We start from the raw sequence: 113172 nt of genomic DNA, 5'->3' as shown, positions 1-113172 counted from the left end.
TTTTTTTTTTCTGGTAGTGAACTATCACGAAGTATAAATCAAATTTTTACTTATGTAATACATTTACCACCATGACAATTTCTTTTTTTTTCCACTTTTCTGCCAAATTCACCAAATGTGCAATTCTTGTTAAGTAGCAAGTAGTGTAAGATAAATAGTATTTCAAAATAACTTTTTTTTTAACAATAACAGTATTTGTACTTAATCTGTTGCTAAGAGATAAGCATGTTTTCTGGTAATGGCAGTGCCACAAAGTAAACATCAGATTTTTCTTGCGTAAAGTTTAAAACTGTAAATTTCAAATAAACAGTATTTCAAAAGAGCTTCTGTTTTATAAACAATAATATTAGTTATTAATTTGGTGTTAAGAGATGAGTGTCTTTTTTTTCAGATAACGAACTGCCACGAAGTATAAAACAGAATTTTACTTTTATAATATATTTACCACCAGTGACAAAAAAACAAAAACATTTTCATTTTTTTGCAAAATTCACCAAATGCACAATTCTTGTTAAGTAGTATAAGTAGTATTTCAAAAGAGCAGAAGAAATCGTATGTTTTATGAACAATAGCAATATTTGTTGTTTATCTGTTGCTAAGAGATGAGCTCGTTTTCTGGTAACGGAAGTGCCACGAAGTAAACATCTGATTTTTCCTTTTGCAAAATTTACAAACTGTAAATTTTTTGTGTCTATGCAGTATTTCAAAAAACCTTATGTTCTTTAAACAAAAATATTACTTATTAATTTGGTGTTAAGAGATGAGCGTGTTTTTTTTTCTGGTGGCTAACTGCCACAAAGCAAACATCCGATTTTTACTCTTGTGATGAATGTCTGTTTTATAATATATTTACCACCAATGACAAAAAAAAGCTTTTCACTTTTCTGCCAAATTCACCAAAATGCTCAATTCTTCTTAAGTAGTAAGTGGTGTAAGATAAGTAGTATTTAAAAGAGCAGAAGAAATCTTATGTTTTTTGAACAATAACAATATTTCTTGTTTATCTGTTGCTAAGAGATGAGAGCGTTTTCTGGTAACGAAGTGCCACGAAGCTGACTTTGACTTTCGCACAAGTAGAAATCAGAAGGCAGTGCATTAATATTAGCACAAACATTAGCAGTGCACTGACTCTCACTAGCAGTCTAGCAGTAGTCTTTTCTTTAAAATAAGCTTTTTAGCTATTATTTCATTTATTAGCCATGTTTAATACACTGAATGGAGGAAGTCAATGTAAGACAACATGCTAGTGATGCCCCACATGTCACTGGTTGCATTTAGGCTAACATTAACATTTTTGGCAAATTTTAGCTTATACACTAATTTTACTCAACATGCTTGTGACTCTCCACGTGCTATTGAGTATATTCTACCTTACTTTAGTTCATTTTTAGCATCAGAATGCTGAGTTACACACTTTGGCAGGCCCCATTTAAATTTCTTCAGAAATGTTCTAGTTTTAAGTGCTCTCTTAACTGAATTACCGAATTAACTGAACAACTGAATTACTGTTATGGTCCAAGATGATAATAACATCTTGGACCATTACGTAGTTCGATGTGAACTACGTATACACACATGATGTTCTAGCTGTGACTGTGAGATAATCTCACAACTAAGGCAGCCGGGGCTCCATGTGCCACACAAGGTGCTCTTTTTTTCCCCCGCTTAAACACCTGCCACCCAAAATGTTTGTGCATGTTACTGATCGTCAAACAACATGAGGCTCAACATCTACAATCATGGAGGTTTCATAATGTTTGTTTTTTAGATTTAGAAATAAAACCACATTTTCCGAGAGGACTGCCTAAGATTAAGCGCAATCTGACAGCGTTCAAATCTGTTGACCCGATCGGTGAGTTTAGATGAGTTTACATGAAGAAGCAACCATAATGCTTCTTCATGTAGATACTCTGTCAGCACTGAGACTGAGCTCAGAACCTCCTGCGACGACAAACTCCGCGTGACTTTGGCATTTGGAGAGCAGAGGGTTGAAACAAATCTTCAGCTGTTTGAGCCGTGCAGTCTCATGGCAGACTGTGGAAACCTTCTGCTCTATCAGTTGAAAAGGATTACAGATCTAAGATGAAATGCTCACATCTAACTGCAGGGTTTTCTGCAAAGAAAGCAGGAAGTGTTTTGTTTTTTTACCTCCCACCCCGAGTTTCCTGCAGCAATGCCACAACTGATAAAACTTTGACGGAAAACAAATGTGCTGGTTTACGAAACCCTTTGCACATTTTCACATATTTCCTTCCTGTTCAGTAGCATAGTTCAGTGTATTTTATTGGGTGTTTGTGTGAAAGTCTTACAGTCACAAGTACTGAGTAATAATCATAGTAAAATGATACATGATGTTCATTTTATAGTAAACTCAAGTCTAAACTTTTTCCAGGTCTTTACTGCTATAAGTCTACACTTGGATATTAAACATTTTGTTTTATATCTATAAGAATCAATATGCTTATAACTAAGTTTTTAATAGTTCATATTAATATACCATAATATGCATAAACAGTGGAAATTGTCTTACAACTAAAGGCTAACATCCACCGTCTTCCTTATCGCTCCTCTTTGCTGCAGCCAATCACTGCCGAGGAAAATAAATGGCGCTCCTGGATTGGCTGCTTCTCAAACACCAGCCAGTAGCGTATTATCAAGTAGCATTGCACAAAAGCTCCCCAATCTGCATTTTAAAAACATATAAATATATATTTGAAATAAAGTTGATGCAAAAAATTCATGAATAGGTGAGTAGTCCATGAATAATTTGGAGGTACTCCTGACAGAAAAATAAACCAACAGATGAAAACTGTAAAGCAAAAACTCAAAATTTGGTCTCATCTGACCTTATTTTCCATAATGTTTGCCGTTGGCCATAGATTTGCCTCAGCCGATCTTAAAACAAGATTCCCCTGAAGGCCAAGTTTGTGGACTACACGGCTAACAGTTGTCCTGTCGACGGGTTTAACCCACCTAAGTTGAGGATCTCTGCACAATTTCTCTGTTAAAATCCCACTAAAACACTTTGGGCTTTAAGTTTAGAAACTTTCCAAGGGTGTGAATAATTTTGCCTGGCACTGTATAAGTCTCTCCCCGGTTGATTTGTTACTTTTCATTGTATTTTTTTTATTATTGCGATCATAAGGCTGTGTTGTTCAGTAGAGCTCCATGTCAAAACTTAGATGTAATGTATTTATCAGTTCACTTTATATTCTGCTCATGGGGTAAACATGGCCTCTGGGATGAATAATGCAAATATTCCAAACTGACACAATAAACAGGGAGTTTTTTATTTTTTTTTTATACATCAGAACACCGGCTGTTTTCTAAACTCAAACCTCTGTGTTCGCTGTGCTTATTTTCCACAGGAGATAAATCAACCTGCAGCTCAGTTCTGCCCTGGGCCTGTTGAGCTTTTTTTATCCCCCCCATCTTGTCCTGGTGACTGACAGGACCTTCCTCTGAGAGGATTTCTGAAGCTGTTATTATTTGGGGAGAAATTTTATCCCTCCCCCCCCTCCAAAAAAAAAGGGCCACAACAAATCAACAAAAACCTTAGAATGCACCTCCTATGGAACAGTGAGTGATTTCACGATGAAGAAAAAGCACAAAAAATTTGCCTAGAAAGATATTACTAAACTTTGCCCAGAATCCTGTGTTGTAAAAAAAACAATAAAAATAAAATTAATAATGAGAGAATCTGAGCCAACCTGCTGTATGAGGAGGTTGCAGGTCTCCTGCAGCAGGACGATGAGGCGTCCTGGTGTGTTGTAGTATCTGGAGTTGGCCCACACCAGGCACACCATGTGCATAAGAGCTTTAATTTGACCTTTGACATCAGGGAACTCCATGTTTTCCACTTCCTCAAACAGACGCTGCAGGGGCGTCAGGTAGGTACAAATGTCCTGGGCTTCCTCCAGAGCTGCCAAATGATAATACTCCGTTCGTTTTACTTATTGCTTGTAAAAAATAAATAAATAAACTTCTCATCATAAACGAAGCAACGATTTCACCTGCAAGGACGTCTCGCTGCATGTTAACCAAAGCAGGATAATAGCTGCTCTCCACAGCCTCCATCAATGCCTCCATCTTTTTCACTTTGCAGGAGTTCAGCTGAGAGTGGATGCACTCCAAATCTGCATATCTTACAGGGGGAGAAAAGAAAACAAATCCCAAAATGTTTCAGTCAAATCTTCACAAATACCCAGAATCACACTGGGAGTCCATTACTGAGAGTTTCTGCCGGGTTCCCCATAAAGTACTTTGAATTTTAGGACAATCACTTCCTTTGAAAGTCGTGTTCTCGTATTTTCTTTCGTTGAAGTAAAGAACAAACTACTTCTTTACATCCATCACATACGATCCCAAATGTCTTAAAGCATTCAGCTTCCATGCATCACAAATCAGGAGGAAACGTCCAGAAAACTGCAGAACAGCTGAAACACTGATTGCCTTTAAATCTAGACTAAAAACACATCTGTTGTTTTTCAAAAAAATGAACTGGCACTTGTTTAAAGGTTTCAGTTGTTGACATCTATGACTCTGTATTCTTGTGTTGTAATGATGTAAAGCACTTTGAAGTGCCTTGTTGATGATACAAATAAAGTTTATTGTTGTAACATGTAACATTTTTAGTATTTTTGCCAAGCCCTGGTGCATATGGAATATTTTTTTGTCATGATTAACATGAACCTCCAGTTTGCTTAGCCTGCTGAAATGGAGAAATCAAGTAAAAAACACCATAGCAACATGATTCTATCTCTGTCTTTCAAAGGGGACGTTGATGAACTGATAGATTAATTTTTGAATGACAGTCAAAACGAATCCTTTGAAGCATCAGAACAAAACTAAGTTCTCTTTGTGATCCGTCGGAAAGCAGATGGAACGTCTAACTGCTGTATATCTGCTGGAATGTCCTTTTTTTATTACCAGGTTTCTCATCCAGTCATGCAATAATTAGCTGCAGTTCACTGCTGCAAGATCTAATACCTGAGGTGCAGTTTGCTGTAATTTAGCAATAATTCTGCTAGGAAAGCAGATTTCCTACAATTGGAGAAAAGAACGGAGCACTGGGCCAAAAATTTCCATTTTTCACTCCACTGCACGGATGTTCTGAAACCTGATAATTCAGCAGCAACAGCAAGAGCTGACGAAATAATTCGGCATCGATCCTGAGGGGATGGGCTACAACAGCCAACGGCAGTGCTTACCAAAAAGCAGCCGGTGGCTACTCTGTAAAGATTGGAGGTGCTGACCTGTTGTTCCAGAAGAGCAGCTCGGCGTGGGGCGTAGGATGCTTTCCTCCCAGCACGGCCTCAGAGGAGTCTTTCTTGAGGACAGTGTGGATCTGATGGCTCCACTCGATCACCGCGGATTCCAAAGAGTGGATGATGCTCCTGTCCGCCGCCGCCCCGCTAACGTGCAACACGGGCAAACATGAAGGACGAACGATGGCTTGGTATGATGCTGAGAGTCGGCGCTCCCTTCTTACCTTTGGTCTGCCTCCAGGGCAATTTGTTCCACTTTCTCGAAGCCCGCTGGGAGAGGAAGCAGGGTCTTGCCTTGGAGTCGGCCTGACAAGACCAGCACGCCGGTTTTGAGAGATTGGACATGGTGCTTAATGTCCTGAGACACAAAGTGGGGCCAATTAATGTGGTTCTTCCTGTTGGAGAGCAGTGGAGCTACAACCTAAACGGGTGTAGGGAAAAGAAGTCTTAGAGGGTAAGAGATTGATTTCGCGAAGCCATTACAAGTTCTGACAGCAGTATGATCATGTAAAAGAGGCATCAAACAGGGTGAGACCTTTTTTTTTTTAAACTGTTTGTCATGTAATAATGTTATTCCCTCATCAAAAACATACAAGAATCAAAGTGTTGCTTTGATTCTTTCCCGCATGTTTGAGAAATCCTTTAATCTCCCACGGCAACCAGTCTGTTTGCAAAAACATCAGTTTTCATAAAGCTCTGAACTCCTAATCAGTCCGACGCTCCTCACACTAGCGTAATAAGAAGCATTGTTGTGATGACTTCCTGAAGGCGGAGTCTCAGAAAGAGCAGGAGCTTCTTAAAGAGACAGAGGCGCAATTTTAAATTTCAAATTACAGAGTCAAATGTGTTTTTAGTCATTTAAAATTTAACATTTGACTTTCAAATGACTTAAAAAACCTTATTTATCAAGAGAATATTTTAGAAATTCAGCATTTTCTTAACTGGAGGCAACATATTTACTTGATTGTATTATGAAATGACTGGAAAATACATACTGCCGCCCCTTTAATTATGACCATCCAACCAATTAGCAGTGAAGAGCTTAAACATTTTGAAATAAAGGCAACTTTAACCATACAGTAAAATTCATGACTTTGACTAGGCCATTCTGAAAAAGGCCTATAAGAACAGTAATCCAGTAAACAAACTGACATACTGGTGCTTTTCAATAAACTTGCACATTATCAAAAAGTTCATTTATTCCAGTAACTTGACTTGTTGACTTAAGTGAAGCATGATACATCGATTAATGACACACAGATGGATGTTTTCAAGCCCTTCGTATTGTTAAATTCAACAATTTTCTGCTCAATGCTGACAGAAAACACAACATTTAGTGTTAAACCTGTTTAAAGGTTGTTATTTTCAGTGTGACTGATAAACCCCATTGGAATGCACTCTCTCTGCTCTCTCAATAATAAGATCTGATGGTGTGCCGCATACGGAATTCAACTTTCTGTGTATTTTTCAACACTTTTAAGTACTTTACATTCAGAAGTTCCTGCTTTTCCAGAGCAGTCTAATAATGTGCCTCTACTTTAAGTGAAACAAATCCCCCTGCTTTCTAATTGCCTTGGTGTAAAGCTGATAAATCTTGAGTAAATATACCTGAGAATCATCTATCTGTGTAATGGCACACCTTCGTAATCAGAGATCCAGCCTCAAAGTGGATGAGCAGAAATCCATCTGCTAATCCTGAGCCTCGTGTAATCATTACTACATTCTGCTCTGCTGCTCACTTACCTCCCCAACTAGAGCAGAAAACTGGTCCAGTGGAGCGGAAGACAGGTCTCCGTAGACCAATCTGTCTTTGATGGACTCTGGACTCAGCACGGCTTTTTCTCTTTTCATAAAGTACACTGCCTTGTTTTTACGACTGCCGGCGAACGAGGTTGCGGGCTCCAGCAGTCCGGCTGCGCTCACGGACACCATCAGAGTCCTCTGCTCCGCCGTGTCCAGGAAGTCCTGCAGCACCTGCCTGCTGTCCTTGTCGGACGCGCATTTTTCCCATCTGTCTGGCCTCACTTTGAGAGTTCTCAGCACGCAGTCGGCTATAAAATCCAGTCTTTTGTCCTCGGCGGCGGGTGACTCCTCCATGTCGGCTGGTTTCCCTCTGCTGTCCCCTGGGGTGGGCCCCGGCGAGTGTTTTGAACTGATTTGTGTCTCTGCCACCATGGCAACGATGTGTTTGCATTAATCTGGCCGTTGCTTAGGGGACACTTCTGACCCCAGACCTGACCCCGGGACAAGGACACCCGTCCTGCTGACAGGAATCCTGAATGACAGCTATTGTTCTCCGTCAGGCCTTTGTTGGGAGTGGGACGGAAAGTTTCAATGACAGTGTGGCCCTCTGAAGAACAACACTTCAGGTGATAAAAGGTCTTTATGTAAACACAGGGGTACTGTGAGAAGTGAGGAGAAGTTTAAGCCCCTCATGTTTCATATACAGTAAGAACAATTAAAAACTACCTCACAATATCCCGAAATGTTTCGGAATGAATACAAATGTTGCAGAATAATCTTTAAAGTGTTCCTACCAGTTTAGCATATCTACAGACGTCTTTGACATTTCTTCTTTTTTAAGACTCGCCACACATTGTCAATTGGATTCATGTCTGGGCTTTGGCTAGGCCATTGTAATACATGCGATTTCATGTATTACAGGAAATTTCTTGAAATTTCTTGAAAATTGAGAAACATGTCAGGATTGACGTTCAACTATTTTCATTCTGCTTCAAGAAGGTTGAGCAAGTTTATTTTTATGTTGCTGATTTATAAAGGTTCTAGTGACTTCATATACTTTAACTAAAACTTAATAGTGCACAAAATATGAATCTGCAAACAAAACAATAAGAAGAAATAAAAACTAATTCTTCTCATTGGTTTTATTTGTTTTACTTAATTGGTTTTTGTTAACGGCTAAAACAGACCATGACTTTTTTTGATTAGTAGACAGGAAACAGGCAGAACACACTTACCCGAGTACTTACTTTTGAGGTTGTGAGACCACAAAATAAGAAAAATAATAAGTCACTGCATACTTTTAAGGATACTGGAGGCAAAAGCGATGGGCTTTTTTTTTTTTTCCTTTAAATATTACGGATATTTCCATTAGGGATAAAGTCTGCACACTCTTTGGAGATGTTTAGTAAGCAACATTTGTAGTAGAGTCACATCCAGCACATATTAGCATCTGAAGTGGAAATCTGCCTCCTTTTAAAAGCAACAGCCATAATGGCATAAATTAAAGCTTTTGCTCTTTTATGCAATTATTCTTTGAATCTATAACACACTGACCTCGGAGAGTTTTCTATAAATAAACATTATTTGTTTTCAACCAATGTATTGATTCACTATCTATAAGTATTCTACCACATACATTCTCTGTCATTGAAAAATGGTGTAAGATAAAAAATGTTTTCTGAGATTACATGTAGGTCTATGTGTTGTCCACTAGATGGCAACACTGCTCTGTTCTTCACGGAGCATTCGGCCGTCTCGTTCAACACGAGACCGTTCAAGATGAAATAGAGACGGAGAACTTCAAGGCTTAGATTGAATTATAAAACGTTAGACAACAACAAAGCAAACTCAGCTTGTGACAAGAAGCTGAAATATAAAGTTAAAGAGAAATCTTGTGAGTCCTGGTAGCGCTCGGTCTGTGTGGTCCTTTTCTCCTCCGAGTGAGGATCAAACCACAAACAACGAGCACTGAAACATTATGCAGCTGTTTGATTTCAATTTGTGGCACCAGACAAAACAAAGCAAAAAAAAAAAAAAAAAGGAAGGAGTTTGTTCTCTGTTTAGTATTCTGTCGCTAGACTGGGTAGGATTATCAGCAAAAATGGCATCAAACAACTGGCTTTGTTCCCTTTTGTCTCATGGAGATCCAAATGATAGAGGGGCACCACCAAGAAGGAAGTGTGTGTGTGTGTGTGTGTGTGTGTGTGTGTGTGTGTGTGTGTGTGTGTGTGTGTGTGTGTGTGTGTGTTCCTATGTGTGCGTAAGTGGAGGTCGTTCAGAATGTCCGGCAACAACTACTGAGGAGGTTCGGTTTCTGGGAATATCTTTGAAGATTAAGATGACAGAGCGAAGAGAACCATCGCAGCCAGACTTTCCATTTCAGAATCAAAAGAGTTTGTCTGGTCGCTGATATGACGGAGCTGCTTCCAGCTGGGTGGCTGGACGCAGGAATACATAAACCAGTAATGTTTGCTTAGCCACAATCTTTAGCTCAACTCAGACAATTAGAGTGACAAACTCAGAGGATGTTGTTCAAACGCAGTTTGATGTTGGGGGGTCAAAGTGACATCTTGTTGATTAATAACAAAGGTGTAGTCAAAGTTGGTTGGAGACCCTAGTGAAGTTGGTGTCAAACGCAAAAATGTTGCTTTGTGCTGCCATCATTTTTAAGATGCTAAATAAAAAAAAAAGTTTCCAGAGGTCTTAGAAGGTCAACCAGCTCTTCCCACATTTATGAAATCAAAGAAATTTGGTGTCAATCAATTGTCCAACGTCTGTGCTGCTAAATTTCTCTTTTTGTCCTGCTTTTGTTTTCAAGACATTATTGAAAGTTTAGTTTAAAAGGTCAAAAGTTCAACTGGCCCCTCCACATTACCCAAAGCAAACAAAATTAGTGTTAAATGTCTGTTATACGTCGGCGCAGCAGAATTTTAGCAGCACAAACACAGCACAGTTGATTGACGCCAAATTTGTTGAGGGGAACCTTCACAGATTTATCCAGTATACACACACACACACACACATATATATATGGGTACATAGTGGACTGGATCTAAGTAGAAAGGCTTTACATTATGCTCTTAAAGGGAAAGTGTGACGTTGATTATCTGTATAAATTTTACACAGTCATGATGACTCACAACGCCTCACTTCTTTTTTTCTCCTAAATCTCATTCACACCTCAGTAATGTCATAAAATAAAGTTTTTGGCTGAATAAAAATATATATCCTCCTCCTTCTATATAATTGAAGTTGTTGATGTTCTCTGGTGTCTTTTATTGTAAAAAAATATAAGAAATTCTGTATTAGATATTGGAGTTCTCTACAAACTGTCTGCTCATGTTTAGTGAGCCAGCAGTTCCCATATTCACCAGAAGAGGTCAGCAAATGTCCAAAAATAATTCCATAAAGCGGTTTGAACTGAGGATGCACCTACATCACAACGCTGAGTATATTTGGTAACATCATTTTATTTATACATTGATTATTGACAATTATCTAAATTCTGAATTTATTAAGAATTTTAAGTTTAATCTAAATTCAAAGGAATTCAGATTAAACTCCTTTAATCTACATTAAACTTAAATTTAATCTAAATTCAAAAGATGTTCAGAGATTTCTTCAATAAACACGAGTTGAAGTTGAAGAATGATTCCTAAATAAATCATACTTCAACAAATTGTTGTCTTAAATGTTTCAAGAGTAAATTCAGACTAAATAAAAGTTATTTTGCACTGTCTTAAGTTAATTTCATTGCAGTTATTCAACTGGGACATTATAAAAAAGGTTACTATTTACTTCTTTCATCAACCAACACAGTTTTCTGGTCACCTTATTGCTTTCAGATGTGTATCAGCATTGGTACAAAGAAGAAAAAAAAAAAAAGAAGGCGGTTGGATAAAAATCAGGAGAAATAACAGCGTTGGTATTCGTTCTAATCTTCCCACTGAACCGTCCTCATTCCTCCAAAGTAAAACTAGACTGAACTCACTGTCTGGAATGTGATCAAGTATTAGAAGAGAAAACATGCAGAAAACTGTGTACCGCCACGCATGTCAGCTTACTCATACAACATCAACAGCGTGGGACTCTGCAGACATTCCAGCATAACTCTCTGAGCGACTTGTTCTTGATCTGCGTCCAAGATGTCTGCTTCTGACTCCAGATACACCTGGTGAAGAAACCTTGTTTGACTTTTCCCTCTTTTTTTTATTTTTTATTTTTTATTAAATTCTCAGGAAAAATCTTGACAGTCAACATGTAATACCACGTGTTGACAGTCCAAAACAGACACATGAAGCAGCTGGTGAATTTAAACCAGTGGTGGGAGTGTTTTGGTTTCCTTTAATGTAGAACTTCCTTATAAGACATGTGGTGAAAAACTAACAGAAGGTCAGTTTGATGTACATTTTGATGGTGCGTCTCTGAGAAATGGACTTAAGGGGCACTGGTAACACTCGGACTGAACCATGGAGACCGTTACTGCGAAGAGACTCAGGAACTTTTTTTTTTCTTTTTGTTTATCTTGGTGAGTAATATAAAAAATTTAGTCAGAGGAAGCAGAAAAATCTAAGAAGCAGAGTCGGGAAATGTCATGTCTGGGGTCAGAGTGTGTTGTACATCTTCTTTGACTAGTTAGTGCTACAGACTTTATGCAAGTTTTTTTTCCCCTTTGAAAAGTGACTGGGTTAAAGTTGAAATTAAAGTTCTAAGAAATTTTGAAATTGTCCCAAAACAAATTCTATTGAACCTGGAATTGAAGATATTTAATAATCAGAAATAAACAATTCAATAAGGAACAGCAGAAACAAAGACTCTAAAGGTGCAGTATTATGTGTTTTCCAGGTACATACTGCCATTTTAAAGCACAATCAAGTAACTATGTTAACTCTAGTCGTTATAAATATGTTATGTCCAACATACCATAAAAGAAATATGACTACAACTCCAAACCCTGAAATTGGCCTCTGTCTCTTTAAGAAGCTCCTGCTCTTTCCGACACTCTGCATATCACAACAATGCAACTCGATTATGCTGTTTATAACAGTCTTTTAAAGGAGTGTTGGACTGAAAAGTAGTCCGTATGAGAAGCTCAGTCGACACCCAGTTCCACCAGGTGTTTGCTTATTGCTGCTGCTAGTCTAGAGCTGAGTGAGGGAGAGGCGCTCAGTGAGGCGGCAGCTCGGCTGGAGACTGCAGCTCCAAGGGGGAGTTTTGGGTAAATGGATGCTGCTTTGGATGAGCAAGCGTTTAGGAACCCCAGAATGGTTGCCACGGGAGATTCGATGGTTTCTCAAACATGCATGAAAGAATCAAAGCAAAACTCCAGGTATGTTTTTGATCCGGGAATAACATTAAAACATGACGTAAAGCTCAAAAAAGTAAATTTTACATAACAGTGCCCCCCTTTAAAAAGTAAACCCTTGCAAAACCAATTTTAGAAAAAACAAACCCTAACCTTTTCTCTGGCCTTGTAATTAGCTTTTCATCCTGGTAATGAAGTTCGAACCCCAGACAACAACGACGCTTCCTGCCAAAAAACAGTTCCTGTAGCGTCAGAAAGAACAGGATTAGCAAACTGGCTTCAAACGCGCTCACTGATAACACACACAATCAATAAACGCAGCCCAGCTACTTCAGAGGACCGCGCCAACGTAACCCAAAGGATTCACTGTAAGAACAACTTTGTTCCCTCAGAGTTATTAGTGGTTACTGGATGCATTTGTCTGAATCTTGTTGCCCTTGAGCAAATAGTGGCGTAATGATCCAAAAAACATTGCCTATTTAGGCCCATTTGTTAATGAGCTTCATTGCAAATATGCAAATCTTTTATTTATTTATTTTTTGTTATTTTAAGTGCTGAGAGGATAAATATTTAAAAGCCAGGGGAATTTTTCTCACACTCCAAATGTTATCATATGGCACAGTTTGCAGGAGAGACGTGGATTTATTCCAGTAAACACATACAGCACTGACCTCGTCAACAAAGCAACAAAAACATACCCAAAAGCAATACATGGAAACAAAAAACAAACTTAATGCTGCTTCTTTTACTTAGTAGTAAAACAAAAAGAGAAGAAAATGATACAAAGCTTTCCCATAATGTAGGAAAGGATTGGGACGGATTCATTAGCTTTCTCTAAGCTATCAATCAACAACAGTTGCTTTGATAACGAGATGTCTGATTTGCTGATCTGTCTCATCCAATACTGCTTTGCTTTCCATGTGTTATTATTCCAACCAAACATAATTATGACAAACAAATGCGGTAAATCCTGGGAACTGAGGAAAAATAATACTTATCAAGTGGGACAATCAGAAAACCCACATCTAGGTTTTACCCAGTTTCCGTGTTAAACTTTAGACAAAGTTTAGCATACAACCGTCACAGATTTGGTTCTCCACGAACATGTAGCTGGTAGGAAACTATTAACACTAAAAGTTACCACAGGAGGGCGCTGCAACATAACCCAGCGACAGCTCCTTTCAGTACCTACATGTCCCTCCAAAACCTCTTCACACGTCTGCGAGATAAAACCCTAAACCCTCGTCGGTGACCTCATGCTGCGCACATTGCCATGAAGTGCCAAGCTAAACTTTCAGAAGTGATGGCAACGCACTCACAACTGGGGGACTATTTGGCATCACGGGACGCTTGATTGACTGGCAGTCGAACACCAAAAATCACACCGAGGGCCACATCTGGGCCTTTTTTGGATCCGCTTTCCCTCTTTATGCGACTCGCAGACGCAAGCACGCGTCTCGGGTTTATTCGAGCCGTGACGCAGGATGGCTTTTAGGGCTCCGCTTCCAAAGAATTCCTGCTGAAAACCGGCTACCCGGGAAATGTGATGCAAGGGCCGCTTCCCGAGGATATGCCACGATTCATAAAGGCAGGCATCTGTTTGAATAAAAGCCCGGTCTCTGGCGAGCAGGCCGGTTGCTGCTCAGATCGCTCACGCTGCCAAGCCCGTCCGATGTTCTTAATGATCACAACCCGACGCTGGCAGGGCCGAGCGCAGCACCTGACACCTGATTCTGTTTGTGCATGAATGTGTTTGAGGAATCTGTTGAATATCTCAGCGTCTTGGGAATGCTGGTAATCCCGACCTCTTCTAAACGGCGCTTTTCCTCCTCGGCCTGGACGGAGCTTGATTCATTTGCTCGCTTCATATCAAAAGCAGTGGCATTAATCATACTTGACGCGGACTCACCAAAAGGGAATTTATCCGTTCAAGCGAGATCTGAGGAAGAGCTATTCATATCCCCCGAATGTTTTACTCATAATTTGGCAATATTCTCCGGTATTTATCAGTGATGAGGCAATGATGCCGTTTTTGAAAGCGCCATCAACTTCACTGACATTATATTATTGCAGCTCTCAAAGCACAAGTGGCTCTCCCTCTCTCTCTCTCTCTCTCTCTCTCTGCATTGTCTTCATCTTGGAAGACAGCACAGTGAACTAGTCTCTGTTGAGAAGGAGAGCAACCCGGAGGCACGTCAAGTTATTTTAGGGACAAGAGGGATGCGACACGTTAAGCGACGAGAGGGCAAAAGCGAAGGCCAGCGAGAGTATGAGAAAGCTGATAACGAGCTGAGAGGAAGCCTACGCTTTTTATCTGGGCTCTCTGCATTGCTGCAGCACCATGTGGCCACTGAGTTATGGGGCCGAAACAAACAGCTCAAAACAACTCTGATTATTTAGTCCCTCCAAATGGAAGGAGGTGAGAGGTTTGGAGGTCGACGGCAAGCGGCGGGCAGTGTAGCGCCCCCCTTTACCGCGCCCCGGTAAAGTCTAGCCTCTGAGCCATGTGGAGGTTTGTGTAAATGAGCACTGATGGCTTTTCTAAAGAACTGCAGGCCACGACTGAAGGGGTAATTTTCATATTTTTTCCGATTTGGTTAGGGGCCAAAAGCAACACGATAGAGGCTTGCTCTCTCTGAAACAGGATATTGGGTCAGTAATGTCTGTCGGGGACCCGGCAGAAAGAAAGAAAGAAAGAAAGAAATGGAAGGCTTGTTTTCACACATACTGAAGGGCCAAGAGACATCTTGTAAGACATTTATTTTGAATTTGAAAGCTAGCAAAAACATTGAAGAGATCGAGTGCAAATGGATGCAGGTGTCAATTACGTGTACGGTTGCAGATGAAATTGTTCAATCCCAAGCCAGCGAATGACGTGCTGCTGGCAAAATTCAAAACAAAACAAAAAAAAAGAAAAGAAAAAGAAACACTGAGCACACTTTTGCAAACCAAGAGAGTTATAAAGACACATGATGCAACCAATCAAAAACTTCATTCAGATACTTTAAGTGTGCTTTGAGATTGGACCCCTCGAGTACCTGGACTGTTACATGTTGGAAATATGGCAAAAATAATCGTCCAAGAAATTCAAAGAAGAGATAATTATCTCAAACAAGAAAAATGGGACAAAAACACAGCAAGGGTCTGAGAAATCCAGCTGGAGGATTAGTTAGCTATTGAACAGTAGCTATGGAACCTGGTGGCAGAAACAGGAAGCCATCATTAATCTAGTGAAAATGTAATTTTACATCATCCGTATTTCCTGAGCTTTTCTCACAGCAAATCTTACACAAATAATCATAAAAAAGGGAGAGGAGAAAAATAAAAAAAATTCTTGATTAATCTGGGGGAAGGGCATTAATCTCTCGTGGCAATTTGGCCTCAGAATGTTTTACTGGAACCAGTTCTTTACTCCATGCGTCTCTCACCGTCGTGCTCCATTTTGGGGAAATTGGATTCCATTCAATTGTTATGCTGAGGACTGTCAAGTCTACATTCCCGTGAAAAAAGTAAAAACACGATGCTCACTCCGTTCATCCTTTGTAACAATGCCTAAACGAAATCAAGTCAAATCTGTAGTACAAGCACAAATCTATACAAGCTTTTTTCCAGCTGTTGCAAATTGCTAAAATCAAGACCATTTTGTCTTCTTTCAGTCTTTCGTTTCTTTTAAATGTCTCAACGGCCCCAAGGTCTCTGTGTTTCTACATTTCATCCAAAGACGAGGCTGAAGCTAAGAGGTGATCGGGCTTTTGTGGTAGCTGCCCTTAAGTTATAAATTGTGTATTATTGATCTAATTTTGTTTCTTTTTTTTCTTTACTTTATTTAGCTGTTTTCTTAATGTTTTAAAAATGTGCTTCATAATTAAATTAGATTGGACTGGAATTAGAAGAATCTCAGTGAAAGATGGCAAATGGGAAGGATACCTTGGGTGAAAAGGGAAAACTGGGATGCTGTGAGGTCAGGCATTGGGTAAATTCATCGAAAACACACATTTCAAGCATTGCCTTCGAGGAGATGAGGACAGGAGCGTCGGTACGCTGGGTAGCCGAGTGGCTCCAAGCTGAGAAGAAGCCCTCGGCGTTCAGCAGAACTTTGTGCGAGGCTAAAAACGTGACACTCAACCTGATCACATACTTTTTGAAATGGTTATTCTGCAATTCTTTTCTAATCTTTTATTTAATAAGCGATTTTTCTGTTATTTGTCTTTCATTAAATTGCACAAAATTACACTCAAGAACAACAGTCAAATAATGTAATAGCCTCAATTTCAGCTCCCTGTTGGGCTTAGCCTTCTGTTGACGCCTTACCTGGGCTCCACAAACGTGTCCTTTAACAACGTTCGCTCTCGCTGCTCGGCTCGACCCGGTACGGTTCACAGAAGTCTTTATAATTGCCGTGTAATCAAATCCAATTGGGAACCTATTAGGACTCGCAGTCTAACCTGTAAGACCGGCATCCACATCGTTTCTGGATGTTGCCGGTTCATAAATATTTTGTCTTTGAAAATAAGCATGCTTAGAAAGTAATTAGGAAAGTTCAAAACCAGGGTTGTAAAGTGGCTCACAAGAAAAAAAACAAAAAAAAAACAGCATCAAAAACAATCGACTAAATCAGATTAAATCAGTACAGCAAATCACTTCGATATGAAAAGCAGCAGCGTCTACATTGTAATTTAAAGCATTCAGAAGAGTTTGATGTCGAAAAAACAGGTGTTTTAATTATCTGGGGCCCAGGAAAACAAAAAGCAGCGTGAACTTGAGGTTTCATTCTGCAGCAAGGAATAACTGGAGGCCGTTGGAGTTCAGAGAGGACATAGTGAAGTGATAATATTACTGACATACGTTTATGGTTTTCTGCATGGGACATGAAAGGTTTGAGCAGAATTTCATAGGTGAAAGTTACTGTATTGAGCAACAAACATCTCTATTTACCGTACAGACAGACTAATTGCAAAATCATAAGTCAAATTTAAGATGATAATCACACAGGACTCCAAAGTTCCTAGCCGATTATTTAACGCGACTCCTAAAGACTCAAAGGAAAGGAGAATGTTTATTTAGAATAAAAAATATACATGTGTTTCACTATGAGTGAACAAGAATGAGGTTACTAAACCTGGGCATTCAGTTTTTAAAACAATGTCTGTCAGATTATCTAGTTTCATTGATTATCTGTTAGGGTAAATCAGGGCATCGTCACAAAACAGCGGATTGGAGACTGCTCCAAAACCAGGAAGCAGACTGTAGCGTAGGGTATTCTGGGTAAATACAACCAAAGAAAATGCTCAACTCAAGGGCAAGTGGGAGAAATAGCTTGTGATGTTTTATCAAAGACATAAGAGAAACCCTACAACCGCTGCAATCTGATGCTACTCCATTTTAGTTTACATTTTGTAAAGATGCAAGTTGCACTCATCTCTTCTGCTGAGGTTTTCCTGTCGTTTCCTTCGTTAGTTCTTGGTGCAGCGCCCCCACAGGTGGGGGGGTTGAATGGGTTTTTCAATAGTTTGGATCGTCTGACACGGTGCAGTTTGAAAGTGTACCGCATTGGTTTAAAATGTAGCAAATGTTGCCATTTTGGTCCCCAGTGGAACAGAGTCTACCGAACTATCAACTGTGACAACAACATAACTGGGTCAATCAACGTTGGCTAAAGGACACAAGAGTGTCATTAATGACCATTTGTACACCTGATAAGGTAAGTCTTTTTCATTTAATTATCCAATTTCTAACAGTGAAAATCACATTTTCTGCTACATCAAACTATTTCCAGTAGAATGAGAACACAACAGAGACACAAAGTCTCCACTGGTGCCTCTCGGAGGCATATATGCAGTGTAAATCAAACACTCTATGCACAGAGTGAGTCCAAAGGTCTCAAAACAGCTTGGGTTTGTCTTTATGCCATATGGAGGCCACAAATCAGCTCTCGGGCCACCAACGCGTACAGTAGTAAGTTTTTGCAACGAGCTAACAGAAAAGCTCTACTGTTGATGAAAAGACGTGACATGACATTAAAAGAGATCGTCTGGCGTGGCTGGTGAGTGTCCTTTACCTCACAGATTCCAGTGATAGAGCTAAAGTAAATTTGGGCCTTGTTGTATATGCCTTACAGAAGTATACTGTTTATTTAACATCCCCAGCATGCTGAGTTATGACTGGTAATGATTACTCAAATGCCCAGTGTTTGGGCTATTGTACCAGGAGTCCCTCCAAACAGGCGCACCGGTGTTTATTTGAGTTTTCCATTTTATATTGCCACGTGTCATTAGGCTGTTTAGAGTTTACCCGGAGTGATGGATCATTTCCTTCGCTCCTCTTCACTTACTTTAAAACCTACACTTGTCCGAAAGGCGCAGAATACGTGTTTGTGAGCGGAGGTAGCGGCATCCAGGGCGTACAGCAGATGTTTTGTTTCATCACGCCAAACGCGTATTAGCCTCTAAAATAAACGAGGACTGAACTTAAAGACACCTCAGCGCTGAATTTCACACGTTCAGAGTATGAAACGTTCACTTATTTGTTATAATTTGCTCACAGCGCTGAGCAAATTATTAATTAGTTAGTTTAAGTGGCGGATAGTCGTCACTGGAGGATTTTGTTCTTTGAAGATATTTGATGTTCCATAGAACTTAATGGTCCCGTTATGAGAGATACAGATACAAGTCTAGAGGAAAAGACGTGGCCAAAAGCAAACTGTAACTAGCAGTTATTTTTTTTTATTATCTTATATTGCAGAAGAAAAATATGGTTATTCCTGTCCTGTCAAAAACTGAAGAAAATAATTCCCTCTAGATAGGTCAAATTTTTATTTTGAGACATCTGTCCTTATACTCCACAGCTACAGTCCGATGAAAGGGGTGTTTGTTCTCTTGTAGACTTTGTTTGTGAAACACAAACAATAGAATATATTTTTTTTCCACTTTTCTGCTGTAAAGATCTCCTTCACATAAGTTTGAGCGTTCGTATCGTTAACAAACGCTCAAACTTTGGGGTGAAATTTCCAATTAGAGGCTCTTTAAAACACTGTGGTCTGTGAAACCGTCATCATTTCTGAATATAGCACTGAATCTTACAGTTTTCCAAATAAAAAAAAAGGTCAGATATCTGTAGTTGTTATGACTCCAAACTTGCATATCGTCACCTCAGTTGCAAATTTCTTTGAATCAGAGAATTCTGTTTTTTATATTTCTACATTTGTGTGAATCTGCATATTGAAATTGTCACTTTGCTGCCTGAATTCTCCCCCCTGAGGGACAATAAAGGTCATTTTATTCTATTTCTACTCTATTCTATTCTATTCTGCATTACCTTCATCACACCCCTTAAAATAAAGTAGTGATCAATAAGCCTTAAACGCTGCTGAAAGGTTTACCTTGGCGTAATTTTGGGAAATAAATGTAAAATAGCACTCTTTCATTGGTTGGAAAAGTGAATTCTAATATAATCCTGCACATAGTAATCATAAATTTCTGTATCATTATCATGCAGTGCATCAATATTAATTCATACAAACCACCATATATTTGGCTCTAAATGAAACGCAACTTTAACTACCTGCTGGCTGAAACGTCGGGAGCTCTGCCGTGTTTCTCCTCACTTCAGAAACTACAAAGCGAGGGAGAGAATGAAATCATAAATTAGCTCCCCCTGTAACGTCTACGCCCTGGCCGGCTGTCCCGAGGTTTCATCCCAGATTTAAAAGCAAACAGCGGCGTGTTTATGTTGGCCTGCGAGCGCGCGATGCATCAAACTTCATTTGATGCATTAAAGGCACCTCTGGATGTCGTTTGCGCATGCAGGTGAACGCTCGGCAGATGAAATCCGACTTTCTCTCCGTTTGATGTCAGCACTTGAAAGGCAAAAATTAATCTCGCTTCGAGATAGGAGTGAGGGGTTGCGGGTTTGTAGGCGCATTTTCTTTTTTTTTTTTTTTTTGATGTATTTTGGATATTACGGCGGAAAACCGGCGTTAACGGCCTGATAGCATGTAAATGAATTCATACCAGCTTGGCCTTTGATTTCCCTCGAGGATCTGAATTCATTCAAAACGTTCACACTCATATTCGGCTCTTTCTTTAGACTGAAAAATTACTTGGACTATATCCTTTTAATTCTCAGCAAAAACATGATTCAATTTAATTGTAATTTACTATAATCTGTCGCAGATTTCAGATTTCTGGAACGAATGACGTTCTTGTGAGTAATCTTTTGGCGCAGGATGCTGATAGATAACCCAGCCGAGATCCCTTCTCTGCGGGCGCGGGCCTTTTGAGCTGTTCAAGGCCTCGGACTCACGTCGTGGGAAACGAGCGCGCTCGTTTTCAGCGAGGTCTGAAGGGAGAAGCGGAAAGCACGACGTCTCCTCCAATTCACGCACGGATCCAGCCGCGAGTTGCGATGAAACACGCTTAGAAAGCTCTCTCCACGGCACTTAAATCATGAAATATTCATGTAATTTGCAGAATGTGTGTTGTGTTCTGATGATTTTTTTTTATTTTTTTTTTTATTAAAAATCCATCCTTTGTTTTTCCTGAAACCACATGCAAGAACTTTCTCTGTCCTGATAGGAAACAGGCAAAAACAAATGTTTTAATCCAGGCTGTTAAAGGAATCCTAGAAGCAAAAACATGACATTGATGGATTGTTTAAATACAATCGTTCGGCACCGGTGATGGCTTTGTCACTTTCTTTTAAGGTTCAGTTGTGTAGCGATATCCTCGGTGGTTCACCCCAAACGCTTTTCGTTTCCATTTCTTGAACGCTGTTCCAGACCGCGCTCTCTCAGGTCTTCAGGTTCTTGTTCTGCTCTGCATCCCAAACATGGAGAAGCAGCATTCAGCTTCTACGCGCCACAAATCTGGAACGAACGTTCAGAAAACTGCAAAAATGCTGTAACACAGCGTTCCTTGAAATGAGACTTAACCAAATGTAGACTTACCTTTGTTTAGTAGCAAGTGAAACATCGATCAACATGCTTGATGTGTGTTTGGTGTTTGACCAAATGTAATGCTCATCACTTGTTTCATAATCGATGGCTGTATGGCGTTTTAATAACAAAGCATTTTGACCTGCGTTGCTAATGAAATGTTCTGGTACAAATAAACTTAACCTGATTAAACTTGACTCGTGTCCATCGACGATGCTGTCGATGGACACGACGATGCTGTCGTGTCCATCGTCATGGACACGATGGACACGACGTGTCCACGACGTCAAAAGAAATGGCTTCAAAAGAAATGGCTTCAAAAGAAATGGCGCCCCCTTCTGGCTCACACACCTTCAGACATGGTTTGGATTCGGAAAGTTGGCAATCTCTTGCATCCCCTGATCTTAACTGGTTAAGCTACAAGATAATAATATCATTAATAATATATACTTGTTTCTATCTAACAGATCTAGAAAGACAGATCTTTGCAAATTCGGTTTAGATCTAGGGTAGACTCTTAGTAACCAAAATTTGTGCAATTTCACACATTTACATTTGTAATGGCAACAGAGAAAAGCATTGAGAACAACCACTAGATTCCATCTGATAAACAGCGTTTATGTAGGAATTTAGTTTAGCAGCTCATTTCTTGTAAATTCTTATAAATACCAACATACATCTGGATTAGTTGAATGACATGATGTCTTCTCTTATTTTGAAAAGCAGCTGAGAGGTTTCTCATTGGCCTCCATGTATGCCAAATTTTCTGTCTTGGATGATCAGTCGTTTAAAGTCTCATGGGACTTTGATCGACACAAAAGAAAGTAAAGTATAGCATTCCGATTGTTTGATCATACATCCATGGTTAGAGCTGCTGCTTAGCGTGCCAGCAGGGATTTTCAGTGAAAATTAGACCTGTTTTTTGGAGCAGACATCCCTCACCCACTGAATGAATATTCTAAAATAAAAGGTTGATTAATCACATTACAGTTCAAGCAAATACGGTTCCGACAGAGTGGAGTTGTAGCTGTTTACGGAGCAGCCCTCGTAAACTGAAATTATACAGTGATTGTACAGATCAGATAAAACTAACAGAGCGCCTGGAACGGCAGGAGAACTCAGCGAGGAAGTGATCCGAACTTTTAATGCAGCACTGCACAGACGAGACGAATGCAAAAGCAAAGATGCGCTGACAATATCTATAACTTTACCAGCGCTCTGACCTGTAAATATGTCAGATTTGCAAAAAATATGTTCTTGTCTGAATCTCACATTGGCCTAACAAAGTCCTTAACTTGAAAACATGTTTCCAAACGACATTTCCTTCGTTTTAAGTGAATGGATGTACTCCAAAAGTCGGTGTGGCGTCACCTACAAACGCTGAAATCTGCACTGGATGTTTTAAAAGGAAAGGCATGTTTGCTGTCATTCACATAACCCCTAAAACATGAAACAATCTCTGCTGAAGATACTAAAACACTCCGAGGAGGGCGTCTGGCATGTGCGTCTGGTTAGTGGCTTTGGGTCGGGTTTATGGAAAGCAGCGCGCTCCGGTCAGTGCAGCACAGGGGTCCAAATCCACATGGTTGGAATAAAATTCAGATTTATGACAAACTTTAGTCTCATTTACATACTTTTGGCCATCATTTCCATCAGCCATTACAGATCTGTGCTCTTGAAAGCAACCGCTGAGATGTGGGAATGCAGCGGAATACGCTCCTAAATTCTTTCGGGGCAAAACACCAAGCGGTCCCACGGACCATATTCATTTAAACAAATAATCCAAACCACTTAATTTGCCCTTAATGCTCACTGTGTGCCCGCAAACAGCCATGGTAAGCACCAGAGTTCAAAGCTGAACCTGGAAAGCACACTCTGAGCGGTGAATGATATTTACAACACACCATTAGAGGCGTAATTTAGCAGTTGGCAGAATAAATGAAATATACTATTAGACAATGAATACTTTGGGGGATTTTCAGTCTGGCCCTCGTTTGTACTTCAGCTGCTGTTCATTTTTTATGGAAATCCAAGAACACTGCTACGAGTAAAACGGTCTTATGTTTTATGGAGGAAAACAGGGACGGGAAGGAGTTTGTAATCGATAAGCAAAGAGATAAAATAGGATTGAATGGAATGCGAGTCGTTTTAGTGAATCAATACGAGAGCTATTTTGTGTTTGCTTGGTTTTTAAAGTGAAAACATGTCTGGGCTGAGCTGCTGTCAGATCTATCTGTGCCCGACGCCTTCCAAGTGTCTACCAGCAGTTCAAATACGTGATTGTTTTATACCACAGCATCGTCTCCCAGTGAAAAGTTCAGCTCCTTCTGCCATTGGCTAATATTCAGCCTTCATCAAGCGCTTCGTCTCAAACCGATTGTCGTTTTACATAATCTATTCAAAGGCATAAGAGATTGTCCCTTAAATATTGACGCTAGTTGCCATCAAACTCATTTACATTTTGGGACAAATCAAGATCATGAATGCTCTTAAAGGGCCGGTTGTGCCAGAATGTATTGATTGTATTGAATTGTATTGTATTGAAAACCTCTTCACAAGCTGTTAAAATACCAATGAATTCTTTCAATTAAATACTATTGAACATCAGTTCAGTCCCTCCAGGATTTTGTAATTCTTTTGGTGATTTTTTGCAACAAAAATAAAAGCATTTGTGATGCTAATTAGGAAATATTTGTGCCTATTTATGATAGTAAATGTGACTTTTTATTACTCGCTGTGTAGATCGTGGACTATAATCTGACATCTATTAAGGCTGAGGCTGTTTAGTACAAGGAAGACAGTTTTTGAGAAAAATCGTCAATAAACTCCCAATTAATAGCGTAAAAAAATGTGGGGAAGTTGTTGATTTTGAGTGAATTTCCATGATAATTCTCAAAAAACTGGTGGGGCTGATTGATATAATTTGGTAATAAACAGATAAAAACTGCATGGATTTGACTGATAACACAATATTTAAGCACACTTAGTGTTTAGTCTAAAATCTCTAGGGCCACATAAAAAGCTATGGCGGGCCGGGTTTGGCTCACGGGCCTCAAGTTTGACACGTGATACAGGCCAAACGGGCAACTGTGGCATTAGATAGCACTATATTAAAACAATTAAAATGTTTTTATCCGTCGTTCTGGGACCAGAACAAGTTCTACATTGCTTTTATGTTTTTGGCACCCCAGTGAACCGAGTAGATGCCCCTGCTTACTGCCAAGAACAGGAAGATCAAACTCTGCATGTGGAGTTAGGTGCAAATTACTCTGTGGTTTGTATGAGGAGGTTGGGGGCTCGTCCAGAGTATCATTCAACGCACCGCCACTCTAGCCAGCAGAGGGCACAATTATGAAGTCGACATGCACATGCATTGGGGGATCTGGGGCCGATTTAATCAGCCTGTTGATGAGAATCAGAGCACACCTTGTGCAGGTTACCTCACCTAGCAAACACAGAGCCACGCAGAGGCAAACAAGCTGGCATACCCACAGTAAAATCCTTTGCTTATGTAGCAACACTCAAAACAGCACGATGAGGTGCTCTGTCTTCCATTAATGTCTTGTTTTAGTAGCCCGCTTCTCATTAGCATATGCCGGTTCTCCGACATCTGATGCAAATCTTGTTCAACAGGGCAGCGTTTGAGCTGGCATGACTGCATGTGTGTCAAAGGAACAAGATCTTACAAAGTTCCCTGGTCTAAGACACGAAATAGCTGGGTTGACGACGTAGAGAGGCAAAGAGTGGATGGATGTCAATGAGCAAGAGGACAATGCAACTGATGGGAACATCTAACAAGCTGGAAGCTCCTCAGTCAAAACGAGAGGCACTGCAATCTAATGTCCTGCACTCTTGTTTTTTCTGAGCTTAATATCTATCTTAAGGTCTGAGACTGACTGCATATGATTTATTGCACAAGACTTTGTTTTCCCTTTATTCATTTTTGGAAACTAGCCTGGCTTTAGTTTGTCTTCCCCAGTTAACAGTCACGTTTGCTGTTTTGCTTTCCTTGTACCATACAGTTATGTACAACATTTCTGTTAACATTTTATTTTGCTTGTGGAAAAATGAAAAGTATCCCTCCCATCTTTGGTTTGTCTATTAACGTGAACCGACCTTGTCAAGTCAAATCAAGTCATTGGAAATCAGAGGAGAAAAAACCCCCAAAAACATTCTGCGTCTTTGTAACAAAAAAAAGAAAAAAAAACAGCATTAGTTGTTATCCAAATAACCTGAAGCAATTGTGGACAAGTCCAACAGAACCTCATCTGGTTAAAATAGAACTACTTGGATGTGATTATCCGAGTATGCTTGGAGAAGAAGGAGGTGAAGAATTTCATCAGATGAGCAGCTCCGAAGCTGTTAAGCGCGGGGATGAGTTCAATATTGCTCTGGGCTTGTTCTGTAGCCTCCGACACAGGGTACATTTTAACTCGCCGCGGTGAAAAACAGATTTGAATAAACACTGTGCCATCTGCGAGGCAGCTGAAGATTATGGGAGTTTGGCCTCTACAACGAGATAATGATCCGTAACATACCTCAGTGCACTACCTACCACGCTGCAGGTCTTACAATGGTGATCAACAATCGGTGGATAGCGGCAAAAAATAAAAAAAGAAGCAACCCTTAATGAAAATGACCAGTGGTCCATTTCTTCTTCAACAACTGTACAGGTGTGATAAAAACAAATTTATCTAGGAACTATCCAGTGATGTCAACACCCCACGTAGGGAGTCTGATGCAGCCAAATGAAAAACAAATAAAAACCATAGTAGAAGAACGAAGGTAAAAAGGGCAGTATTATGTGTTTTCCAGCCACACAGTGTCATTTTATAGTCCAATCAAGGAGCTATGTTCAGTTATAAAAATGCTATATATGTGTGTGTATATTCAATAAGACTTCAAAAGAAACTTTACTTTGTAATTTAACGCCTTGAAATTGGGCCTCTGTCTCTTTAAGAAACTCCTCCTCTGACACTCTGCCTTCAGGAAGTCGGCACATCATCACTATTAACCCTTTAACAATAGTTATTGTTAAAGGTTACTAACCCTTTAACAATGATTATTGTTAACAATGATTATTGTTAAAGGGTTAGTAGATTATTACTCCAATAAACCTAACATTTAAATTAACCAGGGATGAGGATTAACAGTGGTTCTAATTATAGTTTGTTTTTTTTTAAAACATAAATCCTAAATGGAAACTGTAAACATATTTGATGTATGGTAATAATGTTTGAATAGAAAACATCACATGTATGTCTGCTGATGACAAAAAAACAGCTGCGTATATAGACGGTGTCAGCAAAGCCTCAAATCCTTAAAAACAAATTAGATTCGCCTTAAATACATTAATCACAGATCTTAAATTTTATCTTGACAGGACTTTTTTGTCAGGCAAAACTTTGAGTCGCCTGCAAATGTTTTTTCAGAGTTTTGTGACTCACTTGAAGCTGTTGAGACTACTGGTAACTAGCTGCTAACGTACCTTTTGTAACCTAGCTAGCAGCTAGTTAGCTAGGTTAGCTAGCAGCTAGCTAGGTTTGTGTTTTCTATAATGGGTGATGTGCTCAACACATGTGGAGTGGCAACAGTGACAGGTGAAAGCAGTCATCATGTGGGATGAAACCAGCGACAGGGTAAAACGTTTAGCATTTTTCAACTTTCTTGTGTCTCTACACCAGTTAAAACTGCGGCTGAAGCTATTCGTTATCCAAGTTTTACTGGTTTTTAAGCAAAATCTGGCCAATTCGTTTACATTCTCCGAGAAACTTTTTACTACGTCACAGTGAAAAATCACACTGACAGAAAGCTTTTCCACACTTTTTTCTATCCAGCTTCAGATGTGCTATTCTATTCACACACACCAAATTTGTCCATGCTAGATGTGAACTAATTCTCTTGGCCACACATTTGCGCTCGGATAAAACGCTCATTTAATTTGGAAGAGCGCAGAGCTCGGTGAAGGTGCATGTCATCATCTCTCCGTTTCCCTCCTACCCCTTACATCAGCCGGCAGCTCATAAGGTGGACCTGATGTTCTGTGATTATTCACAACAGGAACATTTGTCAAAATGCAAATAAAGCTATACGAGCGAAAGCCTTTGAGGAAAACCAGAACCCCTCCGGACCTCCCCCCCCCATCTCCCTTCTCCTTCTATACCTCCCTGCCTGAACCGGCCGGCACAAACTCCGGCATGTTTCCAGTTTGCGAGAGTAATATATACGCCGAAGTTGAACAACCACACTTGTTTCGCCACGGCGCTCTGTGCCGGGCCCGGTTAAATGGGGCGATAGTTACGATTACGGCTGGATGACAGCCGGCCCTCTGCTCTGCCTCCGCGTCCGCCGCGCTCACTCGGAGCTCTGCGAGCTGAGGTAATGCCTGGGTCCCGGGCCAGAAACCCACACTCAGAACAGGGATACGAAATCACATCTAAATTTAGAGGATTGTTAAGTGGACTCTGAAACAATTCCATCAATCAAGCGGGGGGCCGACTTCTCCCTCTCGTGTTCTGCAAAAAGAGGATTTTCTGCATTTTACAGCCATGCATCATGGCTTACGTCACGCAGTTCTTCGGTGTCAAACCGTAGAGGCCTGTTTTGGACGTCAGGCTTGGCGTGCGGTTTTCTCTCTCTCTCTCTCTGTCTCTCTCTCTCTCTCCCTCTTTACCCAGGACGTGACCAACAGCTGAACCCCGCTCCGGTAGAGTGATAGGCCGCCGTCCTTCGGAAGAGAGCTCAGCGGCGGGTCCGTTGCTCATCCTCTCGATGTTTTGATACTTCGGCCCTGATCTGAGGTGAACGACGCGAGCTTCTGGTAAATACCTGGTCGACTGTAAAATATTAGCCCTTCTCTCAGAGGGTATCACATGAGCCGGCCTCGGGGCGTCGCTGAAAGCTCTTAATGCTTTCCATCCCGGTCCAGTGCCACTTTTCCCAGGAGCCGGACTGTCCGTCAAACTGCGGAGAAAAACAGCCGAGCCAGAGGAAACTTGGCTGCGCCGCGCACGCTACGTCCGCGATAATCTCGAGTCGTATGTGCAAAGCCAGGAAGTTAGAACAAACAGGGTTTTTTTTCTCCCGCATGCGGTAGGAAATCGGGATGTGTTTTCCAGCGACGTTATCGCAAACTGACAGATGTTTTGCTGAGTTTAGTTTATTATTATCCAGTTTTAGCCAGGGTCTTACGCCAGATTCGTGTTAGCATTCGTTCAGCCGCGTGACTTAAAAATGCTAACACACCCAAATATCATGCGAGCAAATACGACTTTGGAAAGGAAACGTTGAAACGTTGGACCGTCTTTCAAAGACGGAAGTACTGGACACAACGTATCCATGGAGCAACGTTTTAGATTTAACTCTCTTTTAGTCCGCCTGCTAGCCACAGACTCAGTTTTTAACAGTCACAGCCAATGGATTCGTAAAGCTTCCTCAAACACGAGTCCACATAAAAAGTTATGGTGCCGCTCCATGCCTATTGAAATGTAGACGGGGAGGGTTTTTTTTGGTTTTTTTCTAACAGCATCTGTATCAAATTTACAGGCTCATAATAAATCATTGTTGTCATAATTTGTTTCGGAGCTGAACATCTTGTCTGTCAGATGAAAACTTGAACTATTTAAAGAGCTTTTGGCATAAGCAAGATCTGTATCACGACTTCCTTCCTGATTAAAAACAAAAGTTAGGTCATTTAATTTATCCTTTATTCTTTATTATGATCTGCATACGATCATAATGGTTTTGGAAAAGATGAACTGGGACAGACCCTCAAGTCAGAATTCAGAGCTGAAGGTTTCTTAAAATCTGATGTGGGTATGGAAGGTGAAAGCTGCAGGATGGATGTTTTTGCTTATTTTAATTGTACGCAGTTCTCCAAATGTCCTGTAAGTAAATATTTATCCATTTATCCATAACAACTGGAACTTTAAATATCTAGCAAGTTATTTTCGCAATTTACTGTCTATTAAAAGAGTAGACCCTCAAATTAATTTCACTCCCTGTTCAGCGCGGGAGAAATTACCATAATAACCTTATATTGGCTGGAAACGCAACGTCTCCCCTTTCAGAAACGCTGGAATTTTTCAGACAGCGCAAAGTGTAGCAGAATTACGGTACTGCGAATTTTCCTGGATTGCTGCCAAGCCGTTGGGTCTGGAAGGGTTAAATCGTCACCTGACATGTTTGAATCAAACCTTTCTTTGGTCTTTTTTTTGCTTCTACAACAAAGATAATCTATTTGCACGACTGCTACTAAGAAGAACCTTTTGACCTTTTCTCAATCCTGAATTGAAAATAAGAATTTGAACTTTACAGGAAACTGGATTAGCACTGTGGCTTCTTTTCTCTTTGTACCAGTTTATATTCAGGTAATGAAGTTTTAATTTAAAAATTAAGTCAGCCAGCAACATACCATGTAGCTGTTGAGCTACGCCAACATGTAGCTTTATATGCGGCAACATTTGATTCACCATGTCTTCCTCTATACTGTGGTTGACTGAGTCCTCCTAGCATAGACTGTCTGTCCTGTAAAAGAGTTTCAGGTTCTTCATTTTAAATGCATTCCTTAAGTTGAAGCTTCTGACTCTTGTTTCTAGGCCTGTCACAATAAATTAATTAATCGCATGATAAATTAAAACCAGTTCAATCATTTTAATTTGCATGATTCATCGGGTTTTCTTCTCTTTCTACCAAAAACTGGATGATAAAAATCTTCAGTCTGATGCTTTGGTCTAAAGAAGTCCCTTTTTTTGATTGAACAATTTTGTTTAAAAAGACTTCACAATTCATCTGATTTCTATTTCTGTTGTTTTGGATATTTAAAATATCTTCCAGTTCAGTTAAATGTTCACTAAAATTTACAGTTTATTCATCTTTGAGAATGTGCTCTTGCATTGTTGTGCCTTTACCGTTATATGGCTTGAAAATTGCCTCAAAGCAACAATATTGTTGTTTATCGCAATAACTCCTGGGACAATTTATCGTCCAGTAAAATTTGTTATTGTGACACTTAAAGGTTCTTGGGTTTTGCTACCAAAAGCTTAAGGAAACAGTGATGAGTGACCTTAAAATATCTGTTAATTATCTGAACTAACACCGATTGAACCTCAGCTGATTCGGTTAAGGAATCAGAAATATCCTGCACAAGTTCAGTGCTTGGTTGTAGTCATCATGTCTTGCAGAAAATAATGCGATATATTTTCACAATGTGAAACAGTCCACTGTTTTTGACACAAAATAAAAGTTACACAGGACACACAAGAAGGGGCCGATGGTTTAATTCTTTACAACATCCCACTGCTATTTTGTAGTAAAACGTTTCTTACTCATGAATTTAAACAATGGTGTCATTCTATTTTTTTTATTGTAGTCAAGAATGTTACATAAATTGTGGTGATAAATTGTCACAGAAATGCTTAGAACCCACATGGGATTCGGCTCAGTCATGAAATTTTATCTAAGCGCTTATTACACCCTATTCCAATTTATTTCAGTTCTGATCTTTCTTGTCCAGTTGACTGGTAAAATATGGCAGACTACAACCTCGGATCCCACCGAGTCGACCCACAAGTGACCTCCTGCTGGAGTAAAACGCTTTCGCTTGTCAGCAGATATTAAAAGCATGGATAATTAGTTTAAATCATGGGTTGTTAAAGTGGGTACAAAATGTCCGTGTGGTAGGTACAACTTGAAAGATATAAAATAGTAGAAAAGGACAAATTCACAAGCTCTACCTTTTGTTTCCAATATTGTGAAGTTATTTCAGCTTTTTAATGCTGTTTTAGTTGTGTGGCAAAAATCTACTGACTGAGGGAAGTAGAAAATGAAAATAGTCCAGTTTGAAGGGATTTAGATTTACATTAGATGACATAAGATCATGGAATTGCTTTTTATTTTAGTTTCTTTTTTCATATATTTCATACAATAAAAAGTAAAAACTGAAAAAAATCTTAAGACGAAGACTTACGCCAATAACAATAGCAATTTTGGCGTTTGAGACACCGATCCAATACACAACATAACAATCAGTTATCATTTTTCTACAGTTTATTTAAGATGATTTATATTTGTAGTTTAATCCGCACAAACTCTTTTTGGTTCTGCTGTATTGTTTTTCAAAATGTCCTCTTAAATTAGAACAGCTCTCTGAGTCACAAAACATTTTTTGAATGTTGTGTGGAAGTTGATGTTTTCCTGTTCTGAACGTGAATTGTACAGTTTTGACATTTAAAAGGTCACAGAGTTTCATTACACAAAAGAAATACAAAAGAGTCGATTTCTACTGCTGCTAGTATAACATTAGTTATTCCGGTCGTTATAAAATTATCCATAATATTTATTATTTGTGATTAAGGTAAAAAAAAAAAAAAAAAAGTTAAATAAGTTTATTTTTCAGATGAACTGGCCTGGCATATCATAAAACAGACTGAGAATTTGAGGATTTTTAACACTTTTTCCATCAGTTTTTATACGAGTAGCCATGCGGAATGGTTATTGTTGGTGTTACACATTATGGTGTATGATGAATTATTTTATTTTAATAATTACCAAAGAGGTCAACACACAACAGTGCTTTAATAAAACTTAAAAAAATAAAATAAAATAAAACAAGAGTCGAATATTTATACTGAAAAAGAAAACAGAATGGAGCTCCAACTTTAAAAAAGAAACAAGAAATGAGTTGACATGTTACATGAAATTGAAATAAGTATGTCAAACTTTATGTTTGCTTAGCATAACAACTTAAACTTATTTTATTTGGATGAACTTCATTTGATTGCTTGCAATAAATTAACTCAGGTTTTCTTCTTCAGTGCATCACAGATTTTTCTACTTTTTCCAAGTTGCAGCAGGAACAGTTGGCAATCAAACCAGAAAGAAAAATGGAAGGAGTGGTCAAATCTGAGTGACAGACCTATTTTAGCCACTGGAACCCATCACTGCATTTTACTTTTCACTAAAAAAAAAGAGAAAAAAAAGACCTCATTATTCCAGTACAGTACAAGCCACAGATAAGCGAGTGAAGGTAACAACTGAGTCTGTAAACAAATTATAAATAGCCGGAAAGGCCGTTTCAGAACCTCTGGGAGGAGAGAACGTGTTGTCTTACACACACAAACACACACTTGTGAGAGCACATGTGGAGGCTCAGTAGCAGCAGCCGGGCCGGGCGAGGACACCCCCTCCGCTGGATCCGGATAACCTGCCTCTGCATCCAGCAGTCAGCAGCGAGTCAGTGTGAGTTATGCAACGCGTTTTCTCTGATCTCTTCCCTCCACCGTCAGGTGCAAACTGCGGCTAATTTGTAAAAGAATTTCCACGCTCAGAAGTATTTGGCTGCTTTTTATTTATTTTTTATTCTTAACTCAGAACACTTCAGAAAGTGAAGCAATCTGGAAAAACAGAGCTGGGCGCATAAATAACAGAGGAATAATATTGTGCTATGTCACTCATAAATGATTGCGAATCTATCGCCGTCCTCCAGCCGACTCGTCCGGTTTTGATTTCTTGTAATGGTTTTTGTGCCGTTCCTCCTCCTCCTACAGAGGTGATCAAAGTGTAGTAGGAAAGGTTAAGGATATTTCACTAAAAGGTATGTGTGTGTTTTCAGGCTGGCTTCAAAGGCATGCAGCACTAAGATTCATAACTGTAAGCTTTTGGCAAGAGGATGATGATAGTCGGAGCTGACATTCGGGGCGATAATGCAAACTTGATTTCCAATGCATAAAGACAGATAATAGTCTATTTTTGGAGGGAGAATGTAAGTGATAAGTGATTGCAGAAGACAGGAATTGCAAGTGGGGGGAAAAAAAGAAGCATTCCAGTTTCAACCGTTGATTATTTTCAAATTTGTCAGTGGAAATAAAAGTGACAACCGGTGTAAAGTTTAACTGAAGAAACTGATCCTCTTTCAGAAGTCATTCTGGTATTTTTCTAAAACAACTGGACTGACAGTTTTGTTTTGTTTCAAATGGGTTTGTGAGAAGTACTTAAGAGCAGTCAGTGTCTTCCCTGCTGTAAAACACCATCAGTGTGCTTTCAATCTGGACACTTGCAAAGCTTTTCCGACTGGAGCTAAGCTAACACGTAGCTTCTTGTTTCATCTGTGAATGAAAATAAATTTCAGAATAGAATAGAATACCATAGATATGTGTCCCATCAAAATGTCCTGACAGCCGACTCGTCATAAAGATCAAACAAGCTTGACCTCCTGACCTTAAAAAGAAAATTTTAGGATCTGTAATTTCAACATTTGTAAAATTCTTTGCCCAGCTCCCAGAAAATATTCATAAGCTTCATCAGATCAGGCAAGTAAGTACAAATTTTAGGATAAGCCGTTTCTCCCAGCCCACTTATCTCGCCTATTTTCAGGGCACCGCTTACCCAGCAGCCTACTGGCATGAGTTAGCTGCTCGTTAAAAAGTAGCACAAATAAGCACCTCAAATTTAACAAACAGTTCCCTGAATTCTTGACTGTGGAAGTGTCGTGAGCCGTAAAATGTCCCTCAAGTGTCGTATAAACTCAGCAACAAAACGCAGTTTCAATAGCAGGTCAGGTTATGCAATCTGAAGGAACCTCTTTGAGCTTGTGAGGAAAATACTGCCATCATGTAAAAATATCTTCTCTAAAATGTCCCACTAGCTTAAATCTTGTTTTTAGGAGTTGTTGCTTTTTTTCACCTTTGTATGAATCTCCATGCTTCCATTTTCCCTCCCACTTTGCTGCTGGTTTATAGACAACAAATTTAACATGCAAACATCACACATTTGCATTTTCACTGCACCATTATTTATGTGGAAGTTTTCAGTGATTATCAAGCAAAGACTGTGGCAGCCTGTGGTCTGTGACAGCGACGGCTGCAATGCAGATCAGAATGTCTTAAATGCATCTAGGCAGTAACTAGTAAATAAACATGCTTGCAGAGTAAGTTGTCCCCATTTTTTACAAAATAGATTTGTTTCCCCATTATTTTGAGCTTCTTACAGAACATTCCTATGTGAAGCAAATTACCGTATTTTCCGGACTATAGAGCACACCTCACTATAAGCTGCATCTACAAAGTTTTTTAAAAAAACTGGAAACATACATATATAAGCCGCACTGGGCTGTAAGCCGCTGGTATCTCCGCCGCTCTCCGTTCTCCACAAGGACCCAGCAGAGGGCTGCGTCGTAATAAATCTGCTATTAAGGACGCAGCCCTCCGTCTCCAATGCCGAATCATGGATTCGTTCACGCCGAGTTTACGTGCAGCGGCTCTATTTCCCTCCTGTACTGTCAGACTGATACTCCTCAACTTAAAAGCTGCATCATATGAACTTCTTCCTGTTGTTTCCATGATGAGGGGGGGTATGAGTTTGAATTAATTTCTCCATATTGCCTGCTGCTAGCATGTGCTCGTTCTAAATGATTTCCAAGTTTGACTTCCAATGATTCACTTCCTGCTAAAGAGCCCCCTGGTGGTTGAAGAAAAATCCACACCGGGCTACAAGCCACATGGTTCAAAGCCTAGGAATAAAGTAGCGGTTTATAGTCCGAAAATCAGCCTTTGACTTGCCCTACATTTTCATTGGATGGTAACATCGGTTTCTAGCACATTTCCTGTTAAACATTACATTCTGAGGAATTTTTATTGTACTTATGATCATTAATGTTTATCATAAAGCCCAACTGCAGTGTGAGGGAAGCATGCCTGACTCACCATGCTATGCAGTCTATTGTGACTTGCTTCAGAAATAATCTGATAAACCAAAACAAAAATAATCAATATTGCTTTAATCCATCGATTACACATTGAGCCATTTCACTTTAGGTTACTCAGTATGTCCTTTGGGAAACTGTGACCTATTTGATCCGTGTTTTGTTCAGCACTGGATCATTGACTTCAGATAATTGTCTTCTAATTGTTACAGTATTCGTCCACAGGTATATTTCTAGGCACTTTGGCTATTTTTCAATTCATTTTCAGTTTTCCGCTCGTCATCTGGTTTTGGTTTCAGCCTAAAGCGCGTGAGATCATTTTACCGCCTCGTCATTTTTAGTCATTTCTTGATATGTTTTTTCCTCTCCGGTCAACATTTCGATCAAAGCGGGTTCGTGTGTGAGCTTTGTTTGGAATGACTCGTTTCACTTTAATTTTCAGAAAGAACTACGTCAGCGTTCAGAACATTTTCTGACGTCATTCTCAAATAAGAGCCCAAGAATAAGAAAAAGAAAAAATTTACCTGGCTGACTGAATACTGCTGTAATTCTCATAATTTTAACTAATTACACAAAATAAGCAGTGTTTATGTATGTCGGCTTTAACAGCTTCTATGCTAAAAACAGTGACTGGACTGTATGATGAGGCTGAACTCCTCTAGTTAAAAACACAACTTAAAATTCAGTATCAGAGCAAAACAGATTTTAAGAATTTCTGTTGACGTATAAATGAAAAAAACTAAAATAAAAATACCAGTTTTATAAAACCAGCTCCAAACCAAACCCAAATTTCCACACTGATAAGGAAGAACAGTTCTCTTTCATGAGGAAAAAAAAGAAAAAAAACATCTCATAATTTCTAAAAGACGGATGAGGAATTTAAATTACAGAGTGGACAGAGAGATTTTGCCTAAGAACATGCACTGTAGACGTGCATAAACCCCAAATTGGATTAGAAATTGCTGGCCAGGTGAGGTAATGCTGTCTAAATAGGCCTTTAGATGTAAAAACCTAAATCAAATTTAGCTGCCAAAATGAAAGCTGATCTGCCGAGGCAAAACGGCTCAAATGTGAGGATTTTTGTCTGAAATGTCGTCAGCAGATTTGCCAGAAACGATTCTTTTTAAGTTTGAGCCGCGTCACGAAGCGAGCCCGTGTAGACGTCTTGGCATTGGGGAACCTCGGAGGGCCAGGTCGGGGGGGGGGAGTCGGCTCAGGAACCAGGAGAAGGTTGTTTATAGAAGCAGAGACGTTCAGGAGGAACGTATCTCCCGGGCTGATCCCAGGAGCCGCGCCTAATTAGAAACAACTGGTCGAAATTCACTTCAATGGCTCTGCAGATCTCTCTTTTTATGTTGCTTGGCTGCTTCTGAGCGTTCATCAGCTGCACCTCCAGGCTCATCTCCATCTCATAAGACTCCCCTGGCTGCCTGATGTTTGTGGATTTCACGGAGGGTAAAAAGAAACTTTGGGCCTTCCACTTAACTCCCCAGTGTTATCTCTTCTCTTACACACACACACACACACACACAGAGTTCAAATAGATATTTACTTACGTTGTACTACAAATTTTTTTTCTTCTTTAGATCAATAAGGAGTCGTTTTTTTTATTACTTTCTTCAGATTAAAAAGCTTACATACACTAAAGGTTTCTACTTTTAAGCAATCTGAGAACGCCTACTTCATGACAAAGTTCTGATTGGTTAACTCGAAAACTCTGAGTATATTTGAGACACATCGTGGATGTATTATCCAAAGGCAAAACCTGAAACATGCTGGTCTAACTTCCTCAAGCGGAGGAGTTACAGGATGTTTTCACATCTATTAGTTTGTTCGATTTGCTTTGATTGGGGACTTAAATTGAAACGTTTGTCCCATTTGTCCCAGGCTACGACTGGGAATGATAGCCTGGTAAAAAAGCAGCCCCTTTGCTCCACACAGAGGGTCTGGACTCTACTGAGAAACGATTGCTTCCTTCCTGGAGGCGTGGACTTTGTTGAAATTTTAAACTTTACCCAATCGTTAACTTATGCAATGCATCAGTTAGAGGCTATGAAGCCTGAAGCCTGCACAGTAAACAACCATCCTCCACTGCTAATAGAGAGGTGCAGAGCCAATCAACATGGCTGTTTATATTAACTCATTAATTTTAAGCGTGGCCAACATGGACCGAACAACTTTGGTCACTTCCTCCAAGGACATTGCTTAACTACGTTTACACTACAATTCTAAAACTACGCAGAAAATCGATGTCATAGTTCACGACTTCTTCTGTTCGCCGACTGGTCCGGTTGAAATTACACAGGAGAAATCCACTTAAATGGGAGAAAGCCAAGACCAAGCAGTGAAGACGCATGAGAATTGAGTCAAATTGCATTGTAAGGCAAAGGCAACATGGAACATCATGTGGAAATATTGAAGCAACATCTCAAGACATCACGCAGAATGAGCCTAAAGGAACCAACAAATTAGCTGCAAACTGGTTTAAGAACAACAAAGTTCTTAAACCAGTTTGCATTAAGATTGCCTTGGAACTTGACTGAGTTACAGAGTCATGCCATGAGCAGTGGGCCAAAATCCCAGAAGATTATTGTGAAAAACACGTGAACGAATATTCAGAAAGTTTAACCCAAGTTACACAGTTTAAAGCCAAGTCTGCCAAATACTATAGAAATGTAGGCCTTACTTCAATGAAAGCTACAAACAAGTACCAGGATTCTTTCTCTATAATAATGGAAATTAGTTTGGCAACGATAACCAACTGTAATCGATTACTCAGATTTTATGTCGGGCAGTGAGAATAAATGCTCGCCTTCTGTTGCGCCGTATGTAAATATCTGGCCTCAGCTGCGTTTGCACACACACACACACACACACACACACAGGTCATGTCTTGAATCAACAGGCTGCAATCACACACGTCAGGTCCAATCTGTTTCCAATCGGCTCTGGGACTTTTATGTGTTTAGACCTCGCCCTGTTGCCTTTGAGAAACATTACATCATGAGCCTTTGTTTTACTGTAGCCTCACTGTAGGTGCTTCGTGCCGCTTTAATCTCTCACTCCGCTGCCATTTGGAGTGCTCACCGAATGAGCTCACGCTCAAACAGGAAGGAGCATCGCCGACGAGCCGCTCGGGGTCCAGCTCCGGCGTTTCTGTACGACGTTTTCTCCCCCGTCACGGTGCGATGTCTGTGGCGGTGATTGCACGTCTGGCAGCATCGCTTCTTGGCACGAGCGCACCCCAGACGTGAACCCCTCCGAGTTTTCAGGTCGGCCTTATCCTGTCATCAGACCATCTGAACACGAAGTTCCTCATTCGACTGGCATCCGAATGTTCTCTTTTAAATGAGCACTGGCAGCGGGCGAGCTCTCATATTTGAACCAGGTGATGGAGTTTCATAGCAAAACAGTATTACTCATAATCTAGACTAAATAATCACAGATTCCACTTATCTTTGCAATTTTTTTTTTACACTGTACATGATTTTCTAGGTTAGAAAAAAAAAAACAGCTTTGTTTTTTTGCCGGAAAGCTTTATTATTGGGGCGATATCTGATAGGAAAAATGTTGATGTAGAATTTGAGCGAGTTCTGCGGTATAATTTAGTTGGAGATGTAGTGAGATTATGAGGGCTGACACTGTTTATGATACATACGCAGTGGATAACGGTGGAAGACCTGAGTGCAGCTTAAGCCTCGGATGAGGCGCTTATCCTATTATTAAAATGAAACAAATCAAGGAGAAGACAAAAATAAACCATCAATGGTCACTGCAGAACTAATCCGATGATGTAACAGTAATCCCTGGATTTTGTTTTATTTTTAATCATTTTCCAAAACATTCCATCTGCTCCGAGAAGAGATGGATACCATGTTGAAAGTATCTTCAACAGTGGATAATTATAAACGTGACAGAATCTGAATAATTACTATGAATAAAAAGCTGTTAAGGTGATTTTACTCGTACCACAAACTAAAATCTAGTGAAGTCATCTACTATTACCAATTTATTTATAAGGAATGTCGCACAAAAACTCCTTAATCCATCGCTTAAAAATAAAATTGATGCTTCGTCATAACAGTGAACTATTTGATAAAGTTTGCACACCCCAAAATATGACCTTTTGGTTTGCATTGTTATTTTTTCCCCCCAATGATGGTTTCATAAAACCTCCTATTCTGTGAAAATAATTGAAAAAATGATTTCATGCAGTTATATGTTTTGCAATCTGGTAAATAATTACACTTTTAATGGAAAGTTGTACTAAAAGTTGCATTAAAAGTCAATTAAGTGTCAACCTTGCGCGAAAAGTGTAATTATGACAACAGTAATAAACATTCATGAAGACTCCTTCATGTCCATAACATGTTATATCACATTTATTAGTCTAATGCACACCCCTTCATATACAATGTAACCAAACAATTTATACATTTTACTTTTGAGCTGCCTTTGGTGGACTCTTACAGCAATGAAATGTAAAAACGGCAGTAAATATTTTAAAATATATCTTACTCTCATTTTTTACTGTCTCATTAAGTGCCACAAACAATCCTGATCAAATTCGAAGTCCATGTTGCTCCTCTGTAAGAGGGAAAACAGCGACAACAGTCACCTGGCTAAACCGACAGGCCGAGCAAGGAGGGCAACAACCATTCACAGATTATTACACAAGGTGAGATGAGAATCTGTTGGCATGGCAACCGTTAGTTGTGGATTCCAGAATTCTCTCTCCAACCGACGAGTGGAAAAAAAAAGTAAACACTTTACTTTTTGGTCTGCACAAAAAAAAGGTACATTTTGTAAAAAAAAAAAAAAAAGCTAACACTATGCTGCTAACATATTAGCCCCACAGTGAAGCATGGTGGTGGCAGCATCATGCTTCTTTTCACCTCAAACTCAAGTCCCCACTCAATAATGTATAACTAAATGTAAATAAAAAAAAAGTAAATAAAAAATAAAAAAGTGGGGGTTGGGCGCTAAAATATAAAGCCAGTAGACACTAACTAAACAGACTGAATTAAAAAAAACAAAAACAAAACAGTGATGTAGTGTGACAAATTGTGAAAAGCGTCAAAGGAGATGAAAATGTTAGCAAGACACTGTAATGCACTGCACATTTTTATTTTTTTATTTTTTTTTGCGTGACGTATACGTTAACCGGACTCATGTGTGAAAAGATTGCAGAAACAGAGCCGATATGAATACTGACTTGATGGCGGTCGCAGAGCAAACAAATTCAATTTCTGGCATGTTTGGACACAAGCAGCTGATTAACATTAGAGCTAAACAGAAGTCCAGCTGCGCGACACATGTAGCAGTTCTGCACAGCCAAAGGAAAGACAAAGAAGATAAAGTGGAACAGCAGTTTAAGCAATTTGGTGGTTATGTTAGATGAATCTGCGCAGTGAAAATAAAGCGACAGAGGCACGGTCTGCCATATTCTCCTAAAGAGCAAATTTATTTTGGCTCCTGAAACAAGAAGCAGGGGTAAATGTGAAACAGATCAGCTAAAAATTGCGCTGATGAGCGCTGGAAATTGCACCACCATCAGCGCCGACGATGGTGGGAGTGAAATTATCTTTGTGTGTAACAGCACTCAATACAAAAAATATTTTAGTTTTCTTTGTAGTTCTGGAGAGATCCCCAGTTGAAAGGCAAAAAGAAGACTTAATTCTCCATAAAACGCAGGTTGATTTAGGAAAGCTTTTTTCCGGTTTGGTTTGAAGTTTAGAAAATGTTTTTAAGTGCTTTTGGGGCATCGGCACCGTCTTGGATCCAGATAGTTGTCAAAATCTCAATATAAGTTCTAACTCAAGGACGTGCAACCTGTGCCCACCACAGAAACTCAGATTAACTTATTAAAATATCAACTAGAGCATTTCTAGTTTTAGGAGTTTTATTATAATCTCTACATAAAATGTCTCTGAAGGTTTAAATAGTGGTGCAAGCTTTTGTTGTTGTTCCCTGTTTTTTTTATTTTTATTACATTGCTAGCCATGTGTTTTTTTGTTGTTTTTTTTAATATACAACATGTTTAACAACTCCTAAAAAAAGAAAAGTTTTTTTTTTCTTTATTCCACAGGCTCAAGTTTGAAATTAATTTCTGGCTCTTTGATTTAACCATAAAACAAACATAAAACAATAGACCAGCTTTGTTCCCAGGTTCACGAGCTTTCTCCTTGTTGAGTTTCACTCTTAAGGGCAGACGTCCAAAAATGGCTCTTTTGGGATTTAAGGGCTGCCAGCTAATCACTCATCAAACCTCGGCGGAAATATTTTACTGATCACAGATCTTAAAAACGAAGCTGTTCTTATCCTGGGGTGTTTCGGTATGTTTTTGTTGTTGTTGTTGTTATTCCTCATTTATGTTCAATTGGTCTTGCCATATTCAGTTTGTTTCTCCGAGTTCATTATTGTTGTTAAAGTGCAGCCATATTGGTTCGTTGAGTTTAATGTCTTAGTTTATTCTTGTGTTGCTCTCTTCGTGCGCTCGGGTTATTTCTCTTAGATCCGTTCAGTTCCTCTCCTCCTCTCTGATTGGTTCTTTGCCGTTTTCCACCCTCGCCTCAGTATTTAGGCTTCTGGTTTTTAATTCTTCATTGCTGGGTTCTTCTGCTTCTGTTTTTTTTTTTCCTTTGCTCTGTCAGCGATTGTCCTGTAATTTATCCTCCGTCATTATTAAATAAACTGTTTTGTTTTTATCATATCCGTCTGTCATGTTGACAAACTACAACATGACAAGTTTGCCTCAAAATATTCCTGATGTCTGGCAATGATTTTCCAGCAAAGCAATTTTAACGTAAAATTCTTCAATAATACAAAAAAAGCCACATATCATGTTTACAGTTTATAATAGGTGAAACATCAAAATAAAAGAAAAAAGCTTTTTTGAATTTATTTCAATAAATACCTCTTATTTGACCTATTTTTATGACTTCCTCGTCACAAAAACACCAGAAGTAGCCTCAACTCCAACACTAAAGATCCAGATGTATTCAAGTAAACTTTAAAAGAAAAAAAAAGATATTTTAATAATAAAAGTAAAATATTCATATTTTAGTGTCAAAGTAACACTTCTTGTATGTTCAAGTCAGGATTTTCTATTGAAAACCAAGGGCGAGTCTGGGAGAAAAACCAACAGTGTGATCATTTACAGCTCATCAACTGTAAATATGACGCATAAAAGAAACAGAAAAATAAAGAAAATTCAACATTATGTGCTCAACATTCCCCCGTGAACCAAGATTTACTTTAAAACTCGACCGGCTTGCTTCAGGCCAGCGAGAGCTCACCAGAACCACATCCGGTTATTAAAGCTCACTGCATCTCAGACGAAATGCTGCAGAAAGAAAAAAAAAGATTTCTCGGACCACAGACCCAAATCAAATGACCAGCTTCCCCCCGCCGAAGAATGCTCTGGCAGACTGGGAGCACGATGGTTTGCTGGGATGACTGGAGAGATCCCAGCTGTCCCTCCCTTCACTGCCCTCTGTGTCTGTCTTTTTTTATTCCCCCCCATTTTTTTTTCCCTACACGGGGAAAAGAATGAAAAACAAAACAACACATTCTCTCCCTTCCTCCCTGTCCGACTTGCTAGCTCGCGCTCCCCCCGGAGACGCTGGACCGCCGGCGTCCAACAGAAACACCGAACAGAAATAGAGCTGCTATTTCAGTCTGAACTGGGTGTTATTTTTAGAAAAAAGTGACATGTAACATTGAATTGCAACATCATAAGGTCACTCAATACACCCCCCCCCTTTTTTTTTTCTTTTTTCTGCAGACCTCTTGCCTCCAAATCCATGACTCACTGCAAAGTATGCGGTGACGTTACCCTGAGCTATACAATCCCAGGTCCTGATCAGAAAAATTAGGAAAAAAAAAATACAAAAATTGATATTCAACTTCAGCAAGTTGATTCAATCAAAACCGGGCTAACTCGTGCTACTCGCTGCGATCTGGTTTCACTAAGCAATACTTTGATGCTTTCTTCATGCAGGTAGAGAGCAGGCTGCGCCCGCTGGCTCGCTCTGCGTTCGCCTATTATGGGCCACCGCCGTCAGGTCCTTGTTGCGTTTGACAGCTCGTCATAACGTTTGTTTACAGCACGTCAATGAAACGCAACGCAAACCTGTAATAGGATAATGCTGCTGTTGGTATGCCAGGCCGAAGGCATAATGAATAATACAAAAAGGGGGGATGAAAAATAAAAAAATAAAAAATACGCAGATGCTTTCAATTTCCAACTCACTTTAGTGTTTCTTCCAAGCAGTGATGTAGTTCAGAATGAAAAGATAGGTAATCTGTAGTCTGGCTCTGCTAATCGACAACAGAAACAACAAGACCACCATGGATCATTACTGCCATGTCTTTTTTTTTTTTTTTCCTCCGTAGGAAGATTTTATTTAAGTGAGATATCCTTCAGATTGAGGCTAACACAAGAGGTTCGACAGGAAATCATAAATCTGTACAAGTAAGTGGGAGAACAGCAAAACGAGGGATGTGAAATAGAATAGCCTGTTAGGTAATACGCTAATGCAAACGGGTCAAGATATTACAGTCAAAACAAAAAAAAAAGTGACTGAAAAGTGGGGGGTGTAAAAGTAATAAACCATTCTCCGCTTTCCCTTCACCAGCCCGTTTGGAAGTTGCGCCGGTTTCATCGTCACCCATATTTGGCTCTCATTTGGTCGGTCGGTGACGGAACCTGAAGACGGAACATTTTCTTAGACATTTTAACAACATGGCTTTAGGAGAACCATGACCACATTTCTGCTCTCTGGATGATTTAAAAAACCTCCTGAGACAATTACTTTAGTGACCTTCTGCTGTATTTACACTCTCAGATACTTTTGAGGTAAATCTCTGCCAGTTTTGCGCATCTGTCTAAAACTTTGTCCGTTCTTCTTTGCAAAATGGCTGCATCTCAGTCGGATTGGACAGAAAACACCAACAAACAGCTAATTTCAAATCTTCCCCCAGATTTTCCATCACATTCAGATCTAGTTGTCTTGCCGTAGCATGAAACAAATCTCACAGCATGATGCCGCCGCCACTCTGCTTCAGAATGGGCATGTCATCCAAAGTGTACTGGTAGATTTCTTACGACATGTTGAATTCGCTGTGAATGTTCCACTTTGGTCGGTTCTGAGATTCTAACCAAACCTTGTCGAAAACAAAAAATAAACCTTTCTTTTTATTAAACCACTGATTTTGCTGTGACTTTTAACATAATAGTTATGACTAAAACTATTATGACAGCAGTTGAGAGTGATAAACTATCTGTTTTCCAGCCAACCCAAATAGTAAACGTTTAAATGACAAATGACCATGCAGTTAATTTAAGTGCAACTTGGCTCATTCAAAGGGAGGGAAAAGGGAAAAAAACTCAGACAATGTTTCACTGAAGTTGTAGCCCTTTGTTCATATTGGATGTGGGCGATGAGTTAAATGTCATTCTGAAGAGCCTCTAAGCTTATCTAAGACACAGTAGGGCTTACAGGAGTCCAGAGTGCAAACAGAGCTGTAAGGAGTAATAATGTACAAAACATGCAACGGTGGGAAATGTGCAGCATTTGATTATGAGTTTTGTTTGTGTAGTCTACATCTGCAAATGACACTATAATCATTAATTTAACCAGCCTCAAATCTTTTCACTCCAAAATCCGTTATTTTTATTGTTGCCAGCAGTTCTGATGAAGACGACCGTTTCATGTTGGATTTTTTTTTTTTTTAATTGGGAAGAGGCATTATCAATATAAACATGTTTTTGTGTCTCTCACCTAGTTTGTAGTTTTGCCCCGGTAATTCAAAGAAAATGACCAAATATTTGTATTTGGAGGCCTTCTTGCAGCAAAACTCCAGCACAGAATATTGCTGCAACTCCCATACTGCCATGTAGGGTTGGTATTCTCAGGCCGGAAAGCTTTCCCAGCTTTTCCTTTGTGATGTCGGGTTTGGAATAATGACTTCTTCGTCTCTGAGGGGCGTTTCAACATACGACTGGTTTCACTGTGAATGATGGCACCCAATAACAGCCAGCGTTGACGAAGTTTTATGATTGTTGCTTTGTAATGGCCTCTACTAAAGACTGACCACTAATTTGTCATTGCGTAACTGGGTTAATTACTTGGGGTCATTGTCCATTTGAAAAACTCCTACACAAAATATCGTTGCAACTCCAATACGTCCAAGTTGGGTTGGGAAACTGGGCAGACTGTAAACCCCCCCAGTTTTCCTCTCTAACATTTCTTTGTCTCTGCGTACATTTTCAAACTGTAGTTGGACTTTGTAGTGATGCTTATAGAATATTGGCTTCCTCATTTCCAAGTGGCCTTTCAAACTATGACTGGTCTTGATGCGAATGAGGACGCTCTAGACCACATTTCAGCCAGCGCCTGAACAACGGGTCTAGGGTTGATTTGTACCAAAAACAAGTTAATGTCTGAGGCAAGGAACCTGTTACCTTCAGGAATGGCTTAATGGCTGGACATTCCCATTGTGTTTATATTTGCAGGCATCAGATGGACATCGGATCTTCAGGCAGATTCCAATCATGGCCACACAAGAAGCAAAGTGTTTGAAGCGTTGCTTCACAGAATTAAAATCTTAGAAACACAAGACAAATAACCATGCATACACACATCTAAGGGCAATTCAAATTCCCTAATATAACCTAATATGCATGTTTGTTGTTTTTTAGGTGGGGAGAGATCCAAGTACCTGAAGCATACCCACACTTTGCATAGAAAGCCTCCAAGCTCCCAGTAGGTCATTATCAGCAATTTGCGAGACGTGCAGTTATTGCCACTGACAGTGATGATTGGAGCAGGAAGGAACCGGCTGTCAGATCTGCATTATGCAAACCAGCGTGGTGGCAGCAGGCTGCATGTGCTTTGCATCCTTTTTCCAGTAGTTGGAAGCCAACGCGAGCGCGAGGACACTCAGTGTTCCCCCATATGGGTAATTATCGTGCAGGAAATTGGACATGAAATCTTCGCGTAATCATGGATCTAAAGTGTAGATGGAGCCGACAGCAGTGAGGCGAATTGCAGCAAGTGATTCCAATTACTGTTTATGGAACGCAGCTGTCTTGAGCTGCGTGTGTCGGTGAGTGGAACTCCGAGGCTTGCGTTAAAAGTTTTAAAGCCCTGCAAAACACGAGAGCTGCGTTTGAGTGTTTTCTTCACGCTCGAAGTGGCGAGTCGAGATGTGTTCTAGAAAGCTGTTGCTGTGTCTCGTTTTTGGCAGAAGTTGGAGGTTCTGTATACTGAGGTCAGAGATTTGGACGTCGGTTGTCAGTGGTTAATTCACTTTCCCTTCACGTTGCGACGTCATGACGAAACGATAACTCGTCTCTATGGGTTTACACAAAAACAAGCTTAAGATTTGCCTCCAGTCGAGCACAAACCCCGTTTATCCGTGTTTATTTACGCACACCGAGTCGATTCATCCGCGTTACGGCCAGCAGTCATGTACTGGATAAGCTTTCGTCTCAAAACATTTGGATTTAATTATCATGGGGATATGATATCCAAACAATCTGCTTTCTCCCATTAATAACATGATTGCAGCGTCGTAGGCCCAGCCGAAGCCATGTCTTTTTCTTTTCATTTTTTATGCAGTTTCACGGATTTGGGCCTTGCGCGCTTACTATTATGGGCATTGGGCAAAACCCAGTTTAGAGTAATGACAGTTTATTTTCCGGAGTTTTAAAGGGATCTTGGCGAGGAAACGTCCTGCTTCCACAGCCTGCAGGATTACAGCTAAAAACACAAATAAGGCCCGTGTGACTTTCCCACATATCAAGTATCGTCTGTTGTTTGCATGGCAGCACAGTCGAAATGAGCAAAAGGAAACTGGACGGAGCTCATTGTGTCACTGATAGCTGTAATCCTGCACATGAAGGAAACGTAGGACCACAGCGGGGTGTCGCTCCACAGATAAGCAACAGAGAGGCAGATGTGCTATTAATAAAGACGACTGCAGCCGGTTTTGGAGCATGCTTGGAGAAGCGTTTCTCTCATCCTACACGGTCACTTTCAAATTATTATCCTTACCTTGCTTGACTTTCTCTCTACCGGTTTTGCACATCTTTCTACCGGCTTCGTTTTTTGACCCGTTCGTTGCAAAAGCAGCTCAAACTCAGTCCGATCAGTTGAAGAGAGTCTGTGAGCATCAGTTTCCAAGTCTTACCGCAGCTTTTCTATTAGATTGACTAGAAAAAGTGTAACAGACTATGCTTTGATGTGACCTATTTTGTGGCTGTGTGTTTAGGGTTATGGTTGTTCTGGAGGGTAAACGACCAGAGTCCCATCCTGTCAACTCATCAGCTCTGACCTCCTTCCCTTTTCCTGTTAAAGAAAAGTATTCCCCATGGCATGAGGCTTTGGTAATGGTGTTTAGTTCAGCACAACACCTTGCACATAAAACTTCAGCTTTAGGCTCATCTTTTGATGTATCTGGCTTGGAACTGACTTTTTCTGGCTTTCTTTGAACCATCGTTGTTACAAGTCGTCCATACAGACCAGATTTGGATTTGCCCACCTGAGCTGTGGATCTCTTCAGCTGCTCCAAAGTTATAATGGGCCTTTTGGGTGCTTCTCTGATCTTTGCAGTAAAAGAGCAGACTCTTTTACTGCTCTCCTTGCCCTGCCTGTCGGTTTGACTGCTGTGCTTTCTGCTATGCTTTATGACGCAGATTTTTCTCTGTTGTTCTCCAGCAAAATCAAACAAAGCCGTCTTTATTCCTTGCAGTACAGGTAGTCTCTATGGTCTCGTTAGATGACTTCTGAAGGTTTAACTGGATTTCCTTTAGAGGTATCCGACTAAACGGGGGTTGAAATTAAAACACATGCCCCGTTTCTTTTAGACTCTTTGGTACATTTTCAAAATCTTGTATAATTTTCCCTCCTTTTTACAAAAATGTCGACATTCTGGGTCCAACTTTTACCTACATCGAGTCTCTGTGCTGATTACTACTTGTGTTGTTCCTGTCAAAGCTCAACTGTGTTTCACTCTGCTTAGACTGAACTATATAAACATGAATTTACTGTCTTTTCTGATTTCCAGTGCCAAATATATTTGTTTTTATCGTCTCTCCATTATTTTTTTCAGGAGCAGCTCTGCTCGCTGTGCTTTTGTCACACGGACAGACTCTCTGTTCAAACTTTGCTAACGATTTACGAGCAGCACTGTCACGTTTGCGTGTCGTACTTCTGGTAAATAAGTCTGCTTTTTCCTCCCCAAATCTGTGGTGAAAAAGCCAAGATAAAAGCATCACCGTGTCGAGTTTCACTAGCAGGCGGATGATTCACATCACAGCAGGCATCATTTAAAGACTTGGATGCACTGTCAGCTGAGTGCTGTGCTCATACTACAAAGACTTCCTTTGATTGGCGTCTATGTGGCTTCGTTGGTCATCTTAACCTGCTCGCTAGCCTAACATCAGCATCTTTATTTATTGTGCCGTTTATTCGCTCATCGATCTTTACCTCATGCAATGTAATGTAATTGCTGAGTCATATTTGCTCTAACATTTGGTTTCTGTTTACTAAAAAGAGGAGTGTCTCGTTATCTCGCACTAATAAAGCTTTCTGGTTTCTCCTATTCTCTTAACACCGGTGTGTGCCGATGCTTCATCTCTGCTTTTCCCTGGCAGCAGCCTGTCCAGCGTTCTGTGTCACAGATAAGCACAGCGGCATGCAAACGACATGCTGCAGCTTTACGGACGGGCTTGTCAAAACACAGACAAAGACACACAATGCAAAACTCACTATTCATACAACAAATTTGAAATAAAAAGAAAAAAAATTAAGCAATAGGAAGTTGATAAAAATCAGTTATCCCATAATTTAGTTTTGCTTCCAAAAAAAACTTTTTTCTACTTTTTAGTTGTTGTTTTTTTTTTTTACTTTTTCATGCATAGATTATGATCCTTTGTTGGGATTTTTTCCCCAAAGTGTTTTGAATTTCATAAGGTGTAAAAAAAATAAAAATAAAAGGTGGGGAAAAAAACAGTTGTAAAAATTTTTTTCTGGTGATCAATTGTAATTTTCTACAAATACAAAATGTTTTTTGGAAAATACATCAGTGGTATTGTTATTCAAGAGTTACTTTATGCCACGATATATATGTATATATATATTTTTGTCTGTCAGCCATATTGGTTTTAGCAAACATTTTCTTGCACTTGCAGTGGATGGCCAGTAGTTGGCAGTATATTGTTTGACCCATTAGTGTCCACTGCAGTGGTGTGCATTTATAACATAAAAATCCACAAGAAACACACAAAAAAGGCCTTTAGATAGCTGTCCACTGCAGTGGCCGCTATGCATGAAAGGGTTAAGGACTTCTAAAGATTTTTTTAAGTGCTACTACACCAACCTTTTATCAGTATCTATGTATTTTTGTTAATTCACGTTGACCTTTGATTATTTTGCAAGCATGAAAGGCTCTCAACTTTGCAAATTGTTACTTTATTACATTTCTAGATGCTTGTTTTACTATCACACAACATCAAATTGGTGCACAACAGTAAAGTGGGCCGTATGCCAATGAGGTGATTACAAATGAACTGAGTAGAAAAAGCCTAACAAATCAACTCATGTTGCAACCAGAAACTTCTGTCTATTTTTCCCTTTGTTTTTATGATTTTTCGTGATAGACCAACACAAAGCAGAGTGTAATTGCGAATTACAGGGAAAATGAAGCATACGCAAAAATAAACACCGACTTGAAAAATCACTTAATTAGGGCAGAGTCCACCTGTAGGTAATTTAATCTCAGAACAAATCTGATGTAGAGGTTTCAGAGAACATTAGAGAGCAAACTGCAGCATGGAAACCGAGCAACACAGCAGGACAGATCAGGGGGAGAAGTTTGTGGAGAAGTTCAAAGCAAAGTTTGACTTAAACCAACAACACTCACTTAAACCGAGCTAGGACAGCATTACAAATATGTTTTCCTGCTATTTATTTCATTTATTTAACTATATGAAAATTGACAAAGGACAATGATTCTTCTCAACCAATTATGCTAGATCCAATCATCAAATCATTCTTTCTATTGCAGAGGATTTATGTTATGGACAGCAAGGCATGATTGGTCTACTGGTCATTTGCTGTAAACGATGTCATTAAGGCCTCATTCCAAACAAAAGTCTAATATTTCTTTTGAAATTCCTGGCTGATTTCCTGCCAAGCGATTCAAATCATACAAATTCTGTCCCTTTCTTTTTTCGCTTTCCATACATCCAACACTCAACCCCAACTGGTCACAAAGATCCCTGCCAACCTCTTCCACATCCACAACAGCTAATCTTGCATCGCTTCGGTGTGAACTGCTGTTGATTGTGTCTCTAACGTCTAACTTTCTGTTGTGTCACTCAGGAATAAGCGATAATGACTTGGGTCTAAGAAGGGAGATCGGAAATCACCAAACTGTTTTCTATTGCTTGCATAAAGCAGAAATATGAACAGTGACAATTCAGCAGCATTGCTTTTTAGCCAGTCGACAAGTAATTATCAGTATAATTAGGTAAACATTAGGTTTGCTTGTAACTTGGAAAGATTTGACCATCTTCTCAGACCTAAGCCCAGTTGCAGAAGCTTCCTTCTTCCAAACGACGTACACGGAAAGCTAAAGAATTAAACAATCTTGCTGTGACTTTGCAGAGAACTGCGTTAGCACAAAGTGCTTTTCTCAGTCAAACAGAGGTAACTGGGCTTCAGCGAGTTCCCCGCCCTCCGTTTCTCCTCTCGGTGACAGGATGCCACACGCACTGGCTGGCGTGTCTCTAACGCGTTCGTGCGTTATTAGTTCCCACATGGGTCTAATTAGACTTCCAGCTAGGCGAGCTGGCACACACGCCCTGCATCATTTGTGCTGCTGAGATGCAACATATGGGCCTCTTATGATGTCTAATTACATTCTAAGACAAAGGCAATTACAATAATAAGTAATGTGTTTAGATTAGTCAGAAATAAGTCCAGATGCGGAGCATGTGTTTTGATCTCTCGGCTCTCCCTCCTCTTGCTTTGCATGGTTTTCTAAGACCTGCTGCTGTCAAGCTCCGTCATTATCTTTCATGTAAATGTTGGACTTGGAGAGCACTCACTCACACACACACACAGAGTCACGTCTCTCTTCCTTCTGCCATACATATTATAAATTCAAAGCGCAATGAAAATGCATTGTCCGATGTAAAGCAGGCAGCAGCTGGCAGAAGTGAAACAGTAGCAGCATTGTGCAGTTTATTAGCTGAAAAGTTGTTAAGCGAGACGTGACTCTTATTGACTCAGAACCTTATCAAGGAATTTCAGCTTTACATGACACGATATGCTAAGTGCTTTCATGAGAAAATGTTCCTACTCTAGTTATGTCAAAGAAATGAAAATAAAAGGAAGAAAACTGAAGAATCTTCAATTCCCTTTGAATGGACAACAAATTCAGCAAACATGACGATGCTCCTCTGGTTTGGTTGATCTTATTTGACCGTAAATATCACAACGTTTGTGCACACACTCCTTTAAGTTGCACGTTAAATTCGATTTAGATTCAGCTGTTTTGTAAAGTTTCTACCTTCCATTTCTGCCATCTTAAGAAGCCGATGAAGCCATGTGTAGTTTTACTAATATTTAAAAACAAACAAAATGTTTCAGGATAGCTTCTTTTATTCGAAATTAGCTCAGTAAGTGTGGCTAGCTTTACTAAAACTGTAGTCCTTGTGCATATTTCCTAAAGAATGTAAATCCTCCTCTTGGCCCTGTTTCCAAAAAGGCTGCCAACATTTTCAACTTCATTTTTTCCATGAGACAAAGATGCACTTTAGAAGCTCAAAATGATGAAACATTATTGTCCGTCATCTCCTGAGGGTTTCGTCTTCTCGCTATCTCATCACCTAACATGTCATAGATTCGGTATAAAAAAAACTGCCTACACCTCAGAGCCTCATCTGACTTCATTTTTCACTCACCTCACTGATAATGAACATAAATAACCTCTCTGGGTAACAGTATCCACACTGAAGAGCGTTGTTGTCACCGCGTTTCTAACCAGTTGATTATTTGTCAAGCTGGAAATAGTTTGACTCCAATCAGCCGATTTCTCTGTGCGTCTCCAGACATAATCTCCTTCCATCCATCATCTCTTTCTAACCAAGACCAGTCGTGGGTATAACAGGTCTGGGAAGGGAATCCCAGCCATCTCTTTCCCCAGCAACATCTCCTGGCATATTCCAGCCAGAAGGAATGTGTTTCCCTTCCAGCGTTCTCTGGGTCAACCCCAGGTTCTCCTCCAAGTGGGACAATCCTGGAAAACCTCCAGAGAAGTGGACCGAGGTTGCATCCTGTTCAGATCTGTCTTCCAGTTTCAGCAAAGCTAAGGAAGAGATGTTGAAGTATAGCTGGATTTCAATTTAAAAGTATCAAGATTGGCTGCACCGCTGAGTGACACTCAACCCGTTGTAGAAGACCTTGCCGACTTACACAACTTTCATATAACACAAGGTACTTGAAGCAGTTTAAGGGAAGAATAAATAAATCAGTACGGTAAGGAATAAAGGTTCAAAATGACACGGGAAGTTAATGAGCTTAATCAACTGACTCCATTGAGATTCATTTCACTGAGCGTTTATTTTTAGTATCGATGCCTTCACGCTGTATCAGGAGACCTGCAATGGAAAAATGGCCAAAACAGAGATGGTTATTGCTGAGGCAACGTGGCGATGTGTTGGGCTATGTTCCTGTCACAACAGCATCATCATTCTGGTGATGATGCGCCCTGAAACATGTTGTTTTAGCGCGTTTCTTCGTCCCAGCTTGTGGGAGTCTTGATAGATTGTGGCTTGAATTGTTGGGCTATATGGAACCTGAGTTTCCCAAGGATTTGTGCATGTCTACTGCAGAAGTGAAGATGTTTTTACGAGACAGAAACGAGGGAATTTTGATTTGGCGCGTACCAACAATCTAGAACCATCATAGGTAGCACAGTACTGACAGACCAAGACCAATGGAAAGCTCTAATGCAGACACCGACTTCCAGTCTCCCGGCTTTATTTCTGCTCTTTTCTCAATTACAATGAAATCTCCAATGTTGTTTCCCTTTGAACTAACAGCTGAGCCACTTTTTCAATTTGTACTGCCTCTCTCAGCAACGCAGAATCAGACAGCCAGGCTGATTTATGTAACTAAAGGCATATTTAGCGTAATGATTAAATGGCCCTAACATTGCTTTTGTCTTTACGTAACGGTAAATCAATGTGATGTTGTTGACGTTTCACTCTAATGCACTTGTTCTTGTAATTGGTTCCAATGTGCTGTCATGGGAATGTGCCCAACCATCTGGCCATAGTTACAATGATCTCTATCACATATGTTACAAATATATATATACAGATTACAATTGGATATGGTGCTTAGATCAGATTAGGAAACATGAAGACAACAACTACAAGCACTTTCTTTTCCCCTGTAACTTTTTTTTTGTTTGTTTCATGCTGTGGCAGAACATTGCTCAACAAGCCTGATTAGAGTCTCTGTTTTTATGCAACCTTTTCTAAAGAATGTAATGAGCTCACACATCAGACAGCTGTTCTCAATCAATATTTGTTGACGCGAAATCCCATTAGTTTTCTAATTGCATTTGCATAAACTTTTCTCCGTTTCATATTTACTATGCTAAATTGGTTTTTATACAGAGTTTACCTACAGTGGCCCTCGAGTGTTTGCACATGTTTGCTGTGATTACTGTTTGGCAGATGAAACAACACGGACACGCACACGTGTACACACACAGACAACCGTACGTATGCAAACAAAACATCAGCAGCATCCCACCTTAAACATCTCGCATTCCGCATCGATGACTAGCCCACGGTAAACAAACATTTATCTGCTCCTCTGGCAGAGCAAAAGTGCAGCGGTGCCGCTTGTTTGGTGGATGGCCTCGCCTGATATAAACAGGCTATTGAACTGTGTTTAACAAGAAGTATGATTTGGACATGCTAAGAGGATTTTTCTCCTTCCAGACACATAGGTGCTCACAGTTTAGAGTATTAGGATTTCTGTGGTTTGGCTAGCTTTCATAGGGAGAGCCGGAAAATAAATTAACTGTTGAAATAGCAGCAAAGAACATCTAATAGAGGACACCAGTATGGCTGTGTGCATTGTGGGAACCTGTAATCGCCTTCTTTGTACCGCTATGCTTACACATATATCTTAAATGAGGGCGATGTAGTGTAATGAGTTTGAATCAAATAAATTAAAACTCATCAACCGATCAGTTGTAGCTAGCTAACAGTGGTAGGTAGAGAGATCATTGGTGTTTACCTCAACCGGCTGTTTAGCCTTACAATTTATGCATGAAGTCTGCCTTATATCGTCTCTGGAGAGATTCAACAAGGTGCTAAGGACGTTGCTGTCAGGTTTTGTTTTTTGTAATAAGAAGACAGCAATACACAAATGCTGCATATCCGTGATGTCAATCTCCTGATCCACCAGATACCAAAGGTAGATCTGACAGCGGATGTCACTAGAGAACAGCGAACCTATTGTTATTTTTAAGAAAACAGTTTGTGATGATGAGAGCTTTGTGACAGGGCATTTACTTGCTAAACTCAGTCGTCAGAAGGAGGCTATGCTGTGGATAGCTGCAACGTTTATCCAATCTGAAAGACATTAACCGCCTTCTAATGCATCCAGCTAGAATCAGATGTTGCTAGGGAAATGGTCACGATCCAAAATGTTAGAATATTTTAAAATATAATAATATCATTGGGAACTGTAAACAGTCCATCCTGTTATTCAAGGGGCAAAGCAGTGTTGTTTCCTGCATTCCTTTCATTCTCATTAGCTCCACTGGGGAGTGAGTCATGCCTCTTTTTCTGCAATAAGCCATCATCTTCTACACATCATTAGACCAGTTCACATCCGAACGCATGAGACATTCTTTATAACAGCGCAAAAAGAAATACTGGTTACCAGTATCAAGGTAGAGGTGCCAAGGTTTTAAAAAGTTAAGTTTCAAAACTGCCAAAATGTTACATCACGCTGTTCCCACACTTTAAAGTGACGGAAGGTTTCTCTGACTGTATGAACTACCCCTCCCTGACCTGTTGCTGCATGCTGCTGGTCAGTTGGCTGAAAGGTAATATCAGCTTGTTATAACTGAGTTGAGAGGAGAAGATAAATAAAGTCTAAATATTTGTGAAATAGGAGCTTAAAAACGTTTGCTAATCTTCAAGACTGTTTCTTCTGCATTTTGGTTTACGTCTATTCACACATTTGCATTTTTAGAAAATACAGTGGAAACATGGTAGCTGTGCTCAAGTTTGTCATAACTTGATAACCTCATTCTGGCCCAAATTTCTTCTCAAGAAATTTAGCTATCTTTTAACAATTGGTAGCTGCTATCATACAACCTTAAATTCTAACATACAAATGCTAAGTGGACTGAATTTTTCATTGTCGTTTTCTGGTCCACTCGAGGTACTTCGATTACATCCAATTACATTCATAAAGGCGCACACATTTACACACCAACACAGATCGATAGGCAACATTTAGCTGAGTACCTTGTCCAGGGGAACACCACCATGTGGCAGGAAGATGCATAGCAACACAGTAGCCTAAATTGTAATAGGCTAACTTGTACAAAATGCTCCCAGCTTCTTTGGCTAATGGCCACTGGCATTACAAGTATAGCATTGCTCTAGCTAGTTTCCATCAACAGAGTGGAAGTTTTTTATATATTATCTTAAAAGCACACTATAGTAGGAGAACAAACTTGATAAAAATGTGGACTTTGGATGTAAAATTAATGGTAAGACATTCATGATGTCTGGTTACAAATCAGAAACAAATGTTCGGCTGGTGTTAGCTTAAATGGTATTTCAAAAGCCTTCCTTTGGAGTTCTATTTGAGATTTGTGCTAAATTTCAAAATCTTCAAAATGTATTTAAATGATGACACAGAGGCTCAGGCCGCCTTCCCCTAAAGGACGTTCTAGTGTATGTGTGGAGAAAAGACCCAGGTGGAACGTCTACAAACTGAAATACTCTACCAAGGTGTGACAGCTCCAGGTCCCACATTACCTTCAACTTGTTTTTCTTCTGAACTCTTGCAGTGACATGTAAATGAAGGAAAAATACACTTTCTAAACAGGCTACACCTGTAAAATGGACAAAATATATTTTGCATTTTTCCCATCATTAAAGCCTTAACTCAGAGCTAGCCTTTAGCGGCTTAAAGAGGACTGTTGTTCTTTCAGAGCCAAGCAAGGAAGCCAAATTTGCGTTATGCTGAAAGGTAAATTAGGCAAATTCTCAATAGGGGAAACAGTTTGAATCACAACCAATAGAAGGCTTGGTACAGTGGAGTACTGCAGCCATACCAAGGAAAAATAAAGCAAACTTACGAGTATAAAGTCATAAAACTATGAGAACAAAGTCATTATACGAAAATAAACTCATACAAATAATACAAGTCGAAGTATTGCAGGAATAAGCCAAAAAATATGAGAATAAAGTCATAATATTACCAGAATGAATGTTATTCAATACGACTTTATTCTTGTCATTTTATGACTTAATTTTCTCATCATATTTTTGTATTTTCTTAGCGTGGCTCCGACTCTACGTCAGTTTTTGCACATTTTTATGCAAAAGCAGGAACAAAGCATAAATACAAAACTGATACGCTTTAAAAAAAACTATACCTTCAAATCCCCACCGACTTACTAATTCTTCCATCTGACCAATATTTTTGATCAGTGCTCGTTATCTGTGCTCTGTCAGTTCTGACCTCTGCTGATGTGCCGTCTTTGGGTCATGTGGCTGAGATATGTGGTGCTTTAATGTTGCTTTGTTTACCCACCAGAGGTCCAACTCTGGTTTCACTTGTGTACGCCGCTCACTTTTTATGTGCAGTGTTTCACTGTGCATCGTCTCACACACACCGTTAGCTAGTTTGCAGAGAGAACAACACATGCTAGATGTCACGCTCCGCTAAGGTCCAGCAACCGTTTTCCATTACTCGGGTCCCAACTTGACAACCGTTCGCAGACAGACGGGGAGAGAATGTCCTGGACGGTCCGCTTAAAGTCTGGAACCTGGATTTAATCAATTGTTACTTCTAAGTAGCCTGACAAACCTTAAATGAAGAAACGTGGTTTCAAGTATGATCTCTTATTGCTAGACATAAACGTGCATGATTCATCTGCTCTTAATACCACGCAGTCTCTCTTTTGTCTCATGAGTCATCCGAGTCTTGACGAGGCTTCGGAAGCTGCTCTAGCTTTCTGTGCGCTCACCGCTCGGATTATTGGCTGTTTTGGCAACATATAAGCTCACAGGTAATTGGCTGAAGAGATGTTTCCTCTTCAGTGGGACTAGGTTCCTTTGTGGACACCTCCACGGTTGGCCGCTCGCGTTGCTATGGAGGCCTGGTAATTGAGTTGCAACTTTATGACACCTCTCGTGAACCGTTACGAGGAAATTGCTGTACATTTCCTCCAAACGACAGCGGAGAAAAAAACCAAAGGTCGGGGGGATTGCTTTACCAATTTTTTAATTGCGACGAGATGAGCCGTTTCACGTCAGTCCAGAACCGCCAAGAGATGCTGTTCAGTTTCATAACAAACATGTAACACAGCAGCTCACTTGAAAATGTCACAACAAAGACACAGAAAATACAACATTACAGTGTTTTATGTTGCCTGTTGTTTAACGAGAGAGCTTTAAATAGACCGTCCAGGTCTGGTCAGTCGGTAACTTATGGACAGAAGATAACTCTTTCAGAAGGGGTGAAACGATACAGTACAAGATAACAATATAAATCATAAGATTTAAATAATGTGCTGCTGACAAAGGTATTAGCCCCTTTAAAGGTTTGTTCTGCTTATCCTTTTTAAATTTAAATATCCGGGATAACTTTAGTAAATACAAAAAGGACAGTTTTCAAATAATACCTTCATTTATTAAAGGAAACATCCCAAAAAACCGGGCCCAAAGTTAAAGTTAAGTGTTGACGATGTTACACGATGCCTAAACTGTGATTAACTACAAAGACCTGATTATTGCCAGACATGCTGTATTACAAAATCACTTCAACAGAATGTGCATGAAAATATGAGGCTACAAGTTCTCAAACAGCAAAACAATCTGACACAACATACATAAATTTAAAGAAAAAAAAAGACATTGACATCAATTGATCTGGAGGGAAAATGTTACAAAGTCCTTTCAAAAACCTTTCGACTCCTGCAGCCTGCAGTTGCTGCCATTACGTCCTCAATGAACCCAAAGACCTTTGGGGAAAATATGTTAAGGTGAAGAGTGAAAAATAAATGTGCTTGATAAAAAATGTTTGTGTCTTGGTACATTTGGTAAAACACTAACAGCATTTTAGGACAATAATATACTAAAATATTATTGGGACGTGAATTGGGTCAGTGATTGGCAGCAGCATCGACTTCCAGTGTCAGATTAAAACAAACAAAACAAATAACTGAGATCCTCAGGACAAATAATTTTTACACCGAAACAGCTGTACTGAGGTTTACTCTGTCTCTGGCAGAACTACACTGGAGTGATGTTCAGCCTAAAAGAACACCACCAAACTGTAAACTGTGAATATCCACTTACGTAGCACCTGTATCCTTCAAATATTAACATTTTCAGTCTGAAATCTACATTTTGGATGTAATTAGATTACTTTTGTCTGATATAGCATCTCTATGTGCTGACTAAGATGAAAGGCAGGGCCATATTCCACCTTATTTCCCTGTTTAACAACGGATTTTTATACTTTCTGTTCTCCTACTGGGCTGCTTTCTGGCTCTAATGGTTTCCACTGTTGGGCTCTTTTTAAAGTGGAGCTGCATGTAATGTCACTGCAATGATTTTCTGGAGGAACTTCAGCCTGACCTTACATCCCAGAGTTCATAATCATGCTTGTCAGGTGAATTGAGGACTCTGATATACCCTTGGCATTTACTCTGTGTGTGTGCGTGCGTGTGTGTATGTATGCTCATAGCTGGCCCTGCGATGGAGCAGATACCATTCCAGAACGTTGCTTTTTGCCTATTCAGTGCTGGAATATCCAAAAAAGTAAATATTTGCTGACAAATTCCAGAAAAGTGAATTGGCTCCGTCTTCAGAACTCGCTCTGATCCGAGGGAATCAAAAGGAAACGCGGAAGGTGCACCGCAGCAAAACGAGCTCTGATGTAATCCTCCGCTTTTGGTATCTGTCGATATGATTAAAGTCCGATGTGATGTGAAAGTGACATCTACTCAGCTCACATAAGTACCATACCAAAAATCCCCTGAGTCAAAGTACCAGAAAAAGATTGCTCTGTTGAAATGGGAGAGCTGTGATATTTGGGTACATGATGTGCTTGTATTAACAATCCAAGTACAAAGAGGTTGTGTTTCTTTTCGTTTCAGTCCTCTCGCTCTGACTCTTGCCTCGAGCGTACGTACTGTAGATCAAAATAACAGGCCCGAAAAGGACCAAAGTAAACCTGTCAAGAACGGGCATCGGTCTGGACGAATGGTCAGGGCTGTAAATTCTTCCACTGGAGTTACGGCCTCGTTGCCGTGTTCCGTCGGACTTTTCACGGCATACGTCACTCAAACAGGAAAAAAATGATTTATCCGACTCCTAAAAGCACTTAATGTAGTCTTCTAAAGCTCGATAAATGCGTGTTTGCGCTCCTTCCGGTGAGTAATGACAATGAAAGGAGGAGAGCCGTGTTGTACCGCTCGCCTTGCGACCGACGGCAAACTCTCCGAGTTTAAAGAGATAATAAAAAAAGTAGAAGTTATGGCTGCCCTTGTTGTTGTTGGCTGCTTCCCGCACGAGAAAACTTGATGTTGTCATTAGAGTAGCTGAGAGAAATGCCATGACTTCATGTCAGCATCATTTCCTTGGAAAGGTTTTGTAGTTTTCTTATCACATGGGAAAGAATTATGTTTACTGGATCTCACTGACCACAAAGGCTTAAATTCTTGCTTCAGCAGTTTAATGAGGTATGATAGCTCACACTCCCGAGACGTGGACGTTTCATAGCTTTTAAAATAGGTCTGTTGTAAAGCAAAAGATTGAGTTGAGTCAACTGTTTTGTAACGTCTTAAAAATTTAAAAGAATATCTTAAAAGGCTCTTGACACACCGCATTTGCCTTTGGGACAGTGAAGTTACTGGTTGCAATAACCAATTAATTAATTGCAAATGAGCTTGATAATTTCCATTTTGATCACTAATATATATACATTTTGTTGTTTAAAAAAAACAATCCCTTTTATTTGTGCTTTATTTTGGATATTTAAAATATCGTCCAGTTCCAGTGTGGCGTTTTCTTTACAAACTTTCTTTAAAGTTTATTAGTTTTTGAGAACAGAAACTGGCATTATTTTTGCCATTATCAATATGTCACTTGAAAAACAGGCTCAAGACGACATTATAATTTATCGCAATAATTTCTGGGACAATTTGTGGAAGTTTTACTTTGCACATTTTAACGTGTGGTGCAGAACAGCAGTTTGTTCAAGTGAAAGGACGACGTGTCAGGGGCAACTTCATGCTCCCAGCTTTCTGGAAACAGTTTGGTTAATATCCCCTTTCCAGTCCTAAAATGTCTGTGTGAATCTGAAGTACCTTTGACACGAATCAGAGCTGAAACTGTGAGCCTGGCCTCCTTGTCCAACATCGGTGTCTGACCTCATGAATGGGATTCTGAAAAAAAAAAAAAAAGAGTAAAGCTAAAGGTAATTTTATTTATATAGCACATTTTCAGCAACAAGGCAACACAAAGTGCTTTACATGATTTAAAAGGAAATACAAACAAAATAAACCAAAAGAAAGAGAAAAAGAAGAAAAAGTTAATGTTGATTCAAAGTACAGTAAATAAACTTCAGGGTTGGTAGACAAGTATGAAAGAAATCCTGAATTTCTGTAAACTATGTTTGTTTTCTATTAACTACATTGTTTTTGGCCTTCTTTTGTAAATAAACATATATAAAAAATAAAATGAAATAAAAAAAGTAGTAGAGCCTGATGATTTCTGATAAACTTTGAGCTATTGTGTCTCAAGAAATCCAGTAAAGGTATCCAAACATTTTAAACTCTTTCCTTTGACAATACAGGTGATTTCTCCAAATATAGCCAAGGGTGACATTTCCTTCACGCGCCTTTGCCGATACTTGATCCGTTTTTCTTCACATTAATGATTCCTTTTGCATGCAAGAGTTAATTAATATTTAGGGGCCAAGATTTTTCTGAGTAGATAACCAGCAGACAGAGTTTGCATCACGTCAACGTGCGCACCACCATCTTCCAGTAATTCTGGAGTTCAGGGCAGCCCCGGACACAGTAAAAACAAGTCTTTACATCCAAAACATTTCAGACAAGCATCTGGAATGCCGGGGTGGACCGCTGTTTATGCGGCTCACATGTTAGAAAACATCTGTGTAATATTAATTAATAATTTTTGTAGCTGTACCTGTGTTTTTGCAGGCAGAGGAGCAAATATTTTAGCAATGTAGCGTACATTTCCAAGAGTCGGTCGCACTGCCAGATCCCGGTTGCTTCAAGGAATGTGCATTAACTAAACGGTATATTAGAGGCAGCACTAATTTTAGAAACAAAGCCGTCCAAAACAAGAAAAGCTCAGCAACAACGTAAAGCTGAGTAACCTACGGAATGCTGTGCATGTCAAGTTTTTGTTTTTCGTTTTTTTTTTTTTTTTACCAAAAATACAACACTTTAGATCTGACACATTCAAATTTAACAATTAGATTTGTTAATTTCAGGCATTCTTACCAACTGTAAAGGAAATTTTAAATATGTTGTTTAGGAAACCAAATTAAGTAGAAACGTCTTTGGCGTTGAGTTCAGAGCTGCACCGCTCAGTGAGTTTTGGTCTGAAACCAGCATGAAGAGGACGACAAACAGATCCCAGTTCATCTCAGTTTCTCGGCTTATTAAAAGATTGAAATCTGATGACCTTTTTATCACACTTCCAAAATACATATAAGGATCAGTGTTGTGTGTCAGTGCATGCGTGTGTGAATGTGTTTTTATGACTTAATGTTTGCTTGTGTAAGAAAGTGAAACAAGATACGTGGAAATGCTCCAAAGCAACCAACGTGCAGATCACTGCAAAACAACAAAGAAACAGGGATGAGGCGAGAAAGATCCTCCTTCGTTTCCTCTTCTTAATTGTTTCACATCAGTCTTCAAGCGCTGCATCCGCACGGTTGCATAACGAGTTCAGAACTCTCTGGCTTCAAGGAGCAAGACGGAGAGTCTTCTTCAATTACCTGGAGCGAGGCCACTTCCCTGTTGCACCCGCTGGGACTGGCAGAGCTGCTGCCGCTCGACGAGATCCGCTTTTAACTGTGTGAACATTCCTGCAGCAGCTGCTCTGCTCAGTTTATTGGCTGCTTGATTAGATGTGCGTTTACTTGGCAGACTTGTTGACCCGCTGGAGAAGAGGAGGAAGATGAGCATTGTGCTCCGCTGGGAAACGCGGGGGTCCAGCTTTGACGCGCCGACTGTAACAGGCAGCGGCGTGACGGACAGAGGGCGCTTTCAAATGTGCAACAGGAAATAATGACACTGAGGATGAAGTATTTCTTCCGATTTCGCATTTTTTGTGATCATCAAGCTAACTAGTGGTATTCCAGACAATGGTAATCTGAGTAAATTAAAGTAATTACTCCCTAAATCTGACATCTGGTTGTTGCCACTCTTGACTGCAACACCTGCAATCAGGTGTTACTGATAACCCTTTCCTACCTAGCTCAGATTATAGCAAGCAATAAGATTAGTTACCATAACTACGCAGATGATACGCAGCTCTATGCTGCAATGTCACCAGGAGACACTGGACACATTCAAGAGCCGATTAAATGCTTAAAACAAATCAATGTGCCGTGACGTTCTTCAGCTGAACAGAAACAAAAGTTAAATTATTATTCTTTGGACCTAAAGAGGAACGACCCAGAGTCGGCGCTCAGCTTCAGTTGTTGACGATCAGGAATGAAACCTGGGTGTGGTGACCTGGATCTTGGAACCCGTTCATGGAGAACCAGAACTGGGTTTTTAGGCTCTTTTAATCTGGAACAAAACTTCCAGAAATCTGCAAAGCTGCTGAAACACTAAAGACTAAAATCCCATTTGTTTAGGAGTTGCCTCTGACTAATGTTTACTGGATCATTGCCATTGTAATGTAATGTTTTGGCTTTTCATTACACAATATTCACAACTCAAATCTATTCTGACTACTGTCAGCACCAACACCTTAGTAGAATTAATTAACTAGAATCAAAATTGAAATGTATCCATAGATATACTATATAATTTCTAAATCATGGATGATGTATAATTAAGATGCTTGGTGACTTCAATTGTATTGACAAGACAATGCATCATGAAAATATTACAAATGACTAAATCTCAATTTACAGTGGCAATCACAAAAAGGCAAATATGAATAGTGAGAGGGATTTAAGTTCATCTACTCCTTTTCAAGCTAAATGCATTCTTATTTATCTAAATACACCATTATATAAAACATGAATTGGAAAACTCAGCCAATGTTCTGTCTTCACTACCTGCACAAGACTGTGTGTGTGTGTGTGTGTGTGTGTTTTGTTTGTTCTATAAGGGGTAAAATATGCAATATTTTTCTTTTATATGGCTCAAAATGAGGCCATAACTAAACTAAACTGCCTTTTTGTTGAAATGTGCTACACAAATAAACTGGACCTGTCTTAGTTGGCAAGTGAGTCAACTTGCGCAGAGATATTGGCCAACATTTTTTTTTTAGGAGAGATGTTTTTATTCACACACATTGGGGAATGTTCCAGCATAAACAAACAGCCTTCTTAAGGCCATGCCACATAAACAAAGTCAGATTTAAGTCCAGCTTTGACTACACCACTCCAAAACCTCCAGTTGTTCTTGAGCCACTCGGATGATTTTCTGCAAGATAACAGAATTTATGGTTTTATCATTTTATCATTTACAGGAGGTCAGTCAGGTCCCCAGCAAAGCAGGCCCAGAGAATCACACTACCACCACCATGTTTGATTGTTGATACAAAGCTCTTTGTTATAAAAATATCAAAATTTGTTAGCTGTAAGCAGATGTAATAGTGCACACCTTACAGTTTTGTCTCAGTGCAAAAAAAAAAAAAAAAGGGTAACACTATTTGAAGGGGGTGAATAAGACTGACATAACACATGTCATGAACATGAATAAGCCTTCATGAATATTTATGACTGTTGTCATAAAGCGTCATTCGGTAAATTATGACACTTTTAATACAAAGTTGACATTATTCAAAATGTCTTTGTTATGACAACTTGACATTAACCAATAAATCATTACTGTTTAAACTTTACCTTTAATAACATAAAGTTACCTAATTTTTAAAGTGCAATCAGTAATACTTTTATAACCAATTTATATCAGTAATGATTTCTTGGTTCATGTCAAGTTGTCATGACGACATTTTGAATAATGCCAACTTTGTATTAAAAGTGTCATAATTTACCGAATGACGCTTTATGACAACAGTCATAAATATTCATGAAGGCTTATTCATGTTCATGACAGGTGTTTATGAAAAGTGTCATGACAGTTGTATTCAACCCCCTTCAAATAAAGTGTTACCAAAAAAAGTGTCTGCTGTACTTTAGTACATCAGACAACTTTGAAAAATCACACCTGAATTTTTGCTTTGTTAAGGGTCGTCATTTCTCATACAGAAATAAAATATACATTAAGATACGCTGATATACTCACTTGAAATAAATTGTCTACATACACACACATTGTCATGACCTTCTAAGTTCCAAAACCAAAATTATTCCAAGAAATGGCTGTGAGTGGGTGGCAACAGAGGGGTTTGTTTCTTGAACGTACTTCTGACTTTATTGTTTGAAAAGTATGTAAATTATTTTGAGCAAAAATCATACACATAAAAATAAATAAATAGAAAATTTCTGGCTTTCTTACATGGGGCCTGCCAAAGGGTGCCCATTGGTTGGAACGCAGTGTTCTGATGCTAAAAATTAGCACCAGTGCTAAAGTAAGCTAAATGTACTCAATAGAATGTGGAGAGTCACAAGCATGTTGAGTAAAATTTGTGTATAAGCTAAAATTTGCCAAAAATGTTAATGTTAGCCTAAATGCTGCCAGTGACATGTGGGGCATCACTAGCATGTTGTCTTACATTGACTTCCTCCATTCAGTGTATTAAACATGGCTGATAAATGAAATAATAGCTAAAAAGGTTATTTTAGGGAAAAGACTACTGCTAGACTGCTAGTGAGAGTCAGTGCACTGCTAATGTTTGTGCTAATATTAATGCACTGCCTTCTGATTTTTACTTGTGCGAAAGTCAAAGTCAGCTTCGTGGCACTTCGTTACCAGAAAACGCTCTCATCTCTTAGCAACAGATAAACAACAAATATTGTTATTGTTCAAAAAACATAAGATTTATTCTGCTCTTTTGAAATACTACTTATACTACTTAACAAGAATTGTGCATTTGGATAATTTGGCAGAAAAGTGAAAATATTTATTTATTTTTTTCGTCATTGTGTACTATGCATTGCTTTGGCAGGCTCCAATAATAATGTCAAAATTCTCCTTTAACTTCTGCAGCTTCCCCACCAAAGGATGGATACATTTTCACATCTACTCAAAAAAAAAATTTAACAGTACTCAAAAAAAAATAAAAAATAAAATAACAGTTAGGTTCTTTTATCTCCCATTTATTTATTTATTTATCAGCATGTCAGAAAATTCACTCTTACATTTGGTCAGGAAGCAGGTAAAAACCTTTAAATAACCCCAAAAGAAGAAAAAATAATTAAATATTATTAATACCTGTATTATTTAAGTTGACATCAATTATTTTTATTCAGACTTCAAAGAAACTAACCGTAAACACAACACTGTGAATTTCTATCGGAAAAAGTGCTTAAATAGTCGAATGGACAAAATATCCATGAGGTTCTTATTTGACTTATTCCTTCAAGAGCCGTTAAGTCTAACACCAAAAACGTCCTAACAATGTCACTGATTGATACTTTATTATTAGTAGACATTTCTGGCCGGAGGGAAAGAAAAAAAAAAAAAAAACTTTTCTATTTTTCCTCTGCATGTACTCAACTTCCAAGAATACCATAGTACATATCAATCTGCACGAGGAGCTTTGTTTAGGTTTTATTTCTAGTAGCCATTCTGCAGGCCTACTGTGCGCCTGCGTGATGGTGTGCCTTTTGTCAGCGTCGACGCGACACCGCGGCTGTGACATTTATTAGAGCTTGTCAGCGGAAAAAAAAGAAGAAGAAAAAAAGCACACACCTCTTCACAGTCACGCCTCGGCAGAAGAGGAGCTCATTTCCAAGCAGCTTCATCAAAAGCGTCACTGAAGCATCCCTCGGCGGTTTCTGTACGCGTGACTTTTTGTAGCCGCGCAGATAAACGATCGGCTTTGGACGCAGATGGACGAGCCACCCGTTTTTTGTTTTTTTTTTGTTTGTTTTTTATCTCGCCTCGATGCCATCTGTTGAATTTGCTCCCAATCTCGTGCCAGCATCTTTTGGGTGACCTTTGACCAGATGAGTTAACGCTCTTTATTGACAGCAGCTTGTTCGTTTTAATGCTCTCCCCCCCGCCCCACCTCCTCTGAGGTCAGAGGTGAATGAAACGGGTCATGTGTCGTGCTTTTTAAGAGCCGCAAATCTCTGCGCGTTTTATTTCCTCTGCTTGAGTTAATTTGGAGGCGGGCAAAAGAGAGAAGTGTCGGTGTTGAGCATGTACATGGTGGGTTTTAGTACCATGCACATGAGTATTATTAGAAGAGAATTATTAGAAGTTGTTTACATGCAATATGTGGGTTATAGGGTGAGGATGAGAAATATTCAGGTTCCAATTGGATTTGCCTACAATTTTGTGCAATTTCATGTCAATTGAAAGGAGAAATTTTAATTTTTTTCCCCAATAGGTAAGGGACAGTTAAGCTAGAAATAAAAAAACAACATAGAACCGAAAACCTTCTAAAACTAGACCCTAAAGCATTAGGGTCTACATCCAGCTGGAAGATGAACCGTTGCCATGGTTTCCAAGTCTTTTGCAGCCTTTTTGTACCTTCAATTGAGCTCCATCCATCTCCAAAAATCAACTCTGACTTGCTTCCCCGACTCTGTTAAAGGAAAGCAAACATGGTGGTGGCAGCACCATGTTCGACTATGGGAGTTCAAAAAGTTTTATTCATCCTGCATACTGAACGCTGGACTATTTGTTTTTGTTTCAACTTTGGCTTTCTTTTCCCAATCCTTCCCTAGGAACGTTTTGGTTGAGCTCAATCCTGGAGCCAACTAGTTAGCAGAGGTTTATATTTAGGGGAGTCTGAGTAAAGGGGGCTCCACATCACTTGTCAGAATTTTATTTTGTTTTGGAAAGCAAAATGGTAGAAGAACAAACAACTGGAGTTTGAGGGAAGTTACTTAAACCGTAAAGATGTTGGATCAGAATCAATTAAAGTTCACAGAATTTTTTCATTATCAAAGAAAGGCCCGGACACGTTTTATTGCGGTATGTGATGACTCACGCTTATGGAGTCACAAATGCACTGATGAAATGTATTTTTCCCTGCAAACTAAAACGGAACCAGAGTGAGTCCGAGTCTTGCAGGAAGCGTGTGTTCGCATCCACTCTCCGATCCGCGAGTTAGCTCAAAAGAAAAAAACGAGAGCGAAAAAACTGCAGCTAGTCAGACACCAGCAGGGTAATGAGCTGCAGGTGCCACCAGGTTCTTTCTCCGTGCGTAGCTTTCCATTTGCTTTCTCCAACAAACCGTTTCACTTTGATGCTCATAAATTCCCTGCTGAAAGAAGACGCTGTGCGGTGCAAGTTAGTCAAGGTTGAGGAACGGTGTGATGTCAGGTTGTCTTCCACTCAGAGCCAGCGGAGCCGTTAATGTTCTGCTGTCCTGGATTGATGGCAGGGAAAGTCAGAAACTGTCCGTCTGCTGAGGTAAATCTCAGACTACGCTGTAAAACATCAGCGGAAAAAGGACAGAAAAATCAGAGAGATCACTGAAATTTACAGGAGTCTGTTTTAGAAGGCCGTTTCTCTGATCCAGCCGGTCGTTGATGGTAAAAAAAAGGTTTTTTCTTTACATCAAAGATCTCTGTTGCATAATTGTGTTCACTGTGTTTGATTCATGTCTTCAATCAAGATGTGAATGTGAAACTCAGCAAATAAATAAAAGTAAAATACAAAAACCAAACTAAATAATAACGCTTGATGAGACGTTTTAGATTGAAAGCCAAGGATTATATTTGAAGATTGCAAATTTTTCTACACTAAATATATGACATTGACATTTGAATGTAAATTATTTTTAGAATTTAGCTGGGGTTGTTTTTTTCTACAAGTTATAACACTACATGTTTTCCTGATTTGACAGCGTAGTAAAGGGTTATTTCTCTATTGGTTTGGCCTTTTGAGCTTAATTACATTAATTCTGAAAATCTAACCTGGATTACATGTTTTTGATTAAAAATAGGCATTTTAAACCACAGTTTGCGAATAGTATTCCTCTTTACTTCACAACATAAAATAAAAAAACAACAAAAAAAACAGGAATTTCACTGCTAAACCAAACCTAGTTCAATACGCACATCCAGCTTTAAACCCAAAAGTAAGAAGATCTAGAGACCAATAAAACTGTGAAATGTCTTTTTTCAAAATCTGACTTTTGAATCAGTGTCTGTTTTATCTGTTCGTAACTCAAAAACACAAAATGATCTGAGGATTGGGTACAAACTGAAGTTTTGACATTCCAAATCAAAAATAAAGATCAACTAAACGAATAAAAAAAATCCCTTCGTTGTTTCCATTTTTATCTTTTACAAAGTGAATTCAAATCTAACCTGAAACTCAAACTTTTATGACGTCAATTTTTTACATTTCCAGCCTTTTAAAAAACGCTATGTCACCCTGTAAGCCACAAAAGCTTTGCATCACCTACGACCTTTGACCTCTCGGTCCCACCTTCGCCCCTGAGCATCCTAAAGCTGGATTTAGGGGATTCCCTGGATCAGTTTCTTCCTTGTTGTTACTCTGACAGCAATCTTTGCGTGCTCCTCAGCCTTTTTCCTTTTAAAGCGACGCGCTTTAAAGTCCAGATAGTGCCGCTGCCATGAATATGTCATAAAACAAACTGTTTGGCACAAAATATGTACATTTTTCTGAGAGCTTTATGCATCGTGCTGATGATCTGGGGGGCGACCGCTGCCCACCCACAGAGGCCTTTTCATTGTCTTGTCTGGTCGCTGAATCTCTGCAGCTCCCCCCCTCCTCACCCCATGTAAACAGCCTCCCTGCAGCAAACGGAGTCGCCCTCGCCGACGAAGCTGTTCACTTCTAAAGAATGCAAAATGTAGATTAAAAGAGCTCCCTTCACTTTTATCAATGCTGGACAAACAGCGTTGAGTTATTGGGAGGATTATGAATAAGTTTTGTTTTTTTTTTTCTTTTTCTTCTTCTTCTTCAGTGGAAAAAGCGAGATGTGGCCAAGACAGAGTCATCATCAGAGGTCCCTAAAATAGCAGGGCAGTCTGAGAATGGAGCACGGAAAGGTGAACAGAGCCGGTTGGTGTGCTACGGTTAAGCCGCCTCTGCCCCCAAAATATTCAGTGATTCATCCCGCTGAAATCCGGACTCGTCTTTGGTGGATAAAGCCGGTCCGGGTTCTGAGAGACGTTGCGGCTTTGCGAGTCGCTGAGGCATTACTGTTTTCTTTTAATAAACGGCCTTTTGTGAGATGTTGAATGTAAATGTTTTCACTGAGGCGTGCTGCGTGTGAGTGTGTTTACTTTGGCCGTAGTGGCTAGCGTGCTACTTCTTTTTTTTTTGTTTGTTTACAAGTATTATTGGCTCTTCACTCCCACACTTCAGCTGCCATTTACTTATTCCTCATTCCGCTCATTGTGTTTCATGGATATCAATAAGGCGTCTGCAGGACAAGTGCCCTGAACATCTGTAAGGAATACAGGAACTCACGCAGTTTGCACCCACATTTGCTAATGATAAATGAGCGACCGAATCAGAGATGCAAATAGAGAGACGCACTCTGGGTCGGCTGTTTTACTCATTTATTCAGCTCAAATCTCCACAGACAGTTCTGCACGGTTCCCATGGCTGGGTTGCAGCAGATCAATGGGCGGTTCCTGCCAGCCCCCTTTATTTTATTTTGGACCAGGGGCTCATGGGAAAGTTATTTCCAGACCTTTTTTCCTGTCGCCCTCAGTGAACAGCGGCAGCAGTTTGTTAACAGGTGCAATATGAGACTTGCAGAATTTTTTTAATAGCTTTGTTTTTACCCAGCAGCTTAATATAACCCTCTGTTTGTTTGGGTTTTCGGTGGTGCGTGTAGCACCGAGGATGGCGGTTCTGAAGTTTTCTCAATGAAAAAAATTGCATTCACATGTAGGGATTTTACAGGACTTGCATCAATCTTTCAATTTCAACACTTCTTTCCATCAACTGTATAATAGGAGTGGCATGCTGGCTGCACGGATTAAGAACAGGCATTTCGGCTTGTTCCCTTAGACCAAAATCACTTAAAGGTGCAGTATTATGCATTTTCCAAGCACATAGCGCCATTTTACAGCATAATCAAGTAACTATGTTACCTTCAGGTGTTATAAAAATGCTATGTGTGTCAAATATGACTTAAAAGAAATTCTATGGGGTGCTGGGGTGGCGAGGGGGTTGAGCACGGGCCACATGTGGAGGCCCTAGTCCTCGACGTGGCCGTCGCAGGTTCGATTCCCGGCCTGGCGACCTATGCCGCATGTCTTCCCCTTCTCTCATTACCCTCTTTCCTGTCAAGTCACTATTAAATAAAGGCCACTAGAGCCAATGAAAGCTTTAAAAAAAAAAAAAAAGAAAGAAATTCTACTTCCTGATTCAGTGCCTTGAAATCGGGTCTCTGTCTTTTTAAAAGAAGCCCCTGCTCTTATGGTGTGTTCACACCAAGCGCGTTCGACGTTTCAAGTTCGACATGTGTGCACTTTGAATGGAGGCTCTTGACATTTTTGCTCTACACTGAGCGTTTCGCACGTCTGGTTTATGTTCAAAGTCTACGTGGAGGCACGTCAGATGAGTCAAAATCGCTCTAGCCTTTGTTTTCCGTCGCCGGCCTATTTGTTGGACGCGTCGGACTCGCTTGGCGCATCACACGCTTCGAATTGTGGCCCGCATAATGAGCTCAGCAGACTCCCAGTTCCACCATGTGTTTGCTAATTGCTCCTGGCTAGTCTGAAGGAGCACTACACTTACACTATGGGTAAGACCGCATGTTTTTGATGAAACAACATAACATTGCTTTCAATGTAATACATTTTGTCCAACAACCCTTTAGGCAGATAATCTAATGTCATGAATGTCTTTGGCGCTTTTTAAACATTGGCGCTTCTATAGATATAAACAGTACAGATTGCAGTAGCAGTCATGATGAATGTCGCTTTGCCTTTGTGCAAAACTGGTGTCAGTATTCAAGTGATCACACCATGCATCATCCAGGTATTTTATCAATACCTCTAAGACCATATCAGTAAAAGATAGCATTACATGGTTCCTTCTTCTGAAATTATGTCAAAAAAGTTCCCACCAGTTTCTTACCTAACTTATTTTAAGCCAACAAAACAATCAGAATGCCAAGCCTCCAGAAAAATCTGAGCCGATGGGATAAACATATAAGGAAGATGTGGTCTGAATAAACAGCATGTTGACTACTGCAATAAACAGAGGACGCACTAATGCGTTTGAGAGAAACACGAGGGTGGGCTTGTTGAGCGGGGAGAAGGAATGAGTGAAGGGCTGAAGGAACGGGGAGAGAGTTGTGTCTTTGGGAGCAGGACGACCCATGTGACTCAACCGGCCCCTCTTTGTGTTTCCCACACAGTCTGACATGACCGGAGCTATATCCACACCATCACATTGACAAGGGCCACTGTCTGCGAACTTCTCTCCTGCTTATGATTCATGCCCCCGTGAACAAGGGCACCATGTTTGTTTATGCTGCTGCCGGCCGCACATGATATCCACCATGAAAGCTGCTCAATCTGATCGGTCAGCCTCTTCTTTTATCCCCCGTCCATCTCAAAATGATGAAGACACTTCAATTCTCTTTAGGTCCTCCACAGTTATGGGTCAGAAAATCACTTTCCATCAGTCATGAATGTTAGTTTTGCTCGATAGTTGCTCTCTATAGGCTGCACTGCATATGAGACACAGTGGGAATGATCAAATAACATGGTCTTGTTATGAAAAGACCACTACGTTTTTTATATGTTGTTACCATGATGTGGAAATCCAACGATCATAATGAGAGCCGCTTTATTAACAAGCTGACACACGTTGACGATGGGGCCGGGGTTAGCATTGCGGCTAGCTAGGACTTGGAAGTCCCTTGGGTTTATTTTTTAAATTTGGCTTGTTTTTAAGATGTTATCAGAATGAACCCTTATTATCGTAAGTAGCAGTTTATGGTACGTTCATTGACTAAAGAATGAAGCACTCAGAGTGACAGAAATAGAAACAAACTGGGTGCACCAAAAGGTCATGTGACTTTACTGCAACCATTGAGACAGGGTGTAGTCTGACACGTGGAATTGGTTCGAGGCCTGTGGTGGATGCCAGACACAGTTTATGTGGATCTTTTATGACTAGTAAACAAGCAATGATACCATCTTCAGTGTGGCCTGTCTAGGTGACCTGAACCTTCTAGGTCAGGAGTGAGGAACTGCCTCTCTCTCTCTCGTCACCCATTTCGATTTTTACCAAGTCCTCTGAGGACCAGGCTCAATTTGTACACCAATGTAATGCAACATTTATAAGATAACCACAACATCTGTTTTGCATATTTATATTCACATTTGTGAATTTATGTTTGTAATGTTTTCTTCCAGATATGCTGTTTTCCAAACACAAAATACCACCACAAATAAAATGCGTAATTTGAATTTGATTTGACATTTTTATCTGGGATTTGAGAAATTAATCTTTGTCTGATGAAAATGAACAGTAGAGTTGTTTTCAGGGCTATATTACCGAAGTCTAAAACTATGTTTGAAACCAATGATCTAAGATAATCCCTCTCTGCACATTTTGATTCCAATCAAATACTTAAAAATGCATCATAATCCACCTGCTCCTCCAAAATGAAGTAGAATATATAAATATCACAAGCAACTGGTTGCGGGCCAACATAGCAGACCAAGAACATTCGACAGCGTTAGCTTAAACACTGTGTTCAAAAACACAAACTGTAACCACAACTGATATAAACACAAATGATGTAAATACCCAGATCCGATAACTAGGAAGAGATATCTTCTGGTTAAGTGTTTAGAGTAAATGAGCCATTTAATTGCAGTAAACTACTTTGTTTTCCACTAAGATATGAGAGTTATTTATCTGAACTTTGAACTCAAAAGTGCGTAATTGTGTGAACAAGCCTTCAGGATTAAATACTTCATGTCCCTCCTGCCGCCATTCCCGTTTAGTGTCGTCACCGTGGTAATGCCAGGCTTACATGGAATGTTGGCAGCGTCGCCTCCCTCTAGTCCTGCGCTCCCCCAGGAACTCTCGAGAACAGGGACCCGGCTTGTTTCCCATCTGCAAGGAACACAAACAGAATCAGACAAAATATGTTGAGCGACGCGGCCAGAAAGGACCATCACTTAACGTCACTCCTCAGCAACAACTGCTGTGACTACAGCTGGCTGTCCAGCAAGCAGGCCTGTGGTCACTATCCCAGAATTTTGCAGGGGCTTTCCCTGCGATCCGGGGACCTATTTTTGTCCGCTCTCCTCTAAACGGCACACTAGCGGTCCCCATGGGAGACCCCTTCGTCTTGGCAAAAGCCCAGAGCCATTTTGTTAAGGCTCCTCTTCCTCCTCCTTTTCTGTTTTTTTTTTTTAAGTCTTCACTTTAACAAGATAATTGGATGAGCGCAGAACTTCTCCAGTCAAGTAAACAGACAGTGCAGTAGGTTACTTGGAGCTGTTGAATATTATATTGGGTTTAGAAGCATGATACTCACCAACTGTGATTTGTGGGTCCCCAGCCTCTTGGCCTCTTGACACAATCACTTTCTGAAGAATGAAATTATTTCCCATAGATTCTTTGTTAGCTATGTTAGCAGCCAACTAAATTTAGGAATCATCATCTTATTCACTCTAAAGTGCCTGTTTATTTTTTTCATCTTTGTTTTTTAATTTTGTGCATGAACTGCCTTCACCAGGCTGTTAATCTATTCCACTTAATTTGATGCGACTGTCCAAAACAAATTAGTTTAACTGAGGATTTTTAAAGCAGATAGAGACATACCCTCCAAGACCTGGTGTTGTAACTGCAGTGAAAGGTAGCTCTACCAAGTGTGAAGGAGAGTTTCATATATACAACACACTCTTCATATTCTTGTGGAAACCTGTGAAAACTATATTTAACTTTCTTTCAAAAAACAACAGTGTGCACAACTCTGGACAAGGATTGATGATACCCAGACTTTGGCACAGAGTGCTGCGTATGTTGGTTCCCGTTGACTTTATTAGACCACAAACCGATTCCGTTCCTCTGTCGAGTCTTTGGCTAAAACTTCTGTGATGACTCTGGATCTCACACTGTGACATATATCAGAATTAAAGTCGTCTCTCAAGCGTGCAAGTATTGCCATATAACAATTTGTAAAAGAAATCATAACACGATGTCACAGAGATCTGCAAATCTGTGAATCAGTGCCTGACCACAGGCCAGACCACAGCTTCGCTTCCAGTCGACCCCTTCTGATATTTATTTTCTCACAACCACACACAGAGGACCAGAGAAACGGACTCACAGCTAGGGAACATAATGAGGACAAGGCAGAAGGAAGAGCTGAAGTCAGAGTGAAAGTCCAAGGCAGTGACTAAGGAGCGGAGCCAGATCATGCAGCTCCCAGGTTCAGGAGGGATGCCAACAGAGCGAATTGGAAGTATTTTTAGTATAGGAACAGAACGTGATTCTCCCCTCCGTCTTTGGACCCCTAGGGGGTCTGGTGATGGGAGTGGGATACAGTATACTATGTTCCCAGCCCAGGATCCGGGGCAGGAAACCTCCCCTGCGTTTCTTGGCGGTTCCTGCCACACAGCGAGTGTGTCTGGAATTGGTGTTCCTTGGAACCACAAGCCACCCCCACAGTCCCCAGACCTAGACACTACAGCCTGTCTTGTCTTTGCTATTGAGCAGCTGACCTTTGCTGATAGTAACAGAAATAAATGCAGATGAACCCAAGAGCAGGACAGGAAAACGAAGAAAGTTCAATGGGAAAATTTAATGAGCAATAACTGCTTGTTGTTGGCTAAGATAATCTGGTATGACGAGTCAACGAAGACATTATTATTGCTTTGCCTTAAAGGAAAAGAAAGACAGTGACTGGGAAACCACAAACTTCAACATAGACCAATACAAATCCATGCATTGTCAAGTGTAATGAAAATTTTACATGTCTTTCCAATCCAAAAAGTGCAGCATCCATATCAATTTGTGCCCTTCTATTAATCTGATATCCATAAATAAAATTCAGTACAAGAACAAGGAGCACAGCAGGAAGGTGTCCCAAGTTTTAAACTCATCTCAGAGTTCTGTTCAACCCATGACTCCAAAATTGAAGAGTATGGCACAACTGCAAACCTACCAATACATGTCCATCCACTTAATTTGACAAAAAAAAAGAGGCCCATGAAGGAGTCTTAGGCGTCCACAGTTCAGACGGACAAATCAGAGGTAGGAGACAACAGCACACCAACATTTAGATCTGGTCTTTATGAAAGCATGGCAAGAGGGTGGTCTGTTCAAATAAGGTCAAAAATTGACCTTTTTGGTCTACGTCCAAAACGATTTGTGTTGCAGAACGATAGCAATCGCATCAGATGTGTTTGAATGGTCCAATGGAAAAATCCAAAGTGCAAGGGTGTGAATACTTCTGCAAAACATTGCATTACCTTTTAAAATAACATTTTAAACTAAACATATGTTACATTAAGTCCACATTTCTGTTTTCAAAATTGTTTTCTTTATTGGTCTGATGTAATATTCTAATTCTAAATGTCATGTTTTCATTACCTGTAGAAGGAAAATCATCACAATCAACACAAAGGTTTTAGACATCCATCTGTGTAATTAATCTGTATAATGTGTTTCCCTTAGTGATAAAGTTCCTGAAATAAATGGGCTTATCAGCAATCGCCTAATTTATTGAATGGGGTCTGTACTGTCTTTTAAAACATAATAACGGGATTGATATGATTTCTGCTCATACCGAGGATATTATGGACGGATTCTTGAGCTGAACAGGAGTCATTCAGTGGACAGCATTGACAAAGATGGAAAGTGTTTTTACTTTCCTAGGCTGACAGCAGCAGTTTCAAAGCTAAATCACCATCAGACTGTAGGGGAGAGTCGGCCCAGTTGGACATCAACTCGGCTCTCAAATAACTACGTCATGACTGTAACTCAGCAGAGGCAGCATGCTGTAAGAAAGCACAGATAAAACATGCACCATGCTGCTTCTGATCCAATCTTCTTTGGAGAGTTATTACTTATGTACAGAGGGAAAAAGAGGTCAGATTGACAGTCTACAATAAGCCTGGAAAATTGAGAAACAACCCAAAAAGAGACAGCAGAAAGCAGAAGTCTAGCTAAAAGACTCAAGAGAATCTTTGAGGGGGCAAAGAAGAGATTAAAACGGACAGCTCTGGACAGCGCTGCGGAGCGTGTGCGCCGTAATTAAATTTCATGCTCGCTGCTTTCTTCTGAAGTCGTGTAGCAAAGCGATCATTTGAAAAGAAAGTTATTAGTGAAGCCCTCGGCTGTAAACTGGGCACCGCGTCGTAGGAAGTGTGGGATTATGGAGGCAGTAGGGTTCGGTGTGCTTTGTCAAAACAAATGTCGCACGATCATTTTTCAATAACGGGACAGAAACTGTGTAAAATGCCTGAGGAAAATAAACATGCACACACACAATGCACTGTATACAGTCGAGACAGACGGTCACAGATTTAGTCAAAGCAATACTGACTTAGTTTCCACCGAAATATAACGAAGTACTGTGTCAAACTTTATTGCACTGCTAATTTTTTAGGTATACACTAAAGGTGCATTCACACCTCTGTTTACTCTGGTACGTTTGCCTAGAAAGTCCAGTTTGTTTGGTTAAGAGTGAATGTGCAATTGGTCTGATGCGGACCAAAAGAAGGGAACTCTGGTCCGCCTACAAACCTTGGTCTCGGTTTGGTTGAAGTGAACTCTGGCGTGGTTCGAATGGGTATGTGGATGCAAGTGGACCAAAAGCAGGAAGCAGACTGTAGCGCCGGGCATTCTGGGTAAATATAACCAAAACAAATGCGCAAGTCTGGTGATTGTGGGAGAAATGGCACATGGTCTCTTGTCAAAGACGAAAGAGGCAACCACTGAAAATCCTTATTCTGTTTGTTTAGATTCTGGTCTACAAAGTGCTGTAGACCAGTGTTTTGCTGCTGAACTCAAAAAACAGGACATAATTAGTGGTGTCTATCTATCTATCTAACTATCTAACTGAACTGACCTATGCACACATCAACATTTCCTTACAGAAATTTGATCTGTGATCTGATAAGAAGCTAGTAATTTGTGAACGACACATAATAAATCAAGCCTCTTGTTTGTGATGACCCGGTTTATTTTTTGCTATAGAATTACACGGTTCTCATGAGGCAAAGAGAAAGAGAAAACAAACATTTAAACAGCACATTAATCAAAGACAGAACAGTTTCTTTTTACTTCCACTGTCCCAGAACCTACAGCAGATCAAGCTGCTCCACGACAGGTTACACAGAATAATGTTAATTAATATAAAGAAAAAATTATTTGTTTAACTAGCTATTCCAATACCAAGCAGCCACGGGAAAGTCTTCAAATACGTTTTCCAAAATTTTTAGATTTTGTTTTTCAATAATTTTGAAATGTAGCTCCTATATTTTAACACTATTTCTTCTAGAAATCATACTAAACCGCACCAGTGGATAACTGGTCATAACTTGCATGGGATGAATTAACCCTGTCGTTGAGTCCTTACTTCATTTAGTTTCTCTTTTACAAAAATGAAGCAAAAAGAAAAAAAAATGCATAAAACATCATATCAATTGTAACATTACTCGTACCACTGTTTGAGAACCTTAGCATTATAAAATGTAAGCAGAAGCGTGCGGTACGCTACAGGGATTTATTTTCATGCTTCTTTAAAGGCAGATTTTTTTCACTTCAGTAATCAGAGATTTCATCCCTAATCCGCTGACTTAGTCCAGCTCCTCCTGCACTTTGATGCTTACTTACATTTCAGGTACTCAGGGCTGTGAATAAAAACCTGCGGGTCACACTCATTTCTAATTAGCAGCCAATTAGAAAGCTGAGGTTTCAGCGTGACGCGCCAGTGTTTGTTTCCCACTGGGGAGAGCGCGGCACAGAGCTGACCCTGTGACAATCTCCATGGTTATGATGCGGATCGCTGCTCACCGGCCCTGTAAACACACACACGGCCTTCACATGACACACACACACTAAAGTCCTGTAGCTTAATATACCCACTGGCTTCAAGTGGGAATCCAACACAAAAGCTTAGATTCAACAGATTCCATGACGTTTTTCTGTCCATAATTTGATTATTTCACATGGAAGCTGAATTAGACTACCAAATATTGTCACCATCTGTTAAGTACTTGTTTTTTTTTCAGCAACTTGTACCAATTTGTCTGTATCTGCAGCTTTACACACGATTTGAAGCTACATCATGAGACATATTGCCACATTGCCACAAAATAAATCATTAAAAATGAAAAATCAATTATATACTCATGAACAAAGTGAAATACGTCAAGCCTTTATTTCTTATATACGGAAAATCTAAAATTCAGTGTTTGTGAAATTTTAAGGGAAAAAAAAAAAATTGAAACTCATGTTGCCACACTCAGGCATAGTCATAGACAGTACAGTTAAAGGAAAATGTGTGATAGATAAAAGTGTTCCAACAACAAGGAACATTGTTCCTTGTCCAGAATTTGTCAAGGTACCAAAAGCTGGTTCTGATTGGCCAGAAAACTCGTCTGACTTGAATCTGACAGAGAAACTATGAAGTGTCGTCAAGAGGAAGGTGACACTCCAGACCCAACGATCAAAGCAACCTTTAGCCACAGGTTGATCATCTGTTTGCCACATCACATTGCTGTATAGGATCATGCAAAAAGAGGCCCAACAAGCAACAATTTACAGCCTAGGGTTATAATTAATAAAAAAAAAAAGTCTGATTTGTTTTATTTCCTAAAAGAGACATGCTATCTACTTTTACACTTTCAGACCATAAAAAGCGAATATCTTCTGAACTACCGGCTTCATTTTTTGAAGTGTAAGATGGTAATTTGTCATTTGTGCTGAAAGAGCTTTGGTCTCTTTTTAAAGCATGCATTTTTCCCCTCTCGCACAGGAAAATTACCTTCTCTCAACCCAAATATCATCACCACATTTCATCACTACTCCCTTCCTTTCTTCTTTCTTGTCTCCCTCCCCTTTCAAAGCGAGACTCCTGCCACCTCAACCTCTGAGGCTTCATCTGGCCCTCAAAAACTGCTGGCATTTACTTTGCTTGTCTTGGAAAAATAGCATGAATCACCAAAAAGAAAAAAGAAAAGAAAATGCAGAAGCGATAAGGCGTTACGGTAGATGCATCCGAATATGCTTTCTATACAGCAAGATTGTGTAGGACAAGGAATGCTGTAGCACATTTCTTCCGTCATTGCTTTTTTGTGACATTCGGATGTTTGAAATAATCAAACGAACCTTAACCCGAGTAGATGTAAAATGTGGCAAATTGCCTCCTCAACTAAATTTGTCAACGTTGGTAGTCTTTAACGGTGGAAGACCGTTTTATTTAAGATCTTGCCACAAAATCTTAATCAGATTTTCCCAGAAATATTTTTTGCTGGATTAATTTGGATCATTGTTCTTCTGCATAACCTAGCGTAGCATCACAAACTGATTGGTGAGCATTCTCCAACCAGATAGTAAAGATTTTTCTGAAGTGGCCAGCAGAGTCAAAACAAGCAGATTTGCAAATCTTTCAAACTTGCCAATTAGACCAAACATAACCACCATATTAGTCCACTCACATCTCCACTCATTGCACAAGTGTATCATTTCTACTCTGTCCAAAGCACTTTTATTTATAACAGTTATAACATACAGCAGACTTCAATTTAGATGACATCATGCATTCAAAATTTCTTTTGCACTTATCTGCAGCAGATTTCTCTAAACACTCAAAATGCTGAATTATTCATCGGCATGAATAAATATAACAAAGAAAATCAGAGAGTTTGAACATTTTCTTGGATCTGGGAGCACATGCAGTAAACACTAAATGGCCAGAGATTTAGAAACACTCAAACGCCTCATCTTTAACCAAAGACATTGGCTGTATTCCGTGTGCTTTTATGAAACTGTGAAAGTACGCAGGCCGCATTGATCTGAAGCCTCGGGAATGGAAAAAAAGAAAAGCTTTTGGCTGTCTGTTTTTAGTGTTTTAAAGACGAAGCGACATTTATTAAACAAGAGCTGCATCTTGCGAGTATCTGCAGCGCTCTCTGTGTCTGAAGAGGCCGGCAGAAGCTCAGATCTCGAGACGTGCTGCTCGCTGGAAACAAACACACCCATCAATTCTTTACCTTCTGCAGATATACAGCTATTCATAGTCTCCTGGAAAAATGGACACTTGGCAGAAAAAAAGGAAAAAATTCCACACATGGACCTCGTCTTGAAGTCGTGTCAGAGAGACGCACCTGCAGCATGTCACGTTCTGATGTTTGGGTGGAGGGAGGTGCTGCTGTGTGTCTCCAGTTTTCTGTCTGTCTACCGATTCGCTGATGAGAAGCTCTGTCATGTAACGGCGTCTTTTAGAACAGCTGAGGATGTCGCTGTAGAGGATGGATGGAAGGTTTTTAGTCCATTGGATGGCCACCGCAAAGGCTGAGCAGAATACTGGCAATTGTGAGCTAAGCTTGTAAACAGAGGCAGGGATCTTGGATGTTTTTCACTCAAGAAATGCTTCTTAATAGTGTCGAGAAATGTTTCTGGTGTTGTCAATGGTCCACCCCAGTTTTGGTTCCACAAATCTCCCATTTGGGCCTTAATGTACTCATCATCAAAGCTTACATTGTCCTGCCTAATCTGATGATTCTGCTAATTCACCAGCCAACCTCCAGCCAGGGCCCTGCTACCCTTGAATTCATCTTGCAGAATCCCTCTGAGGATTTGTACACAATGTTACCGGGTTTTTTCTTTACTTCTTACCATTCAGGGCAAGTTGAAATACTACCCTTTCTTAGGAGAATAACCTTTAGCACGATTCCACCACCACCATTTTTAAGTTTTGTGTTTTTCTTTGCCTTACATAAAGGCCAAAAAGGTTACACTTTCTTCTGACCTGACCATCAGACCTTCCTCCACACGTTTGCTGCATAATCGTCAAAGATTCACACACATCATTTTGTCTTGTGTAAAGCCTCTACAGACACACTTCACTCACTACAGGATGCTGGATGCTTGAAAATGAAAGTGGCACTTATGTCATCATTGCATTGACTGTGTGATTTGAGAATTATCTGACCACTTTGGGCCCTGAGACAACTGGAACGTTATCCCCAAATGGTGAGGTGATCGTTCATTACAAATAAAAGACTTTGACATCACAGAGAAGTGTTGCATAGTCAAAACTATGTAAAACTTCAAAGATGTCAGGATTTGATGTTTCATAAAATCCCCTTCGTTTACAGATGTTTAGACCTATACAGGATTCCTCTATTAAAACAGCAGAACACATCAAGACAGGAAACATTGTTTTACACAAATCATGAATGTCTGCCAGAATAGACAATAATCCTGCAATCCAATAATAATGTGCAAACTTGGGCGTAATAGTCAGAACTGTTTTTGCTTGAATTGCCATGTAGGAACAAAAGCCTTTGAAATCTTTTCTTCACTCAGTCTACAGCAAACACTTGAACACCTCCTTTCCATTTGCTTTTTTCAGTATTCATTCCACTAAATACTTTTAATACAGCCACACTTGCATGTAGTTTGCACAATAAAATGAGAAATGGGGTAGCACTTCTAGCACTAGAGCTACATTATTTTCAGCTGAAAAATCAGCAATTTTAAAGAACAAGGAGTAATCTCTTCCATATTGAGGTCTATGCATGAAAAAAAACGAAAAGCTTTAACAATACATGGCTTCTCTCCAGGTACTCTGGCTTCCTCCTGCAGTGCAAAAACATGGCTTTTAGGTTAATTGGTTACTCTAAACTGCTCTCTTGGGTATGAATGTGTGTCTCTGCGTGATTGTTTGTTCTGTGTTGCCCTGTAATGATCCAGGGTGTGCCACACCTCACATCCCATAACCGCTGGAAACGGGTGACATCGCCCCTGCAAGGATAGGCGGATACAGACGATGATAATATGGGAGGACCCCCATTTTGATCAACCACAAATCATGCTTACTTTATTATTATGGACCATGGTTCTATTCTGTACAACACCAATGAGGTTTGCGGTTGTACAGCGGCAGAAAAAAGTGAAAAGTTCAAGGGGTCCATGGACACATTACATGCAGGGCACTGTAGCATTAGCAAGACTCTCCCGAATCTCAAACATTATTAAAAATCACAGTCATAGTGTTGCTGTTGTGGGTTTAAGTCGAGGTCAGCCATCTGAGAGCAGACCAACCCCAACATGAATGTTATGACTACAGGACTGTCTTCGCTGGGACGTCAGAGAGCAGTGTGGTAATAGCAGGGGAGCTTCCATGAAGTTGCCAACTCTGATTCCTGGGCTCACAATGGAGCTGGGTCCTAATTTGAGGCGATCTGCGCAGCCAGTAAGTGTGCCTGCTGCCACTCGGGATTACTATCACCCTGATGATGGCGCGTTGTGCAACACCTTGGTTTGCTTGCTGGAGTCAAAGCATTTCAGAGGAGTACCAAAAAAACATGCCTTTCATTTCGGCGAAAAGATTGGATCAAAGCAGAAAAGGTCAGGGTGACAATTCATATTTGCAATGGATATCAGCAGTCATGAAAGAGAGGATCCTTCTTCCTCATAACCCCCCTGCTGTCATGTTTGGTATGCGCATTTAGTGGAGTGTCTGTTAAGGACTATGGCTGAAATAAAGCAGATGTTTACATTATGTCTGGGATTTCAAGGCTTTTCATTTCTTTCCATACATAAAGGCCGCATCTGAGCGCGACATGGAAGAGGTCACCGCACGTTTCTCCAAAACTCACCTTTTTCCACCCAAAAAAATTAGACTCAGAAGGGAAAAAAAATGCTCCAGTAGTAAAAGCGGTTGCACATTTCATTTTATTTCTTATGAAAAATGTTATTTGAATCAACGTTTCCTCGTGGATAAGATTGATGCAGTGAGATTTCCATGCCTCTCCTGCTGCCAGCATTACCCCGACTACCGTTTGATTGCTAAGCACAAAACACGGTGTAAATTTTACTCCACAGGAATGCTGACATCATGGAGGCGTGTTATTATTAGCAATATCTGCTGCAGGTTACAATAACAGATCAATGATGTTCTACCTCGTCTTTCCATCTCTCACAGTTGGAGCGTTTCTTCGTCACAAGTTTCTAGTGTTCGAGCAACGGGAGCACGCACACGCTAAAGAAAACCAAGAGTCCTGAGAGGAATGTTCTAGGCACTGCTGTTGGATTATAATGTAAGTTGTTTGACATATATAACGCCGAGCTTTTTAGTCATTCTGTTTTACAGTTGCAGTTGTTTCAGTTACAATAACAAAACAGATAGCATAGATAAACCAGGGAGTAGCTTTAATATAACATTTACAATAAAGCTGGGACCAGGCGTAGATCTGTTTCCAATGTCAAAGTGCTTTTATTACCTCATACCTTAAACTTCCTCACATTTTGTCACATTAAAGCAACATTTTAAATGTATTTTATTCTGATTTTGTGTGTGATAGTTGTGGGGATGCTTTTCTTTGGCAGGACAAAGTGAGACATTTTGTAAAAGTGTAAAAAAAATGGGGGGGAGCATTGTACATATTTACACTTTTTGCTTTGATCCTAAAAATTGACTTTGGATACATTGGATTTCCACGGATCATCTTTGAGAAGTTCCTGCAACCTGATCGTAGTCCATCTGCAATAAATTTAGTTGATTAAACATGATTTTCAATGGAACACTGTTGTATACACAAGGTTTCACTGTTGGCAGTACATGTCAAAGCAGAAACTATGCAATCAAGTCAGAGTATTTGTTTGTGGAAAGCCCAAGATTATGTAAAATGAAAAATCTGGGGAAACATAGAAAAAATGGTTTTGGCAGCATTGAGTGGCCTGTAAAAGCAATGTTGTCTCTAATAATTGGAAATGGAACCACGACCAGAACCCTCCCTACTTCTGCCTTCACGACTAAAGTAAAGGTCAGGAAGGAAGGGTCAGAGAGGCAACCAATGGTTACTTACAAGGAGCTTTAGTACTTCACTGGTGGGGATTAGAAAAGTGTCTCAAAGATCAACTATTCACCAATGAGACCTTTGGTTTATAATATAAAGATTGCAGCTTGTTTCAATACGGCAAAAACCCACGTTAGCGATCGCCAGACAAGGTGAAGCAAGATTCTCTGGTCAGATGAAACAACAAAACAAGTTTTTGCCCTGAATTCTAATAAATAGGAACGGGTCATGACCTGGCTAAACACCATCCCTACAATTCAGGTGTGTTGGAGCTGGGATCCAAAAGTTGTAGGTCAGTGGCATGTGAGGACTGCAGTTACAGAGCTCTGCTTTAGAAATTGAAGCGATAGCAACCGAACATGGAGATATTCTTTCAGAAAATGTACCTCATAGTGCTTTGGAGCTCCAAACTAAGATGACGCTTCATCTTCCAGTATGACAATGATCCAGAGAGTGACTGTAGGACCTGTCTTATAGTGATACAGACAGATATGGATTTAAATCGAATGAAATATTTCCGGAAGTGACCCGGAAATGTTTCTCTACTGAGGATGCAGCACCAGACTTACTCAGCTTGAGACGGTCTGAAGAGAACAGTAAGAAAAACACACAAAAAAAACAGGTTGACCATGTTTTTAGACTGAGACTGTGGCTAACGGTGCTTCAACAAAATATTAAGCTATGGGTGTTAAGACCTTTATATTTTTACATTCTGTATGAATTAAAAATAAATCTGTAAACTTTTGACTACTATGGGTTATTTTGTAAAGGATGCCTTTAAAGCAATTGCACAAAATCCCTTTTGTAATCTCGAACATAACCAAACGCCAAGGTATAAACACTTACTGGTGATACTGTAGCTCATCATTTTGTGCAGCTATACAATAAAAATGTATTTAACATAATATATTGCTTTAAATTAAGTAATTGTCTAAAAAAATGAGAGCCTGAGGTAGCACTGCTGCACTGAGTTGCTATTCACGTACACGGTGTCTTTCTTCAGCAGATAAATTGGAAATTGTGCGCTTCTCCAACTTGCATTGCTCCAAAGGGTGACACACGACAGAACAAAAGTGCAGTAAACACACAGTAGCCTCTGAGCTTGCGGCCTGACAAACAGAGCCGATATTAATTGTCAACAGAGGTTTGCTGCGACGGGACATTTGAAGGAAGCCGGGGAATGCGTGGAAATGCATGAATGGAAAGTGGCAGAGTGGATTCCAGGGAGGTCTGTGGCTGTTTTGCCGCTGATGGGTATGGTGCGTTAAATCTTGTCACACAAAGCGCAGCAGAAGTACACTCACTGTAAACTTTCCGGGAGTTTTTTTAAACACAAAGGGTGCCAGCATGCCCGACCAGAGCCGGGGCCAGGAGGCATAGCCAAGATGTCCCCGTCCGCACACACTCCTGGGGCCGCGGCCACAATGGATGCCATTATATGGTACCTTTGTATTTATATTACCTTATGTATTTAGATTACATGGCCTCTTTGTATTGAGCAAGATAAACACACAAGTCATCATTCTTGTTGCCAGCAAGGAGTCTGTCCTGATGCGCAAAGGCTGCTGGGCCAAAGCGCCGTGACGTCAGAGGGGTTAGTGCAGGACAGGTAGAGTAGTAGCAGACTTATCAGCTTACAGCCATTCACTCACCAACAATCCCAACTGCTCTTCCTTCAGCACTCTAAACAAATAGTGATGCAGATAAAAACTATGTCTATTTCTGCTCAGTGTTTATATGCAGAGTAGTTAACAAAAAAGGCTTTTTTATAGTTGAGAGGTACTACAGAAGCCAATTATTAATGTGTTTTTCGCTCGTCCGATCACAAATCCTGTCAAACATATACGACCATTGTAAAAAAAGAAACTTTTATTTAACCGTTTAGAATTAAATCTCTCTCTCCCCCTAAAGTGTTAAGTTACTTCATGTCTTAGTAAATAAGATAAAATCTACTAATAAAATCATCTCCCATTATTATGACATTTATCTAATAGAGAATTTTAATAATCCTAACCTAAAACAAGAAAAATTTAGTCTGAATTCTAATACAGTGAAAATAAAAAGATGATCTGTCATTTTATACAGCTGATATAAATATCTAATTTCAGCTGTATACTACAGGAACAAGTTTTCATTCATTAACCTTATGTTTAGTAACCTCACTGGATAAATACGGAACAACAGATTTAACAAGTCATGTAAATATAAAATGATCACTGATTTAGTCTAAACCAGTTTCTTTATTCTATAGCTTAAGTTTGACAATCATCTATTTCCCAAAATGTTAGACTTTCAAAACTACACATTTTACCATCATACCGTTTCTGCAGGTTAGAGTTTTTCTAATAAGATGATGTTAAATAATGAAGCAGGGGTTATCCAGCAGACAAGGTTTATCCAAGGCATTGCTTTATAACTTTATCTCAGACACACTGCTTCAGTTTTGGAATAACCATTGCTAGTCTTAATCCCATTAAGTTTTACAGAGGGGGCTGAAACTACTTCACATAAGCTTTACCAATGAGGAAACATATTCTTTTTATCTGTTATACATTCAAATGGGGTCAGATGGAGCACTCAAATAAAAAATCTTTCACATTTGCATAGCTGAACTGTATAAGCTGTAAAATGAAATTCTTTCGGACTGCAGCTCAACAGCCACTCATGTGTAAGCACTAAAATTTATTTTCTTCCAAAGATAAGTAAAGTCATGAGTAAAATAAAGTTTCCATAACCGTCAGTGACCTGAAAAACTATGTACATCTTTGCTGCTTCAGTGGGATTTAAAAAGGAAGGTAGCAGCAACTGCGGGTTTTGCAAATCCATTTGATTAACTGATCATCATCAGGAGTGACCACTTCTATGCTAAAAAGATTAATCTGGTGTATTTCCACAAATTCCCTTTGAAATAAGACTTTATCAAAGACCCGAAAGAGATAAATGTTGATACCTCAAACTGAAAAGTGTTATAAGACCATTTCCAAAGAAATGAAGTCTATCATTCATCAGAGAAAAAAAATATTCATGGTTAGAACATTTCCCAATGGGAGACAGTGGCCAAATCGTCCCAGTACTGATGTCCTAACCCATACCCCCTAAGGTTAGATAAATATTGTTCCAACAAAACTCAAGAATTGTTGCAACAGTCTAAACACGGAAAGAGAATTTACTCTAAAACAAAAAGTCCATCTCTGGCAGGTTACATCAGAATAAACCACAATACATATTTCAAGCACAACGTCTTTCAGACAGATGAGACCAGAGGAGAGATCTTCGAACACGATGCACAATGGCAAGCAAACCCCAACACAGAGCAATGGCACCAACATCTCAAACCAGCTTTCAAGCTACAGGATCTGGGCAAAATGCAAGTTGACTTGAAATGAAGTAATGTTATAAAGAAGAGATGATCGCTTCCACAATGATGTCTTGAGGTTATTGTTTTGAAAAGGTGATTCTATAAGCTACTGAATGTTGGGATTTGCTTGATCTTCTCACAAAACGCATTGACAGTCATAGAAATGTTCTTTTTTCCCCCGTTATGTGAGGTATTGCTCTAGAAAGGACCTAACCACTAACTGTAGAAATGTTTAATATTGTAGGGTATGTTTTTTTTTTTTTTTTTTCAGATAAGAGTGCACTTCAGGCACAGAGCAGTCATGAGCCACAGAGTCATCAAACATTGAAGACCATTATAGCCTGTTAACCATCTGAACATATCCAACCTCAAAGCAATGGAATAAAACTGTGCTATTGTACCATCCTGTGAGGTAAAAGACAAACCAGTCCATTAAGTAGTGTTGACCCTCTGCAAGGCCACGTGAGCTGTCTACAAAAAAGTCCTAATATTTATCCTGAGCAGTCCAGACAGCAGACCACCATATTAACTGAACAATGAATTTTATTAATGACAAGTTCCAGTTTCTGCTTAACATTGCAATTACCTTGAATAATTGCAGTCTCGCTAAGAAACCTTCATTTTTTTCCTTGTGTTTACTTCCTCAAAAAAACCCAAAGCTCTTTAAATTGGGCCTCCGTGTTCCTATGAGTTGGATGAGTTTTAGCCCAGTTCAGGAGAAGTCATGGTCACTCCCGATTTGTGCGTCTCAGTGTTTTCCATTGTGTGGCCTTCGGTTAGCTTTTATTTGTGATGAGGAATGTTACAAGAATTATCTTTTATTTCCTTCATTTTTTTTAGTGGTACCATAAAAAATTTGTACTCTTACTCCTTTTGGTAGTAAATCCTCTTAAGATGGGCAGCGAGATGAGACCTGATTGTTGTCAGGCTGTAGAAAATCATACAAATTACCGCGCACAGCAGCAGAGGCCTGACACAGGCCCTTTAATTTCCCAGGATGTTTGTTTAGGTGCCTGCTTAAAACTGTCATCTAGGACAGTTTGGGTTCTACAGCTGCTCGGAAAGTCATTCTGCTTTGGGTAACAGAGAAACCAGAGACTCAAGTAGATCTTATGTTGTTAGACGCACCACGTGCCGTTGCTTCTAACAAATTTGTTAAGTTGCAAGGTCCAGAAACTTGTACCTGATGATGGATTCATAGAAAGCATGTTTTTCATAACACTATGTCCATCTGGTGAACTGAAATGCATAAGCAGATTGGTTTCTCTGGAATATCTTGTTTCTTGGCACGTGAAAGCAGACGAGACGCGGTCTAAGACCCTTCTGCTGCCTCGCTAGTTCAGTTAATTCCTGTTGTATGTGTGCGTAAGTGGGGCTTGGGACGTCTTCCACAGTTTCCCTGTGCAAACTGTTGATGATACGCCCAAGGCATCTTTATGTGAGTAATGTGGATAAATGCTATAAGCCTAAACAGTTTGAAGAAGGGGGAATATTAGGAGCCCAGCTGCGTTGGTAACAATTCAATTGTGCTGTGCCGAATCCTTCTCATTTACCCTTTCCCTTCCACAAGTTTGAAGGGTGTTTTGAAGTCCCATTACGCAAGCTTACTGTTCATAAAAATAGACACACTGAACTTTGCAGACAGGGTCATACGTCTGCCTCAAGCTCAGTCAAACTGAGTGACTATGACCACCAAATTTCAAGTGGATTTATGTTTGGACTTTGACCAGACCATTCTAAGACATGAATGTGCGTTGATCTAAACTATTACATTGGGGATTTGTGACTGCTGTCCCCCTGGAAGTTAAAATTTTGCTCAGTCTCATGGATTTTGCACACCAACAGACTTTACTACAGTATTCCCTTGTACTCGCCTCCATCCATTTTTTCTATGTGAAGATAGAGAGAGAGAAAGTACTTAACATAAAATGCCGTGACATATTTTAATGTAACTTTCTTTTAAAAATACAAAGGCTTAGTGGTATCGTTTTGGTGTCGCAGTGGTTTGGAAGCGAGAGGCAGCATCTACGAACTACTCACCAGTTATTACACCACAGCTTTGCGGTAAACTGAACATGCGTCATTACAGAAAATAAAAGTATCACGTAATCCTCAGATATGAACTACAGTTACCAGAAAGTCAGTTGTGGACTGACAAAGTAAAGAAACAGAAAACATTAACTTCAAAGATATGAATGCATCTTCTTAAGCCATCTTCAAGATTAGATACTGTCATCAGTATGCCAAATTGATTACTGTATACTATGCTAGCTTATATTATAGACTTGGCTTAAATTAACAAAACCACATTTCTTACCGTTGTACACAGCTATGTTGGTGCTTGCAGGTGGCAGACTGACAAAAAATAACTTCTTCAGGGACAAAGAAAAAGAGGAAGAATAGAACAAAGCCAAGATAAAGGTACATTTGCATGTCTCTTGGTGGAAGAGACAAGAAAACTAGTTAAAAGAAAATTAGCTTAATAGCGACCTTGAAGGTCCCGTTCAAACATTTATGCTAGCATCCTTGTATTTGTGTGAAACTGAGTTTTAGTTGATTATCGAGCTTGGGCCTGTATATGTTTGCCTTTTGGTTCTGATTGGTTTCTAATGAGTTGAATGTGTCTGACCACATTCAACGCATTAGACTACTAGTGTACTGCAGCTATGCAATTGGCAGAAAAACAACCTAACATTATATCATCATTATTTACAGAATGATTTAGAAAACAAAATGCTATACAGGTTTGTCAAAACTATTTTGACCCATATTAGAACTTTGTATTGATTTCCCTTCATTTTAGTAGCTGCGATTTTGCCTAACCCAAACATTTTCCCTAACCCTAACCAATAATAGTCTATTCCTAACCCCAACATTAACTAACACTTAATTTGCATCTTACCTCTAAACCAGGGGTGCCCAAAGTTGGTCTTTGAGGGTCAGCATCCTGCACGTTTTAGTTATCTCCCTGGTGGTAGAAACAACCTCCTAAGCATGTCAGTGTTCTTCTTAGGCCTCCTATTGAGTCATCATTGAATCCAGGTGCGTTAAACCAGGGAGAACTAAAACATGCAGGATGCCAGCCCTCGAGGACCGACTTTGGGCACTACTGTTCTAAACGTTACCCCTGACCCAAAGCAAAGAGTCCACCATATTAGGACCAGGCTTTGACAGACCTCCAATCAATCAAGGGTCTACATGCCTGGTTTCATAGCCTGACTCGGGCTTTGCGCCGAGTCAGGGCACAAAGGGAGTGGGTCAGCAGGAGGTCCGAGGAAAGACAGACCTCCATGAGACCAACCTAAGCTGGTTGCATGGAGGGCCTTCATGTTACCATTGGCATGAAGGCCAATCCATGCCCGGCTCGGCCTTTACACCGACCCTCACCCAGGTGGCCCTAACCTAGGTCACCATTCGAACCCAGGTTTTGCTAAAACGTACCAGGGACTTATAAAGCAACATTTTTGAGTCATTGTGGCAGGAGTTGAATTTATTAGCATAAATCTTGTAGCAACAGCGTATTTGTGAGGTAAACATGTAATTTTAAAGGTTTAACACCTACTACAACATTTTTCAACTTGTCTAAAAGGTCTGGTCGTTTGGCTGAATTATAACTTTTGTTTGACAAAACTCAAAGAAAAGAGTTAAACAACAGTCCTTCATCACGCTCTAAAATGTTTACCGTCTGAAAAGAATGGATGCAAACCCTAAAGGACCTAATGAAGAATTGGCGTTTGACTGTTTTCTTTGACTTTAGTGATTTTATGTCTTCGTATGGGCTTAAACTTTACAGAATATTATATATTATTGTCATTTGTCACTGATTATCACAGATAGCTCTTTTCTGAGGGGTTCATTTGCAAAACATCACATGTGTAACCGATTAAGGACCACAAAATTCTTATTTGTGCCGTTTAGTGCCTTATAAAAACTTTATTGGGTCATACATAAATGGATTTGAGTTTACTTTGTTTATAGTCTGATCCTAAAAATAATATTCAGATTCTGGCACCCCCTAAAACTAAAGATAAACCTAACAAATCTTTGAAGCATATAGTGAAATATTGGCACTCCTGGGCTTCCATATGCACTTATTTCTGTTGGTTCATCCCAGCTGAGATAAAAAGAAGTTCTGACAAATACAAAACCTAAACCAAATAACCTGTATCTTTTTGGGGGTTTTCCACAAAGCCAGTTGTTGTAACGTCTCTTTTGCATGTTTTAGAACAATTATCTTTTTGACTTTGTTCAACGCTTTTTCAGCCGTACGTCACGGCAGCTTTGTGTAAGCATCAGCCGTCACCCTCTGCTTTTAGGGCCCTTCTAGACTAAACCAAATTGGCCATAAAATAGGTAAAAGTAACACAAAAAATATAGACTTGCTTTAGGCGGTTTCAAATGAACGCGGATCACAATAAATCCCAGAATGAGGTGAAGCTGTGAAGGTGTGGAAATCTTATAATCCCGTTCCTCTTCAAGGTCCTTATGGTTCTGTTTAAGTTTTTCAGGATTCTGTCGGTGTGTTTTATCACATCTTCACCGTTGCTGTGTGATTTTTTTCCAGATATATCTGCTAAACTCTTCATTCGTACTTTGAAGTTTGTGAGGGATGACAACAGTGTTATCCTTTATATCCCATAAAAGCGGGATGACATAAAGGCCACTGGGCTTTTCTGGATAGTTCTTCAAAAGCCGGGCTCTGTGTTTACAAGTCGGGAAAGGGCTGGACTCAGGGATGTGGAGCCTGCACTCTTTTAAATTGTTGTCTTGTCTGTCACTTGAGACCAGCTATTCCAGCACCGTTATATTTTCCATTAGAAAAAAAAAGAAGAAGAAAAAAAACAAAAACTCATGGGGTCACCAGTGTGCCGGACTGTGTTCAGCTGAAACCAGATGGGGGATTTCCTATAAACAAGTGCACAGAGAGTATTTATACAGACTGTGCCACCTGACAGCATAACACTCATGACACTCTGTTTAGCGGCCAACGTTGCCATAAGTCACTTTAAAGATTGAAGTAAATATTTTCCTGATAGTCATGTCATTGTTTATTATAGAATGGCAAAACTTTGAGATCTTGCCAGATCCTTGTTTAAAAAAAAAAAAATTTCATAGAAACTTGAGAGAGCAAGAGAGAGGGAGTAGGGAATGCAAGAGGACGCACAACTATTCACACATTCTGTTATGTTAAAACTGCAAGCTGCAATAGATTTTAATGGGATTTTCTAAACCGACAGGAAGTAGTTCACCATTTTCAACTATAAAAGGAAAATAAAAATGTAAAGTTGCTTAAAGTACATATTTGAAAAGTGTGATTTTTGAGGTATGTTCAGATTCCTCGAGATTTGGCTGAGCCACATTTTGCTGCAGTTACAACACGCAGAATCATAGCACAGATTCTCAGATTCTGACTTTTGGCCAGGACTTTGACTGGACCACCTGAATATAATTTGATGTCATGAGCTCCTTTTCATCTCAGAGTATGATTCATGCCATTTTGCTGGAAGCTGAAAAGCATGATTTTGTTTTGCTGTTTAGTCACCCTTAAAAAAAACATAAAACTAGAGATGGCGGTTCTTAAATAACCAACTGTACTAAAGTAGTCACCTGAATGTGCAGCTGCCCGACTTGCAAGTCATTTTAAACGAATCCAGAAACATCAAAGTGAGTAAAGACTTCATCTAGAAGTCAGAAGACCATGACAGGCACATTGTCTTGTTGGGGGGAAAAAACAAATGCCATGTCATCTATTACAGCTACGGCCTCACATTCCCCTCTGCTAAGTATTATCACGCCGCTAGATTAAAGCAGCATGAGATGCGAGGATGCAGCGGCCGGTGTTGGATGCTGAAATTACTGGAGATTACCACCATAATGGTGTGAAGGCAGGTTCAGTCTTGGGGAAAAGCCCCTGAGATAAAAGCATTCCAGTAAAGAGCATCGGTCAGTTAAACCTCAAGTAGTAATACATGAGTGGGCCTGTTTTTTTTTTGTTTTTTTTGCATTATGTAACATTACAGCCGCAAAACTATATGTATTTTTCAGGTTTTTATGCAATGGACCAAAAGAGTTACTCGTGATAAGTTTGTCAAGTTTATTTGCGTAGCACATTTCAGCATCAAGGCAGTTCAACCTGCTTTACATCATAAAAACCTAATAAAGTAACAACATTACATTTTGTCAAATGTCACCATCAAAATCATAAAGCAAATCAAATATTTCAATCAATGTTCTGGTTATTAGGAATCAAAAAGAACTCTAAACAGTCACTCGGTGTTTCAGCTGTTTTGCAGTTTTCTGCTACATAGCAGAAATCTGTTTGTTCCAGATTTGTGCTACATAGAAGCTGAATGCTGCTTCTCCTTGTGTGTGAAGTTGATTAATAAAGTGTTTTTTGCCTCGTCACTCTCCTTCTAAAGCCAGACTTGTGAAGTGTAAAAGCAACAGCAGGTTTGTTGACAGACACCTGATGTGACAATTAATGCTCTCCTTGCCTGGGAATTTAGTCTATGTTGATAGCCGTGTCTTATAGGAGTCATAATCTTCTCATTTTCAGATAATAAACTGAACGGCGTTCTGTGAGATCTGCCCCGTCCAATTTAATAACCCCATCTGATTCAGGAAACGGGAGAAGTGACACTGTAGAACCTCACAGGGACCGGCTCACATTTAGATAGTTCTGCATCCAAATGCAGAACTATCCAATGGGATTTGTTGGGATTTCTTGGCTCGTTCTGTTGTGGGAAGAATTTCCAGATCTGAGGCTACCGTCCGCTGGAAATGGAAACTGATCTGGGAGTTCATTAATCTTTCCATTATTGTCATGATGTGAACTGTAGATATGAGCGAGGACAAATGAGAGACGGCATGAAATGGCCTTTTCCTTGAGACCCAGTTGATCATTTTCAGTTTTGTGTAAAGTGCAGACTGTTTTCATCAGCTACTGCATGTTCTACACTATTATAGATGCATTTACGTAAGGGTACAATATGTAGGCCTGTCACAATAACAAATTGTGCTAGGCTTTAAATTACCCCAAAAGTTATTGCAATAAATGATGACAATGTTGTCTGGAGACCATTTTCAAGTCATATATTGGTAACGGCAGAATAACGTAAGTACACCCTCTCAAAAATTAATAAACTTTAACTTCAAATGAATATTTAACATTAGAACCTTTTAAATGTCCAAAAAGAATGAACAGAACAACCGAAGCAACAAATAAAATGAAGTCTCTGTGAACTAAATCAAGAGAGAAAGATGATAAATCATACAAATGGAAATTGAGCTTGTTTTAATTCATCATGTGATTAATTCATTTTACACTTATTGTGATAGGTTTATGAACATAATTGTTTCTAGTCATATCACTTCTACAACTTCTTACTTGTTTTATCTCTTTATGTGGCAGCCTAACGATGTGCAGCATTTTGAATTTGTCTGTAGGCCAAAACTGTCAAAATCATCTGACTAAAGCACCTTTATGGAGCTAAACTGGGGCCATAAAGTTGTTCAAAAAGAAAAGAAAAATTAAACTGAAAGATTTGAAACTGAAAAAAAGTTTTTTTTCCCAGTTTTTCAATTTCAAATCTTTATTTTAGTTTCAATTTCTTTTTCTTATGAACAAACTTTATGGCACCAATTTAGCTCCATACACCGTGTTTCACATTTTTAACATGGGGTAAAAATTTATACTGGTCTTATTATGGCTTTATGTAAACAATAACTTTCTTCTTTCTGCCTTTCCATAAAGAACTTAATTTGTGGGATTTGCACTAAGGTGATGCAAAGGTGGATTGTAGTTTTCAACTCCGTCACATATGGATGGGGTTGGTTTTATTTAGGGATTGCAAAGTAAATGGAAGCTGTATTAATATGCAAACCACACTTTTCACATGTTTACTTTTAAAAGTGAAAAATCTGACACAATATTGGGGTAATTTGTGTTGGTACACCCCTAATAAACCCCTAATAAAAACACTGCGGCTGTAATGTGACAAAACGTAAAAAAGTGCAAGAGACGTGAATACTTTATGAAGGCCAACTGTTAAAAACAACCTGCTACGACGCTCTCATTCAGATGAGTGAAATCAAATGTTATTAAGCAGAAAACAAGAAGGAGTTATCATAATGAGCTCAGCTGGAGGCTTTACTTTACCGGACTGATTGCAACATAAATTCACAATCTTCCGTTGGAAATCCTGGACCAACCCCAAGTTAAATATTACAGGCCTTGTACCTTTGGCTTAGTGTCAACTCAGCCTGTGGCCACTTTCGAACGATTAAAAAAAAAAACCACAGCTGAAAAGTGTGAAGGCAGAGGAAAAGATACAAAACGGAAAGAAAACATACCAGATGTGACTACTCGAATGAATAAATTGTCAATGAAAGAGTACAGGGCAGAGGAGGAGATCAGCTAAAGGCTAAACGTTCGGACCTACAAACAGACAGCGCTTTGTCATTCAGTGTGAAATATAGCCTTCACTAGTCGCGACATGAAACAAAAAGCTAGATTAAAGTATCCTGCTTATGAATTATGTAATGCCACTGTGAACACACAAGCCTTCTATAATAGGAAGTAGACTACTACAGCCCACCTCTGGGGCTTCGTAATTTAAAAGCACTTTTTGCATATTTCAGACAGTATGTAACTGTCAGAAGAATACAATGAGATAATCTCGGTGTTTATGGCTCCAGAAATGCTTTTAATCTCATTTTGTTCTATAATTGCGTGGCGGAAGAGTCCGACTGACCTTTTCATAGCGCCTCACGTCCGTGTGATGCTAGTGACGAACTCTGGGATGTCTGTAGGCCGGTGGCAAGCAGACAAAATAATGGCCTCATTTCTGTAGAAAAGTATCAAAAAAGTCTATTAGCAGGGAGAATTAAAAAGCTGTATTTAAATTGGTGGTGGGACACGGCTGAAATGTTTAACCACAGGGTTCATTAATTGTATTTCAACAAAAAGTTATGTCCAAAGTGCAATTATGCTTATTGACCTTTCAAGTTTTTCAGGAAACCCTGGTTATTCTCCACTGTGGATGCTAGCATTATTGAACGAAGATATTTATTGATATTTACGAACAATTAAAAACAGAAAAAGAAAACTCAGTTACTCAGTCATCAGATTGAAACAAAGTGCTATTACACAGCTTCATCTTTCAAGTGTTTCAGGAACACCTGATCATCCATGCAACTTATTTTGAAAAATACCTTTTCACGACTGTGAACTGAACAGTAGCATTAGCAACGGGGACATTTGCTGCTGCAACACTTTTTACGCTAACATGCTATTTTTGGCCTGAATAGTTTCGGTGATACGCCAACTTTTAGTACAACTTGAACACAACACTCATCTTTTCCAGCATCCCAACATAACAAAACAAAATTAACCCCCAGCGGGCCGAGAGAAGCGGTTTTGTCGTCCATCGCTGTTGTTTGCGGATGTTGCTTGTGTGTCAAATTTACAGACGTACCAGAAACGCAGTGCGAAGATTCCTGCTCAGATCTTTTGTATGTAAAAAAATAAAAATAAAAAATGCGATAACATGTTAATTCCATGTTATTAACCGAAACATCATCAAAAATACAAAAAGGAGGCACCATGGCCGTGGATTCAAGTACCGCCACGACCGGCGTGCCAAAATTCATGCTTTTGTGACATTCCACTAGCAAGATCTGGGAGCAATTATTTAAACTCTGCCGCGTAATAAAGATTAACATCCCCATCATGAAGAAAATATAGGGCAGGTTGTGAACTCAAGCAGATAAGCGACTGCCTGTTCTCCCAGCCACCCCTTAATCTGCGAGTCATTAGAGACGCAGGCAGATAATGCAGAAAGCATTCAGGCCAATCGGAGAGAATCAACGGGAGGACAACTCTTTATAGGAATCTGCTATCAGCTCATCTTGATGGAGCTCCTAATGCCACGTGTCCACGTGTCTTGGCTCGCATTGTGTTGACTCTGAAACGCAGAGCACCATTCACAAGATAGGATCAGATTATAAACCTGACTCTTTTGAAGACAGGCTAGGTTACTTTTTCCTGTCTTTTTTTTCCCTCCCTCCTCAGATGCACGCTTCTGCCTCTGAGTCACCCAACGAAGAAACTTTTTTTTCCCCCCTCGGTCAGTCTAGTGTCACATAAAAAGAGGAGATTCACTGATAACTTGTTGTGCTCTGAGCTAATGTGAAACACCAAGCTGAACTTGGGTGTCTTTGAGGCAATGTTTTCCTTCGCCTATCTCTTTGCCTATTTCAAGTCCCCTGTGGTATAAATTGTCGGAGCGGACCCTATCTGTCTCTGGGTGGGCTTTCAAAGCCAGCCCATCAGTTAAGGCTTCAGTAAAGAGGTTCCTCCTGATGCTGTGAGGAAGAGTCCCAGTCGTTTCTGGCCTTTTAACAGGCTGATTTACTGTAACTGTTGTCTGCATTCGGCGGTAAATGCATGGGTTTGTTATTTTTTGCCCAGCCGAGTGTTTATGTACAGTATGCTGTGGAACAAGGTTTTGTTCTTTCAGGCATACAGCATGTAATCTATGTGTCAAGATATCGTGTGAGTAGACGCAGTGCATTCAGGGACGTTTCCCCGAAGATGTGAGTCCAATCCCAGAGGCCTAACCGGGACATGATCTTCTGAGAAGCAACATTTAATAAGACAAGTTTAAATCTCTAAAAAAAAAAAAAAAAAAAAAGTTATTTTATGCTATTTCAAGCTGATTATCCATACTGGTAAATGTCCCTCCATGTGTGGATTGCCATGTAAATAATGTTTGTGCTGTAGCTTCCACTCCAACATGCAAAATCGGCCAAGAGATGAATGAAGATGTGGAAAGGTAAAGGCCTCTTAACAATTAGCAACAGCTGTGTTTATTAATCATAAAAAGCTGCACAAACTGAAATTACGAAAATAAATTTGCTTAATGGAAACACACCAATGTCGGAAAAAAAGTTTTCAATCAAAAATGTCTTGCTCTACGATTATTTTTATTTATTGATTTTTTTTTTTTTTTTCAAACGTACGTGTTCAACAGTCCGATGTTACTACTGCCGAAGAGACTAAAAAGATTACAGGAAGTAGTTTTTGTTTTGTTTTTTTGGATAATGTGCAGCTGTCTCCACCAGAGCTCTCACAGCATCACACAGTTTATGAAAAGTTGTTTTACTTACTACAATTTCCTCCAAAATGGCGTATATTTACATGCTCCCAAGTATAAAAGGCAGTTCGCACCTGAATAGGAGACTGAGGTCTTCTTTGATGTAAAATAAACTTTTTTCACTTTTTTGAGCTTTAGAGATAATTATAATGCCTTTTTTTTTCATAAAAACATACCTAGAGTGCTGCTGTGACTCATTTGTGCGTGTTTGAGGAATCCTTGAATCTCCTGTGGCGGCCATTTTGAAGCATCTCCCCGTCCTTCTCCCACACAACTCCACCTGCTAACTAGCGGTAGCAGCAATTAGCAAACACCTGTTGGAACTGACCGCACCTCTACTCAGCAGGTAAACGGCATCAATCATAGACATAATATGGCATCAATGGCCGACGCCATGAAGCATGTTGTAATGACGTGCCTGAGAGGGAGTGTCGGAAAGGTAGGAGATTCTTAAAGAGACAGAGGCTAATTTTAAGATGTCAGTTACGGCTATAATCAGAAGTCAGAAGACTTTTAAGTTATGTCTGATATATGCAACATTTTCATAACAACTAAAGGTAAAATCTCATTGAGTGAGATTTTGTAGCACTCAACTGTTCTACAAAATCTCACCCAAACACTCACAAACCAGAATCCTGAAGGTATGGGGCTATTTTTGTGCCATAATTTGAGAGCACACATTTTCAGTCTGAAAGCGTCTTTTATTCTCAAAACTTTTAATACTTGTGCTTACATTTTTATTTTTGAAAGCAAGACTTCAGGACTTAAAATTTGTAATGCTTGTACTCAAAATGTTCGCTCTCTTTAACTCCAGCTGGTTAAGAGATGCACACATATGGCTGATCGTGAGTTTGAACTGGGATCATAAACAACCAGCCACACGCCGGCCGTCTGCCTGAGCCGAGACTGGCCTCCGAAACACGAAATGTGGAAGACATGTTGTGTTCTGTAAACACTGACTTGGCTTCATTCCAGCTTTTAGTGTCAAAGAAAGAGTTTTCACATTTACCCATTCGCGTACTTGTGACGTTTTTGCGCTTATTTAATCTTGTTGTTTAACTGTAACAGTTAACCAAGGCCGTGGTTAAGAGTCGCTCCTACGTGGCCCCCGGTCTGCCGAGCTTTCACTTTCACGGTATCTTTCTCTCTGCTGAAGGGAGGTGACCCAAGAAGAAATGTCATCCGCTGGGGAGTGAAGGGGGAGACATGAACACTGTGAAATGCTCAGAGGTCTGCAACGACGCTCTTCGGGACAGACGGCATCCCGGTCTCCCACAGAGGGCCACACATGCTGGCAGAGAAGCTGGACGGCAGACAGACAGGTCAAGCCACAGACCCAGGAAACAGACAAGTGAAGGCAAAAATGGTGAGTTCAATTATATTTAAAAAATTTCTAAAGTTCAAGCATTTGTGATGGATTTTTTTGTTTTGTTTTTTTTTAGCTTTTCTGAGATATGCTAACATGAAGTTGGGTCGAGTAGAAGATAACTCCACTTTGACTAACTTGCTTCTTCAAAGGGTGTTTTCGTACGTGATAGTCTGGTAGACTCAGTTTGATTGGGGAGGAAAATTGCAACATTTGTTGCATTTTCAGCTGCTGCGTTTTGCTTTCACACTGCACTGTGTAAGACAAGCCAAACCCTTTGAGCAAGCTGTTCACCTTCTCTCCTGTGGAGGCGCTGCGCTAAGAGCAGCTGAAGGAAACGACATAAAAACATCTGAAGAAGACATGAGCGCAACTTCTTTCTTCACGAAATGGAAACAAAATGGAGTGGAGTTTAGTGGCTCAACACGAGCCACTTACTGCGCTAATGCTAGTTAGCCTCAAACAAAGACAAATGAGTTCAAACATATTGCTACTGCAAAATAAAATCTTATCTTAGAAAACAATTAGAGGAACCTATCCAGTAGGAATACCACATGACAAACAACTGACAATAGCATATACCTTGGTACAATATGAGACAGACGTGATGGTTGCCTGAGTCTTGTGTCACTTAGTTGAAAACGTGAACTTAAACCCAAACCTGAGTTGTTTCTCACTTTTGACAAATGCATAATTACATTTTCTAAAATGAGACAGAGTTGAATAATCAGATAGTGTTCATATTGCACCACTTCTACTGAGTATACATAGGTGAACGGGTTTGCAACAGTAGGATGCGTGCAGAACGCCGTCACCTTACTTTGCCTCGTTAAGAGGAAGCCGTGTTGAGTTCATGTATCTTGTAAAATCAAAATGTCCTACCCAAAACATAAGGAGGCTGAAGATTTCTCAGTTTGATTCAACAACATCTGCTTGTTTACCTTTGGAAATGAATGAAAGAGTCGGAAGCACCACAATTAGTGCGGAAAGGATTTAAGTCGTGCTCGTTTTCCAAATCCCGTTTACGTACCTCGGAACATTTTTTTTCCATTGAATCCCTCTGAAGACTAATCCACGCTGAAATATCTCCTTTTCAGCATCACAGCCCAATTCAACCTGACTCAAATGCCACTCGCATGACAGCGCCGAAGGTGGAAACATTTGCGGAATCCTGTGTTTTGAATCGATATTTTTAGCCCCGTGTATGCACACAGGCTCTCAAAATAGCTGAAACAACAGAGGGTTTCTTTACTGCAGCTGAAGCCCTACAAAGTTTTCCATGATGTCATGTGTGGCGAGGGAGTAAGGGTAACAGAAGACAGCGATGGACATAAAGTGTAATCTCCTCAATTTCATCCAGTCTTTTTATCCAGTGGCTCAGAGGTGGGAGGGCGTAAGAGAAACAAACAAGAGAAGGGGTGCGTTAAAGATGACAACACAACAGTCTCCAAACAGCAGTAAATGAGAACTCTTACTGACGTGGTGACCTCCTCATCATTAGTTGCAGAATGCAGCATTTTGAGCAAACCTAATGGTCATTATCCTGTTTAATGTCGTCATCTCGTCCACCAGAGCCTGGGATTTTATACATTAGTGTGTCTTTTATCAGTCGATAGCGGAAGGCTATACATCCTGTGATTTTCAATTTAAAATAAGTAAATACTGTATAATATAAAAAAGACATTTGTGACACAACTCCTGGGGGAGTTTTGCTTTTTCTTACTGTGTAAATTATTAAAGTTCAAATCCACTACACGGCTGATGCTTTTGTTTTCTAATGCAAATATTTTATGTTTTAAGGAACAAGAAGATATTAAGTTTAAAATCAAATATCTATATTTAAAGAGAAAAATCTAAAAACGGAAAGAGGAATTGTATTTTTCCCCCTTCTAAAGTATAGCTGGCTTACATTACGCTAAACATTACATTGGTGAATGGAAGCAGTTGGAAGTCTCACTTTTTTTTCTTTTTTTTTTTTTGCTCATAGTCACATGAGTTTTACTTGAGAAGGTTTACCTGAAAAATGGTGTGGTAGTTGTCAAAATACTTTTAAAATTAAAATACTAAAATATTCTGTTTGACCCGACAAACTTTAAGCTAATCCAAATTTCTTATATACTATACATATCATACATATATAGTTAAAATCCAGATGTTTGCATACACTATATAACAAACACAACATTTTTGTCTGGTATTAAGTAGTTCAAAATTTTTCCTGCTTTAGCTCACATGTGATTATCGCCAACAACATTTGTATTTGTTACATTTCAGAACAAACACAATCGTTTATCTTTTTCAAATTAAGAGTCGTATTCAGTGAAATTTGAAAGGTTTGAGGTTTCAAATAATATAAATCGTGAAGACCCAAATGCAGCAAGGCAAGTAAGCGATCAAAGTAGAAGTGTTTGCAGTAGGTAGTAAGTTATTCAGATATTATATCATACTTTTTTGTTGGGTTTGTGAGACACTTAAGCTTGCAGAGTTTAAATCATAATCACGGCTTTCCCAAATTGTTTAGAGGCAAAGTATTATCAGTGTATGTAAACTAAATTTAAAGAAAGTAAGAAAAAATATCTAAAAAGATTATCTTGGATTATTCTGGTATTTTGCAAAGAGAAATTATTTTGGTAATCTTGACTGAGCTAAAACAGAAAACTTTGATTTAATGTCAGACCCTGAGAAAGAAATGGGTTATCTTTTAGTAAATTGTTGATATACATCTGTAGGAATTAGAACTTTACCTCTTTAGTTGTCAGTGGACGTTTTGCAGTGATAGGGATAATTAAAAGGCAAAAATCAAGCTAAAATAATACATTTTAAAATTTGGGTAACTTTATGCTCACAAACACTACAGTCTGTCACCTCCATGGTTTGACTGATTGAACGATCTATCATCATTAAGGCATGAACTGTAGAGTGTCCTCATCCCCCACTCTTTGGGTTCTTCCTCCACGTAGAACGAGGCGTATAGATTTTCTTTTTTTTTAGAATCTTGGTGCAAAAAAGCAAAGTACTTTTAGTAGATGAGGAGAAATAAAAATGTTGTACATGGCTTCCTGCATGTGGTGCGAAGGTGTTCTGAAGATTTGATTTGTCACGCTGCTGGACAGTTGTCAGGTGTTTCTTTATTTGGAAGATTTTTTTCTATACAACATTTGTTGGTGCCATGATGAACAGCGGCTTTCAAAAAGTGTTCCAGTGTGAATTTATTTCCACAACACAACCCTGTGTGTTTGCATCGCCGTTCAGCTTGAGACGCTTAAGACCACAATCCATCTAACGCTGGTTTACAGTCTGGGCAATGCAGAGGAGTGGCAGGTTTGGCCTAACGCCCAACGTCAGTACCCAGGATCCCACCAAGGTGATGATGTTTCCTCCCGCTCGTTCTGCAGAAATCTCCATGGTTACCACAGTCTGATAATAAACTGCTTCGTATAAAAATGTAAAACACTTTTTTTCTCTCTCTTTTGGATCAACTTCTTGATTTAAGAATGCACATTAGAAGAAAGCGTCTCCGTTGAGAGAGACCACACGATGGCATCATTAACACAATTTTGCCATCAGAGGTGTTGCTGCTGAATCGCTGCCCACTTAGCCTATTTTTGTGAAGTGGAGACGGGTTTCTAATAAATCTGCTACTTTCTAGTTTATGGTTTCACATTGGTGTGCCGTGTAGGAGGGTTAAGATTCTTCTCCAGCATCGAGTTCAGTCTTGATGGCAATGTTTACTCAGTTCTGTCCTGTCCAATGCCTCACAAAGGAATTCATGCCCATTGAAATTTGTCACATTTTTACATACAATAATTACAAATTTTGGTGTACTTCCATAACCTCTCTTATGCTGAGTCAAAACTCAGGAGTGGAATAGTGTCTAGAAACACTTTTTGCTGCAATTACAGCTGTAAATCTTTGGATTATATCTAACAGTTTTGGCCATTTAGAGACTAAATTTTATTCATTCTTTGCAAAATTGCATAAGCTCAGTGTAACTGGATAAAAATCCATCCGCCTGCCTATCCTTGCAAAGTCATTGGGGAGGCTGATGCCTTTCTCCAGCCGTCATTGGGCGAGAGGCGTGGTAAACAACGGAAAGGCTGCCAGTCCATCACAGAGCTGGAGAAAAACCTTTTCAGTAAAATTAAGTTATGGAATTATGTCATTCTAACACATATCTATAGATATGTAAACCCTTCCATCGTACCTGTGGCGATACACTTAAGAATCACCCAACAGCACAATGAGCTCTGAGGACTTTATCAGGTTTTGTTGACCATGTTTTCTTCCATTCATCTTGCCATCATCTCCCTCTCCCAGCTTAAGAAATGCATCTCCATAACATGTGTGTCACTACCCAATGTGTCCGATGTGTTTAGTAGTTTTACATGTAGCCCAAAAATCTGGAAGGAAAAAAAGTATTACCATCTAACCAGAACTCCTGCCTACATTTGCTTGTTGCATGATTTGAGGAAAACTATGTTAGCTTAGCTTTGCCTAGCTTAGCCACACATTTGAAATTACACCAGATGTGTGAATTAGTCATTCTAGATAAGCTATTAAAAGCTTTTTGGAAGAGTGACCACTTGCAAACAATACACATTTCAAGACTTTTCTCTTGCCACTACTCCAGCTTTTTTTCAGTGGACCTCAAACAGTTATCCTACTGACCGTTTCTCTGCAGCTCCTCCAGAGTTATCATGGATCTCTTGGGTGCCCGCCTCTGATTAATAACCTCAATCCTTGTCCTGTCCTTTCAGTTGGACGGACATCTTGATGAGTTGTTCAAGGTTTTAGTTTTGAAGTATTTTACTACAGCCTAACCCTGCTTTAAGCTTCTCCACAACGCTCTCCCTGACTGGTCTGCTGTGTTCCTTTGTCTTTTTAAAGCCGTTTGTTCACTCTATTTCCAAAGGAAATGAACAACATTGGGGTATTGGAGTAAAGAGAGCTGAATACAAATGCATGCTACACGTTTTAATATGATTTTGTAAAGAAAACATCGAGTCTGCCTTTCTAAATCTTAGTAAAACTCGCTTAAGTTTACGGTTGTAGGTTGATAAAACATGTGAAAGTCAAAGGGGTGTGAATGGACAGAACTTCCATCTTTTTTTCTGGGCTGAGTAGGGGATTGAACAGCCAGCACGTTTCAGTTAAAAAAAAAAGCTTCAAATGACTCTTGAGGTCATAAATAAGCAGCCAGGAACCAGAGATGTCTCTTGCTAACCTTTCACTGACTTCAGCGTTGCAACCCACATTCACCTGACATAAAACTCAGCAGCGCTCAGCGAGACGAACGCGATGCCTGTTTGGCAGCTGACGGCTCTCCAACACGTAGCGTTAAAAGAGCCTGGACTCTTTCCTGCACCAGCTTCACCCCGCGAGCTGGGTGGATTCCACGCTGATTGAACGTACGGGGAGCGGGGGGGAGGAAGACTACGCTCATCTGGAGGATATTAGCCAGCGACGCTGATGGACTTGATCAGCCCCGCCGCTTGATCTTTTCATGTAGTTTAACATCAACCTCTGCAGTCTTGTTGTTTATGTAGCGCTGTGTCCTTAAGCTGACTGATGTATCCCCATCAGAGATAATTAACTTTGCTCTCTTATTAGAGATTGTGTGTCGGTGTAATGGCTTTCATGGCTGCGGTTAAGATTCAGACTTTGAGAACAGCATGAAAAAGAACCGAAATGAATGTAATGAACAGATATTACTCCAGATACGATAAGTGCTGCGTGTTCTTGTTTGCTTTGCCGTCTAAATGACCAAAAAAGCATTTTGAACAGAGCTGCCAGGAGTTCTGTCTGAACCACTATCTGCCTGAAGCATCAATGCCATAACAAAGAAAAATCGTACTATTCTGTTAGTCTAAGGCAACAGGTGGAATATCTGCAGATGCTTTTTTTTTTTTTTTTTTTCCCAGTCCACTGTTGTTTTTAGCTCCTAATTCATCCATGAAATTACTCAGATGTTCATTCATCACCCGAGCGAAGCCGAGAGCGGCAGACACACGGACCAGATTCAGTTGATAGATAGGACGTTTCTGAAGGCGATTATTACCTCAGAGCGCATGAGCGGTAAACACATTTATTATTTATCCAAACCACACCGCGTAAGGTGATGAAAAACGCAAAAAAAAGGTGGGGTGGAGGGGGTGGTAAGGCATGAAATAGTTGCTTGTATTTCAGAGGAGAACAACAACAAAAAAAATATGCGGGCTGTGTTTGGAGTGCTGACCCAAGATTGTAATTGGTTTCATATTTAGGCTTGCTACAGTAAAGACCTACTGACAGCTATACAGGGGTACTGCAGAGTCAGACAAATAAATGATTCTGTTGCCTTTGCTGCAAAAATGCTGCACAGCTGCTCCAGCCAACTGACTGGACATCTTTTTTTTTTTAATTCTTTTATTTTAATTTTTACTTCTTTTTTTTTCCCTCTCAAAGCTTTGAAAAATCCGTCTGCAGAGGCCAAGATCTGTTCACCTAACTGGAATGTACAGTTAAAAATTGCTTTGCAGCTAATATAAATACAGAACAGGGCTGTTGCAGCAGGAGAGCAGGTCTTAGTCACCGCTTCTTCCAGGGAAGTAAAAACACGCTCGTGTTGTGTTGATACGTTCCTGGGTTTGCATATTCTGCTGCTGTCCTCCATTACCGACAAGCGATTAAAAAGATGAAGTCACCTGCAGGAGTGTATCATGATCAGCGACGGCATGTGTGCCCCAAACGTTAAAAATGCTACCCTAAAACACCACTGAAATGGAAAAACAAATTGTTTTAAATTTAAATACTTGTTCCTCTGTTGGGAAATTCAGGTTTAAGGATGGAATGACTTGAGTGTCAGTATTAATCAAGTGTCTAATCAACATTTATTTTAAAAATGTATGGCACAAGTGTACGACAAACTATTAGAGCAATACTAGGAAATAATAAAAATGTATAAAAAATTATTTCGAGAGTAGCCATAATATCATGAGATAAAGAATAAAGTCCCAAGAAGTTGTTCAAGAATAAAGTCGGAATATTACGAGAAGTCGTAGAAGAATTAAGTCATAATGTTACGATTTTATTTGACTTTATTCTTGCACAGCTTCTTGTAATTTTATTTTCATTTTCTAAGTGAGGCCTTAGTAATCTGTCATAAAAAAGCAATGATTCTTTTGCCGAAAGTTGTAGACAGTTTTTTTCTCTTTTTTTTGTGACAGGAGGGGGGCAGAGGATGTTTGGAACACCTACAGTCTTATTATAAGACCCAACACTACCTTCCTATGGATCTACTAACCTAACTTTTTTTAAACTAACTGGTCTGTATCCTAACTTTCCTTTAAACTTTTGCAAAACATTGCTGCCGATATCCGTTTGGTGTTTGTTCACTAATCTCTAACAAACTTGGATTTATCCTGAGATTAAATAACACACAGATTCTGTATACTAATTTGGTGACTTCTGAATGTAAGTGGTTGAACTGGGTTTTATTTAGGGGTGTATGACTAAAGGGGCTTGCAATAGATGCAAACTTTACAAATTTTTATTTGCAAGGAAAATAATTATTTTTTAAAACTACTCCACAACAATGCTCTACTACATGTTGGTTTAAACCATAAAATCCCCCCAAAATACATTAAATTATTAGGCTATTAGGTGAAAAAAAAGCTTGAATAATTTAAACAAACCGTTAAAAGACAGGATGGGAAAGAAAACAGCGGCGCTATCTCTCCTCAGAGAGATCAGCGAATCAGGTCATTGCCGTGCGATTTAGCACTCTAAAGTTACACGGACGGCGGTCTAATCTGTGGTCGCCTGTAATTATTCCTTCATCAGCTGTTAGTCAGAGTGATAAAGACCATGTCGGATTATCTTTCTCCAAAACTCCGGAAAAGATGAGGTCATCGCATCCACTTGGATATTTTTAGGGGGCTGGGGAGCTCTGACGGTGGCGTACTAAAACAAAACGCTTCGAAATTCAATTAAGGAACCACTCAGCCACGGTGACCCGACAATAACCCGGAGTTACTCTAAAACAAAGGCTCTGCCGACCAGCCACCGTGCCGCCTCACATGTGGTTTGGGGGAAGAGCGGCGCTTAGAACCACAGATTCTCAGGGGCTGCCGGGATTAATGAAGAGTTTCTTTTTCCAGGTGTTGTATTGTGGATACAAGAGCTTTTTGGGCAGCAGGCTATTTTTTTTTTCTTCTTCTTCTTCTTCTTCTTCACAGTAGAAATGAAAACAGTAACACAGACCTGATCCAGGCTGTGGCTTAGATGCGAGCACATTCCAGGCCTAAAAGAAGAGCAGGAGAGACAGCTCGGGATCATTCTCGGATATCAATCACACGCCGCACACTTCTGTCCGGGTCTCTGGAACGGGAGAACGGGGAACATCTCCGAAGTTTTCGCATCCCTTTCCAGCCTTGTATTTCCGCTATCTTACACCCTGATGAAAATAAATACGGGGAAAAGTCCCACCTTAATCCGTTCTGTCGTTTTTTACATATCGTTCTGTCGTTTTCAGCACTTCTTGAGACTGTTTGTCATGTTCTATTGCTTTTGTTGGCCCGGTCCGAAGCTGCAACATGGGTTTTAGATTAGGAGTAAAACACAAAATGTGTCGGCTTTGCTTTCGGACGGCAACAAAAATGTGCCATTGCAAAAGAAATTACTGCAAACCCTAAACCTTTACAGCTGAGGTTTTGGCATCGCAGTCAGCTTGGATAAATTCACCATTATTCATTTTTAGTTTGGTGTATTTGTGTAAACACAAAGCGCACTTGTTCACTTTAAAAATAAGACGACTAATATCAAAATGTTTACAATTCAGTTCAATCCAACTAGCTGTAGCTTAGCAAAGAGCAAGCGAGAGAGGGTGATTGACAGCGCTAATACCCTCCCCCTGCCTCTGATTGGTTGTTTCTGTAGTTGTTGCTGGGAGCACAGGGAGAAGGTAGGGATTTTGTTTTGTTTCTTTTTTTTCACAGATCATCCACATTATGTTATACTGTCACAACATGATGATAATTTTGTTGTGACAAATATCTTTTAATAAGTTACATACTGCACCTCTAACTTTTGATTACAATTCATGAGCATAAAGAATTGCATGGGAAGGTTTTTAGGGGTTATTTTGTTTGGGGTTTTTATTCAGTAAATAGATGAATAAATATGAATAAATTAGATGACAACAGTCGAAATCTTGATTATAAGTCTATAAAACATTAAATATATATTTTATTCTGCTGCAGCTCGGCTCATAACCCTCGCGCCGTCTCAGTTTGTTGTTTTTGGGGAGCAGTTAGACATTTAAGCTCCAGATTTCCAAACCTGGGTAACTCAAACCAAAGTAGTTATGGCTAAAAAGCACCTCTGGCCAGACAAATAGCTGTATATTTCATTTTGGGAATTAACTTTCTCTTCAGCTGTCTTGACGTTGCACTTAAACCAAAACTACCTTTAACGAGATTTGACAACGAACTTTGCAGCCTTATCCACCCCCCCCTTACTAATTTTTAAATAATTGCCTTAAAGTATGACTTTTCCATATTGTTTGTCATCCCAATTGTCTTCGTACAACCTCGCGCTGTTTGACGTTTTACTTCTGTCTTTGCTCCTCGGCACTCATATTCTTTATTGTTAGAACTATGAAAGAACATCTTGGAACACAATGTGCCCAACATATAAACCGGTTCTACAGTTTCATATATTTATAGTTGATATTAATAAAGTCGAGTGAGCTCTGATTCCATTTTGAGCATCTCCATGAGTATCATTTGTCAGATTAAAAGTGCATTTCGAAAGTAACCTTTAAGCAGGTATTAAACATACTTTTTCATTACGTCCAGATTTCTGTTGTTAAAAATGGCTTTTATTGCTCTGATATAATATCCTAATTGAAATGTCATGTTTTCATTAACTGTAAGCAGAAAACCGTCATAATTGACAGAAATAAAGGCTTTCAAATGGCCATCCGTGCGTAGTTAATCCATATAATGTTTCGCTTTGTGAAATGAGTGGAATTTTTCAATAATATTCCAATTTATTGAAGCAGTGCGATGCTAATGTAATAAAATGGAAATTAAAATACCAGATTTTTTTTTTTTACACAATGCAAAAGATGTGCATTGTGTAAAATATAAACTGGTATAAACCGATAATTTATACCAGGATCAGTATCATCAGTCTGTTTGAGCATCCATTCATCCAATAAGTTGCATTTTAAGAGGCAAGGAGAATCACACTAAGGTTTATTTACCTCTACTTTGTATAAAATGTGTGTCTTTAAAACAAAAAGTCTGGTAATTCCACATTGGTAAAGATGTGCAGATAATTCCCGGATCTATGCTGACGCAGTTTAAACCACTGTTGTGCTCCTTCACTGCAAAAACACAAAATCTTACTAAGTATTTTTACCTAATTTTACCTAATTTCTAGTGCAAATATTGTAGTACACTTGAAATAAGACCAAATCAACTTGCAAGTAAATTTTCTGCAAGATATAGGAGCTTGTTTTATATCAGTCATTCCAGAATATTGATAAAGTTCTTATTCCACTGGCAGATTTTTTCCACTTAATGCTTGTTATAAGTGGGGGGGGGGGAGAATCTGCCAGTGGAATTAGTAATATTTGATCTATATTCAAGAAATATTTACTTAAAACAAGCTCCTATCTCGCTAACAAGCTAATTGTTAGCAACATGACAAAACAAGGTAGTTTTATTTCAAGTGTGTAAAGAGATTTCCATAAACTAGACAGACGTACTTGGTAAGATTTTGTGTTTCTGCAGTTTTGTCTTTTCACCAGCTTCTATCTGGGAGTAACAGCCTAGCGGAAATTTAAAATTACTCCATATGTGTTTATGTATGCATTCCTTTTGTGAGCGCATTATCATTTCTGACTCAACATCAGAACAGATCTGGGGATTTTTTTGCAGATTAATCAATTAGTAATTGGATATCAGAAGGCCCTTAATAATTTTTTTTTTTTTTAAGGAATTTGAACGAGGTGAAGCTAAGCTATGCCTCTTGAGTTCTGGGTAGAACATATTTACAGTTTTTTTTCTTTTCATCTTACATTAAAAAAAATCTATACAGTCTTTGGGCAGTTTTTGTGAAATTATAGCTGTGAATATGTTGTAATAGCAATTGGCCTATTTTAATTTTTTTTTTTTTTTAAGTCGGTAACGATGCACTCCAGTTAATTAACTGATTACTAAATTAGTTGACGGTTATTCCGATAATCGATTCATCACGATTATTCCGATTAATCGCTTCGGTTAGATATCCAAGATGGAGAAAGAATCGTACTATGTGCATCGCTGTGATCTCGTACCATTTCTCTGTTTCCTTGCAGCATTTTTTTAACCCGCCGTAATGTTTATAAATGGAAATATGCGAAACTGCAGAGGGCAGATTTTCTCTCTTACGTTTCTTTCAGGCACATGTCTGCCGAACCAAAAACATCAGATCCTGAAAATATTATATTAAAGCCTTTCTTTTTGGTTTTTATTGCCCTCTGCGAACTCACCAATAACCCAAATAAAGAACACGTGAACAAAAAAGAGCGAGTGCAACAAGTCCTGCTTCTAATAACTGCGATCGCAGTCGTGTGTCAAGGTCCGCAACGCGGGCAAGACGAGGGTTGCATGCAAGGTGAAATCATTCTCAGCTCTGCCCCACCTCGCCCTCCCTTACATCCTCATGTTGTAAATAATATAAAAAAAGAGAAAAACTGAAGAATTCATTTTATGGTTTTACTAGTCAGCAACCCAGGTATGCGTTTGTCAAAGTAGGAGGAAAGTTAGAACCATATGTTAATTTGAATCGGAGGCACCTGGTTGTGATTAGGGCCGGATGACAGAAACACACACCGAGCCGCATTCTTGGAGATCGCAGTGCAGTCTACAGCAACGAGTCTATTCTAATAATAATAAAAACAAAGATATCTTGAGGCTTCGCTTGAAACCGACTGATTGACAGACTTACTGAGAGCGCATTAAGCTGCGATCAGGTCCTAGAATCTCCAGATAAAAAGCTCAAGTTCTACAAATTGGTCTGCAATTTGCTTTACTGCTTCCCTCTCAGCATGTGGGCTCATTCGAACGCCGAGTTCTTTCTTGACTCGGGTGTTGTTCCGTTTTTTTTGTTTTTGTTTGTTTGTTTTGTTTTGGGGGTTTTTGTCTTTCTGAGCCAAATCTCAAACAGGTGTTAGAAATAAAACTTGGTAGAAAGCTGACGACAAAATAACGTTTCTCCAAGACTTATTCTGCGAGTCTAAACAATGGGGTGAAGAAGGACGACTACGGCAATAAATTAAGGCTGAAGGACGACAAAGCCACAAATTGTCCAGAAAAATGTTCTTGGCAGAGATGAATAGAAATGATAAATAATTAAAGTGATCAAGCAAACTAACTATAAAAAAACAAAGGAGGCTCTAAGAAAGGCCTCTGCCATGGTAAATTACTCTGCAGTAATGCGTTTGGCTTGTGCATGCCAGTGTTGGATGTGGACACCACTTTACTATTCCAAAACTCGTCTTGAATTGCTTAAAAAAATTGACAAGAAAAGCATGCGAGCAGCATAGACTTTAAAGTTAAATCTGTGTGATTTAGGTCTACATTTTATTTAATGCCCTGAGAGCAAAAACTCTGAGCTAGAATCTGATTAAAAGTGGAGGGAAACAAACCAATAGAGTGTTTTTTTGTTTTTTTTTTGT

The 113172-nt window shown here is 39.6% G+C and overlaps 1 protein-coding gene and 1 long non-coding RNA gene across 3 annotated transcripts in view; both read right to left on the bottom strand.

Annotated features, from left to right (window-relative positions):
* dnah9 (dynein, axonemal, heavy chain 9) overlaps positions 1-7472 on the bottom strand; it is a 173313-nt gene extending 165841 nt beyond the window's left edge. The window contains exons 1-5 of the mRNA XM_016676322.1: positions 7011-7472; positions 5492-5688; positions 5256-5414; positions 4014-4144; positions 3711-3922 (exon numbers count right to left, since the gene is read on the bottom strand). Of these exons, the coding sequence (XP_016531808.1) occupies positions 3711-3922; positions 4014-4144; positions 5256-5414; positions 5492-5688; positions 7011-7442 (1131 nt within the window). The 5' untranslated portion in view covers positions 7443-7472. The remainder of the gene's footprint in view (positions 1-3710; positions 3923-4013; positions 4145-5255; positions 5415-5491; positions 5689-7010) is intronic.
* A 24479-nt stretch (positions 7473-31951) lies between these two features.
* On the bottom strand, positions 31952-99439 carry LOC103144558 (uncharacterized). 2 transcript variants are annotated; one of them, XR_001663312.1, is made up of 5 exons: positions 99277-99439; positions 96698-96790; positions 73576-73658; positions 60606-60683; positions 31952-32204 (listed from the first exon to the last, which is right to left on the bottom strand). It is a non-coding gene; the product is annotated as an uncharacterized LOC103144558 (long non-coding RNA). The 2 variants fall into 2 exon arrangements; XR_476927.2 differs by lacking the exon at positions 31952-32204 and adding an exon at positions 57502-58253.
* Positions 99440-113172: the final 13733 nt, after the last annotated feature.

The sequence above is a fragment of the Poecilia formosa genome, unplaced genomic scaffold (genome assembly GCF_000485575.1).
Source record: "Poecilia formosa unplaced genomic scaffold, Poecilia_formosa-5.1.2 Scaffold4, whole genome shotgun sequence".
Classification (NCBI taxonomy): domain Eukaryota; kingdom Metazoa; phylum Chordata; class Actinopteri; order Cyprinodontiformes; family Poeciliidae; genus Poecilia; species Poecilia formosa.
Note: the sequence above shows the minus strand (reverse complement) of the source record. Positions and strands in the feature narration are given on the sequence as shown.